This window comes from Squalius cephalus (genome assembly GCF_949319135.1).
Source record: "Squalius cephalus genome assembly, chromosome: 18".
NCBI classification, from domain to species: domain Eukaryota; kingdom Metazoa; phylum Chordata; class Actinopteri; order Cypriniformes; family Leuciscidae; genus Squalius; species Squalius cephalus.
This window is the reverse complement of record NC_137139.1, coordinates 17,755,815-17,886,395: the sequence shown is the minus strand read 5'-3', so window position 1 is coordinate 17,886,395 and position 130,581 is coordinate 17,755,815. Positions and strand designations below refer to the sequence as shown.

The 130,581-nt window shown below is 37.3% G+C and overlaps 5 protein-coding genes and 2 long non-coding RNA genes across 16 annotated transcripts; 2 read left to right on the top strand and 5 right to left on the bottom strand.

Moving 5' to 3' along the window:
- Window positions 1–15,691: 15,691 nt before the first annotated feature.
- On the bottom strand, window positions 15,692–18,094 carry LOC307146069. Its single transcript, XR_013819043.1, has 2 exons — window positions 18,015–18,094; window positions 15,692–15,899 (listed from the first exon to the last, which is right to left on the bottom strand). It is a non-coding gene; the product is annotated as an uncharacterized lncRNA (long non-coding RNA).
- tafa1a (TAFA chemokine like family member 1a) lies at window positions 17,108–63,326 on the top strand. Of its 5 annotated transcripts, none has more exons than XM_079849852.1 (6): window positions 17,124–17,398; window positions 18,047–18,176; window positions 53,808–53,948; window positions 58,328–58,452; window positions 61,915–61,988; window positions 62,250–63,326. In XM_079849852.1, exons 1-5 carry the CDS (start codon window positions 17,390–17,392, stop codon window positions 61,939–61,941), a joined length of 432 nt encoding a protein of 143 aa, XP_079705978.1. In that variant the 5' UTR covers window positions 17,124–17,389; the 3' UTR covers window positions 61,942–61,988; window positions 62,250–63,326. The 5 variants fall into 5 exon arrangements, with proteins under 5 accessions (XP_079705979.1, XP_079705978.1, XP_079705980.1 ...); XM_079849854.1 differs by having other exon boundaries at window positions 53,811–53,948; window positions 62,250–62,964; XM_079849853.1 differs by lacking the exon at window positions 61,915–61,988 and having other exon boundaries at window positions 17,108–17,398; window positions 53,811–53,948.
- A 10,734-nt stretch (window positions 63,327–74,060) lies between these two features.
- LOC307145635 (chemokine-like protein TAFA-4) lies at window positions 74,061–82,086 on the bottom strand. 4 transcript variants are annotated; one of them, XM_079848994.1, is made up of 6 exons: window positions 81,211–82,086; window positions 81,048–81,089; window positions 80,451–80,607; window positions 79,237–79,392; window positions 75,683–75,807; window positions 74,061–75,454 (listed from the first exon to the last, which is right to left on the bottom strand). In XM_079848994.1, exons 3-6 carry the CDS (start codon window positions 80,593–80,595, stop codon window positions 75,443–75,445), a joined length of 438 nt encoding a protein of 145 aa, XP_079705120.1. In that variant the 5' UTR covers window positions 80,596–80,607; window positions 81,048–81,089; window positions 81,211–82,086; the 3' UTR covers window positions 74,061–75,442. The 4 variants fall into 4 exon arrangements, with proteins under 4 accessions (XP_079705120.1, XP_079705119.1, XP_079705117.1 ...); XM_079848993.1 differs by having other exon boundaries at window positions 80,938–81,089; window positions 81,941–82,047; XM_079848991.1 differs by having other exon boundaries at window positions 81,941–82,034.
- A 7,737-nt stretch (window positions 82,087–89,823) lies between these two features.
- Window positions 89,824–90,915, bottom strand: LOC307146322 (protein FAM13A-like). 2 transcript variants are annotated; one of them, XM_079850219.1, is made up of 4 exons: window positions 90,743–90,915; window positions 90,404–90,530; window positions 90,124–90,182; window positions 89,824–89,919 (listed from the first exon to the last, which is right to left on the bottom strand). In XM_079850219.1, exons 1-4 carry the CDS (start codon window positions 90,883–90,885, stop codon window positions 89,844–89,846), a joined length of 405 nt encoding a protein of 134 aa, XP_079706345.1. In that variant the 5' UTR covers window positions 90,886–90,915; the 3' UTR covers window positions 89,824–89,843. The 2 variants fall into 2 exon arrangements, with proteins under 2 accessions (XP_079706345.1, XP_079706346.1); XM_079850220.1 differs by having other exon boundaries at window positions 90,124–90,179.
- Window positions 90,916–91,027: 112 nt separating this feature from the next.
- LOC307146222 lies at window positions 91,028–91,830 on the bottom strand. The gene is made up of 3 exons (XR_013819077.1): window positions 91,798–91,830; window positions 91,289–91,406; window positions 91,028–91,212 (listed from the first exon to the last, which is right to left on the bottom strand). It is a non-coding gene; the product is annotated as an uncharacterized lncRNA (long non-coding RNA).
- Window positions 91,831–101,667: 9,837 nt separating this feature from the next.
- nucks1b (nuclear casein kinase and cyclin-dependent kinase substrate 1b) lies at window positions 101,668–109,432 on the top strand. Its single transcript, XM_079848643.1, has 8 exons — window positions 101,668–102,109; window positions 103,924–103,973; window positions 104,258–104,312; window positions 105,817–105,845; window positions 105,966–106,103; window positions 108,022–108,192; window positions 108,301–108,441; window positions 108,607–109,432. Exons 1-8 carry the CDS (start codon window positions 102,093–102,095, stop codon window positions 108,921–108,923), a joined length of 918 nt encoding a protein of 305 aa, XP_079704769.1. The 5' UTR covers window positions 101,668–102,092; the 3' UTR covers window positions 108,924–109,432.
- A 37-nt stretch (window positions 109,433–109,469) lies between these two features.
- mfsd4ab (major facilitator superfamily domain containing 4Ab) lies at window positions 109,470–118,832 on the bottom strand. 2 transcript variants are annotated; one of them, XM_079848640.1, is made up of 11 exons: window positions 118,599–118,832; window positions 118,355–118,504; window positions 116,712–116,910; window positions 116,090–116,323; window positions 115,857–116,010; window positions 115,129–115,259; window positions 114,871–115,044; window positions 114,544–114,691; window positions 111,662–111,732; window positions 111,463–111,580; window positions 109,470–111,357 (listed from the first exon to the last, which is right to left on the bottom strand). In XM_079848640.1, the coding sequence occupies exons 1-11, from the start codon at window positions 118,703–118,705 to the stop codon at window positions 111,254–111,256; spliced, it is 1,590 nt and encodes a 529-aa protein (XP_079704766.1). In that variant the 5' UTR covers window positions 118,706–118,832; the 3' UTR covers window positions 109,470–111,253. The 2 variants fall into 2 exon arrangements, with proteins under 2 accessions (XP_079704766.1, XP_079704767.1); XM_079848641.1 differs by having other exon boundaries at window positions 111,284–111,357; window positions 111,463–111,500.
- Between the last annotated feature and the right edge of the window lie 11,749 nt (window positions 118,833–130,581).

The window sequence follows — 130,581 nt, the reverse complement described above, 5'->3', positions numbered from 1 at the left end:
CCAACCGAGCGCAGTGGACTGGAAAAGCTGGGTCTCTAGACGTGTGTTTAACAGTTTGATTTTTAACTTGACAAGGTATATCTTGAAAACGTAGCACTCACAAAACTGAATAAATTAAATCAATTGCTTTGCAAAATTGCAACGTGAACACAAAACCAACGTTAATAAAGACATACCAATTGCAAATGATTTTATGTAAGTGTAATCTATAAATGTAATCTACAAATCACTAAATACCATTAAATATGAAATGTGTGTTTCTGTTGTTTTATTAGTTTTTAGGTTTGACCAATCAGAAGCAATTAACTATCTCCCTTTTTGTATTCCACACAAGTCACACGCATGTTTAGTAAAACTCATTAAATCTGAACCAACAAACCATATGGTTCACAAGTTCACCAAGATAACACTGTCTAGTGGTGAACCATCATAATTTAATAATTCGATACAGTACGCCTAGTTTGCTGAACTCATGTGATTTGGCCATGTTTGACTTGTTCTGAAGCACTCAAAGAAGGTTTCAAAGCTTTATGAAGCAGTGTTCATAAATACATACATGCAACTTTTGCTATGATAACATTTCTCTAGATTACATTAACGTCATTTGAAGGATGCTTTTATCTAAGTGACTTACATAGCATTCATAATATGCTTAGCCTTTCACATATTCCCTGGGATTCAAACACATGACCTTGATATTGCAGTATAGTGTTTGAGCTAAGGGAATGTTGTATGAGCAGCTATACACAACATGTTGCATAATGCTTATATGTTGCATTTTAAAGTAACTTGGGGTTCTCAGTGTGCTAAATAAATAAGACACCTCTCCAATACAAAAGTGGTATTTTCAGTCTGGCCGTCTCTACCATCAAAATAATTACCATGTATATTTAATTTCCGTGAGCAACTGGAATGTGAACACTGAAAATCATCCCTTGTTAATGAGAACATATCACCATAAAATGTCAATGTGTATCACTGGCTTGCATGAAATGAAATGCATTTTTAATTTCAGCAACTGGTGAAGTTTTCCACCTTTTTGAGCAAAATTATCGAGCTTACAAATACTCATCCCCAGCTGCGAGTGAGCGCCATGTAGCGCAAGCTGTCTTTATCCATTCATAGCAGTCTCACTCCAATAGCTTAGTATTTCGAAGACATCATTACCACAGAACACAAACATGGTCATAGTCTGAGATGTAGTCAGCAAGACTTCATTAGCAAAGCAGTTTCATGTAGTGAGCCCAAAGGAGAGGCAAACTCAGCCTCTTTCCATTCCTACAGCAGGGTGCAGTTCTCTCAAACTTCCCCTCGAGAGCAAGAAACTCAGGCTGTAAGAGCAGCTATTAAACGCATTACAGACAGTCTGTTATACAACTCTACTCTGGAATACCAAAACCCCCCTTTCCAAAGTTCAGGGTAAATTATGCATATAGGCTAATGTCATAACTGAAGGAAAGTTTACATGGGCATTTTTCAACCCTGTCTTCATGATTAATATCAAAGCCAGATATTAATCTGGGGATGAAGGGGGATCCTGAATCACAGTTCTGCATATTTGCGCACTTAATGTTTAACGTGACTCTTGTTTTGCACCTGAATTGTCCTCGGAGATCAATTCAATTATCTATGCATCAGTCTGTCTATCACACCTTTTTCTCTGGAACAGCATTCACACATCTCTTCCACACATCTCGACTGAAACAAAACTCATAATATCGGATGGCATTGATAATCACCTTAGAGACCAGCACGAAAAACCTGCAGCTGAATATAAAACACTTTTGCTCTAGTTTATAACACTTGTGTGTCCAATCAATTTTAATATATTGAAATCTATTCAAACAGAAGCTCAATTATGTAAAAGAGTCTGAGTCATATGAATCTGATACAGGACATGCCAGTAAGCCTCAAAACAGCCATCAGCATACTTAGGGCTAGCATGACAAACACGAACACGCGGCAGGTAGACTGTCCTGAAACAACGAAATACACTACTGAAGGAAAAATACAGCGAGTTATTATATTTACAGTACACAATTGGTGGATTTACTTATTGTAAAATCTCTCTTAATGATCTTATTGTGAGAGATTCATCCATGCATTTTAGATTTTTTTGACCTCGTGATTTTTAATCAAAATGTCATAACTCGATCTTCCATTAAAACAACAGATTCTCTCTGGTGACATATGCTGGACTTCTCCAATCATTACTCTGCTTAAACCTGCCCCTTTCTTACAAAACTAATACATTCCTAATATATTCTTAGTCTTTTCTTTTTCGATAATCCATTTCATTCGGATGTACGTCACCTCTCGCTACTTGTTACATTTCAACTGTACGATTTTGTCCACGATTTGGCCGTCAAAGGTTGTACTAGGTCAAAGTAGTACAACCTTTGCCTTTGTTTGTTTTTTTGTTCAGGATTCTGCTTTTGGATCTTGCCTGCCACAATAAAAACAAATCAATATAATTCCGGGGAAAATTGAGACAGATCTTCTCTAATTTTAAAATGCCTTTGCTCTCAAATCATGGTCACAAAAAAGGTGTTCTTCTACATGAAACCTATTTCTGAAAGTATAACTATTCAGTCAATTACACAAAACTGTACAGCCAGCTCAGTGGAAACCGGATGATTGTTACACATTTCAAGTGTTCTTCAGTGAATGAATCATTTTGAGGAGAGGGAAGAGATTAGCTCTCCTATCTCCTATCTTCTTTGTCAAATTGGCTCTTTTTGTTGGAAATCATGCACAATCTGAAATTACCTCATTTATCATTCAATGTTGCATTGTTTCTAATGGGATCACAAGGTAGCCTAAATAGGGCTAAGTTTGTATGGCAAACTTCCTGCCAGTATTGCGTGACGTGAATTATTTAGTTAGACAGATGACATTTTGGGTCCCTTCACCTTCATTATGCGATGTATGGACTTCATGGATGCTCCCTTTAGGAATATAACTCACCTGATAGCAATGGCTAAGAGATGATGAGGCTGCGTGATCCTGTATTCTAGAGCATGAATAGAACATTAGAGCACGCTACATGACTGCTCTGAATACATAACACTGAATGAAGACAGACAGAGGCATCCAGAGAGCCATCGCCCCTCACTGAGCACTGGACTATGAAATGAACGCCTGTCCTCTCGCTCTTTGAAAGGCAGGTTCACTGGAAACTGGACAAAAGTGAATTTAATGGCGTCTGAATGATGAAGAACATGCCCTTGATTTGTAAAGCAGTGTCGAATAAGGAACTTGGATGCAGTTATCAGATAATGAATCCAGGTTGGTGGGTGAAGCAGGTCCATATTTGTGGCTAATGTCTTGGCTAAGATCCTAATCGAGTCCTGAACAATCTGGCCGGTGGAATGACCCACTCAACTTGAAGGGATAATTAAAGATAAAGGGCTCCCATCTTTTAATTCAGCGCTCATGTAATTGTGAAGGTCTAAAACAAAGAACAGTTCAGAGAGGTCATTATCTTCCTGTTGTTAATATTCTTTGAAAACTCCAGCGGTGAAGTGGCTGCATCTTACCTGTTTCACTCAAGGAGCGCTCGATCCATGTCGACTAAGTCAACCTCCAATGTGCCTCATACTCTTTTGATTGTCCTTCAAGGCAAAAAGATACTTTTAGAGTCTAAAAATAATTTGAAAATAGTGTGGCAACCTAATATTTAAGACTTAGGCTATGACTTCAAAGGTTGCTGGTTTGGTTCAGAGTAGATGATCCAATAATTGTAAAGCTACTGAAATCACTATCCTGCTCACTGTTGTGCCTTTTAGCAAGATACTTCATTTTCATACGAAAATGAATATTCAGTCTGGTATTCAGCATACACTACCATTCAAAGCTTTGGGGTCAGTAAGGTTTTTTTTGTTTGTTTTTTCAAACTTCAACGTTTTTTTTTTCTTTTCAAATTAAATTTAAATAATGTTTTTCTATTTTAATATATTTTAAAATGTCATTTATTTCTGTGATGAATTTTCAGCATCATTACTCCAGTCTTCAGTGTCACGTGATCCTTCAGAAATCATTCTAATATGATGATTTGATGCTCAAGAAACATTTCTTAAAGGGATAGTTCACCCAAAAATGAAAATTCTGTCAGTAATTACTCACCCTCATGTTGTTCCAACCCCATAAGACATTCGTTCATCTTCGGAACACAAATTAAGATATTTTTGATTAAATCTGAGAGTTGTCTCACTCCTCCATAGGCTTCTAAGGGACTGAAACTTGCTGGCCCAGAAAATGTATTAAAGACATCGTTAATATAGTCCAAGTGACTCCAGTGGCTCAATCTTAAGTTTATAAAGCGACGAGAATACTTTTTGTGCGCAAAAACAAACAAAAATAACGACTTTATTCCACTTTTCATTTCCTTCTCTCTGGGCCTCGGGTCTTTTCACGTAGTGTTTAAACGCGTAGCGCGTCTGTGTTGTACGTCACCACGTATCACACATGACCAGCGTCGGCCAATAGTTAGCCTACGTGGTGACGTGCAACACAGACGCGTACAGATGCAACACAAAAGTATTTCTGTCAAGACAACTCTCGGGGTGTTTGGCATGGTAATGGGTATGACAATGTTGATATACTTGGTCTCGGTGGAATTGCTGCTGCTGCAGCAGAGCAAGTATACAGGACTATTTTGACAATACATGCCATAACAATATAGCATACATGAATTACCCATAGCAGATCTATACAGGTGGAGCTGGGGAAGGTGGAGGGTTTCTGAAAATTGTGCTTGAGGTGCTACAGCAAATGCTAACCGAGAATTTGAAGGTTAAGCAGTGAGCTCATTGGCTACTGATATGGCAGAAACCAATCAGCTGTGCTCTAAAGTGATTATGTGATTGCAAGCAGATTGAGTTAAGGATCAGCCAGCACCATCTAGAGTTTCATGACAGAACTTTGTATTACAGATTTTTAAAATTGCTTACACACAATTTCTGAAACTATGGCTCCATCTCTCAAAACTCTACACACCACAAAACACGCACACAAGATGTAAAATGTCACACATCTCTTGCAAAAGCAAACACTTCATTCAAAACTATTTTAGTTTTTCTGAATTGCTAAAACATTTCTCCAAACTATCACCCACTTTCTTTAAAACCTTCCATCTACATTAAAATCTTCCATCTACATTCAGAGAACATCTGACTCAAAATCAAAACAATTGCCTCAAAACCATTTTATCTGCGCTCAAAATCAAAAAAATGCTTTCAGATCATACACACGAGTCAATATTACAGATCATTCATTAGACACAACATAAAAAACACAGAATCCAAGCATGCAGTTACAGAAAAAAAGTATATTGTAACAAAGTAAACACATTTTGCACTTACGTAGTAAACACAACTTACAGTAGTATGGTGAATAAACTGTATACTGTATGCACTGCACGCATAGTATTGTACTGAATATTGTTGAATGTCTGTATATTCAGCACTTGCATACTGTAAAAATACAGTTGTACAACTGCAAAAGTCAAAAAGGTTAAAAAACTCTAAACAAAAAGCATGTTACAGTACACTCAAAAAAGTTGTGCAACTGCAAATCAGGGTCAAAGAGAGATTCATTCTGCCTCAGCATCACGTTGTGGCATCGTGAGAGGGTATGTCATAGAGGCAAGGTATGTGCCATCTAGGTGGTTGCAGCATGGGGACTACAAACCAAGATTACCAGGTTACCAGTTACCAGGTTCCTCAGTGGTGGGGAAAACTGTTAATGAGCTGAGAACAGAGAGACTGTTTTGGTTAAAAATGTTTTGGAGTTTTGAGTTGATTATTAAAAAGAAACCAGTAACTTGATCTCTGCCTGGACTCGATTTGTGAAGCAACCCACACTGGTGATGCCCAACTCACGATGCCACAACGTCTTTGTGTTCGGTCTGGCCTGAGGACTTTGTCCACATCTCAGGCAATTTCTTCTTTTGCCAGGCAAAGGGAAAAACTTCTAGTGTGCCGAATCCAGCCTTGACAACATTCTCCACACCTTTCTCGTGCTCATCCTCTTCCTCCTCGTTCACCACACAAACCTCTTCCTACTCTCCTTTTCGTATCTTGTTCGTATCAACATTCAATGTTTCATCTGTGCACTCTGAACTTTACAGTTAATTTGATCACATCCGTAGAAATCAGTGTAAAAAAAATGTAGTCATTGGGGGAAACGATGATAACTGTGTTTTAGTTGTGTTTAACTTTTGCCTGCCTGTGTTTAGAGTTTTGCAAAAGAGTGAGTGCATGAGATTTGCAAATGGTGTCTAAACTTGTTAAAGGTTTTACAGAAAGAGTGATTCATTCGACAAATTGGTTTAGGCTATTGAGAATTTGGTACAGAGAATGGGGTTTGGTGTTTTAGCAATTCAGAAAAACAGTAACTCTTCTAAAAATTACTCTCTTGTGTCTTTTGCTTTTTCAGTGCGGTGGAATACACAGGACTTTGTCATAGCACTTACATGTATACACGTATGTGCATAAATACACTGTATACAGTATGAATGCTCAATAGATAAACTTGACAGTTATTGAACTGAACTGACTCAACCAAACCTGAAGTTTTAACTGTATAATAATTACACTACTGGCTTGTTAGAGCTACTTTACAGCAGGATTTGAGAACTATTGTGAAGCTGCTTTGAAACAATCTGTATTGTGTAAAGCGCTACAGAAATAAAGGTGACTTGACTTGTATGCATATTCAGAATATATTTACTAAATGGAAAAACAGAAATGCAATTTGTTTCTCAAAATGTGTTTTGATTTCTAAGTGATCAAATTAGGTACTGTATATTCACAGTATAAACAATTGCAAGAGGGTAAAAATAATTTCTTTCTTTCTGAAAATATTGAGTTTTGATTTCTAAGTGATCAATTTATGCTTAATTGTTTTCACACATGATTGATGGGTGTAGGTAATCGGGAAATGATTGTGGCATTTGAATGGCAGTGTTCTCTAAATGTAACACAAGAGCAGTTAGTTTTGAATGATGTGTCCAATGTAGATAACTGTTTAGCATTTTGCAAAAACTTTGTTTTACAATTGCAAACTGAGTGTAAAGCATAATGTGCTTGCAGTTTTGCACATTTAGTCTGAAGATTAGGTAAATGAGTGAACGGTTTCACTGAGTTTGCATTAAGCACACCTTTAAGTGTGTAAGCAGTTTTAAAAAGACCACAATGTTTTGAACAGTAGTCTAAAATCTATGTAACGCGTGTTGTGCTGCTAATCCCACAGACATAATAATTTCCACACATCCCTCAGTGTCTATAAATGAACAGGAAGTGCATTTACAGTCATACACTAATGCAACCTTGCAAGCAAGATCGCTAAAACGATTGTGAAGGTCATAGTTCAGGAATTGTTCAGTAAAACGGTTTGTTACTTGAGGTGTTAAGTTGCTACCAGTGGGAATCCGCAGGAATGATACTGGTAGCGCTGCTGGGAGCAACTTAACAGCTCAAGCAATAAATATTTCGCTGATTTCAGCTCCATGTGAACAGAGCTATACAGATGGTGATATCACTTCCTGCTATATCCGAAAAGATACTTAAATTAATCAAGTTTACCTGTGAAATTGGTCATGACATGATTTGAAAGATTAGAAATAACTTAAACACAGACATTGGCGTTACTGGTCTGATTTTGCCTGTGCTATGGTTATAGTTGCATATTTTAAACGTTTATTTCTGACTTTGCCTAAAGACTACAGCTATATTTACTGTAAACACACATTCATAGTCATACACAAATACATTCAAACAGTCACATGGTAATAGTGAAGTCAGATTTAGAATGTTTGTATCTATTTGAACAGTTTTTAAATGTATATCCCCGGTTCCACCTGACCAAGTGTCGAGGTGTCCTTGAGCAAGACACCTAACCCCAGCTGCTCCCGACGTGCTGGATCGCCTTGCATGGCTGACACCGCCGTCGGTGTATGAATGAGTGAGTGAATGGGTGAATGTGAGGCAATATTGTAAAGCGCTTTGGTGGCCATTGGGTCTGTGAAAGCGCTATATAAATGCAGTCCATTTACCATTTACCATATATGCAACATAATGTATCAGCAGACTGGATAGATGCAGTTTAATAACAGCACGCAGAAATAGGGCTAAACATAATACCCTCATTGTTTAACATAGTTTAATAGGTTGTTATGGTGAAAAGGTTTAGCGAATTGTCCTCAAATTGATAATAAGCCATAATAAACAAGTGTTTGGTGAAAAAAAGGAGGCAGAAGAAGCTTTTGCAAATAGTTTTCAGAACAAACTAAATGAATATGATCCATCCTAGCGGTTTAATGGGACCTTTCAGAGTACCTCTGTAACAGCTCTCACTTTGAACGCAGTCTGAATTGCTCTCACTCATTACTCCAACACACACTCGCACACCAAGAACAAAAGAGAGAAACGTCTCTCAGAAGACCTCTGCTGTACAGTTCCTATGAAAAATTGCAGACTTATCAACTGAATGATGATGGCATGTATCTATCAACAGGGCAATACGGGACAGGGGAACGACAGCCTTTCGGCACTCTGCCTTCTGCAGCAATGCGCCGTAAATTTACAGGGCAATAATTATGAGTCTTTTCAGGAAGATAAAGGCAGGACCCTGTTTCCCAAAAGTAATAAACCTGACTCACGCACCCCTAGTTGAGGATGAAAAATGTTCCCCTGGCAACTGCGTTTGTCGTGCATGCTGGTTTTCCTTAACTGGCATGCTAGGCAAGCAATCTCCTTTCATCACAGGAAGAGAATGCAATTTCAGGGCTCATATCCACCAATTTTGTGTAACTCACATAAGGGAAGAAGGAATGTAAGCTGAAAAACATAATACAAGGTGGGGAAAAAAACTGCACACTAAACACATCTCCTCTTGTAGGACTGTAAATACTCAACTTTTTGGTTAAAGTATGAGACACTCTAAATCGAAGACATTTCAGACTAAGAAAACAAAGATCTAAAAGAAAAATCCTGATTCAAATGTCACATGATGTGTCAGATTTATGTGGCAGGAAGCCGTTGGGCGGCTCGACGTTCCAGATGCAATAAGCCCTCCTAAAATAGACATCTTCTTCGGTCTAATCTTTGCCACTCTAGTTTCTGTTAGGAGAATGGCACTTTTCCCTCCAAAATGGAGTTTGGCAAATTGGTGTGTGTTAAAAGAGAGTGGAGCCATTTTATATCAGCGTGTCCCTGCAGGCATGTTTCCACTGACAGGCCCAGTGCGAGATCTGTCCATCACTGCATGCCGCTGCTCCTTTTCATGCTGATACACGAAATGTCCTTCGCCCCTCATTCTACAATCACACCAATACATCTGTTTTAGAGTAAGAAAAAAGGGGATGGTTCAGGTTTGATCAGTGATTAGATGCAAACACCCTGATGTCATCTGTGTCCACCAAAAAGAACTCTGAACATGAACAAATATAGAGACCGTTTCAACCATTAAACGCTTGTGTTATTAAAGAATCTCCAGAAATCTGTGAGAAATAATTGTGCTGTCTGCTCTAGGTAGGTGCTTTGTGTCAGGAATGAAAGCCTCAGACATCAAGCAAAGAACTTATTTTCAACAGACATTTCAACAAGTCTTGTGAAAGAAACAGACTGAAGCTTTATTCTGCAGCACAGTGACCTTGACATTTTCACTTAGAATGCGGTTTCGCCGCCGCCACAGAAAGAGATGTATCTGACTTAATCAGGTAACCGGGAGCTTATGCAATGTTGAAAAGGTAAGCTGTTGATAAAACACTTACCACTGGCTTTACAGCAAAGCAAATGATACCTTAAACATACACTGAATAAAATAACAAGAAAATTGTTATTTACTGCTATTAAATAAAGCGTTATTTACCACTGTTAAATAAAGCAGTACACTGTAAAAAATAATTCTGTAAAAAAACGGTAAACTACTGGCAGCTGTGGTTGCCAGCATCATACCATAAAAATACGGCGTGTTACTGTTTAAACATGCAGTTAAATTACAGTTTTATACTGTAGCTGACAAAACAATATTTAGCTGTTAATTTCAAAAACAGTAACATACCGTATTTTTACGGTATGATGCTGGCATCCACAGCTGCCAGTAGTTTACCGTTTTTTAACAGGATTATTTTTTACAGTGTACATTTAGTTTTTTGCACAAACAAAGCACTCGTGTTTTCTTCATAAAATTGAGGTTAAACCAATGAAGTCACATGGATTACTTTAATGATGTCTTTCCTACCGTTCTGGACCTTGATGTGGTAATTGAGTAAATGGAGGGACAGAAAGCTCTCAGATTTCATCCAAAAAATATCTTCATTTGTGTTCTGAAGATGAACTAACCCTTTAAGGTTTTTGCACATATTATTTGAGCAAATTTCAATTATATAAAATGTAATAAATCAAACTAAATACACCATTTCATTGTATACTGTAGATGCAAGGTAGTTTTTCCTTGACGACATTATTCAAGCTGCCCAGTGGTGTGAAGAGCTGAATGCATGTTGTTTGAACTATGAGACAACGTGACATTAAAATATACACTATACTATTTTTTTTTAGAAAGAAATTAATACTTTCATATAAATTAATCAAGTTCTGAAATAAATGAATCATGGTTTCCACAAAAATGTTAAGCAGCACAACTGTTTTCATCATTGATAATAATAAGAAATGTATCTTTAGCAGTAAATATTCCACAATACTGCTGTATTTTGATCAAATAAATGTTGCCTTGGTGAGCACAACAGCCTTCTTTTAAAAACAAAGAATTCTTACCAACCATAAACTTTTGAATGGTAGTGTAGGTTTAAGAAAGAAGACACCCACACACAGACAGTGAGACAGACCTTCACTTTTCAGCTTGAATGAATCATTTTGAGTAGAAGGTATTAAGGTGTAGCAATACGAGTCACTAAACATGACAAAAACATAAGTTATAACAGTGCAAATAAAACTGGTTAACAGTGAAAAAAGGTAAAGCAATTAATTTATGTTACATGATGGGGAAAAAGCTAGTCAGAGTTTCCTTAATTTTATACCTTTAAGGGTTAAAAATAATTCCTTAGTTATTTACAAGTTAGAGATTTAATTTCTACAGACCTGAATGGACTACAAATGTAGAATAAGTTTAATATATTTTCAAGTTCTTGTCTGCTATTTTTAAATCCACACAAAATATTTGTTTTCCCTCAGTATATTCTAATACTGATCATCAAAAAAAAACAAAAAAAAAAAACATTTGCGTGAATAAAAACTCTTGAGACTGCATTTCAATCTCAGGAAAGCATCACTTCCAATCTTATGACATCATCAAAACATCTATGCCAAACAGTGTTAGAGTGTCCCTGTCCAGAGTCGTTCAGTCCCTGTCCACCATCTTAAAATGTCACTTAGACCTCTTACAGGCTCAAATCACTTTGTGACTTTCACTTTCTCAGGCCTCTCAAAACCCTTTTAGACGTGAGTCCGAGTGAAAGGGCAAAGCTGTGACTCAACTTCAAACAACACAGAAGGGTGGAACAAACACTGATCTCAAACATTTCCTCAATGTCACAACATGCAAAATGTCCTTATTTACTCTCTATTAATCTGCACCTGAATAACATTATACAGGGAATCCATAAACATACAGTATGCCCTCTTCTGGTGATATTCCATGAGAAAATGGCTAATAGGGCATGTGATTTAAGGTTCATTAGAGTGGAGTGAAGGCCAGAAGCTGGAGCAGATGCTCTCTCTGGAGATGTTCATCAGCATTCTGGAGTGAACCTCTATACAGTCATATTCCACTCCATCTGCCTGCTTCTGTCTTTCAGATGCAAAAGGTCCATTAATTCTCAAATAACTGCTCTGCACATCCAAATGCTTCCAAAGAAGGGCATCCATTGAGGACTGTCCATTAAAGCACATTATCTGGGCCAGTCAAAAGTGACAGCAATTGAGGGACTCAGTAGCAAGGATGAAGCAATGTGGTGTGACGTGATATGAGCTGGAAAACTCTTTTTGTAACGGGACAGGACGAGATAGACTTTGCCTCTTAGGGGTCGTTCACATAGAACACCTTTTTGCTTTGAAAAACGTGAGACGCGAGCAGTGGAATGGGAAAAAATGCAAGGTCTCAAGACTTGTTTTTTAAAAGTTGAACTGATTTTAATCTCATTTTTCTCGTCCGGATATATTCATTTATATATTATTACCAAGAATAAACATGAGTACTTGTTTTTTAGGATTTATTGATGAATAAAGTTTGAAAGATCAGCATTTATTTGAAGTAAAACTTTTATAACATTATAAATGTCTTTACTGGCACTTTTGATCAATTTAATGCATCCTTCCTGAATAAAAGTATTAATTTGTTAAAAAAATGTAATAAAATAAATCTTACCTAAGCCCTGACTTTTGAAACGTAGAGTATATTTTTTTGGCATAAAGAAAAAAAAAAGAATGAAGAGAAGTAAATAAGAAAAATAGTCTCATTAAATGAAATGCTTGAAAAGAGAATGCTATTAAGTAGTTTATAATAATCTTTATTGTTATTATTTCTTTAAAACAATGAACCGAACTATGAAATATTTTTGTCGACCAAATCAAAGTGCAGAAAACATGCAGAAAAACCATAAAACAGGAAATGATGTCATAGAGAGGACCCCCTGCAGACCCCCATTACTGTGTGGAAAGGCCAATAATTATCTTAGAATACCAGATAATTGTAACTTTTTTATGACGTTAGTTCAGATTATAAAATTTTATTTTTAGAGGCTCTATTTAAATCTGTCTTGAAAATGTTTTTTTTTTTCAAACCATACAAAACCAAAATGAATACAAGGAGTTCATTTCTAATAACTAGATTTTTCCTTTTCTTTTTTTTAAAGACACTTTTATTTGTCATTGACCCGATTCATTGTGCTCTATTTCTTCTGTGCAACCACATTCCTATTCATTGCCTGTGGGAACACCAGCAAAGGACAAAATGCAATGCTTTATTAACGGATGGCATGTGCTCACACTTGCTCTCTCTCCTCGATTGAGCCGCAACCAATTAGAGCTGATAGGCTTTGTTGTATATGCAGGAGCTGTCCACTCAGCAGTGGTGCTGAACGGACTGTGGGAGGCTCCTGCTGTCCGTGGTACTATCCAGCACTGGCTAAAATGGCCATTGACAATCACTCTAAAAACTCATCCCATCCATCATCCATCACATATTTGCCCTTGGCTTATCACTACTCCTCAAATCTTCTTCCCCTCCAGCTCCTTCCATCTTCCTCACTCTTTTCATCAAGTCCCTCTCATCCATTCTCAGACACCACTTGTCAGTGAGATGTGCTATGTGGTAAGATGAGTGAGTCCATGTGTGTGTGTAAGGCCCACAGGGTATCTATCCCTCCATTGAGAGATCAGAGCAGGTGCCAGATGCCTGGAGCTCATAAAAAAGAACATCATGCTTTTCAGCTCACCTTCAGCTCCTCGGTGCCCACACATATCCGGTTAACTCACTTACTGCCGACAACACCTGCACACTACACCACAGTTACAGGATTCTTGTCTCAGACGTCACGTGGCGTGAGCGCTTCTCAGGGCTGCTTTATGTTGTTCATAATGCTGTTTGACAGAGGTCTCGAGTTCATGAACACTGCATTCTTATGCCTCAGAAGGTATAGAATAAACCAGAGCGACTTGAGGACAAGTGACAATTTATCATTTGTCACTGAGTTCAGCAGATTGGAGCTGAAGAACCGCAATCCACGTTTCTCTCCGACAAGATATTAAAACGTGTTAAATTATTTAACCGTGCCCTCCTGACCTAAACACGCTCAGTCAGACACGACGTGCAGATGTGAGATGTTTAATCAGACTTTTCATCACACCCGGCTGGCTTTAGAAACTGGCGTATCAGAAACTCTTACACCATTTGAAATTCACCTGTCGTCCACCGACTTTCCCTAATGAATATAAAAATGCGAATCCATTTAGAGGACTAGATTCAGATGGATGACGTTGACAAGGATGACGAGATACAATGCAAATACCTGGCATACCAACAAAAAAAAACTCTCTAATTGAGCGTATTCACAGCAAGGACGTGTGGAGGAAAGAGCAAAGTGATTTTTTTCCTGCTGTCATTAGTAATCTCTTCAGGGCAGGTAGGAGAAGTCACTGATGGGAGAACCGTCTGAGAGACCGACTGTATTAGAAGTGAGATAGTGTATCTGGCAGGTTCACTGTGAAATGTAACTGTCAGCCATTAGAAAGAATCAGAGGAGAGAGATTTGTGCTCATGAGATAATGAGTTTCAATCTAATTCCATTGCATACAGAAATATTCTCATACGACTGACGTTTAATTCTCCCACTGGCGGCGGAGGTATTGACATACGCATTTCCTTTGATTTCCCTTTTGTTAAAATCCACATCAATCACACCCCAAAAGGTGTAAATATTTAAAAGTTTCAAGGCGCTCATTATGAAAAGCCTGCTTTATCAGCACTACAGCACATTTCTGTTTCTCTCTCTCTCTCTCTCAGAACGCCACTAGTTCTCTAGTTTCCTCTGGGATTTGTCTTACATGGTCCCCTGGTTTTGCTGAAATGTCTTTATTTCAGTGTTACCCAAAGAATAACATCTTGATTCTGAATTCCCTTGGCAATATGCTTCGTCTCTCTAAACACACCTCATAGATTGAGGGTAACAAGGGAATCAGGAGAGATGCTGATACTGGACTATTTCACCAGGTTTATCTTCCTAAAATCACTGAAGTGCTTCTCTCAGAATAAAGCTTCATAAAAATATCACAAGCAATTCAAAAGTCCAGAGATTTTAGAACATACAGAAGTTTAGATTTTTTTTTAAGGATCCCATGTAGCAATTGCTAAAGTGCTCTCATGCTAAAAATTCCATTGTATATATATATATATATATATATATATATATATATATATATATATATATATATATATATATATATATAATACATAACATTTTGTTTTAATTTGCTTACAAATTCTACCACAAAACACACACAACGTGCAAAATGTTATGCATCTCTTGCAAAAGCAAAAACTTTCTTCAAAACTTTTGAATTTACAGTAAATTTCACTGATTTTGACAGATTTTATAGTGTAAGTGAATACAGTGATATTGGCTAAATGAATTTGCACCAAAAAAAAAAAAAAAAAAACCCCAGCAGCCTGGTTCAAGTTTTGCCTTCAAAGGCAAATTCGGTACACAAGTGTTAATGTCCTTGGTTTAAATGTTTAGTGAGTTAGAGCTATTTTAAATAATTAAATGTTCCAGGGAATAATGAATGGAATAATGAAAAATAAAACATTTTTATTCAGATTCTGAAAGGAGTTGAACATTCCTTGGTGGTAAGCACCCAAACTACTTAAGAGACAGCTCTAAAGCCCACTTCACAATTACGTCTGGTTTGGATGTAGTTGTACAAGGGCTTAAAAGGGAGAGAGTAACATTAAGACTTGGCACAAAATGAGCTTGTACTTGTCCAAAATCCAAAATCCAAACTCAAACTTTACAAGAAAAGCAAAGAAAACTCCAGTTGGCAGAGAGTGGCTGAAGGTCTAAGTTCAGACAGCTTCAGGAGTCCTGGTTTAGCAGATCTACTCCCTAAAGTGAGAGGGTGTATAGAGCTGTTGCTCTTGAGTAGACAAACTACACTCAGAGAAACACTGCTTTTTGTTTTGTTTTTTTTGTAGATACCTGTTATTATACAGAAGGACTGCAATGACTAGCGTTTAGTGGGAGGGATATCAGGTTCACAGCAGCCAGCAGGTGGAAGAGAGCCGACCAGGAAGGGAGTCAGTAGGCAGGCTGAGTGGGATTTCTCCAAGGTAGTGATGGTTTCCAGCAATTTCCCAACACATAACCATGGTCTGAAGGTCTGCTTTACAAACGTATAAAGGAGCATCAAATCCCATTACAGGCAACCCAAGGTGGTAAAGCTTAAGGTACTGTAAGTAAGTTCTCTTTTAAAGCAACTTGGAGCTTATTCGATCCATAGTTGATAAAACATAATTTTGATGTAATTTGTTGATTTGTAATTTAACATTTTATTGGCAATATATATAGGCTATATATATGTGCATACATACTGTATAAAATGTATAACATTTTACGTTAAATAAAACTACATAGAAATATATGCAAGTTTTCATTAATACTAAAAAAAATCTTGTAGTTTTACTGCTGTTTGCAATTATAACCAATTAAAACCAAACGATTTACCATGTAAAATATTTCAGATACTGTCATGTTTGTCACTGTTACAGGACAAATACCATCCAATTTTGTGCATGCTTTCATATATTTATTAAAGATAATTTAAGATGTCTTTCGAATAAATGAGGCCACATCCAAAACAACTCTTTTTTTCTAATCTCAAAGTTCAACTGATTTTGAACATTATTGACAATGAGACCTTTTTTCCACACTAATTTTTGCATTTCATGCTTGACCCTGTAAAAACAACTAACTGGCTGTTTTTAAGATATTCTCATTGTCTCTCAAGTCTTTTGTCTGTAGCCTAGTCTGGTTGAATAAAAAAAAAAAAAAGCAGTAAAAGTTTTTGTTGTGCTTAAGCAATTTGTCAGTGACAAGCAAGTGACTCCAGGTCTGTCAAGGTCTCGGGCTCAATTACAAGCTGAGGAAAAGGGCTTAAAAACTGGCGAGTTCCTGAGATCACAACCACAATCTGTTTGCAAGTTGAGCGAAAAATATCGAACCCTCAGCTACTCAAGGGGGATTTATGTTGCTCTAAAAACGTTTCTTAAAAATGTCAGTTCAACATCACCCACTGGAACGTTATACTACGATACAAATGCCCGGCATCATTTCCCAGTTTCAGGCGGCTGTTAGATCAAGGCAGGTTTTAGATGAGAGATCACATATAGCTTGAAGCTAGGAGCTCTCGCGTATCGGGAAAAATTATTACGTGCAAAGGAGGGAGAAAGAGAAAGATTGAGCGAGGGACTAAGAGAAAGAGACAGAGAGAAAGTGTGTGAGGGAGAAAGAGATGAAATGGGAGAGTGACACGAGAGAGAGAGAGAGAGGGAGGGGGGATGGAGGAAGAGAAAGAGAGTACCGCCCTTCAGTTGTGTTTAAATGTGAAGCGGAAAATCATCTCTGTGGCTCAGGGGAGTGAAGAGGCGATTCTAGTGTTAGAGCGGGTTTGCCATGTTTTAGATCACAGCGCTCTCTCTCTTTCGCTCTTTGTTTGTCCTGCAGTGTCCCTGATTTCAGCTTCAGGCTTCAAAGTGAGAAGAACTGAGAGTTTCTACAAGACAACAATACCTGGACCCGGGAATATCTAGACACCTCGCAATGGATGGATTGAGGACAAAGTATTGAGTTCTCCTATACGGCTGTCCCTGAATGACACAGGTACAGTAGAACAAGCTTTGTTTTGCTCTTTGCATCTGATTCAGTAGTAATTGTTAAGAAAAAAATAAATATAACATGTTTTTACCTTGATGCATGGAAAATGTGAAAAAAGAGTGCACTGAAAGATCAGCATGAATACCTTGAGCTGGTCTCGCATTCAGTGATTATTATAGCCTTCTGGAAGCATATGCCGTGAGACTGAATGCCTGGCTCTTTTCATAAGTTCTCCAGACATTTTTATAGTTCTATAGTATGACATTCAATTTCAGTTCATGCTATCTGAAGAAAATGTGACTGCTTAGTCACAACTCCTATTTAATAATATAAATAGACATTTGGAGACATTAGGTTAGAGGCTGTCAGGTAGCGACGAAAAGAAACCGAGTGGCACTTTCATCTCTAAATGTGGCCTAATAGACACACTTCAGTCAACATGTATATTGGAGCTGTGAGAGATTTCCTCAAGTTCTGTCAGACTCTCTCACGCTCACATAAGAGATAATGATTTAATTATTTTCAGATTTAATTAGAGATTTCAGGTCTGAATGCATCTGCATTCACGGCACTTAGGTAGGAGTGAATGGAAGTGAGAGGAAGAAATCAAGACGTTACTAACCGCTCGCTCGCTCGCTCTCTGTCTATCTTCAGAGGAGTGTTGGGATGTCGTGGCTGGTGTGGGTGTGGGTCAGTGTGACAGTCCTGCTGATGTGTGAGGCCACTTTCTACGAGACCATCCAGCAGCACCTGGCCCCTCCTGGAACCAACATACAGATCCTCGGTGAGTCCTTCCTTCTGTCCAGCTCCTGCTTCATCGTCCACTCTGACTTTTCTTCGTTTAATCTCTGTGGGGGGAAAAGTTCAGGAATGCATTTATCAGGGTGGGCTGCACCATAAAGGATTAAACTAAGTTTTATCAACTACTTCAGATGCATCACACTCAGGGGAGGATCTACCGGGACGGCAACCGCCACCCTAAGAAAAAGCACTGCCACCCCAGAATTATCCCGGTATAAAACAAAAATGTATGCAGTGTTTCTTGTATAGCTTTTCAGCAGTGGTGCATCCATGTCCATAAAGACAATGCACCGCAAAATAAGAGAGGCTGCTCACTGCAGAGCCAATGAGTGGAGCTTGATGTCCAGCTCCCCCTCTCTGGATGCAATGGGTGGAGCTAAAAGGTCCAACCACACCCTATAACCCTACCAATAACCCGATTCCTAAACATTACTAGGTCAAGCTCCACCCATTAGACCCACAGAGGTGGAGCTGGATGTCATTTGACTCTCCAGTGAGCACCGCTTGAAAAATAATGACAAGAAAACACGTCTTTCCATAAATTGTGCTTTCTTGGTTCTTTATGAGTTCTTGGTTTTACCATTTGTTTGTCAATCGGAAAATGACTGCTTCTTGGCTAACTCAAAGGTCCTCTAAATGTAATCTCATCTGGATATGATATGTCCGGGATTCCGTATTGTTTGGCGAGTTCATTTCCCGACCGCCCGCTCCACTTTCATTGTGGATATAGGCCTTTTTGCCATCTAACAAATTTTTTTTTAAATGAAATCAATAGGAAGATCCTGAACACGGAAACTGATAGCAGAGTTATTAGGTTAGGTAAGAATCTAATCTTAATTAACGAGATTGAAAAGTTTGAAAGATAAATTTATGCTGGCTTGTTTTAAAGCTAACTTAAAGTCTTGTTTAAAAAATGTAAAATAATTTGATGTTGGGTCAGAACTGATAGATGTTCTGGGTGCTAAGGTGTTGCTAGGTGGTTGCTAGAACATTCTGGGTGGTTGCTAGGCTCTTGCTATACAGCTGATGGGATGTTGCTACAGTATATTGTTGACCTTCCATAACATCCACATACAGACATTTCCACAGAAACTCTAACATTGTTTGCAAAACTGATCCAATCTCAGTGCTTTGATATTTTTTACTCTTAAAGGAACACCTTTTTGGGACTCTAACCACCTTTGCCACCCTTTCTAGATCCATCCCCTGATCACACATCAAATCCTTGAAAAATAAACAAGGATACTTTTATACCATAATGTTCTGCTTGGTTTCAGTTTATCCTTGTCCTTATACTTTAAATATAGCTGCTCTAGTACTTTAAACTTGCATTTAAATTTTAAAATGGTTTAATGGATAGTTCACTTAAAAATGAAAATTCTGTTATCATTTACTCACCCTCATGTTGTTCCAAACAAATAAGACTTTTGTTCAACTTCATAACAAGTGAAGATATGTTTAATATTATCTATACTTTTAATATTATTATATTATTACAATATGATATAGAATATTACTATTTTAATATTAATATTCTCTATATTTTTGTCCATCCATTGAAAGTCCACGCAATCAAATATTTCATGCATCAAAAAGAGATTGTAAAAGTAATCCATATGAATCGAGCAGTTTAGGTTACACTTTATTTTAAGGTGACGTAGTTACATTGTACTTACTCAAATAAGTACTGAGTAATATTAAATAACTACATGTACTGACTATAGAGTTATGGTTAGGGTTAGTTACTTGTAAATTAAAAAAAGTAGTTCATAGGTGCTTGCGCGGCACATTAGGAAAAAAAACTAATTAGTTTGCATGCATCAAGCAGGAATGTTTGATCTTTCATTTCAAATATTTGATAAGCTCTATACAGTATATGTGTGTTGATCAATATTTATATGTGAATAAAAGCCTCAAAATATGATGATGATTGGAATTTTCATTTTTGGGATTTAAGGATTAACTTTAAACCTACTGGTTTCAATTTCCAAAATTCTAACATGTTACGAAAATAAAAGAGTTCCTATAAGGAGATCAGTTAATTTCTGTTAAGGAACTGAAGTTACATTTATTTGATTGAATAAAAACATTTATTTGAATGACTATGGAGAGAGAGGGAGAGAGAGAGAGAGAGAGAGATAGAGAGAGAGAGAGAGAGAGAGAGAGAGAGAGACATGAGTGAATTACCTGCATCTGTGCAGCATCTCTCTACTAACAATTAAGCTGTGAGTTTAATTACTTTAAATGGACATATCATGAAAATCTGACTTTTTTATTGTTTAAGTGCTATAATCGGGTCCCCAGTGCATCTACCAACCCAGAAAACATGAAAAGTGACAACCCAGTATCTTTGTTATGGCAAGCCTTTCTCTGCAAGCATGTCAAAAAATAATCCGATCAGATTTCCCTCCCCTTCTAGGAAGGGGATCTTATTATAATATTACCGCCCCTAATCTGCACGTTTCCACACGTGTCCACCCACGGCGCAGTGTAACCAGTTCTAACGCAAAGACAAAAGTACGAGCAAAGCATGCAAATTGCAAACTGTTCTGTATTGGCTGCAAAGACGTGCACAGAACACTATTTGACCAAAAAAATGTCATAGCTGTCTTATAAAGGCCTCAGGGAACTGTGTCAACTTGTGTAAAGTCGCAAGTTGCAAGTCGATGAGATGAATCAATGTAACTCCACAACAACTATACATGTATCCATCCACTAACCATTAAGAAACATCCAGGCAGTCTAAAAGTTGCAACCTCTTCCTGAGTCTCACCATAAGGCTTCACTCCGTTACTGGTGGTTATTTCTGAGATTTTAGATGAGTGAAATTCGCGTTTGGTATCCGAAGCTGGATCGACCGTCTTCTGAACGGAGGCAGGGAAAAGCAGCTCATTTGCATTTAAAGGGAACGCCCAAAAATGGGCAACTTTGACAAGCTATAATAAATGATCTGGGTGGTATTTTGAGGTGAAATTTCACAGAATTTCCTTGCTGAGGAATATAATGTAGCGATTTAGTAGCGAAGCTAATTTCTTAATAAAAGTTGCGGTGCAGCGTTGATAAGTTTCTGTGCTAATGAATGTTTCTGTGTGTGCGCAGCATGATCTCTTGACTGAAGTGTGTGTGTGTGCTTCAATGTAAGCTGTGCATTAATATAAAAAGTGATTAAACTGACTGGAACTACCTGTGCATTAAATTATTTCAATGCACACCTTTCAGCCAATCAGAAAATTCAGACAGATCATGGTATAAGACAGTATATACACTATTTCAATATTTTTTGTATACAGTAAAATGTAATATAATATAATATAATCCTTATGTATATGACACACAAAAATGGAAGATTGGTGTCAGAGTATTTGTATTTTAAGGTTTTTTTTGCTACTGTTTACTTACATTGGTTAATTCACCATGGTGGGCAATCAAAATTAATTGCAGGTGAAGGTTTTAACCACTGGTTTGTTTGCCAGTGTATTATTAAGTGGTGCAAAACAACTTCAGCAAATCCTTTGCTTAATTTAATTCTCATTGGATACAACTAAGATTCAGGAAAGTAGACACAGGGGATGGATTGCTAGCACAGAGCTTCTCAACATAATGTTGCTGCAGGACCCAGATTTGGGCATTTATCAAGTGGCAACCCAACACAGTACCAGAATTGCTTTGATAGTTTCAAGCTCACGGTAGCCAATAATTCACTGCACACAACACATTGTGGTCAGTATTTAATGAAGTCTGGGTCATTCTTTTTTTAAGTTTGCATAATTTTGTTCATACTTTTTGAGGGGGGCCATGTCAAGAAACTGCTTAATTTGGCTAGATTTTACCTACTGTTAATGTAAGATATATTTGCACCAAAATACCGCAGTTTTATAGGAGACATATTTTGACAACAACAAAAGCAGCATTTATTTCATCCCTAATAGAACAAGTCTGTTACTGTACTATGTGTGCACTATTATCTGGTTAGTTGTATTTTTTATTTCAATTTGACATTGCCTTTTTAGTATTTTATCCCTATCAGGACTATCTTGTTGCTAACAATTTTTTTTTTTTTTTTTTTTTTATGTCATGAGTACAAATGAGGTTTTATCTAAAAGAGACCATATTTGCATATAGAGGAATGTAGGAACGAACAATAAAGTGCCCATCACAGTAAAAATCACAGTCTCACTTTCACAGATCAGGTCAAGAGGATATGAGACATTTTTGTCAGAATGTAAATCTATTACGAAATCCTGTTCATCTAATATCTTGACGGTCTGGGGTGGTTTAAAGGTTCACCTCAATTGAAAGCACGAAGGCTTCTTGTAACCTTACACCTTCAAATGCGAGGGCAAAAAGCAATTCGAGATCGTACCACTTACCTTAACTAATCTTGCTAGAGGCACTTTACTGGGATTGGATCCTGAATTGGAATTGATTTTATTGTACAGACTTTAGAACAATTATAGAGGTACATGCTATTCTTGATTCAAAGCAGCACATCAGTGGAGTTTTGCCACCGTTGACAATAAATGCTTTGACTATTTAGATTTGACCGATTTAGCTTCAATGCCATTCAGAGCGTAGATAGAGCAATGTTAGTAAAGCTAGTCTTGACTAAATAATTGAGCTCCAGCTGAGAGTCTTATCAGAGAACAAGTGTATTTCTTAATCACGTTCATCCTAAATGAAGGGCTATATTGTGGCCCACTGAGTGCTCGGGGGATTCCATTACCCCCAAATCAAAGTATCAAAGCAGATCAACAAAATGCACAGATTGGGCTTTTATGAGCTTTGGTGACGTTGCTAGACATTCACATTTGTTGCTGGATGGAATGAATGGATAGAGATTACGTTTCAGTGTCCATATGTTCTCTCAAAAGATGAAAAATTCTGAAGCATTTAGATGTTTCTTGACTGCAGTATATAGAATAATTCTTATTAAAAGCCACCATTCTGCTCCAAAATGATTATTTCTTCAAACGATATCATAATTTATGGTTATATTTTCTGCAATACTTGGTTTACAGAGGATGGAATTTGAGATATCACCGTTTTCCAAAACCACAGCTTCACAGCCATTTTCTTTTATAGCTTCTCTTCTCATTTTCCTGTATGAAAAACACAAACTACCAGCACCAATAGTAGCTCTAGGATGCATTTGCATGTTGTAAAAATGTCAGGCTCAGCAAACATTCTGTCAAACTGTCAATCACGTAAGAAAAACAGTTTAAAGGCCAGCCAAACTGACAACATCTGCTCTGCTTTCAAACCTTGTGATTATGTGGAAATTCATTGATGTAATGACAACTGTGTCCTGTAACCGTAGTGCTTTTTCAAGTAAGGGTGAGATTGTGGCTTGTGAGAGGGTGGGAGTGTGTGCATGTGTGTTGTATTAGAAACAGATATTTGTATAAGTATCGAGTGCTTTGAGGCTGGTGGATTGTCCTGAGTATCAGGGTTGACAGGTTATGAATTGTTGCGGCACCTTTGCTTTCGCTGAAAACATCAATGTGACTAGAGAGAGACCAAAATGTAGGAAACGTTGTTGTTCTGAAACTGAGTAATTGAGTTGCATCCATTACAAAGATGTTTTTTATCCTTATTGAGAATTTTAAGTTTGTATTTGAATTTCAAAAGGAGGTCGAGGTTTATAAGAGCATACGTTTGATTTATGCAGTATTGATTATTATGCAGTATAAACATGATACTATGGCACATGGCAACTGCAAACAGTCTATAGTTAGAAAAATGAACTACATTTAAGCAATAAGATTTGAGAAGATATACAATATTGAAAAATAAATAAAAATCATGGTCACAGCTAAAGGACCACAGGGTCAGAAATCAACTTTTGCATGTTTTTGACCTTTTTAAATGTATCTGTGTTGTCTTTCATGCCAAATACTTATAACTAATTACTTCAATCCACCATGATACTATAGACTGTTAACAAAAAATGAAAGCACATGAAGCAGTTTCTTGTGGCTTATTGCTTTAATAAATTGAATGCAAACTTTTAAAGGCTGAATAGAGATGATCTAACAATTATAAAAATTCCACATGAAAAGCATTTCAGCAAAACACCAAGCAATCTGAATTATTGTAGCTATATGCAATGAAACACCATGCCCATAGTGTTTTAATTTGACTATGTGATGTCTGCACATCAGCTGCTCAGTGGGCTCAAGGGTCCTGACTTACTTGCTGCTGAGATGCAAATCGATGATTATATGTATTTTAAATATAGAGATGGGTGAGAAGCGAGGGTTGGAGAGTGAAAGACAGACGGAGAGACAGACATGTAGAGAGAGGAACATCTAGCGCTTCTCACAGATGTGCTGCCGGCTGTTCTTGCTTGCTCTTAGACAGACAGATGAGGATGGGTGATTCATGAGACCAGGTCTTTAGTCAGCACTGACAGCTGCAACAGCACTAAGCAAATTGAGTTTGTCATGCATGCGTAGCTGCCATGTTTTAATGTTACGAGTCTGAACTCTCCAGATGTAGAAAATAACCCATCTCTAACAAACCGAGACCTGAACCAACTCTTTAAACTCCATGCAAACAAATACACACAGTTTCTCGGGGCCCTGGGAGAACATCACTAAGGCCAAGGACACGTAGGCTATTATAAAAACATTCACACCGGAATCGACCTGGGTAGATCAGAGATTAAAGTGCAAGTGTTAATAGTGGACTGACGGCTAACTGTATTATGTTGAAAATAACAGCAGTCTAATCTGATAACTGCAGTTCTGCTGCCTCTTTACTTTAACAGCAATACAACTGTGACTTATGAACACCTTGCTGTGGTTTTAGAGGGCAGATATCATATCAATCTTGCTGAGTTTCTGGGAAATATAGATTGTCTGTCAGATTCACTTTACTTGTTAGCTCATAGATCAATGCGTCTCTTGCTGGACATGTGAAAATGCATGACACACGCCTATATGTATCAACATGCACCCGGGCATAGTCATATAAGGAATCAGATGTACCCCACGCCACATCTCCATTCATAAGAGCAAGGACAAATTTCCTTGAAAGGACTGCATGCTTTTACCAATGTTATGAATGGTTGGATGACTATTTTAATGTTAAAATGCATAAGGAGTCTTATGTTTGTGATTTTCAGATGGAAAAGCTTGATCTTAAAAAAGAAAATATGAAAAAAGGACAGTTAAATTGAATAAATATAAATATTAACAAGGTTTATTTTAGTAAAAAGAAGCATGAAGAAGGGAGACATCTGCAGAGCTACAGTGTTTAATAAAACACGCAATGCAAATATTTCATTATATTACAGTACAGTATATGCTTCACCAGAGCCTGATTATTTTTAAGGGGATTTTAAAAATGACATAAGTGAGTAAGTGTGATCATGACATAATTTTCCTCTCGGCTCTACAGTCATTAGTCACACGCCTTTTAAGTTGAGTTAATTGGCTCAAATCAACCTGGCAGCAGAGCTGAGCACCCATGAAGATGGCAGCCTCCAGGTCACGTTCTTCCAGACCTGGCCCGACGCCAGCCCAGCAATTGCCACTGAGATGAATGGGAATTCTAACGAATCGCTCTCTCCAGGCATTATATAGACCTCCTCGTTTGCAAACAAACAAATACGCCAAATACTCGTTTCAACAAACAAATACGCCAAACACTAACTCATGCTGTTTTAACTTTGGCAACAGTTTGATGCCCTCATTGCGGGAGATCAGGCAATATTTCCAATCCTTCCCAGGCTATAAAAAAGACATGCCCAGATCCCTTTGTATCAAAGCGTCATCTGGTTTCTGCTCTTCCATTATAGAGTTTCTCTGGAGGAAATTTCCAGGAGGGCTCAATAAAGCTCAATAACAGAGGTGACGTTGGATGCCGGTTCTCCATCTGCAGCTCTAGGCTGCCGAAGCCGCCCGAAGACTTCCTCACAAAGTGCCTCTGACAGAATCAGGGCTCGACTGCGGCACGGCATCCTGAGTGTCCTTCTTTGTATTAAATATATCTCAGCAGCATAAGAGAGAAGACAGTCATCTGTGATAATTCCCCCCACACGCACCGACGGATGCAGGCCATGGATGTAGCTACATTCAAAACAAACATGGAATGTGTTTTTCATCTGCTTCAAAACAAAGGTTATCTTCCTGCATGTACGCCAGCACACACTGACAGTTTAATAGCCTTATATAATGCAGTTCCTAAAGGCACATTATTTTAGCAGAGACGTTCCGTCCATCTCTCCCGCTTCCATCCAATCTTCCTGACAGTGCCAGCTCGCCTGTAGGAACAATGGGAGAGTCGTACAGCTTCAGCCCCTGGGCTGTCCTCCATCTGCTCTCTGTCACACTTCCGCTCACTCTCTCCATCTCTCTCTCTGCTTCAGACAGCGGTTCTATGAATGCCAATCTAACCTCACAATACCTGAAGCCACCAGACACATACAACCACATATTACCTCTGAAATCCTCCCTTGCCAAAGCATGGAAGTCCTATATAAACTTTATTACATCAATCTTATGAGTTTTACTAGACATGTGACATCTACTGAGGTACCTGAACAAAGAGACAGATTTGTATTTCTTTTTCTTTTCTCTTAAATCACAAAACTGTTACCCATTATTGCCTCTCTCATAATTTCAAGTCTTTAAAACTTACATTGTCAACCCCACAAATATATATACTATAAGTGACACTTCATACCGATTCTCAATATCAACAATATGGTGCCTATAAAAAAGTATTTATCCCCTTGGGAGTGCTCATGTTTTATCATTTAACACTGACACACAGACAATTTGGTTTTTGCTAATGACAGAGTGATTCATAGAAAAAAATGTCTGTAATGTCAATGTAAGTTCTACAAATTGGTCAACATTAATTAGTTATTGAACACAAAATAAATATTCACCACTTTTTTGTGTTTTTTTACAGCACTGAACCACAGAATATTTATTTAGGCTTTTATGACACTTGAGAAACAGGATTGTTCTTCTTATATGTCAAAGGGAGAATTTCTACAAATTGGTCAGAAATAATCATCTGCAAAAAAAATTCACCCCCTTCCAGTCAAGTAATTAGTTAGATCCATCTCTTTCAGCACTTCCAATCTTGATTCTATGTGGATTTGGATCTGGCCACTGCAATTTCCCCTATTGTTCTTTTCACAAGTGTTCAAGTCAGGCTGCATGGAGACTGCGAGTAGAGTCTTATTCAAACCTCTCATAAATTCTCAGTTGGATTGAAATCTGGACTCTGACCAATCCAGGACATTATTGTAATTTTATGATTGGAACAATTATCTTGCTGGAATACAAATATCTAAAACGTGGTGTCTTGCAGATTTGAGTCGGTTGTGAGTGAATTTAGGCATCACAATATTATAATGTGCAGTGTGAAAAATAAATATTATTTTTGAGATCTGCTAAATATTACATTTAACAGTGATATTAAGTGTTTTTAGCAATTAACTATCTAATATCAACCAAAACCAATAAAATAAAATAAAAATACCAATGATGATTTAAAAGGGATGAATACTTAAGAAATCAATTATTTTAGTTTTTTTTTTAAATTTTACATTACTAGGAGATCATTTTTCATTTCGTATAACGAGTATTTTTCTGTTTATCATTAGCTAAAAAGTCAAATTAAGTCTACTGTGATTCAGTGCTGTGAAACAATAAAATAAAACATGAAACCAAGTGGTTGATATGGCAATATATGTTAAATCTGTCAAGAAGAGAGCCAAGAATTGACATAATTCAGCTGAAGTGTGAGCATTTGTACTTTATATCTGTATGTTGGGTCGTTACAGACTTTATCCCTGTCATCTCGTTCTAGTTGATGTTTTAATGCTCTCCAGATCTCCCATGATGCAATAAGAGTAAAGTGACATATCGCTGATGTTGTCATGGCTACAAAATACTTATAATATGAAGCTGTTCTCCGTTTGATGATTTGTGGTTTCAAGGGGGATTTGCTGGGGTAATCAAAGTCTTCACAGCACAGTAAAACACTGATCTGCTCTATCCATTAATCTCCTCTAATTGATTTCATATCTCGCAAACGGCAGAAGTTTAATAGGCTTGTTTGTGCCATCAGTTTTAAAACAAACAATTTCTAGGGTGCAAGTGAGAAATCTATATTGCAGATGAGCTCAGACTGATGTTCAGATATTCAGCAGGGAGGAACAGAAACTGCACTGGTGGTGCATAGCCAAACATTGCCCATATTGTTTTTTGTTGTGGTTTTAAATTTATTCTTACTGTGAAGCAAAATGACAGTTCCTGAATTTGAACAAATATAGACAGAGAAACAGACTCGAGCGTGGAGGACAGTGTAGTGCTTTCTCGCTTACAATTCAACTTTCATGCCAGGGAAAATTTCTGCATAATTTGTGTACATGGGAACAACCCATCAGTGTTTTGTGAATCATTTTCTGGGAATAGCTGTCGAGATTCAGTACCTGAGTCCACCACGGCCTGAAGATGTGAACAGAATATTGCTGTTGCTGCTTTGTGTAACTGGGCTATTGAATGAAGATGAATGATTAATTAGAATTCATCTATATTAATCTAGAATTCATCAGAATTATTTGTATTCATATACAGTATATACACACACAAGGATGTCAGAGATGAAGAGGAGAAATCATTAAAAAATCTAGTGCAAGTGCCAAGTTCTTATAAATGTAATCTTTGTATTCATGCTGGTTTTATTCATTCATCAAACACAATCTTTAACAACAACAACAACAAAAAAGTCAAGTTAAATGTAATAAAATGTGTTCCTTACATCCTGAAAAAAGTTAATTGTACTCAACTCACATTGATCTTAATCATTATTTTCCAAAATGTTCAAACATATTTCATTCAACGTTTTTAAACAAACATACTTGATTCAAAAATCAAGAATATCATCTTGGGGTTACTCCATTTGACCTGAACTAACTTTGCCTTTTCATAAAATTTTTATTTTTTATTTTACTAGAGTGAATTAAATAATCCCTGCGCATGAGAACGAACTAATTCACTAAAAATAAAACAGACTTTCCGATGTTACATGCTAGGAGAGAGGAAACATTCTGGACCAACCATTTCACTAGAACGAATCAGACTTTAAAACAGTGCATATAAATAGAAATATTAGTTAAAGGGATAGTACTCCTAAAAATTTAAAATCGCTGTTAATTTACTCACCCTCAGGCCATCCAAGATGTAGGTGTCTTTTTTTCTTCAGTAGAAAAATAAAGAAGATTTTTAGCTGAAACCGATTCGTAAAATGCAAGTCGAGGGCTACCGACACTTTGAGAGTCCAAAAAACATATGCCGGCAAACAAAATTAATACCCATGGCTCCTGACGATACATTGAAGTCTTATGAAGCAAAATGATCGGTCTGTGCAAGAAACTAAACTTTATTTACAACATTATTACCTGTAATCCACAGCCTTGTCAAACTGTCATGGCAGTCTGGAGTTTCCCGTTGCATTATGACGTATGTCCAGGAGCAAACTCACACGTGAGATGATGACACGTGACGTTACATTCACCACTATAGAAGTTTACCCTATTAGTGTTTCACTTCCACGTTAAAAACTAAATTTGTGAAAAGGGTATCATTTTTTATTATACGTACACATCTCTTTCTCCCGTGCATAGCTTATTATGCCACAGAAAGCTCACGACTGTCTACAGTCGTGAACGCGCACAAGACAGTTTGACGAGGCTGTGAATTATAGGTAATAATAACCAGTGTTATAAATACTGCACAGTTTCTTGCACAGACCGATCGTTTCGCTTCATAAGACAAGGTATTGCCAGGTTTTGTTTTGCCTGTATGTTTTTTTGACATTCATCAGTCGTAGACTTGCATTTTATGAATCATCAAGCACTACAGTTTCAGTTAAAAAATCATCTTTACTGTTCAACTGAAGAAAAAAATGACACCTAAATCTTTGATGGCCTGGAGGGTGAACAGCAAATTTTCTTTTTTGGGTGTACTATCCCTTTAAGTAGTTAATAGCTACTTTCAGTTAAATTCTAACACTGATCGCACAAACAGAAAAGCGTCTCCACGTTTTGGAGTCTTCTATAGCAGTTAACCGTTTGAGCCAGAGTCAAAAAACACTTTAGCAGTTGATGAATAATTCAGAGAGTGTATCAAGAATGTGTTTGTATGTAATTGTTTAAACAGCAGGAGTAATTGAAAGTGTACAGGCGGTGGCTGAGAAAAATGGATTTTGGTCGCCTACAGCTTAATTAATTACACCACACTTTGTCCTCTCATGCCGCTCACAGCCACAAAGACCCAATAAGAAGATCCCCGTGCAATGATAAACATGCCATCGCTCTGTACGTCTCTTTCATTTACTCTTTCTCACTTCCTCTTTTGCACCTACTCTCTCTCACACAATTCCTCCTCCTACCTTGAGCAGCAGAGGTGGCGAGGCAATTTAACTGTTTTGCATGCGAAAGTTGACGCCATCAGCCATGCCGAGAAGTAATCAATCAAAAACCGTCATGCAGGCAGGGAAAATGAAAACCACATTGAGAGGAAGCAAAATCTCTCACAATGAATTTCAAGACGTTCAACATCACTTGTAGCGTAAAGCAGCTCAAGTTTCCAGTGGTCTGAATGTGTTGTTTGCAGTGTTTGTAAGGTATCGCATGCGAACGATCAGTGACTACTATTCTGAAAGATAAAAATGCGTGTTCAAACACTTTGATGGAATGCAAAATCATAACGCAATCATTGTTTATATTAGTAACAAAAAAATGTCACGCTATTCACACATTTAACTAAAAAAGAGGGCCCGAAAAGCTCCAATACTTAGGTTAATACATTGGTGAATCGTTTTTTGTGAATCTTTTCATTTACATGGAGCGTTCAAATGAACGGTTCATTAAAATGACTCAAACTTTTGACTTTTGAAATGAATCAGACTTTTCAATGTTGCATAAGAGAAAGAAGACCATTCGGGACAAAATTGATTCACTACAATAAATCAAGCTTTCCAATGTTAAATACCCACAGTCTATGTTAAATACAATAAAGAAGACTGCTCAGGACGTACCGATGCAATAAAATGAATCAAACTTTACATATAAGAGAGAAGAGGGTTCAGTACGAAACAATGCACTAAAATCAATCAGACTTTCCAATGTTGAGAGAAGAACGAACAGGACAAACTGATTCACTAAAATCAATCAAACGTTCAAACACTACACATGACAAAGAAACCTAACATAAACCACTTTAATCTTGACTAAATTTATCATGGTATTTTTCTCAGAATTTTTCACAGTCGTGCAAGAGAAAAGCAGTTGTAGAACTGTCCTTCTTCAGAAATGTAGCATGGAGGACATCACTCTTAAGCACACATCTGAACACACTGAGGGCCCTTCAGATCAATAGAGAGAGCCGGAGAGAGTGCTTTAGTACTTGTGTGTTTGAGGGCAATTCTGAACTCATTTACAGACATAATGACTCACTTCAGCAAGGACAGGACTTTTCTCCTGTCTGGACCCCACTGTCATGAATTCAGTGTGAGGTAATTAATTCTCCAGCATGACCAGAACATCCGTGTGCCATTAACATGTTCCAGCTGTGGAGTGACAACAAAGCATAATAGCATAATGTTCGGAAGGGAGTAAATTGTCCCAACCATAGATAAATGAAGCATTAAACACTACAGGGATTCTGAGGACAAGTCACACAAGTTGATGTTTAACTTTTAATAAATACTCGAAGCGGTAATAATAGAGTGCAATGTTTCTGACATTATTAAACAGAATACACATGGAATCAATAACTCAAACTGCTTTGTAGCACAACATGTAAATAACAATTAAACTGGAATTCCCATGAAGGTGCCCGCTGTCTACATAAACAAGCACTTAGGAGAAGTAACATCTTATTTAAACGTCTGTAGCTCAGTGTATTTTTGTGCGATGTGTCTCAAACTTTAATATAATATTCTCATAGTTTTCTGCTACAAACTGGTTCAGACACCATGAACTCATCCATAAACTGTATAAATTATGTAAAGTACAATGCTGCTGCCCCAGCCTACCACACTACTGGCTCTGAAACAAACAATATAATAAAACATAGGACATAATTGTAAATTGTATACATTCATATATCATTGTGACTTTTTATCTCACAATTCTCCCTTTTTTCTCAGAATTACGTGATATAAACTCACAATTGCGATGAATAAAAGTGAATCAGGGTAAGACAAAAACATGTTTTGGAAGAAGGATTGATGATGTATAGAGTTGTGCAGGGATGATGTCAAAACATGGAAAACTAGTTCGCCACTGGTTCCCTCGAGATTTTCAATGGGGTTTTATAATATGGTCTTTCAATTTCTGAGTAAAATAAAGTCTGTGGTAAACATAACTTGATGATACATTTTGTTCTACAATGTAAATTACACACACTCACACCCCAAACGTATCTTACTGGGAAACATACATTTTCTGCATGGGTTTTCTGTAAAATCTGCTTTTTCTGTATTGGTGTGTGTAATATACGTTGTAGAACAAAACGTCAAAGAATCGTCATATGTTTACGTCATATAAAAACTATCTTTAATCAAAAGTGACTTGTACATTGTTACAAAAATACTGGTTTCAAATAAATGCTGTTTTTTTTAACTTGTTGAATGTGCTTTAGAAGCAAATTAGCAGGAATAATAAAGGAATAATTTGCAAAGAATTGGAACATATTTCCACAGTGAGGGGAAAAACTCATCACACCAGGAAATGACCAAGAAATTCAAGCCAATTCCCCTCTAAATGTGCACTATGCAAAGAGCAAGATATAATGGGAATTAAGCAGTAGTGAAATTAGTACATTTGAATTAACACATCAGTTCAGTGTTCTTCCCCCAGGCCATGTGGATATTTGTAATGAGAGTTTAAAAGGCCCACTGTGAGTTGTATTTTGTATGCCCTGCAAGCAAAATGTTGAGATTAGCACTACCTAAATCACAGCCAGAAGAACGCTGTTAGTGTTTCTCTGATCCACGATTTTTAGCTTGTTAATAACACAAGGAAATTATGGTTTACGGCCAAAAAGCATGATCTCTTTTGTGGAGTAATTAAACCGGACAGGCGAACACTCTCACAAATAAAAACCCCCGTGTCCATATTCACAGTGCAAATGTTTAGACTCTCATTCATATTCTTTTTATTCTTTTAATCCTTTTTATTTGTGCCTACAGCGGTATAGGACTCATTAGAGCTGAATATCATGGGATTTTAAGACAAAATGTGTGGTAAACAGTGTCATACCCATAGATAAGCACTTGTTTTGTTGAGATATGCTTTTATGTTCTGTTATTTTCCATTCAAGTCCACTGGGAAACTGCAGATAAATTTCAATGAGACGCATTTCCACTGAATCCGCATTCTTGCAATAAGACTTCTTCAAGAATACACTGCAAAATTAATTACCGTTATTTCATTTATATTTAATTACCTTATTATTTCCAAAGAAAACATCTTGAGCTTGAAATTGAGCCCAAAAGGGAGGGAAACTTCATAAATTAGCAAGATAATGAGCAACCCAATCTGGGGCTTGGTACGTGATTAGCGGCGCTGTTCTTTATTCAATACCTCGTGTGCTTTAGCACCCACACATTCTCACACTCACCTTCGTGAAGTTATGAGGCCATTATTGCAGCCCGAGCTCATTTTTCTCATTATGAGGGGATGAAGGGATTAGACAGAGGTTGTTTGAGGTGTGAATGGTATAAGGAAGCAAAGCAGAGCGTGTGTGTTTGCTACTGTTAACATTGGACAATTTGAGCCCGTCACATTTATACGGCGCGAGTGGGCCGCTTTGATCAGTGTGGCAGTACTGAAAACAGATTGCTCTTTCCATGAAGACAGGTATTCAACAGGGTTCAGTGGCTGTGTATTTTTAGAAGAAGAGTAGATAATACTTATGTGCTTGAATGCATCCAGAACAGCATAACCGAGAGCGGTTAATTTGGTTCTACCGGTTCAAGCTCTCATCTCCTGGTTATTCATGCATGTGGGCAGACAATCTCGTCGTGTAATTGTGTTTGTCTGAAACACTTCTTCGCGACATTTACGGCAAAATTACTCAGGCCACAAGGCTGTCTGTCTAGGTCTGTCATGCCGATGCCTATAGCGCTGGTGCTGCAAAACAGCCAGGTCAGAATGTTTCAGCCTCTTCTGGAGACGAGATGAGCTCTGTTGTGAAGACTGGAGGACGGCGGAGAGGAAGAGATTAGAAAGAGGACAGGGAATCGCTCACACACTGATCACACACTGATCAACAAGATAGACGTGACTATTTCTGCTGCACCTATTACAGACAGACGCAATCTCTCTAGACAGAGATTTACAAGACCCCAGAAGCTTGGTGAACTTCATCATGGTGAGGTCCATAAGAAATGGTTTACAGAGACCAGTGTGTGAAAGGACCTGACTGTTCTGCACAGACCTGAACCCCGCCAAACACCTTTGAGATGAATTTGAAGCACTTGACCTCACTTATGCTCCTGTCTGAAAGGGAGCAAATCCACACAGCCTTGATCTAGTGGAAAGCTTAGCTAGAAGAGTGGAAGCTGTTAAAGCAGTAAAGGGAGGATTGAATCTCTATTACATTAAAATGTTCAACAAGCACACAAGTGTCATTTGCTTCAAACCTGAGGGGGCACTTGCTTTGGAGCAAGTGGATTTCAAATTGTAACTTTAAAAATAATACAAATTATTCACATTTTTATAATGAAGTTGCACAACTACTGTAGGGAAAGAAAAAAAAAGTGTTTGTCTAAAAATGCTGCGGCAGAAATCATGCGTCCACAGACTGTTAGGCCAGTCGACTCACGCCTTGTGCATATCTTTAAAACATCATCATCCACCCACTCTCATGTCAGTACAACAAACAAAAAAATATATTTTTTATAGATTTATAAAAATTTAACTCAAAACTTAATTTTAAAGTTTTGTAAACCGTGTACACTACTGTTCAAAAGTTTGGGGTCAGTAGGATTTTTTTTTTTAAGAAATTAATATTTTTTTATTTAATTTTGTTCATATTTTTTAAGGATGCATTAAAAGTGAGCATAAAGATTTCGGTTTTAAATAAATGCTGTTCTTTTGAACAGTAGAGTGTGTATATATAATATATACATTATACATTTTAAACCTAAAAATATATTTTATGAATATTAATTAAAATATGAACTCAAAATATTAAAATAAATACATATTTTACAATAAATAAATATATACTTTTTTATTAATATTAATCGAAATATGAATATGAACTACAAATCTATAGACTATAGCCCTCAACTATAGTCAGGGTAGATTACATAATATTTTGTTGAAAAGAAAGAAAGATACAGTATATTTGTGTTTTTAAATATTTATTTATATATTTTTATTTAAACTAGGCAAGCCTCCTAACTTCATCCAAGCAAAACCGCAGTTTTACCCCTAACAAAAACAAACAAAAAACATTGTGCACATGGGTATGCTGTTCATATGTCTACATTATACAATACTGTAACTTTCTCGCTCTCACTCTATCAACAGCCATGACTCTCAGACGTGTTTCTTGTGCTTAAGTTTGGCGTAAAATTGCTAGTGTAAAATCACTGCTGAATCAAGTGCACAAACAGAGCACCCACAATTCTTTTTTTCTTCTTTTGGACGACCAGCATATCTTAAGGTCCTTTAGGAGAGTCAGAATATGATTTCATGCCCCAGATCGGTTCCAGTGTCTGAAGCTTCAGCCCCCTCTGAATGTGACAGCCCGCTGACGGCCTTTGAGGAAACGCATACTGATGTGGATAGATTCTCTCTCTCTCTTCCCTTCTCCTTCTCCTCCCTCTCTCTTCTTCAGTCCCTTCTCTCTTTACCCCTTTCATGTCATTCTTATTCATCTAAAAACAACACCAGCTCTCCCCTTTTGTAGTTGCACGGCATTTTAATAAAACATTGGCAGTTTTATACAGGCCTCCCTTGGCAGGTTGTTTTTCACTCTGCGCTTGGATAGTGGTGCTCGGAGGCATGTGTAGTTTTATAAACCACCAGCTTTCATTTGTCTTCAGTGGCTCGTGCTTTCAGTCCCGCTATTGATATTTGCTTCACCCATGTGTAAAGTACACGTGTTGTAAAAATCCCATTGTAAAAAAAAAAAAAAAAACTACCCGCCATTTGAAAGGGCATTGTTTCGGAAAAATGAATCTACGACAGAGATAATAAATGGAACATGTGCTCATTCACAGTTTTTGCATAATTTTAGCAGTGATATATAACCATGCCCATCGGCCACTGGAATCAAAAAACAAACTGTATCACACGTGAGTTGCTTACAGAGATATGGCAAAAATGCATTAGCTGCTAGTCAGCGCAAGTATTTTATTCTTCAGTGGTCAGGGTCAGTTGCTCTGCCTCGCCACTGAACTACACTCAGGGCAGAGGTGAAGAGATGCCTGAGCAGAATCTCGGATTTGTTTACTGGAGAGCAAATATTTGTTCAGAGCACCTTTCAATGCCATCCTTCTTTTTAGTTTTGTTTAAAACACAGTGCTGTGCATTTAAAGGGGGTGTGCGCTGATGGGGCGTCTCTCTCTCTGTTTGCCCTTCATGTGAAATCTCTCATTGTGAATCAGCTTCATCTCAAAGCTCTGAACAGCATGACTCCATCAGACTGACATCATGCCAGCAGCAGCAGAGAGATTGAACATTTAAAAGTTTTTTTTTTCTTTTTCCAAAAGAAAAAGTGCTGGCATTTTAGGGAAGTGTGTATTGTTTTTACACGAGAGTCTGTGAAAAGCTTTTCCAGATTTACATGATGGAACAGTGTTGTTAAATGGAAGAAAGCCTGTTTTCACCTCAGACTATTAAAGAAAAAAAGAGTTAATTGCAACAGTGTATATCACAATTGTGGCTTTATAATAGTTTTATATTTATTATTATAGTCAGATACATTTACAGATACATACATTCTGACTTTGCAGTAACACGTCAACTAATTCTCATTTGAGTATTAGTAGACTGTCCCTCTGGTGCTCTTCGGTCATTTCTAAGTTTTGAATTTCTACAAATCACAGCTTCATCGGAATGGTATGAAACTTGGTGACTTTTATGGCATTTGGAATGTGAACACACAAAAAAATAGTGTTCGTAAATAAATTGTCACACTTGTGCTCTTCGGTCAAAAATTACCGACCATAGGAAATGAATGGGAAATCGACAAAAACACTAAAATTCTCCACAAATTGGCCACGATGCAGAAAAAAAAGTGCTTAGCAATGAAGGGGTGAAACTCTGAAAAATACTCACTCACACACACATACACAATTATAAACACAGATGAACTGGTATAGAGCATAATTGAGTCAGAAGACTGAAATAAGAGGTTGAAATGAGATCAGATCCAGATGGATTAAGCTGTGATAAAGCATTTCTGTTTATTTTTGTTATTTTAATGTTACTTGTAATAAAATGCTTTCTCTGTATTCCAGTTTGACTGTAGCAATAATAATGCAAAAACGTTTATTTATTTTTTATAAACCTTGACAAAAAGTATTATTTGAGAATTTCTAAAAAATACATTCAAATCCAGATCTTAAAAGTAAGTAATTTTGTCCAAAAACTTCTAAAGAATTAACAAGCATCTCCATAGAGAGCTTTACAGGCACCTAGTGGTAACACTATGAAATTACATGTTTTATTTTATTTTCTCTCAACAGATGGCGCTAATCTGACGCCTAGTCTCTATATTAATCTGAAATACTGCATTAATTATAATAATAGAAACTTCCAAAGAAAGAAATCTTTTCTAACATTATAAATGTCTTCATCCTGCTCCCTGAAACATTGATTTATTTCAAAGTTTTCAATTTAAAGTTTTGAACAGTAGTGTGTTCCCAGTTCCCAGCCTTGACTTTATATCTCACAATGTATATATTTTAACTGTGACTTAAGTTTTTTATCACACAGTATGACTTTATTTTTTATTATAAACTTTAGCTCACAATTATTTAGGTAAAACTCTCAACACAAACACAAAGATCACTATAAAAGTGGTTGTTAAAGCGGTTCCACAAATGGGTCACAAATCTGTTCTGATGGGGTCACAGACAGCAAGAAAAAAGCAATGCTAAATGAAACTCAATTATGTTTTAGTGTCGATTCATCTGTTACTATAGGTAAAAAGAGGTCGCATGCATTCCCTCATCCTCAAAAACAAGGTAAAAGAAAATATGATGCGGAGCACATTAAATATGGGTTGAACTATGTTAAATATGTTAAATACATGGATGGAGCTGATTTGTACAGTACTGACTCATTTTTCAATTACTCGATTTTAACAACTTTTAAGTTTCTGAGAAAACACTTTGGGCTCTCTGTTGGGTTGCTAATTGATATCCAACGTAAACTCCTGAACCACAACTAGCTACCACTGAACTATAATGGAAAAATAGCTATTATATTAATTAAGCCATTTTAAAATAAATTAAAAAGAAAATAATTTAGTATACCCCCCCTTTAACTTTTATAAGAGTTAATTACCCTTTGCCAAGATACACAATGACTTGACAGGAATCCATTTGGGTGTGTTTGAAGTTGTACGGGTATATTGTATTTTCCAAAGAAACGCCAGAGAACACTAAAAGTAATTATGAGACGAGTTTCTTGAAAAATACCAGCCAACTGAAGGCAATCTAAAGAATTGCATGTACCTCTGAGTACTGAGCAGAGAGACAGCCATCATTAAAATGGTTTGGACATGTGGAACAACTACGAATCGGTCCAGAACTGGCTGTTCTCCAGTACGGAGTGTGTGTCTGGGTGAGAGGAGCAACAGAAGCAGAGGTCATTAAGAGAAACACTAACACAGCAACACTAACAGAGTTACAGTCCTCTGCGAGGCGTGTGTGAGACAACAATAGCGAGCACAGTTCAGAAATCTGCCTGGTGCAGATGGGTGGCAACCAAAACAACTTTGCTGAGTGGGAAAAAACACACATCACATCTCAGCAGGAGTTTTGCCGAAAGGCGTGTGGGAGAGACTCAGAATTTGGAAGAGAATTCTGTAGTTAGACCAGATTCCAACTTTCATGCCCTAATACAAAGTGCTATATTGGAACAAACCAAACACAGCACATCACAATGAGCACAGCATCCCTACTGTGAAGCACCATCACGCTTGAGGCACGGTTCTTTGCGGCACGGACCGGAAAACTCATAAAAAGCGAAAGGAAAATGGATAGGGAACTAAATCGAAAGCAAGTAGAGGAATCCTGATGGTGCAGCAAGGAGATCTGGGACGTGGAAGATGATTCATCTTCCTACAGGAAAACACAAGACCTACAACAAAAGTCTACGGAGTGACTTAAAACCAAAGTGTGTAATGTCCTGGAGCCGCTCAGCAGAGCATCTGTAGAATGACTTGAACATTTGAATAAGTTTCAAATAAATTTATGGAACAAGGTATTTGCAGTTAAATCTGTTTATTGTTGCTGCAAAAATTCACATACTTGCATATAAGACAAAATTACTGACTATCCAGCCTGGTCTCATTGTTAATATGCAGGTATCAATATACGTAGCATTTTTTTTTTTTTTTTGGATAGATGCTTAAAAGTACAATATGGACGTACTGTACTGACATTTTAAAAGTAAACATTATTACATACAGCTAAAGAAACATAAAATAATTACAAATATTTTATATCACAAAGATATTTGTATAATTGCCCTTTTATAATTTTATAGCCTAGATTCATTTTAGATTTTAGATCCAGTCCTTTCTGGCCGTGTAAAATAGTTTTGCACGAGGTACAGAGCAGAATTTAAGTTATTAATTGCTGTGAATCTTATCCCGATCCACTCTTTTGAAGCGCTCATTTGTCATTCAAACGCACATCAACCGAGACACGGCATGTCGCAATCTGTGAAGAAGCAGGTGAGAGCTACCAAATCCACTTGAAGGCAAGCCTGCAACCTTAGCAGAAAAAAGCGTAATGCAAGCGATCCGGTGCGCAGGGAAGGAGACAAGGGGCCATTTTTTTAAATGGATGTCAATGGAGGAGAGGATTCAGGATGCTGAATAAACCGCTTTTGTGAGGAAACAGCTTTTCATTTAATGAATCAACAGCCCATTGGCTTATCTTCTACACGTTTGCTCTTAAACATTTATTTTGAATTGATCTATTCTAGAGTTTTCACCAGAAAAAAAATGCTGTTTTTATCATAGATATACACTCACCTAAAGGATTATTAGGAACACCATACTAATACTGTGTTTGACCCCCTTTCGCCTTCAGAACTGCCTTAATTCTACGTGGCATTGATTCAACAAGGTGCTGAAAGCATTCTTTAGAAATGTTGGCCCATATTGATAGGATAGCATCTTGCAGTTGATGGAGATTTGTGGGATGCACATCCAGGGCACGAAGCTCCCGTTCCACCACATCCCAAAGATGCTCTATTGGGTTGAGATCTGGTGACTGTGGGGGCCATTTTAGTACAGTGAACTCATTGTCATGTTCAAGAAACCAGTTTGAAATGATTCGAGCTTTGTGACATGGTGCATTATCATGCTGGAAGTAGCCATCAGAGGATGGGTACATGGTGGTCATAAAGGGATGGACATGGTCAGAAACAATGCTCAGGTAGGCCGTGGCATTTAAACGATGCCCAATTGGCACTAAGGGGCCTAAAGTGTGCCAAGAAAACATCCCCCACACCATTACACCACCACCACCAGCCTGCACAGTGGTAACAAGGCATGATGGATCCATGTTCTCATTCTGTTTTACGCCAAATTCTGACTCTACCATCTGAATGTCTCAACAGAAATCGAGACTCATCAGACCAGGCAACATTTTTCCAGTCTTCAACTGCACAATTTTGGTGAGCTCGTGCAAATTGTAGCCTCTTTTTCCTATTTGTAGTGGAGATGAGTGGTACCCGGTGGGGTCTTCTGCTGTTGTAGCCCATCCGCCTCAAGGTTGTGCGTGTTGTGGCTTCACAAATGCTTTGCTGCATACCTCGGTTGTAACGAGTGGTTATTTCAGTCAAAGTTGCTCTTCTATCAGCTTGAATCAGTCGGCCCATTCTCCTCTGACCTCTAGCATCAACAAGGCATTTTCGCCCACAGGACTGCCGCATACTGGATGTTTTTCCCTTTTCACACCATTCTTTGTAAACCCTAGAAATGGTTGTGCGTGAAAATCCCAGTAACTGAGCAGATTGTGAAATACTCAGACCGGCCCGTCTGGCACCAATAACCATGCCACGCTCAAAATTGCTTAAATCACCTTTCTTTCCCATTCTGACATTCAGTTTGGAGTTCAGGAGATTGTCTTGACTTGGACCACACCCCTAAATGCATTGACGTAACTGCCATGTGATTGGTTGATTAGATAATTGCATTAATGAGAAATTGAACAGGTGTTCCTAATAATCCTTTAGGTGAGTGTATACATATGCTGTAATGTGATTGGTTATCAAGGCACACGTGATCCAAGTTAGCCGTTTCTCTTTCTCCAATGGTAGAGCCACAAACCCTCGTATCTCCCAATAATAAGACCATCTCTGGAGCGTTTGATATCACTGCCATAAAACATGAGGTAAAACTTCCTGGGGCGGCAATTTTTGAATTTGTAATTCGACGTTTGCTGTCTCTGCTGAGAATGGAGATGAAGATAGCCGAATAATGAATTTTGGTCTGTTCCTTGCAAACATATGGATTCTAAAGTAGTGAATTACAGTGCACAAATAAAATGTATTACTTTTGTGAATTTATGTTGCGTATTTGGAGTATTTTATGGTTCTTTTGTCAGTCATAGCATAGGTTCTAAAAAGTTTTTGGTCACGCCCCCCTTTAACCTTTAAAAAATCTAGCAAAAATTCTTTAAAAAAGCTTAAAAACTCAGCTTTGCCATCACAGGAAAATATTACATTTTAGTTTAAAACAACAGTTATTTAAAATTCAATATTACAGATTTTACAGTATACTTTAAAAATTTTTTTTTTTTTTTTTTAAATCTAACTTTTGAACAGTGGTGAAGATACTGATTAAAAAATATACGGTTATATACGGTTTTGCAGTATTGCAGTATTTGCAGTGTTTTCCTTCACTGGGTAATAATTCTGCTCTATAGCTAGATGTTTTTCTGCAGCAGTGAAAATACATTGCTAGGGATGCGTTTCATGTGCACTGGAATAGATAACCTCTGTTTGTTGCCACAGAGTTCATTCTTTGCCTCGGTGGAAGCAGCTTGGTTGTAAGAAACAGGTTTTTTTTCCCCATCAGTGACAAATTTGTTTTGAGGGTTGTGAGGATAAAGCTATTCATCAGTGAACGGTACTCACCAATTTCAGCTTTTTCCAGAAGAATGACAGCATTCTGTGATGTAACACCCAAAGGAATAAACACCCCTGGCCAGTGTGTAATAGCGGTGGAGGTTGTGATTTTTGTGCGAGTCTCTCTCATCAACCGCTGTTGACAGCACTGTCAGAGTGTAGGGCTAAAACCTGTCTTCTGACAACAAGGTCACCTTAATGAAACCTTCTGGTTTTGGGCTTTAAAACATTCTTGTTTCCTTCTTGTTTCCTTTCTGATTTAAATAGACCTGGGGCCAGTTGCGTAAACATACTAGTATGACCAACTATCAATTAGTCAAGGGGCAATCGGTCTTACTTTTTGGTGTCAAATTAGACAATCTACGTTATGTAACTGACTATGAAGAGTCTTAAAAAAAAAAAAATGTGATGACTAACTTGTAAGACATGTCTTAGGCTGTATGGGCTGAATAATAATAATAAAGTAATGACAGAAAATAACTTGCATGCTTAATGTTACTACTCTGTGGGTGATGGGTTGGATAGACGTCACGACTTTATAAAGAAAAATCCTTAAGATCATTAAGGAATATACAAACAAATAAAGCCCATTATTGCATCATAAACTGTTTTTAAACAGCATTTTTTTTTTTACATTGAAAAAGTACAATTTGAATGGAGTCCAGGGTTTGTGAGTTTAATGAATAGTAAATAAATCATACAATTAAAATAAATTATTTTAAAATAATAAAAATTATTACAAAAATGTGTTTAAAAAGACAAAAGCCTTCCAAAAACATAGCAATACAAGATTAAATGACTTACTGAGTAACAACTGAAATAATAGGCTAATTAATATGTTCGTCAGGAGTTGATTCGATTTGCAAACACTCCTTAAAAGTGAAATGATTTCTGTAAATCCAGTGATCATATTCTTTGTGGCCTCTCAATTATTCATGTAATTAGTCACCTGACTATAGTGGCTGGTTTGTGTGCAATTTCACAAAACTAGAAGACTTTCTGAATGTATATAAGCGATATGCTTGTTTAAAAAGGAATATTTAAAACATGAAAAAGAAGTGGGAGAATCAATACATTATGAATGGTTTACTGCCAGTGTGAATAATATGTAATCAATAAAAAACTAACTGTAGTCTGATTATGAGTATTTTAAAATGTAATATTATCTAATTACAAGTACTTAATTTTTGGAATCCGATTACGCAATCCAGATTACATGTAATCAGTTCCTACCCAGCACTGCAGCTAGTCCAGCCCCAAACTCACACCATTGGTCAACCTTTGGACATGTCGAATCATTCAAACATAGTGCCACAGAGTCACAGTGTTTACACTCTTGTAAGAAAGATGATTCAATCATAGATTATAAATTACACACCTGTAATGGTCTACTAAAAGGAATGGATCTGCTTTCAGTGTGCAGCTTTTCTGTGTCCTCACCCAGACTAGCTCCTCTTTTCGTCAACCCGTTTCCCTTCTAGCTGTTTTGCAGTGCATGTGACTGAAATGTTTCCTGTCCAGGCTCATGTGTTCATAGGCAGAGGGCCATTGTGCCTGCTCATCTGTCACTGTTTGTTTGTCCTCTGAAAGTGTGTTTGTTTGCTGTTGAGAGGTTGTGATATAACCTGCCTGTCAGGGAAAACCCTCACACAGATGGTTGCGGATGAATGGAACAATTGAGGCCGAATGCACACACTACGCCATCTCCAGACAGACAGACATGACACACACACACACACACACACTCCAGCTGGCTAATTAGACAGCAGAAGAGTCAAAGTTATAGCCCGTGTGTAATACGCTGTCTATTTTTCTCTCTCCGCACCCCGGCTGCTACAGGAAAATGAGCCTAAATTGGTCCCCGATGGCCTGGTCTCATATCCATTAAACTGAATAAGTGCCTGAAATAGCCCTTGTAGTAAGCAGTATGATGCAGGACTCCCTACCACAGCAGCTATCAATGCATCCGCTCGATCAGTCAGCGGTGTAGCCCACACTCCCTCAGGGTGACCTTATGCTATGTCTTTTAAAAATATGAAACTCAGCACCATTCAACGATACTCTGTAGGTTTTCTAAGTTTGCTTAGTCATTAACATTTAACGGAATTATACGCAAGACTTTTAAATTGAATTTTTGGGATGTTTTTGAGTCGTTCCTGCAGAGGTTAGTGAACATTACAGCAGCAAAGTGCTGCTTTTGGCTTCTTCTGTTCAAATGGATAGCAGATCTTATTTCAGATATAAATTTGATGAAAAACTAGAACAGAGATCCAAAAATGCTAAAAATGGTAAACGGTTTAAAAAAAAGAAATTGGATTCTAAAGAAATTGGAGAAAGTATTGTAATCTGGTTGACGGTATATAGAGTCCAAAAGTCTGAGCCTAAGGGAATCTAGGCTAATTCAAATCTGGTAATAAACCATTTTAGGACAAATAAACATTATGATAGGTTGCACAATTAATCAAAATAAAACTGAAATAACGATTTGGCTTAGTGCGATTATTAAATCGCAAAGGCTGTGATTTCATTAAATATATGCATGGCATCTTTCAGAGTGAAGAATGGCAGCGTGTTCTTTTACATGCGAAGACATCATGATCTCAGAGTGGCTCAGTTCACAGTAAATGCTGAGTTTGGGTCACTTTCACGCAATGCAACATGCATCAACTATCTTCCCAAAATTGTAATGAGAAGTGCTCATAGTTTTTTTGTTTGTTTGAAAATGAATTTAAAAAAACATGAATATACTTGTAGCGCAGCCCTATGTTATGACATAAAATGAATAAGGCATATTTGATTAGGGACCTAGAAGTAATGCATAATCTTAAATAAGTAAACACGCGACTCTTTGTACACAGACAGTCAGTTATTCTTCCACTGAAGCTTAAGATGCTCTTTGGAGTCATTCTCAAATCATCCCGGAGCAAAAGACGAACAAACCAAGTACTATGACAAATTCATGTCATTTTTCAATTCAACTTTCCACTTGAATTGAATGAAAAAGTGCATTTTCACTAGTGGTCTCAGACTTTTGGACCCCAGTGTACTGTGTATATGTACACCCCCCCCACACCCCCCACACCCCACCCCCCCACCCCCCCACACACACACATATACAAGGTCCGTTTAATGAAAGCTGCTTGACAGTGCTTTACCAGAGCTTTTAAAGTCCTCTGACCCTCTGTTTGATATGTTGAGCAGGAAGGAGCCACACGGAGGCCTATACGAGATAACGTTAAGCCCCTGAGGTTCAGCAATCAATTTCTAGTGAGTCGCACGAAGTGACAGAATACTAAAAGCAATCACGTCCCTGCATGGATCTGAGCTGTCCACGGTCACCTGCTTAAATATTCAGAAGAGCTCGAAAATATTCTGATGTGCTGTTAACAGTCGACAGCCAGCGCTCTGTTCCTGTCTTTCTTTCTCTGTCTTTCCCCTCCTGCTTTGACTAACTTCAATCTAGAGGTAATGAGAGCCTAAGAAGCTGGAGACAGAGAAGCTATTTACATTTTTATTGATTTTTGAAAGTGCATTTAACTCTTTTTTTCTCCCCTTTCCTCCACTCTTTTCTAATCCCCAAACGAGAGTCCCACTGCTCTGTTTACGCTCATTGAGGAGTCGAGATATTTTAGTCAGGAGCTCCAGCATTTTCTCCTTCTCTTGATAGATCAAAGAGGAAACTGGGTCTGTCTTGTGTAATTAAGACTAGGCATTACAGAAAGCAAACCCCTATGAATTCTGACTGAAGCACCACTGGGGAATGGAGTATTTTTCATAATTATAGAAGCACAAACAAGGCCTACTCAACAATCCACAACAGTTCTCAGTAGTGTAGCTTTATTGTTTCCTGATTTCCACAATGCTATTTGCCTGTTTAACTCATTGAAGCCAAACCTTTAGTAATTGCCATGACTGGAACTTTTGTTAGCAGCAGGTCAGGTATAACTAATGCCATTTTTGACCCATCTGAAGAGACTAGAAACGACTTTTTTATATAAAGTGAGGATGGTTAATTTTCAAATTCTCATTTTTGTATAATTACGTAGTGTAATATGAAAGACCTTGCTATATTTTTGAAGAAGCGCAGTGGGGTAACGTTAGCCATTACAATATCAGCTTGCTAGTTTGCTAGAGCTAAAGTTAAAAGATTAGTTCACTTTACTAGCCAAAAATAAAAATGATCACTCACCACAATGTTGTTCCCAACCCACGTCACGTGACTTCCTTTCTTCTATTAAACACCAACGGAAAAGCTTCCATGATGTTCACGGTTTTCCATGCAATAAAAATAACGCAAAGCACCATAAAAGTGTTCTATATTCATCTTGGGCTATATTCCAGCTCATCTGAAGACATACAATATACTTTGTGTAGACTGATATGCAACTTGTTGATGTTATTTTCTGCTCCCGGATCTTTGCAAGTGAAATTTGCGACCGAATCAGTGAATTAATCATTTAGACTGGCTTTGTGAACTGAATCAACTCACGATTCACAAAGAACGATTCACTCACGAATCAGACAATTTTTTTTTTTTTTTTTTTTTTTTTTTACTTTTATTACAAACTCTCGTGGAGACAACAGCAAAAGAAAACAGGCAAGGCATCAAACAAAATACAAAATTAACAATGAAAAAAAAAAAAAAAAAAAAAAAAAAAATTATAATAAATAAATAAGGCTTTGTTCTCAAATAAATAATATGTGTTACAGGATCAAAAACATTTCTGCAGCATAACAAATAGCTTCTACAGTTTGTTTGGAATCTTTAACAAGGTTCAAGGAGGAAAATAACATACGAAGTTCATTTTTAAAACAGTTTACATTTGGCAATTGTTTTTTCCATTTATTTTTGTGAATGTGGTATTTACCCATAATGATGATAAGGTTAATCAAAAGTGAAGTGTCTCCCGTCAGTTTAGAATTATAAATAAGAATATCTTCGATTGAAAATTGTTCAAGTTCCCTAATTTTATTATTCAACCAGCTATGGACATCTTGCCAAAAATTCCTACTAACTGAGCAAAGGAAGAATAAATGTTCTGTTCGTTCTGGATTTTCATGACAAAAGTCACAAGGGTCAACTTCAAAGCCAAATCTACCCCTCAGTGTCTCCGCAGATGGATAGTAGTTGTTAAGAATTTTAAATTGCATTTCTTTTACTTTGGGTGCAATTGGCCATTTTATAAATTTCCAATGTTTTCCTACAATTGTTGGATTATCTAATATTTTAAGTTTGATCTTCCTGTCATAATCATGATGTAAATATCCTTTGAAAGCTTTATTTAAATATTTGTTGTCACATTTTTTGTCCGTAATGTTTAATTCTCCTATCGTTAAGTTTGGAAGTTTAATTTGGACCTTAGAAAAAATAATTGTATTTTTTATCAGCTGTATCAAATTCACTGGGATAGATTTACAGATTTTCCTATATTCCTATTATTAAATTTGTTTTTAAAATCTTGTAACTGTAAGATTTCACCATTTATATCTAAAATGTCATGTACAAAGATAATGCCTTGATCAAACCAAAATTGGTTGAACAAAGACTTTTTGTTTGAAACAATTACTCTATTATTCCATAAGGTGGCACAATGAGGGGTAAAGTTATGGGTAAATACCATCTTCCAATGATACAAAACTTGTTTACGAAAGTCAGATAATTTAAAAGGTATTTTAGAAATTTCAAAGTCACATTTCAAAAAAAAGTTTAACCCACCGAACCTCTTGAAAATACTTTTTGGAATGTGAAACCATATTGAATCCGGCTTCAATAAAAACTCCTTCAACCACTTTATTTTAAATGTTCCTAACATTGCCTCAAAATCCACTGTTTTGATACCCCCCCTCTATTATATTCTTTAACCAACTGAGATTTTTTAACATAGTAGGTCTTATTTCTCCAGATAAATTTATATATAATGGAATTAATTTTTTTCACATTTTTTGGAGCAATGTAAAGAGATTGGCATGGATAGATCAGTTTGGATATACCCTCAGCCTTGGACAATAGGTTACGCCCAAAAATGGAAAGATCTCTACTAAGCCAGTGGTTTAAGGATCCTTGTATTTGATCAATTTTTTCTTTCATATTAATTTCCTCTCTTTGTTTTTCATCTTTAACCATCTTAACTCCAAGATATTTAACTTCTTTTTTAACAGGAATTGACATTATTTCTGTATCTATACAGTCATATAACGCAAGTAATTCACACTTTTTCATATTTAAACGAAGCCCTGAAGCTTTGGAAAAAATAGAAATGATTTGCAATGCATTACTAACCATAGATTTATCCCTAAGGAAGAAGACAGTGTCGTCTGCAAACTGACTGAGGCGAAATTCGTAATCAAAAAAATGTATACCCTGAAAATTTTGATGATTTAATATCAGATATGCTAGTAGCTGTGTACATAAGATGAACAACTTGGGACTAATTGGACATCCTTGTCTTATTCCGCAAGTTATATTTATTCTAGGTGTTAGTCCTGGGTTTAAGGAGACATAACTGTAAATATCAGTATAACATTTTGATCACTGAACAAATTTTTTTGTCAAATCCAAAATTTTCTAATGTAGAAAATAAAAAATCGTGTTCTAAAGAATCGAAAGCTTTAAAATAATCTATAAATAAAATCAGGCTTTCCGATTCCAAAATAGACCGATAGTCCATCATGTACAATATTAATCTCACATTATTATGTATACTTCTGCCTTTTATAAATGCAGATTGAGTTTCATCTACTATTTTATCAATTACTGTTTTCAATCTCTCTGCATATATTAACGCTAATAACTTATAATCGTTGCAGAGCAACGTAATAGGCCTCCAATTGTCTAAGTTTGTTATATCTTTTTTTGGTTTGGGAAGTAGGGTTATTATACCAGTTCTCATTGTTGGAGTAAGACATCCTTCTTGTATACACTCGATAAATGCATTTAATAACAATTCTTTAATATCGTCCCAAAAAAACTTAAAAAATTCCGAGGTCAACCCATCAATTCCAGGTGACTTTCCATTTTTCATTTTTTTCAGGGCATTTTCTATTTCCTGCAGATTTATTTTTCCTTCTAACCTTTTTTTGTCATTCTCCCCAATCCTTGTAATATTATTCTTAATCAGAGTAAAAAAGGATTCACAGTCCTCCTCGTGGAAATTTGAGCTACAGGTCAGAGTAAAAGAGTTGAACTTCCTCCTGTATTTGGCTAGGGTCTTCTATGACTGTGTCATTTCTTGTTAATTTGCAGATTCTTTTTTTAGACTGCCTAGATTTTTCTAAGCCATAGAAATATGTTGTGCTTTTCTCACCTTCTTCGATCCATCTAGCCCTGGATCGTACAAAGGCTCCACTTGCTTTTTCTAGATAAATTTCATCAAGCTGTTTTTGGAGGGAGTTCAACTCAGTTAGTTCTTCCTCTGAAGCATTAGTTTTACCACAAAGTATGGTAATCCTTTTCAGTATTTCTTTCTGTTTTGATTTACTTGTTTTTGACATGCTTTTCCCCGTTTCAATTGCCAACCTCTTTGTTTCAAATTTAAACCATTCCCACTTCCCTTTATTTGACATATCCATTCCTTTTACTTTTAAACAAAGTGATTTTATTTGTTTGCAAAAACCATCATTTGATAATAGTCTATTATTTAGTTTCCATATATTGCCTGAAGAGCGTGATTGTTTTGTTACAATCAAGGATAAACTTATTAAACAATGGTCGGTGAGCGGAGATGTAATAATCTCACATTTCTGAACATTGTTACTTATTGAATGTGAGATTAACCAGTAATCTAGCCTTGACCGTTGGTTCCCGTTTGAAGCACTAATCCATGTATATTCTAAATTTGTAGGGTTATTCAATCGCCAATAATCAAAAGTATTTGTTTCAATACAAAAATTGTGTAGTACTTCGTTGTTTTCGGGTTGTTGGCCTCTAGGAGGTAGCCTATCCAACCAAGAATTTGGAGCAATGTTAAAATCACCTCCTATAACAACATTATCTGTCACATGAACAGCTTTCCACTCTGTCACTAGCCTACCCAGTTTCTCTAACATACTTCTGTTGTTCACTTTGTTATTATATCCGTATATTGAAAGCACAATAATTTTTTGGTCACATATTTCAATAGCTGCAATCAGCCAGTGGCCATCCTTATCTCCTACGTGACTTATTACTTTTCCTGTAAACCTGTTACAAAGTATCATAACACCTGCCGAATAATTAGTACCATGAGAATATAAAACATTATCCCCCCACTGCTGTTTCCAAAATTTTTCATCTGCTGTACCCGAATGTGTTTCCTGTAAAAAAATTAAATTTGCCTTAAGTTCTTTACAAAATAAAAAAAGTGCCTTGCGCTTTGTAATATTTTTCAAACCCCTAACATTTAAAGAAGTAAACAAAACCGACATTGAACACTAAAACACAAATAAAGATAATGCCTAATGCAAACGCTCTTGAAATAACAAAAGAGCAGGAATGAGCAATACTGTCCAAAGTATATTAGGGCTCAACCAAACCTCCAAATGTTTCAGTCAAAAAACTTGGGTCATTTTTTAGTCTATTCAACAGCCCATAAAACAGAAGAACGTCAATTTGGAAAACGCGTGATTCATTTTTAAATCAAAGTTGTGAACCGTACCATGCATCAAGGATAAACCTTTTTCCCATCGATGATCGCATATCCTTCCTTCAAAAAAGCCTTCTTTCCGCGGCGCCTAGCTTCATCCACCTGTGGCCAAAGCTTCACCCTCGCCTCCCGATCTTCTTTGGAGAAGTCCTGTTTAAAGATGATCTTCTTTTCTTTGCATACTCTGGCCTCCCTTGACATCTTCCACACGTCTTCCTTCACCGTTCGCGAAACAAACTGCATAATTATGGGTCTTGGCATGTTGTTGTACATTGCACCTTTTATCCCCAAACGGTGAACGGTGTCAACATTTCGGCGGAGCTCATCAACAGCCATGGGGACCACTCTCGTAAGGATACCTATGACTTCATCTCTGGTCTTCTCATCTTCCTTCTCAGGTAACCCCAAAAGCCTGAGGTTCCATCTCCTCTTGTATCTCTCAGCTTCCACAACCTTCTCCTTCAGGGATTTGTTTTCTGCAACCAGGAACTCAACTTGTCTTTGCGTCTTCTCAATGTTATCTTTATTTTTTTCCGTGGCTCGTTTAATGTCGTCAGTGCGTTCTTCGATGTTCTGAAGTTGGACTTCTAGGGCATCAAACTTTTTCAAAGCTTCTTGAACATTATTCATCCTCGCTTCAATGTTTTCCAGCTTCCCATCTAGACCGTCAAATCTTTTCATCACTGACTCAATAGCTAGCGTAAAGCTAATTTGCATTCTCCTCCCTTGCCTTCGCGCCTCTCTTTCTCAACTTTTTCGGTTGCGGACTGTTTACAGGAGTTTGGTCGTCCTCGAGATTAACAGACGATTGCTCCATTTCCTGGATTTCATTTTCACTCGATTCACTCATATCTCTCATCGCAGTGTTGCCGTGGTCATGGTCGACGATATTAGCTTCACCAAGTTTTTCCATCATTTCCGATAGTCAGTAATTTCGGTGCAATTTATTCTTCCAAAGCTTACTAGTTTGTTAAAACGAATAAAAGTCACTTCTGTCACAATCTGGTTTGGTTGATTTTTCCTTTAAGCAAAGTTTGGACTAGAAAAATGAAGTTTTCTTCAGAGCCTGCTTGAGACTAAACCGCTCACTCCGCCATCTTGATTTGTCTCCCGAATCAGACAACATTGCTTGCTTGTCTCGTTAATGTATACGGGGAAATAAACATTCAGAGAATAGTTACTTAAATTTCAGTCTGTTCCACACATAGGCATAAATGTATGGTTTAATTTCATAAGATTTGGAGTAGGCTATGATGCACAAGTCATATGAACTAGGCTACTTTCTTGATAACTCAAAAAGAGAGCAGGATAATAATAAAAAAAAATCACTTTCCACGGATGAATGAAGGCAAATGGGTTTGGAACAAAATGAGAGTGAGTTTAATAATAATTACAGAATTTTCCATTTTAGATTAATTATATAGGGCTTCCTTAATATTTGGCCTCTGTGGGTGTTGTGTGGCTACTGATATAAACAGTAGGCTTACTTGAACTGATGTGGTCTTGTCAGAAAAAGTTATTTGATTCACCTGGTTCACACAAATCTGTTTCTGAGTCATTACTTTATATTTACTGAATATCTTTGCGAATTCAAGGTAACCTGAATAGATTGTTATTTTACCAGATCATTACAGAATAGTGCTCAGTATTCAGAGAAGAATATGCCCAATGAACTGAAGATTTTAAATCTTTATCTGAGATTTATATCTCTAAAGGCTGGATTTGTTTGGTATGATCTCATTTTAAGTAAAGGAACTTACAAGTCGTTGTCTTTAAAGGATATTGCTTCATTCTAGATCACTCATTGTTAAAGTACTCTAATACAAATTGCAGCAGCCACCAAGACCCTTGAACCTACAGAAGCAATTTCTCTTCTCTCAGCAGAGTCAGCAAAGCTTTATTGGCATGACTGTTGAGCGTACTGCTTAAAAATAGACAATGCAGACAATAAATAAGGTGAAATAAAGAAATTCAGAAAATAAAAGAAAGGTACAATTAATTACTAAAAAATAAAGAGAATGTTCAGTTATGTGAATCAAGAAATATAGGCATTGAATGGAAAATTTAAAAAGGGACAAGGAAAAAATAAAGTAAATAAACAAAGCAATATTAGATTTGAACAGGAACATGAAAGGGAAAATAAACTGACTGGGAGTAAAAAGGAATGGGACAAGGAGTAATAAAAACAAAAGATAATGAAATGAAGTTAATATAGGATAGATATAAAGGGAAAATAAATAAATAAAAAGGAATTATGTTATGTGAATAAGGAAATGAAGTGGAAAATTAAAAAGGGACAAGGAAAAATAAAAAAAAGGAATATTTTTATGGGAACATAAAAAGGAAAAATAAAATAAAGGGACACGGGAAAAATAACTTCTAAAATGTACCTGTAAAATAATTAGTCTCATCTCTCATATATCTCTCCCTCTTTCTCTTCTCCTCTGCTTCTAAAGCAGTGCCTCATCCTCCCTTAGGAGTGTCTGCGGTGTCTAAATTGAAATGCATGATGAATTATGTGGCAGTTTAAGGGGACCATGAAAGATGACATGCATGAGATAATGATTGTAAATGTAGATCCACGTGGCGAGTCAGGAGTTTTTGTTTGTTTACTAATGGCTTTGTCTTCCGACAGAAGGAGGGACATGCGAGGTGATTGCGGCCCACAGGTGCTGTAACAAAAACAAGATAGAAGAGAGATCTCAGACCGTGAAGTGCTCCTGTTTACCAGGGAAAGTAGCAGGAACCACCAGGAATAAACCCTCCTGTGTTGATGGTAGGTGAAGAGACATGGCATAAGTCACCTTTCATTATTTGTGCGTATAGCTTCCTTTGTAATGTTGATGTAACAGATGCTGACTGTTTTAAACCATCCTAGTGCAGCTGTGCATTGGATGAACAGGCTTGCACAGTGCAGCTGTGCTTAAACACACTCTGTGCAGCTGTGTAAAGCTGCAAGGTGCTCCAAAAGACTGTACAGCTGTTTTTAAGGTTTGGTATGTTGGAAGAAACTCTGTTCAGGGTCGCTCTTGCAGTGTCCCTGCCCTAGAAAAGCTCAGATCCTCAGGGCTTTTCATTATTAATGCTCTGTCCTTATGACAAACGAGCTGCTGTAAACTAACACTTCTGGGAGAACATCTCACTCGCAACGCACCCAGAGATAATCAAAGCACATTAACTTTGACTGCATCTCGTGGAGGAGCATCCGACCTTTTCCCTAAGTAAAGCTCATTAGGATATTCTTTTCTTAAAGATGACGTCTGTCGTTTTTTTTATTATTTAAAAACACTTATATGCCTTAGTTTAAAGGGATAATTCACTCAAAAAGAACATTTCTGTTATCATTTACTCATCGTTGTGTCGATCCAAACCCCTGTGACTTTTTTTCTTCCATGGAAAGATGTTAGGCAGAATGACAGGCTCCATTCACTGTCATTGTATGGAAAAAAGATGAATCGAAAGTGAAAGGTTGGTGACTGAGGCTGCCATTGTTTGAGGCTAATTTCTTTAAATGGCAAGGGCTAAATCAACGTTAGCATCATGATTTAATCAAAAATCTTTTGCAAACATGTCAAGACATTTATATAAATGTACATTCTATAAATATTGAATAAATTAATCCAACATGAACACACTCACCGGACACTTTTTTAGGTACCGGGTTGGACTCCCTTTTACCTTCAGAACTGCCTTAATTCTTCATGGCACAGATTCTACAAGGTGCTGGAGACCTTCCTCAGACATTTTGGTCCATATTGACATGATAGCATCATGCAATTTCTGCAATTTCATGCAATTTCTGCACATCCATTGTTAGCCCCACACCAATGATGTGAATCTCCCGTTCCACCACAAAATAAAAGTGACCAATAAGGTCATTTATTGAGGTGAGTTGATTTGAGCTTTGTGACGTGTGTTATCTGTGGTCACAAAGGTTTGGACATGGTCAGCAACAATACTCAGGTAGGCTGTGGTGTTTAAATGATGCTCAATTGGTACTAAGGGGCCCAAAGTGAGGCAATAAAATGTGTAAAAATCCCAATAGATCAACAGTTAATGAAATACATTCAAAGGTGAAACTATAGCTGTTGTGTTTAGGATTCTGTATTAAATATTTTTTAATAAATAGTGTCTGGGTGGGGAAAGACAAACGCATGAAAGTTGACAACACAACAGAATTTGCCCACAAGACAGCAGCATCATTAAAACAATGCAGTTACCTTTTCCATCTTTTCAGGCTGCAATGTTTTGTCTATTCTGTAGAGGACTAGTAAAGTCCAGAGGCAGTCCACAGGCTGTGTGTTTAGAAGTTACTTTTTTTTCCCCAGGTATTGGTGCATGTTGTTTCTGTATTGTTATTTCACCAAAATACACAAGGATGGTCTGCACTCTGAAAAAAAAAACTTTATTTATCTAAAGCAACAGGGGAAAAATACAGAGGTTTGGTCCAAAACCATCTTTAGTTGGAACTTCATGTTGTTGCTGTTTTACCTAAAAAGAGTACAGTTTTTGACAAGAAAGTAATTAAAAGACAATGACAGAAAGATTCTGGAAGCATCCACCACCAAAATCCCATATTCATTTATTTTGGTCTTGCAGCACTATGAACTGATGTAACTATAATATTTTATTTAAATGTGTTGAAATAATATTTTTTATTTATATTTGGGTCTTGCAGCAGTAACAAGAACTAATGTAACTAATATTTTATATAAATGTGTTGAAATAATATTTATCGAAGTAGAATATTTTAACGGTAATTTTAAATGTTACATTTTGTAGGATACATCTGTTGCATTTTATGGTTACCAGTTAAACTGAGATGACACATTTACTGAGATAGTGGCAATTAAAACTGGTCCATTCATATTGATATTCTAGGATATGAGGCTGAAGGCTATCTCTCTGTCAAAGGAGTACATGACATTGAAGGCTACATGTTGTGTATGAGATGTTTTGTTTACTTTATGGAGGATAAGAGACCTAGTAAAGTGAATTTTAATGCAGAGCCCTTGCCTGAGGTTGTTTTCCATTGATTGTATTGCTCTGTAGCCAGAACAGTGTTAGATGTGTCTCATCCATGCAGTGCTGTGACTATTGTACATGTGAGCAAAGTCTATAAAGCTTGAACGGTCACTCTTTTAAAATATTCTTATAGAAAGTGTTGAGCATAGACAAATTAAATTTTAAAGGCCTACTTGCAAAAAGAGACAACTATTAGTTGAGTGCTTTTGGGTTTTGTAATATTAATGAATGTGACTTAAGTTCAGTGCCGTTATCACGGAAATGGATTAAGTCACAAACTTCGAGTACTTGTCAGAATATTAACCATAGCGTCATTCACTCTTTTAAAATATCCTTGGAGAAAGTGTTGAGCATAGTCAAATAAAATTTTAAAGGCCTATTCACACAAAGAGACATGCAACTATTGGTTGAGTGCTTTTAGGTTTTGCAATTTTAATGAATGTGACTTAAGTTCAGTGCCGTTATCACTGAAATGGAGTAAGTCACAAACTTCGAGTACTTGTCAGAATATTAATAACATAAAAGTGCCTTATACAAGCTGTATACAATATTTTCAGGTATTAGTAACACTCTCTCCTGAAACGTTTGGTGTTCAATGCAAGGTGACAGCATTACAGTGATGCATTAATGTATCATATTTTAATATAATCATAATGATGCCAATATAAGATGTTCTCAACCTCTTGAGCACCTGCTTTCTTAATGGTCCCTACTTGGTCTCCATTTGGTAATTATAATAAATTTTGCAAAGTGGGAAAAATTGATAGTTTTACAAGAATGCTTTTCTCTCAAGCAACTGAAATTACGTCAAACTTTCCATTGTAATGTCAGTAGATTGCCCTTCATTATATACATAGAATATGGACCATTTATTTTTTTCAGAATATTTCCTAAGACTACAAGGTGATTTACGTGAACAATTCGGCATAGGATTTCATTTCAGAATAATACCTTTCATAAAATACCACTCTTTGAAATGGCTCTACTCCTACTGACCACACACATCCACTGAGGCTATTCAAGCACATTAGAGTCAAGTCAATTTTATTTGTATAGCGGCCTTTCACAACATATCGTTTCACAGCAGTTTTATAGAAAATTGTACCTTACAGCCCCAATGAACAAGCCAAAGGCGACTGTGGCAAGAACAAAAAGTGCATAAAATGTTTAAGATGTTTATGAACACTTCTTTGAGAGGAACCAGACTCTGCTGGAGGAAGTTATCCTTTCTTATGACAAAACGCATATTACAATAAATATAAATACATATGTGTAACACTGTGTGCTATATAATGTTTATTGATTTTTTTTTTTTTTATGTATACAATCCTAAGAAAAGGATCTATATGGAACGTATTATGGTTCTGTCAGGTGCTTCATATAGAACATTTTAGGGGTTCAAATGGGATCAATTTATGTGTTTAATATTAATTCATTGTATTTTTTATTATTTCTTAATTTTAATTACATTATTATTATTTATTTATTAAACAGCTCATAAACATACCTTAAATGTATAACCTGTTAAACATGAAAGTATTATGAAATCATTTAGGACATTTCTCCTTATATAAAACTGTATGGCCTAAAAGGATTCTTTAAAATCAAGTCAAGAACCTAGGGTTCTATAAAGAACCATATTTAACTTTTTTCGTATGAGTGTACATTCATTTATCTACCCATCCATCCATCCATCCATCCATTTTTCTTTCTTTGCCAAAACACAAAAAGTTATATATGCTGAAAAATGTTGATAACCAAACAATTTTGAACACTATTGACTTCCATTGTGTGGACAAAACATTTCTCAAAATATCTTCTTTTATGTTCCACAAAAGAAATAAAATCATACAGGTTTGGAACAACACAAGGGTGAGAATGTGATGACAGAATTTTAATTTTTGGATGAAATATTAATTTAATTTAGACCATGCATAAATTGCTTAAAGTTTAAATACTTAAAATCAATACTAAATCATTTGGAGTGATGCAGTCAGAAAAGCATCATGTAAACATGTACATTGTATTTGTCAGATGGTCAAGGAGCAGTCGAGGATGGAGACTGGAACCTTACCCTGTTTTAAGTCAGATGCGAGTAAGAGTCTAACTCAATTATGATCCTGCTTGCAGCCTCCATAGTGATTGGGAAGTGGTGGTGTGAGATGGAGCCGTGTCTGGAGGGAGAGGAATGCAAGACTCTACCAGATAACTCCGGCTGGATGTGCTACTCCGGAAACAAGATCAAAACCACCAGGGTGAGATTTAGACACCTGAAAGCATTCCTTGTTACTTTACATACATTACTCAAGCTACTGAACAATTCATGACTCTTAGTGGTGCGGTGTATGATTGCATGATGTGATTCGACTGTGTGTCTGTGTTGTGCTGTTGTTTTTTGCTTATTTCACTGAAATATTCAGTTAATAAAGACAGAACACAGAACAATAAATAAACAACTCTCATACACCTGAATGGTTGCAGGCAAGTGTGTTGGACACTGGACGACGTATTATAAAAAAAGAAGCCCTGCACACTGCTGTAGCTCACAAGAAATCCAATATTTATTAATATAACAGTCATGTAACTTGACATGTAACCGGCAAAAAATCATAGCCAATCAGAGAGTTTCTTCAGATGGTAATTTTTATTTAAGTTTTATTGCCATTTAGAATGTAAAGCGTGTCCCGATGGGATTAATTAAGAACAGAAAAAAAAAGAAAAAAAACACTCAGGCCCTGTTTAGGCCTTGTCCACACTAATACGTTTTCATTTGAAAACGCATCTTTATCTCAGTTTTGGTCTTTCGTCCACATAAAGATGGAATTTTTGTCAATGAAAATGGAGCTTTTTGAAAACACTCTCCCAAGTGGATAAATTTGAAAACATTGTTTCCGCGTTGTAGTGTGGACTGTGAAAACGGAGGAATGTGAAAACGATGACGCATGTTTAGTTGTGACACATATTGTACCCATACATATCTATTAGATTAGAAAACTTTATTAATCCCTGTAAAGGGAAACTCATTTGCCACCATTGCAAATTACAAACACAGCAGCGTGTTGTGTATGTATTGGCAGTAGCAAGTCCTGTACTTGCTCTGCCCCAGCAGCAGCAATAAAAGCAGCAGCAGCAGCAGATCTATTCCGCCAAGACCAAACATACAACATTGTCATACCCATTACAGTCAATCACTCCAAGAGTTGTCATGACAGAACTTTATTTCTCTGTATATCTTGTGAACTTTTAGTACGTTTTACGCATGCACAGTAAGGTGCTTTAAGCATTTTTAGATGTTTCAATGTGGATGAGCAACTTTTGGAAAACGCTTGAAAACGCTTGTGTGGACAAGGAATGTTTTAAAATGAAAACGCCGTTTTCAAATGTGTCCAGATTATTGTAAACGTAACCTCACACTAGTTTGTTATCATTTTAAAATGCATAACTTTTGCAGCGGTTACGCCTGGTGTCCACACTACTCCGTAGGTTTCGACCCTTGAAAACTGAGACTTTTGGAAACGCTGCAGGCCCTGTTTTAGTTTGAAAACTCCGGGGTTGCGTTTCAGTGTAGTCAAAACTGAGACTTTTAAAAACGAAGGCGTGGTAGCCCACATTTGTTCCCTAATTGGGTCTTTTGGATCATTACGTATCCTTTACTGATTTGACAAGCCCCTATCATATAACCATTGGGTACCATTAAAACATTTGGTAACTAAACAGAATTTTATTAAGTTTAGTGAAAACATTTTACAATGTTTACATGATCCAATGACTGGTAGGCTACAGTTTTTATTATTGCTTGACACACGATTGCAATTCAATTTAATTCTTTTGATTTGCTTCCAATCTTGATTCAATATCGATTCATTTGGATAAATATTAGGTACATTCATTTTTCTCAAGAAAAAAAAAAAACTCACCTAATGCTGTAAACATACAGAGAGCCCTGTCAGCTGGTATTATATAGAAGGTTAAAAATAACAACTTAAATATTTGATATAATTAAAATGATCAAATTAAATATAATGCAAATATAATATAATTAATAATAAATATGTTATACAGTGCACATATTTAGCAAAATACTCCTCTCTATAGCTAATTTTTCTGTCCAACTAACGTGCTATGGTCTTTAAAATGGCTTTCCTGATCCTGAGGTAAATGTAAACGTTATGTGACATTGTTCTCCAGCTGTTTTATTGACCTTTATTGAAAAATACTGATTGCTCGAAATTAAGTATGAGGCATATACATTTGGGAGGGGGGGTGGGGGGGGTGAACCGGAGTGAACATGGCTGTGAACGACTTTTGCAGATTATGTGAAGTAAATCTACGCATCCACGGTACAATCAGCGTCTACGTCACGGCTCTCAGCCCGCCCTCTGTTCGTTGATTGGCCGGCTGTTTTCAGGCCGGAGGAAAACTGGGAGATAGGTTGCTATCTCAGACTGAGTACAGAAGCGAACTGAAATTGAGCGGAAGTACAAAGTCTGACGTAGTCAGGCTACTTGAACTGAGGCGCTACAGAATCTGTCACGTCACATTTACAAGTGCCAAAGCGGTTTGAATTTGTTTGAATTTCGTAATAAAATTGACAGAATCTGAGAGCTGAGAATTTGCTTCATATCAAAAGTAACCTGCTGTGTCTTGTCTGTCGTTGTCAGTGTCCTCTTTTCTCTGCGTGAGAAAATGGATGTGTGGCGTGAGAGCGTGTGAAAAGGGTCAATTGCGTGATTCTCATTTGAGAGTTGGCAGCCCTAACAATAACAATGAGATGGAACTGCAAGCTTTGCTGACTTTGTTGTCTTCTTTAGCATCCATTGTGCCGTTAAACTCTGCATTTTATAATACTGCAGCTGCCTACGTGTGCAAGAGGCAAGCTATTATTAGAGCAATTGGCAACTGTTTACACTTGTACTTGCATGCCCAGTGTGCATGAATGGTCATGTGACATGCGTTTTTGGTCGTGTAGTGTGGATGAAGATCTTTTCTGAAACGCAATGTAAACGCCAGTGCAACTGTAATAGGCCAGTAAGAGCTGTGCAAGTAAACCTCACTCCCCTGATCTCAAGAGGCGCCCTAGTGACTGATGCTAGAGGCTGTGGTCTTTAGCCTCCTTGTTAGAGCACTATGGTTCGAATCCCGCTTGAAGCAGGTTGAGTAGGACCGGTTACATTTGGTGCCATGGCCAGAATGGAAGTGAGGTTTAGGGGGGTGAGTGTAACTGTCATAGGCCAGTAAGAGCTGTGAGAGTAAACCTCACTCCCCTGATCTCAAGAGGCGCCCTAGTGACTGATGCTAGAGGCTGTGGTTTTTAGCCTCCTTGTTAGAGCACTATGGTTCGAATCCCGCTTGAAGCAGGTTGAGTAGGACCGGTTACATTTGGTGCCATGACCAGAATGGAAGTGAGGTTTAGGGGGGTGAGTGTAACTGTCGTAGGGCAGTAAGAGCTGTGCGAGTAAACCTCACTCCCCTGATCTCAAGAGGCGCTCTAGCAATTGATGCTAGAAGCTGCGGTCTTTAGCCTCCTTGTTAGAGTGCCCGCCGACCACGCTGGAGACCATAGTTCAAATCCCGCTCAGATCAGGTTGAGTAGAACCGGTTACACCAGTATGGACAAGGATCATTTTCATTTTAAAACACCATGTTAAAACAAAAACGCAATAGTGTGGACAGCCTTAGTATGATTTTTCCCCCTTATTTTCTTTTTCTTTCTCCAGAATACCCACCCATACACATCCTTGTAGCAGATATAGAGTCACTGGAAAGCTCATAACGGAGAAACTTTACGAAGGTTTTTGATTTTATTCCTCCTTTTTGCCTGTTCAACATGGTGATACAGTGAAGACATAAAATGATCAATAGAAAACAAATGATGGATTTCAAAGGTGTGAGAACTATGGTAAATGTCTGAAAAAAATAGTTCCAATCACATTTGGTTGTTATTACAAATAATCTCTGCATGATATGTTGTTGCTAATTATTTGAACATGAAAATCATTCTCAGATTGTTTTCATATTACTCATCCATCTTTTATTTACTTTACTTTTTCAGGGAAATATCCAAGACGACAAGATGAATTAAGTTTTCCCAACTCGAAACCAACAGACGTGTCTAATGACTTGACATGGAGCCCTTTTCTCATAAATCCATCTGTCTCTAACACGGACACCAGACTTTCTAAGATAATCTTTGTGGGCGTGGAACTGCTGGTTCTTTCATTGTTTTGTTTGACAATTGTCAAATATTTGTTTCCTCTCAGTGAGTCCTGGATAATTAAACTCGTATCCCTTTGTGTGTGGAGTGCACTCAAACCAGCTACTCCTTGCCTGAAATAATCTTCAACTGTAAAATTCTTGGATGTTCCTATGTCTCTGGAAGAACATGTTAATTCTCCTACTGTATGTAGTGAAACTGGCTTCCTGCTCATGTGGATTTTCAGAAGGGGATCGTCTTCAAGCAACTTTAATAAAGACACTTTGTGCATCGACTATGAACAAAATGCAGAGGAGCATGTCTACATGGAATGACTGATCCCATCCTATCCAGCTGGAGATGTTCCTCCATTTCTTGGAACATTATATCAGATTAAGAATTCTGAATGAATTATGGTGTGATACTAAAACCAAATAAGTCCTTAGCATGATTTTATGGGAAGTTGTAAATATAGGTGAAAGAAATGTTTTTCATAAATAAAATGAATTCAAAAAAGTGGTGAGAATTATGTTACAACTATATTTAATTTGCAATAAACAATAGCTTAAATGTGAAAATAATGGGTGAGAGAAGGTGCAAAGGCCATTTTTACGTGTTCTTGTTCACTGTTCTATTGATTGGTTAAAGATGCTATTTTTATTTTTGGGCTTCAGTAATATTTTGACAAATTGAGTCATCAAGGCTTAACTGAAGTGTTCTCAAAATGTACATGTTTAATGAAAAACTAATAGACCATCACTTTGGCTACAGCAATATATAAAAGCTGTGGATTTATTACTGAAGTTAATGAAGCCTGATTGAAATATGCTGGTGCATGCACATATAAAATACCATGACATTTAAATATTCTGAATCAAATTCATTTCCCATTGTTCAAATATACCTTCATTAAATGGTACAAGACCTACTAAGACCATTCTGTATATTAAGGGTTCTGGTCATTTGAATGGACTGGAGAAAAGAGGGTTGAGAGGGTATTTGAATGTGTAGGCAGGTAGTCTGCACTGAAGGACACTGTGAAAATTCTGACACCCGCTGGGACATTTACCTGTCGTTTACATTCAGAAATAGTCCTCTCCGCTCGGAGCAGCTGAGGGCCAGAGCACGCACTCACTCTGAATATGTAGCTCTAGCATTTTAAGCAGGGAGCTGGGAACATAAGAGCCTCTGTGTTGCTGTCGGCATGCAGAAAGGAGGCTCTAACTACAGGCTGAGTGAATACAGATCACTACATTTACAGTCCTCCACATGGGACAGCAGAGGATGAACTTTAGCCCTCACCTTCAGTGGAGCTTTAGTGGAATTTCAAACAGTTGACTCCAGAATATCAGAGTGGAAAAATGAATAGGCTACACGGAAATCTTAAGCAAATACCAGCATTTTCTCTTGCACACTGAGCTTTTGTTGGAGAGGTCTTCAAATCATGGTTTTTGGCAAATGGAAAAAGTTCCTTTGTGTTGTAGAAAAGATTTACAATACAAAGAGGAATCATAGTATTACCATTAAGATACATAAATGAAAGGAAATGAGCTCATCTACAAATATCATCATATAATAGTTTTAGTTCTAAAATTTGATTGGCTAGTGCTTGTGGTAAAGTACTGTAAAGTTTCAGGAGTGACAAGTGCATTTAAATACAGGAGCTGAATCCCCTAACGTATCGTTCAGTGTGTATGGGTCTATGGGCGGGTAAATGTGTGTGTGTGTGTGTGTGTGTGTGTGTGTGGGGGGGGGGGGTCGAACTAATGGACTAAATAAGCTCATGCTATTTACATATAAACGTAGCTGCGTGTTAGAAATCAGGAATGAGAGAATATTGTGTTTGGTAGGTTTTTCGTCTTGAAACCAAACTTGGGTCTCCAGCCGACAAATCCCGTCTGGCTAGCGCGCTTCCCATTATGTTTGCGCATTAAAGGTGCTCTAAGCTCACACGTTTTTTAGGCCAAAACATTTTTTGTCACATACAGCAAACATCTCCTCACTATCCGCTAGCTGCCTGTCCCCTGAACACACTGTAAAAAAAACGCGGTCTCTGTAGACAGCCCAGGCTCCACAAACGGCAACAAAAACAAACTGGCCCGGCCTGGACCACGAAACATAACAAACAGTGTTTCATCCAATAACCGACAAGAATGATTTGGGGGTGGGGTTTGGGGGGTTAGTGCGCGTGCACATGAAGGGGGGTGTGGGGAGTGGAGGAGAGAGAAGCATGAAGAGGGAAGTTCGCTAGAGGAGAGATGTCCTAGACAACGACTAACGTTAAAATTGTATATTCTTGAGAATTTTGATATGGCCAATACACGACCAAAGAGATGATGTTCCGATGAACAAATAACAAAGAATAGGGAAAAGGAGAAGGAACGCGTGAAGTCCCGAATTTACATCGGAAAAGCGTTCAAAAGGTGGCGAGAACTCCGCCGGCAGAAGGGCTTCCAATCCGACATTCAGGTAGCTCTGTTTTTGCTGGACAGGTGGGTAAATCCAGTATGGTTTTTCTAAATGGTTCATGACAGTTTCAGGAAGCACGGAAGGGAGGGGGAGGGGGCGGGATGAGGAGGAGGGAGGGTCGAGCTAGCCTCCATTTTGTTTGACAATACTTTGAACGTCAACAAGAAGTGACGTCACCCCACATCGCTTAAAGCACCTTTAAGTCAGTAGGCGGAGAGTAGGTGATCTTTTGTGGCTGTTCGAACGCATTTGACCACATGAACATCTACACTATGAAAGCAATCTGGTCTGGTTGACTACCTCTGGAAGTGGTCGAAAGAGCACAAACTTTTTAGACCGTTTACATCTGTTTTTAGAATCGTCCACTTGTGATTCGATCAACCAAAACGCATCTTAATAGGCTACCAGGTGTAAACGGGGTCATAAAGCGATCTAGTTTACGGAGTTAATAAAGTCAGGTGTGGGTCGCAATATTTTGGTCATGTTTTCAATATTAACCATTTGGATTTATCTGGGTTTACTATGGGCTTGTTCTTGTTTGCTGTTTTTTTTTCTAGCAAGATCTGGCAAAACGAAAGTAAACGCTCATACCACTTGCCCTGTGGTTTTCTTGCTCGTCACACACGGCTACATCTCTGATGCACATTTAAATACGTCATTAACAACTAGTTGTTCAGTTCGGTTCCGTACACACGTGCATCTGCAACCATAGAACTCATATGAATATCTATATCTGCAATAGACTTTTTGTTAAACTAACACAATACAACACGATGAAGGCATCAGCTGATATGACATTAAAATGTAATGAGTTATATAAAAACACAAACCAACACATTCTCACCTGTGAAAGGTTATCACATTTTTATGGAATTCAAATCTCTGCTGTTTTACAACCAGAAAGTATGCAATGATTTTCATTGTGAATGACGACACACTGGCAGTTCCAAGATGGCTGGCGGACACGATGATGTGTCTGATGTGGCATACATATCTATGGCCACTGCCTGCATTTTTCAGAAGTTAATTCGGTAGTAGAATGTGGTTGTCAATCCCGTAAATTACTGAACTGTGTGTGTAGCCTACTGAATGGATCAAGCACTAAAAAATGAACTAATTTATGCAGTGTGTAAGTGGCCACATGTTTGTATCGAGCCGCTTGTGTTTGTGCGCTCTGGACAAACTGTCACTTTGTGCATTAGTGGTGGGTTTTTACAGTGTTTCTTTCCACAGTGTACATCTTTGCTAGAGATGGGTGAGTCACTGAATGATTCATTACATTTTTCAAAAAAACTGATTGTTTTTTAATGACTGTATTTATGAGTGAATGATTGGATAGTTATTTCAACAAATTCATTCAAAAGAAAATAAACAAGTTCCTGCCTTTATGAGTGAGTGATTGAATCATTTTACTTAACCACTTGATTCAAAAACACAGATTCATTCAGAAATTAAACAAGTGAGTGGCTGTGTCTGAAACCAAATACTCTCATAGTACAATACATCTTTTCCAGTATGTTCTATATAGTATAAATGTGTGTTGCACGAATGTAATCCGGATGTATTACATGTGTCATGTTGTCATGCGACCATCATAGCATATTAAAGTGTCCATTGAATGCTCAACTCAGAATCTTGAAGTAATAGGTCAACTGGGTAGTTTTTGCCTACTGTTTTATGAACATAATACTCTTTTCACATACTGAGTCACAGAATCATTTACACAATTGATTCCTTCAATAATACTGAGACATTAATGTACACCATTGTCGAAAGACAAAATGATTCTGATTTGACTGAGTAAAACAGAAAAAGTAACTTGTGTCTAAAAAAAGCAACTTATTCAGGTCCGTGCAGAGACCTTTGGAGGGGCAGGTGCTCAAAGTATAAAAGGGGGCACATGGAACAAGGCTTTAAATAGGCTGTGCTCAAAATATCAATCCAGCAATATATCAATAAGGATGATTCTGTATCGATACGGCAGCAAATGCTGTGATGCAGTTTTGAAAAAGAAACAGAACAGAAAAGACAATTTTAAGTTTAAAAGTTAATTTATGTGCACCTATTAAAGGTCCCATGGCATGAAAATGTCCCTTTTTGAGGTTTTTTAACATTAACATGAGTTCCCCTAACCTGCCTATGGTCCCCCAGTGGCTAGAAACGGTGATAGGTGTAAACCAAGCCCTGGGTATCCTGCTCCGCCTTTGAGAAAATGAAAGCTCAGATGGGCCAATCTGGAATCTTCCCCATATGTTGTCATACAGGGAAAGGTTACCTCCCCTTTCTTTGCTTTGCCCATCCAGAGAATTACCGGCCCATGAGAAAATGAGCTACGACCGTGCAAGCGCGATATATATATGACAGAGTGGACAGCAGGTGTTGAGTAGAGGTAAATCTTCAGGAGTAAATCATAGGTTATGTGTAACATGACTTCAATATACATGGACATGGAGAACTTTGTCATTAAAAAATGAGCCAGAATACAGTCTTCTCTAAACTACAAAGATTACTGATATAGATGCGAATACAGCTTTAGAACGATAGCAAATCTGAGCAACATGAAAAGACAGCAACGTAGGCTAGCGTTAGCTACATGATAATAACTGTAACAGCATACATAAACAAACTAAAGTACCATATCCAGACACAATATTTTAAACTAACCATTCGGAGACGTCCTGTGCAGCCGCTGAGTTACAACTTCTTCAGGTGCTTCTGTATGAGACATATAACATATATGAGATATATTAGCTGATTAAACAAATGTTATGTGACCATGACAAGATGTAAAGATTGCTGACAGTGTTTGGAACTGGCTCACTAGCTCACTGACCTGCTGTAAAGCTGCAGCTTCTGCCCAGGCAAGAAAATAAGAGGGAGATGCTCACAGCTGCTGCACACCAAGAAAAAATAAGATACTGGTAAGCCTTACCAGTGTTGTGATAATTATTTTTAAGGCACTCTACGTTTTTTAAATAAATACTGTAATAATAATAATAGTTCAAAGTATGAATAGTTTTTTAGTCAAATAACATAAAAAGGCCAGACCCCTGACGCCCTTGAAACTTTTCTCCCTCAAACAGCAAGTTACTTCTACAGGCTACACACAGCAATATAAACAACATCTCTGCATGCTCTCTTCACATCGTAAAATGATAATAATAAGTAAACAAACATCAGAATCACTTCGCTGAGAATGAAACACCACTTACCAGCACGCCGCGGTGTTGAAGATATCCTCTGGTAGTGCGCGCGAAATTAAAAAAAATGCTCGTGCGGCGTGAGGAATCCTCCCGGATGAGTTCGTCAGGTGAAAGGTCATCATGAAGGTAATTTTATTTACGGCTAAATTATAATTCATTAATTTTACTAATAGTTAGATTGGGCAGGCATCCACAAAAGGGCCTTTAATTACAAAAAAATGAGAAGAAATTTTGCCTTGACAAAAGGGCACTTTGGGCACCAAGGAGCAAAGGGGCAAAGGGGCAGGGTCTTGTTTACTCAACTTATAGGCTACAGTTGACTCAACTGTATAAAAGCAATATATCCAACTGTGGCCTCATATGGATGTCACAGTACTTCTGCCCGTGAGATAGTCAATTGCTTATTATAAAACATCAGACATCAGATCAAAATCTCATCTAAGTGACATTTTGTCACATAATAACCCCTCAATTTTTCTCCACCTTTTTGCTTCCATTACTTCCGAGTTAAATGGTGAAACACATTTTTAAAAAATATACTGTAGCCTCTCAATTAATATGAGCTCACAAAAACAGCATGCATAATAATTATAACAGAATACAAACAATCTGTTAAAACCAGTTGGAGAGTGTTGCATGTCACACCACAGGACATCAACTTTCCTGTAGTGTTTCACGTAAACTAATTCACATATTTTTCAAGTTTTCCATCATGTTCTTTTACCACTTCTGACCTCCAGTGTTATTTGGAAGGGCAAAGGTATTCAAATGCAAAGTTAATTCTTCAGCAAAAGTGTTGTAAAAACATATCACACATGCTGATGGCTGCTTGTTAAGCTCTTTGAGGTTCAGTAAATGAGGCTATTAATGATTCAAAGCCGTTTCTGATACAATGAAGCCGCTGGAGCTTTGAAGGATAAAAGCAGCGATGTCCTCATCACTGAAACGGCGTTGACTGCGCTGATATTTGCTCAGAGAGACAATTCTAGGTCTGGGAAGTCTGAAAATGCTCCTGTGAGGCTCTCTGTCTGCTCTGAAAGTCTCCCAATGTCATTACAAAAAGTAATTTATACAACACTTTAAAAGGATGGCGAATGAGCTTGCAAATTGGATCCCTTTGAAAGCAACTTGCTGGTATTTTTTTTCCTCTCTCGGACAGATTCAAAAGAAATACGGATGAATAAAAATTAAGTTTCGATCTTAGATTAAAAAAATTATCAAAGTCAACAAAATAACAATGGCTGCTCTCTTGTTCCGTTTAACTTCAGCATGAGCACTGATCACAACATGAGATCCCTTGTTGTTTTCTTGGTGAAGCACTTCTTTTTGACTCTAATTTAACCTGACATCAGGAGCTTCTTACACAACCCTGCTCTCAATCACAATTATTAATGACCAGCACAGAGTCAGGGAGCTGTCAACATGTGTGCTGTTTGGCAATGTGCATGCAGTAAAGCACTAAAACATCTCCAGTACCACTCTTAGTCTTATTAGCCAGAAACAGCACTGAATAATTCAAAGAAAAGCAGAGGTAAGCACTGTTTCCAAATCTGAAACACGTTTAAGGAACAAGACAAGCAAGAAAGCAAAACCAACCCGTTCAAATCTCACAGCTCTGTTTTTAAAAAAATGCCAGCCACACAATTATTCTTTTTTAAACCAGTGTACCTGAAAATCACAAAAGCACAGGCTGTGGTGATAGACTATATGCAAACTCAAGACTTGTTTTCACCTTTCATTTTCACCTCCTCGAGTCACTTAATTCACAGCCTCCTCTCACACCCCGATACACAAACAAGACAGGTATCTCTCAACTAACATACACACACCATAACACTTGATCAAGACAAGCAGACACAAAAAATAATAAGCTGTCCTTGACTGAGTAGTTTTCATGAGACTAGTTAAAGCATGCACAATTTTAAGGTGACGGTGATTTAAAAATCAAACATGTCTAATGAGGTTACTACACCCCCAAGCCTTTCACAATTATAACAAAAATCACCTTTGGCTCTCCTTAATTAAGTATATTTTAATTATCATTTCTTGCGTGATGTGTAGTTGTTGTTTTTATTTGGTAACCAATTGTGCAACCATATTTAGTCAATAAAAATCATCATTAATCATTAATTAGGTTTATCAATAAATGTGGCACATTTAGAGGCACTTTTTAAGGCTTAGATCAGTCAAGCCTACTGTACAACAACTTCCCAGCAGATGTGAAGTTTTCCCAATTATACAAAAGACAGTGTGATGATAGCAATTCACCAGTTTTGCCTGTGTTGCTCTATACCATATGCAAGATTAATGTGCAAGCAAAAATATACTACATAGTATGCATTTCTGGGCATCGATTTGATCCCTGCAGGTACAGAAGTTCATACATCTTTCTAATTCATATAGTCATACAGACAAATCCCAAAACAAATGGTGCACATCATTGCTCACTTACAGTACTTATGCCAAGTACCTGTTATGATAACACTGTCATTCACTGATTGCACAGTTTTTAACCTAGAACTCTGTTAGCATGTCTCTAAACCAAATAAATCCTTTTGAAAAAGACGTGCACTTCAAATCTTAAAAGTATATATATATATATATATATATATATATATATATATATATATATATATATATATATATATAGTATGCTTAGATTAATGTTTCATACACACTTAAACACTTTTAAAAAGTGCACTTTGTAATAGCGTTAAATTGAAAGTTTTACTTTAAAGTACATTTTGAAATCATTATGTTTTAATAATATTTTTGTGCTTTAAAAAAGTATACTTATTTGATGTATTCACTAACATACTAAAGCACATATAAAGTACTTATAATTTAAACTGTAGTGTGTCATTTGTTAAGTTTATATATTCTAAATAAACAAAATTACTTCATCTTTACAAGTGGAAATATATTTAAATACATGACATACATGTACTTAAGTGGGTCTAAAAACTGTCTTAGGTTCAACTAATTGCATTTAATATAAATTTAAACTAATAATACTGAAGGGAATAAACTGCTGCTTCAATATATATGTAATAGGCTAAGTGATTATAATCAAGGTATTCATCAATATTTTTCCTTCGAGTTGAATGACTTCACTAGGCTTGTGAGATTACTTTGTTATAGAAGTTACCAGTGTAATTACTGAAATGTTCTTTTCATGTATTCTCTAATGTCTGTGTCTCATGTGTCAATACATACACCTGTTTTTAGGGTACCCTGACGACTATAAGTCACAGGAGTCATTGAAGTCTATAGTTTAAGGGAACCTTTCTCAGTTAAAACCTTACTTTCCAGTTAGACTAAACTGTAGCTCTCCTTGAGAGAAAGAAAGCATTATCTTGATGTTTTGAGATGACTTTCCTGTTTTTTAGTTAGAGCCTGGACAAATCTAACCTTGGAAAAGCTGTGTGTCAGTGTGTGTGTGTAAGTGTGCGAGTTAGTCTTTTTTGTTGCTGGATTGACCGAGTTGTTGTTCTGGACATGTTGGCACCCAGCAACCCAAATCTGAAAACTGGAAGGTCACGACGTGCCTAACTTCAGGGTCCGAGTGTCCGCTGCATAATCGATGGAGATATGCTTCAGTCTATCTTGTGTGGAAAATTACTATGTTTATCTATTTCTTAGCCAATCAGAATCATTCAACCTGAAGCAAGGACTTGGCTTAGACCTTGGTGAAGGGTATAATTGCTGTGATCTTTGTAACTGTAAGCGGGGCGGCCTACGAACTCCCGCGTGAGTTTTGAAGCTGACTTCTGCTGATGAAACTGCAAACTATCTTCAGTAAATCTTTTCTTTAATTGATTATAATTCTAATTATAATTCTTCATTCATCATATCTGGTTCTGGGTCTCTGACTGTAAAACAAAATTTTCATTTGATTGCAATTAGGCTAAGTGTCCAAAAACTTTGCATTCAGTTCGCAACTAAGTATTCTCGAGTATATTAGTATACTTAAGTATATTATTTCCACAATAAGCTCACTTTTAAACGTATGCCTGAAGTGTACTTTTTCACAATGAAAAGGATACTTTAAAAGGGATAGTCCCTCCAAAAATATCTGTCGTCATTTGCTCAGGTGAGTCTGAGAGCACTTTCAATGGATGGAAAAGAGCAGCTTAAATCTCCTTTTCTGTTTGATGAAACAAAGAAAGTCATATAAATTAGGAACTAAATGAGGATGAACGGTGATAGAATCTAACTTATGTTTAGCTTACAGGACAGCAATGTACTAAAAACTGAAAAGTCATTATCAAAACAATCTCCTTTCACACGGATCTGCAAAAACGACTAATGGTGTGCACACACCAAAACGCTGCTTCATTTCATTAAACTGACCACTACATTGAAAAGAAATTAGGCTACAACAATTTTCTCTAATGGTTCATTTTAAATAGGATATCCTTTATGACGACAAATGCAGCCTTCGAAGGACGCAGCCTTTGAATCGAGACACGAACGCTAATACGCATGCGCAAGTTGTCACGGTTTCCACAGAATCACGTTTTTGTAGTTTACTCGAAGACGACGCTAACGTTTTCAAGAACTTTCACTTTGAAACCTTTGAATGTGTTTTCAGGCCCCCAAAACGCAGTTGTTGTGTACTGGTGTTGTTGTGCTTTTAGTTGAAAACGATGTTGTGTAAACGCCCCCCTTAATTTTTAGGTGAACTGTCCCAATAGCACACAGATATCACATGACGTGCTCCTCTCGCCTCCTTTTCTCTGCCCCATTGTGAGTATGATGTAGGAGGGTTTGGCTAATTATGTGACCAATGAACACACATTTTGGAAAAGATACTGAATCTAAGAGGGCTGCCCTCACAACCATTCCTGCTAATTTTCTCCTCTAAAAAGATGGATCCGCCAGAGCCTGGTAATGGTAGATTGCTGGTTTACAATAGTTCATGATTAGAATTTTTTATTTCCCACAGAGCCCAACAATTTTCTCTGTCTTCCTCCGCTCACTGCTGGATGTAATAAGATGCTGGCATACTGTGTTGGCATGGGTTCCTCATTTCCTTTAAAGTATGCAAACTATGGCATATCGAGTTATTCGCCGGCACTCTTATTAACAACAATGCGATGCAAACCAGAAGAGAGAGAATGTGAAACTCAAGCACCCCGTCATTAAGTTCATTATGGATGCCAACATCATTTAAATTCAAGCAGGTATACTTACATCCACTGTCCTCGGTTCCTCTAGTCTAAAGCACTACAGGAGCGTGCTGGCCCTCCCCAGGGGACTGATGCCAGGCACGGCATGCATAAGTAATACCCTGTGTTCTGAATCTTCACACAGAACAATTACTCTTTCCAGGAGAGTTCTGTGTCATTAAAACTGAAATGTGTGTGTTTATTGTAAATACATTCAAATTCATCTTGCCTCTTGCCACTTAAACTGTCAGGTATAATTGTATGGTTGCTACAGAGCAAAAAGGGGAAAAAATACCAACATTCTTCATAGTTAAATGGCACCTCAATAATGAATATTAATAAAAGATTTAAAAAAAAAGTTTGAGTTTTACATTTGGAACCACCAAATTAATTCAGTGAATTGTCATCAGTCTTAATGAGCCTTATGATAAATCATTCAAAACAGTCAAGGTGACCCTGGTGTGAATTAATAACAGACTGGAACCTGTAGTGAACCCCTACATGTGTTTGTGGAAACTAATACATATTTCACTGTTGTTACAGTCATAATTAGAAGCTAACCACCCTACTTCCCCAACCCCAAATTTTAATAAACTCTTAATATGATAATAACCTACAACTCAGGAGCACATGGACTCCAGCATAGTCTGGTTCTCCATCTGTCTTTCTCACACATCCAGATAAACACACACACACTCACACTCCTCTGTTCTATTTCCATATCAAACAGGGCTTGTTTTGCTCCAAACTTCCATGTTTACTTGCCTCCACTTGCAGGTGGTGTGTCAAGTCAGTCAGATGAAAATGAAGAGACGAGCAGTGTGTTTGAGTACATGTGCGCAAGTAGGGGCTTTATCTTAATATTCAGAAGTTTTGCTGTGCAAAAACAACATCAGAGTTAACTTGGTTACAACTCGGAGAACATGGATTAATCAAGATGGAAAGAGAAAAAACAAAACATATGTACCTATGATTTCCAAAAACATTTAAAGGGATAGTACAGCGAAAATTTTTAATTTTGTCAACAATTTATCACCCTCATCCACACCTGTATTACTTTTTTTGTGAATAACAACAAAAAAAAGTACATTGGAAATTATCTTTGGGGTCTGTAAGAAGTCTCTTATTCACCCAGGCTGAATTTATTTGATCAAAAACACAGTAAAATACAGTAGGCTAATATTGTAAAATAAATTATTACATTTTAAAATAACTGTTTTCTATTTTAATGTATTTAGGGGTTCATGCACGTAGCGCTGAAACCCAATTGTAATTGTTAAAATTTCCAAGGTTTAGCAAGGATCACTTTGAGGGCTGCCTCACACCATCTACAATGTCACCAAGGCTCGCCCTGATCGGCCTGACGGGGGCGCTACAGCGGTGAAAAGTGCAAAATCGCTCGTAACTCTTATTGTCAATATTATCAAAAAAAATTACGTTTCGATTCATGGTCTCTAAGGCCCACCAAAACATTTGAAGTGGGAGGAGCCACTTTCACAAAAATGGCTATAACTCATGAAAGAAATAAGATATTTTCACCAATCTTGGCACACATAGTAAGAGCTCATTCTGTGGTCGTGTGAAAAAGCACACGGTGAACATGAAAAACAAACATGAAAATGGCTATAACCACCCAACCGTTAGTGCGACTGACTTAAAATTGGCTTGCAGTGTCTTTGTCCAAGGGCGATTTCAGATTCAGCCATTGTTAATAATGAAAAAAAAAAAAAGTACCCTTTGAGTAGCTATAACAGGGTAATTTAGAAAATGGTCGTGGCAAAATATACTCAAAAGCCAATAAATCCTAAACGAAAACTCAAAATTTCACGAAATTAGGTGAAAACATGCAACATATGATTCTAAAAAAGCATGCAGACTTTTATGGAGATCGGATGGCAAAGCTGAATTTTCAGCATCATTACTCCAGTCTTCAGTGTCACATGATTTTTGCTGCTCAAGAAACATAACTGATCAATATTTTTGTGGAAACTGGGATAATTTTTTCAAAAGTTCAAAAGATAATTTATTTGAAATAGAAGGATTTGTGTTGTCAACCCAATGCCTTGCATCATCTGAACTCTTCTCACAGTCATAGTTCACAGTTCGCATGTTTCTGCTCGAGCGTTTCTGTTGACATTTGCAGATCTGATTTTAAAATACACTCCCGTGAAATTATGAGTTGTCATCACATGTCCACAGAAGTGTTGCTTTACCGTGTGACCTATATGGGGAAGAAGGGCCAAGAAGCACTTTAGAAGATATTTCATGATAGAATTACCAATGAATAACTAGAAAACTGATGCATGTACAGTCCAAACAATCATGCTGGGACATTCAGCCCAAAACATCTGGTGATGAAGCTCTGACGTGTGTGTGGTGGTAGTCAAACTGCTGACTATATTTCTAGGTAACATTGGACTCTCTCCAAAGACCAGGCCTTACAACTCACCTTGGTAGTTTTGATTTTGTTCCCGGAACTGCAGGACCAGCCGGTGAGGTCAGGCAATACTTTACACTCTTCACCATTTAAGCATGGCTCCATTTGACACCACCACTTCATCCGCACGATTGATGCTGAGAGGGAATTAAAAGAAAAGTGGGTGAAATGCAGGAGGAACATCCAGTACCACCAAGAAATTGATGATTTTTTCAAAAAATATATACAGTACAGTTAAAAAGTTTAAGATCGGTACGTTTTTTTGTTTTTGAAAGAAGTCTCTTGCTCACAAAGGCTGCATTTATTTGATTTAAAATACTGTAAAAAGCAATACTGTGAAAAATTATTACAATTAAAAAAAAAACTATTTTAAAATGTAATTAATTCCTGTGATGGTCCTAATCCTAATTGATTCCTAGAAGCTGATTTTTCACCAATAATCCAGTCTTAAGTGTCTTATGATCCTTTAGAAATCATTCTAATATGATGATTTGATGCTCAAGAAACATTTCTAACTATTATCAATATTGAAAACAGTTGTGCTGCTTAAACTTAATATTTTTGTGGAAACTATGACACATTCTATTTCAGGATTCTTTAATTAATTTAATGCAGAACAATTGAACGATTTACTGCAGAAAGAAGAAGAAAAAAAATCTTACTGAAACCTACATTTTCAACAGTAATGTAAGTACTGGATAATACAGTCAGCTGGTCATTATCACAAAATAAACCCTGACAGGATGATCAAAACTCAAACACTGGGTGGTTTTGTTTCATCCAGAAGGGGTTTATTTTATGATAATAACCAGCTGACTTCATTATCCTGCTTATTAAATGGCTACTTTCCAAGTAAATAAATATAACAAGGACATAAAATACTAATTTGACTTGAAATTATTTCATTATGTGAGAAGAAAGAGACTGCAGAGTGATAAGAGCGACATAAAATTCAAATGTTTTTTTTGCCAGAGACAGGTCAAAATGTTTTCCACAACAGACAGAATCAAGTATTTCAGAGATCAATGTAATAGGAATGTATAAAATCACAAATAACTGAAATGAATTGACAACAAATTGTGAAATATTGAGGTCTGTTAAATCTTCCCAGAGGCATACAAAAATGACCATGATGATAACACACCCACATAAGCTCACTGCCCACCTCTCAGATGCACATAAACCCACTCAAACCCACACAGAGAGACAAACCTGCATGCTGAAACTACACAGAAAGACACAAGCTTTGGCTGATTAATGCTCCATGCTGACAAAACTGCCCTGCTGAGGGGAAAAAATGAAACAGCATATGTTGTGTTTTGGACGTGGTCACGGCATGGGTCGCTGATGTGCTGGCTTATTAACAATCTTAACCTGCGAGACTTGCGTTGGTCAACCAGCTTCATCAGAAAGACAATGCTTGTCTGAATATTCATGCTAGTCTTTTCAGCAGGATATTCAGGGAGAGATCCATACGTACTCAACAGCTTCTTTTGAAGAATTAAAATGGTAATATCCTGCGTAACACATTACATGTGCACCCGAGGCACCAGGATATAGTAATGCAATTGTATGAGAAAATGTATGAAAGTGAATGTGGTATTACATCTGGATTTTCCTTTCAAAACTATTTTCTTGACATTCTATCTAAGAATGAATTATGATGACTCTGAATCAAATTCTGCATGATTCTGCATTATCATTTAGACTAGAGGAGTTTTTCTGGAGAACAAGCTCAAGTGGCCTATATGTGTAAAAACAAAAGCCGTTATATAGGATATATTATTGTGGCATATTATTTATATTCATTGAAATGATTAATAAAACAATAGGGATGCACAACACATCATAACCATAACAGTTTTCTGCCAACTTTGGACATATATGGATATTTAAAGGGATAGTCCACCCAAAAATTTCACGAAATTATAATTTACTCTAAACCTGTATGACTTTCTTTCTTCTGTGGAACACAAAATAAGATATTTTGAATAATGTTGGTAACTAAACAGTTTTGGTTCCCAATGACTTCCATTGTAAGGACAAAAAATACAATGGAAGTCAAAGCGAACGAAAAAATTCAAAATTCTTCAAAATACCTTCTTTTGTGTTTCACAGAGGAAGGAAAGTCATTACAGGTTTGGAATGACATGAGGGTGAGTAAAGCTTTTTTGATTGAACTATCCATTTTTGAGTGAACTATACTATTTGAAGTAAAATGCATGTCCATTTTCATTACAACCAGTCTACATTATAATGTTGTGATGCCTAAATTCACTTGAAGAATTTAAAGAACCATTTATACTTTTTTAAAAGTCTCCTGATCTTATTTTAAAACAATAGTTTTACATGCATCCAAGGTCAAAAAACACTTTAATTTTCTCAGAATATACGTTGTAGCATCACCTCTTTTCTCACAGTGTCTGTGAGAAAAGGATTCGGTTTAAAAAAGGATTCGGTCTCTCTTAACCCCTATCTGCTCTGATTGGTTAGATGGCTCAGTCTGGTGTGAATGGTTTACTCTGCTCTGATTGGTCAAATGGCTCAGTCGGTTGTGATTGGTCTACTTTCCTCTGGCTCGAAACGGCCATTACCATATCTGAATTTCAGCTCCGGATCTTCCTCAGCACTTTTTACACAGTGATACGAACAGTAACAATGGCGTTGGTTTTACCATGTCAATTCAAGCCAGAGACCTCATCCCTTGGAATGCAAAGTGATTTGCTTTCACATCACAGTACACAGCATCTTCTCAGCATGTCGACAACACAAACCAAACTATTCCAGACCTCAACTACAGTGTTTGACGGGCAAATGAGACGTTGTTCGCGGGCAGCCAATGAAGATGCAAATTTGTTACAAACCTACTGTACGTAGGTTCGTGGAGCCAGGAAGACTAGAGTTACTGTTGACTGTTACAGGCAGTTCAGAATCATTTTTTTATTTTAGGAGATAATAATTCTATAAAACTACATAGCTAATATATCCGCTATATTACACACTACATTAAAAGGTAAACATCATCCATTTATTGGTTAGTTAATTAATTATTAGTTTATAGTATCAGCCAGAATTTTAATATCGGTGCACTGCATGCCTAAAAAAAAAAAGTTTTCCAGCAGAAAACTTAAAACAGAGATACCTACAGCAAGAAACTGTGTGCGGCAGTAAATGCCTACAAAATATCTGCTGATTGAAGAGTCAACCAACTGGCAGAGCAGGATTAGATTCACAGCTCGAAGTCTAAATCTAAAGAGAGTGACAGCTTGAGAAAGCCAATGTTGCTGGAGTTTTAAATCAAAAGCAGCCCTGAAGTCCAACCTGTTCCTGAAACTAAATGCAACAGGAGTTTGCAAACTATCACTGCGTCTTATGCTGTCATAAGAAACAAGTCATTTTTAGTTTGTTTTGACCAATATGAAAGTGATCATGGACTGTACTGACACCTATCGGTGTAGATGTAGCATCACACATAATAATATAGAGAGCTGTCACTGATGCAGTTAGCCATGATTAATTTTTTCTTAAACCTACAGTAATTTGAGGTTAATGAGATACAAACATACCATCTACACATGAAGGTTGGGTGTGAGTCGTTCCAGCAACCTGTCCAGGGAGACAGGAGCACTTGACCGTCTGAGACCTTTCCTCTATTTTATTCTTATTACAGCACCGATGAGCCGCCACCACCTCACAGGTACCTGGCTTTACTTCAGACCGACCTTAAATTGACAGAAAGACAGTTAGAGACGGGAGGGCTTTATAACATGCAGAATATTTGTCATATGTGCGTACACACATCTTAAAATTTTGTGAAAACAGAGGCACAGATAACATTATTTCTAATGTCCTGGCGCCCTCACATGGACATAAACAACACTACAGTTGCTCTGAGCTCTGATCCAGTGACTTTATTAAAAGCAGCACAGAAATATTAAAACATAACATATAAACATATATAAAGACCATTTTCTGTAAATACAGATGATAAAAAAACAAGTACACAAGTACACCATCACATCTATCTATCTATCTATCTATCTATCTATCTATCTATCTATCTATCTATCTATATATCTATCTATCTATCTATCTATCTATCTATCTATCTATCTATCTATCTATCTATCTATCTATCTATCTATCTAAACGCACGCACGCACGCACACACACACACACACACACACACACACACACACACACTATATATGTGTGTGTGTGTGTGTGTGTATATTTTTTTTCTTGTGACATCTTGACACAGGGTAGCCTATATATCATCAACTTAAACTAAAACTATTAAAAACATTTCTGTTAATTGAAATAAATCTGAAATCAAATATAAATATTAGTTGAAAAAATGAAATGAAAATTAGAAATGTTGCCTTAGCAATAAACTGAAACAAATTTAAGTTGAAGCACTAAACTTATTAACTGGAAATAAATAAACAATTAAAGCTAACTAAAACTTAAATAAAAATAAATTCAATATATATATAATGTCAAACATTATATTATTTATATTATATTTTATCATATTATTTGACTTTATATGGATGCAAATATATACTTAAAGCTATACCAGCCATCTCATCACCTTTTAGATTCACTATGTTCATGACTGAATGAGTTATAACTAGGTGGCAAATGGTTGTTTAGCTATTATTCGCAGTGGTCTGACTCTGCTCCCAGTGGGGCTATATAAGTGTGTGTCCAGTGTGTGTAATGAGACCTAAGGGGGACAAAAAGCGAGAGAGATGTTGCACTAGTTGGCTTAGCTTACCGGTTTGGCCTCGAGAGTTTTGGTTGCTGCTGGACACTGACTGTGAGCACAGAAGCCACACACACACAAGCAGAAGAGCTCTTGGTTTCTGTCTTACTTTATTCCTATAGAGAAGCTTCACACAGATTTCTGTTTTGCCGGACATGCTTGCATTTTCCTATGATAAAAAAGAAGTGTATTTTGTCTTGATCATTATTTCAATAAATATTTATTTCTGTACATGCATTTCTATAGCACATTTAAAACAACATAATGTGACCAAAGTTTAAAGCAAAAACACAAGTAAAATAACAAGAAATATAAATATTATGACACTTTGTGTGACTTAACCATTTTTGTTGCTCTGCCTCAAAAGTCAAATTGCTAAATCTTAAGAAAGAAAGAGGATAGTACACGACTACAACACTTCACTTAATGAGGTTAAGTATCATCACCGTCATCTTCAGCAACGCCTAGAAGAAAACAAATTGTAAGGGGAATAATTTACTGTTAGTGATCAGTGTCGGTATTACTGTCAAGTCCCAGGGTTAATCTGATCTTCCATCTCCCGATCTGCAACTCTGCCAAAGTGTCTTTCAACACAAGTGCTCATAGTACCTGACTATGGAAAACTGCTCCCTGGTGCTTTTCTAGGTCTCCCTGGGAATAGAACCACAAAAATGTAGTCAGGATAACATTAATAATATTCAGGATTTTCACACATTTTTAAAGCTCAGTAGCAACTTCACAATAAACTGCAAAGCTGTCTAGATCCACTTACCAGCTCATCATATGCAACTGACAGGATATGTAATGAATATGCAAACAAAATACAAAGAAAATACTCTCATCTATTAGACCAAAACATGATGTTAGAATTAAGCAGAAGAAGAATAGACATGACTGCTCTTTTGTTTCGGTTTTAAATTCAGGTTGTTGTTGTTTTTTTATTTAAAAAAAAGGATAAAAATGAACGGGCTTACAATATTTGTAAAAGTTAAAGATTATTTTTTTTATCCAAAGTTAAAGAAACAACAAAACAATACACAGTTTAAGCGAGAAAGACCATTATAAACGAATTCAAACCAGTACTGAAAAACAATGTAGCCTATACAATGCTATTACTTAACTGATAGCCTATATTAATTTAGACACCTTCTGACTCTTAAACAGACATAAGTGTGATACATTACGTGATTTGCTGATTTGTGAATCTCATAGTTTCATAGTGTGGTATGTTGCTATTTCTGTTCTATCTATTATGGCTAGTAGATGGAGACGGAAAAATTAACAAAAAAAAAAAGCTAATGCGATACGTGCGTGCATTTAGCTACTATTAAGTAGGCTACATCGATAACTTTTTTCATCCTTGTAGTCTAGGGCGCGGACGTACAAAACGTAGCCACGCGGCGTTTACGTTAGGCTAGCCTACTCATAATTTTCACTAACACATAAAAATGACAATGTTTGAGGATCATTTTGTAAACGAATGGAAAAATTTGTTGCCTTACCTGCATTTCCTCAGGAAAACAATGTCCCCCCGATTCATGTACACGTTCAGTGCTGGTTTATGAAAGTCCTCAGGAAGACGCTCCCTGCATCAGTATCAAACTTAATCAAGAGACCATCTGTTCACATTCAGATCTTTTCTATTACTACTCTAAAGGCGATTACTCGTGTTAGTAACGCGGGGGACAAGGATCTTTATTTAATAGCTCGCCTTGAGCTCATGACAGTTTCATTAAGATATTTTATTATATACTTTTTTTCATTTGATCATTTACATATTAATGTTCATTGATAACAACACCAATAAAAGTGATTAAACTTTCAATAAAAGTCAATAAAAGGATTCAGAAATGTTTTAAAATGAGGTGTTTTGTTTTATTGGTGTAAATAAATGTATTTATTTAGCTGAACTTTGAATTTGGGGCTTTTTCTAAATTTGACATTTTGTAAAATCAACTTGCATGATCAACTACAAACAAAAGAATGTGTACAGACCTAATAAAGAAAAAAAAAAAAAAGAGTCGCTAATTGACTAAAGATGACAAGTTTTAATTGAATCAGCTTCAGTCAACATCAGCATCTGTCTTGTCTGTATCTTCATAAATCACACCTGTCGCCCATCACCATCTTTAGTGCCTTCCAGAGACCCTCACCAGCCTTAGTGTCTTGCGGTTACCTTTACCAGCCCCAGTGCTGTGCAGTGACTCACACCACACCCAATGTCTTTGGGTGACCCTCACCAGCACTAGTGTCAAGTTAAGTCAAGTCACCTTTATTTATATAGCGCTTTTTACAATACAGATTGTATCAAAGCAGCTTCACAGTGATAACATGAAAATAATTTTGTTTCTAGAAGAAAATTGCGTCATCGTCCACCTTAAGTAAGGCAGATCAATAATATTGTTGAATATTAAATGTCCCCAACTAAGCAAGCCAAAAGCCAAGGCAACAGTGGCAAGGAACCAAAACTCCATCAGGTGACAGAATGGAGAAAAAAACCTTGGGAGAACCCAGGCTCAGTCGGGGGCCAGTTCTCCTCAGGCCAACAAGCGAACAGTGTATGATTATGATCCAGGCAGCATTACAGGTCAGAAGTCAGATTGGTCATGTTGATGACGGGGTTGATGAGGCTGGCACTTCAGGGATGCGTCATGGTTAGGTCCAGGTGCAGGTCCACCATCTGATCTGGATACGGCCAGGATCCACCTCACTTCAGTAAACGAAGAGACTGGTTGACACTTCAGTACTGCGTTGTCGTCTCGTCCAGGCGCAGGTCCTTCATGGGATCTGGATACGGCCTGGATCCGGTGGAAGAGGAGAGACTAGTTGACACTTCAGGACTGCGTTGTCGTCACGTCCAGGCGCTGGTCCTTCATCAGATCTGGATATGGCCTGGATCCGACGGACTGCGATAAACCTCGGTATAAACAGAGAGACTAATATTACCGTAGAAACCATTCTTCTTATGATGTAACGAGTACATCAGGATTTATGGGAAGTTTTCCCGGTTCCGGCTGACCTAATCTATGCAGCCTAATATGGAATTATATAAGTCTATAATGTGTTATGTGTATGCTAGGTCAAAGAGATGTGTTTTTAGTCTAGCTTTGAACTGACAGAGTGTGTCTGCTTCCCGGACAATGGTAGGAAGACTGTTCCAAAGTTTTGGTGCTAAATAGGAAAAGGATCTACCGCCAGCAGTCAACTTTGGAATTTTATCCAAATAATTATCAACTGGCCGGAATTTTGAGATCGCAATAGACGTGAAGGACTATAATGCGTTAAGAGCTCGCTCAAGTACTGCGGAGCTAAACCATTTAGTACTTTGTAAGTAATCAGCAATATTTTAAAATTTATACGATGTTTAATAGGGAGCCAATGCAGTGTTCACAGAACAGGGCTAATATGGTCATACTTCCTGGTTCAGGTAAGAACTCGAGCTGCTGCGTTTTGGACCAGCTGTAATTTGTTTATTAAGCGTGCAGGGCAACCACCCATTAGAGCATTATCTAGCCTTGATGTCATGAACACATGAACTAATTGTTCCGCATTTGTCAATGAGAGCATATGACGTAATTTAGATATATTTTTAAGATGGAAAAATGTGGTTTTACAGATACTAGACACGTGACTTTCAAATGAAAGATTGGTATCAAAGAGCACACCTAACCAACTAACCAACGATGAAGACTTAACAGAGCAGCCATCAAGTGTTAGACAGTATTCTAGGTTATTACGTGAAGACGTCTGGCTGCTCTCTTAAGGGCCTGAGTGTGCTCGTTGTACCACGGCGTTGGACTATTTTCTTTAATCTTCTTTAAGCGCAACGGAGCAACTGTGTCTAAGGTGCTGGAAAAGAGAGAGTTAAAAGTTTCTGTCACAATATCGAGTTCTTCTAAGCTATCTGGGATGCTGAGATGATGAAACTGATCAGGAAGTTCATTAATCTTTAGTGGCAGAAGTGATAGGTCTAACATATTTGTAACACGGAGTCGACTTTGCAGCCTTGGCTAAATGAAGTTTACACAAGACTAAATAATGATCTGAGATGTCATCGCTCTGCTGCAGAATTTCAACGGCATCAACATTGATTCCATGTGATAATATTAGATCTAGAGTATGATTACGAGAATAAGTAGGTCCTGACATGTGTTGTCTAACTCCAATAGAGTTCAGAATGTCTTTAAATGCCAATCCCAATGCATCTTTTTCGTTATCTATGTGTATATTAAAATCACCAACAATTAGTACTTTATCTGCAGCCAGTACTAACTCTGATAGAAAACCAGCAAATTCTTTGATAAAGTCTTTATGGTGCCCTGGTGGCCTGTATATAGTAGCCAGCACAAATGTTAAACGTGATTTATCATTTACACTAGATAGTGTTACATTTAGCAACAATACTTCAAAAGAATTATATTTAAAACAAGACTTCTCAGTAATTCTGAAGATATTACTATAAATTACAGCAACACCTCCCCCTTTGCCTTTCAGACGAGGCTCATGTTTATAACAGTAATCTTGCGGGGTGGACTCATTTAAAGTAATATAATTGTCTGGGTTTAGCCAGGTTTCTGTCAAACAAAGCACATCTAGATTATAGTCTGTAATCATATCAGTAACAATGAGTGCTTTTGAAGTAAGGGATCGAATATTCAGCAACCCGAGCTTTATCATTTGTTCATCCGTATTATATCTGTTTTTTATTTGTTGAACATCAATTACATTTTTACCCTTGAATGGGTTTAGGAGTTTTTTGTATGTCCTAATTCGGGGAACAGACACAGTCTCTATATGATGATAGCTAGGTGAAAGAGACTCTATGTGATGGGATTTATCTGACCTTGGTGACGCGAGACAGCTAGCAGACGGTCGGTTTAGCCAGTCTGTCTGCTTCCTGACCTGAGGCCCAGATTGTCATGTTTGAGCTCTAAGACTACTAGTGCAAAATCAGTTTTTGAGTGTGTTTTTAGTAATTGTTGGTTTGGTGTGTTTGAGTGCTCATTGTTACAATTACACAGCAAAAGTTCAGTGACTTTTTTATTTGTGCATGGTAGAAAGCAAATACTGATACTGACATACAATAAATGTGGAAAATTGAACTACACGATTCAGGGAGCAGGCTACACAGTGAACTCCGAGAAAACGCTACTTAAGCTCCACTGCTTTCTTCGACCCTCTCTGTCTCTGGTCCTGGGCTGTGCTCACTGTGTGTATGTGAGAGGGTGAGTGGCCAGCGCCTAGAGTGGCAAAAGCCAACAATATATTTTGCATTTCTAATCCAAACGTCAAACTTGGCACTGCACTTACTCGTGCCCGTAGCAAGACACCGGTCAAGTTTGAAATCCATCAGACTAAAGGTTCAAGAGATATCTGAATAACACACACACACACACACACACACACACACACACAAAGAAAGATGTTCCCATAATTTATAGATAGATATAATATACAGAAGTAAACAGCGTAGGTGACTTACAGATTTCAGGGGGCAGGCTACACAATAAACTCCGAAAAAACGCTACACTTGAGCAAACAGTTTGTGAATAGGTTACTACAAATGATGGCCGTGAATAAAATATAATATTCAGAAGTAAACAGTGTAGCTGACAGAGTGTTTGTCAGAATGTTTATTTTTAAACCACAACCTTCTAAGTGCTTCTTTTACTGATATTTTTAACAATATTTTTTGCATTTCTAATCCATACAACGTCAAACTTGGCACTGCACTTACTCATGCCCGTGGCAAGACACCTGTCAAGTTTGAAATCCATCAGGCTACACAGTGAACTCCGAGAAAACGCTACGCTTGAGCAGTTTGTGAATAGGCTACTACAAATGATGGCCGTGAAAGAGAATGTGAACGCATTGAAAAGGATATGTTTAGTTGGTGAATAGCATAGGGCTACTACTACACAGTAGCGATAACATTAAGCTATTACACAGTAGCGATAACGTTAAGCGCACCAGAATGAAATATAATATTCAGAAGTAAACAGCATAGCTGACTTACAGATTCAGTTAACATCCACAAATGAATAAGCGCGTTGATTCAGGGAGCAGTGCAAAGTTCCCGTGCAAAATCAGTTTTTGTGAGCTGATCGCCGTCAAAAAAGTTAAGGAGATATTTCTTAGTGATGGCTGATTTCAACAGTTTCAATATGATAGCATTTTGAAAAAAAAGTGTCTTGAATTTATTGCATTTTGGGGTAAAATAATCCGGTTTTATAATAGATCTTTGAAAATCAAAATCTGGATTTGAATTTTTTATGATATTATAACCTAAGGATGCTATGTGAAAGTTTGAAACAGAAAATAGTGGTTTTCATCTTGCCACTTTCTTGGTAAAGAAAACACATTTTTACTCAAATTAATCAAAATGGATTTATCACGTTTTGGAACCAAACTATAATATTCAGAAGTAAACAGTGTAGCTGACTGAGTGTTTATGTCAGAATGTTTATTTTTAAACCACAACCTTCTTGGGACTTTTTTGACCGATACAACCCTCTAATGTCAGAATGTTTATTTTTAAACCACAACCTTTTAAAAATGATATATTTAACGATATCTTTAGCATTTCTCATCCAAACAACGTCAAACTTGGCACTGCACTTACTCTGCACTTACACTTACAAGACACCTGTCGAGTTTGAAATCCATCGGACTAACGGTTCGACAGATATGAGGTTAACAGACACACACACACACAGACACACAGACAGCCAGACGTTTCTGTAATTTATAGATAGATGTGCCATATTACTAGAGAGGAGAGCGGTAACCTTCACCGTGGTAACCTTCACTGCCCCCAGTGCTATGACCCTTACTGCCTCCAATGTCTTTCAAGTGACCCTCACCAGCACTAGTTTCTTAAGGTAAACTTCACTGGCTCCAGTGCTGTGCTGTGCAGTGAGGGTCACTGCACATTCCCATGGGGCCGGTGAAGGTAACTGGAAGACATAAGGCTGGTGAGGGTCACCGAAAGACATTGGGTGCGGTAAGGGACACCGCACAGCAGAGGCCTCAGTGCTGTGCAGTGACCCTCACCATCCTTCAATGTCTTCCGGTGACCCTCACCAGCCCTGGTGTCTTGTGGTTACCTTTACCGGCCCCAGTGCTGTGTGATGACCCTCACCGACCCCAGTGTCTTCCGGTGACCCTCATCAGCCCTAGTGTCTTGAGGTGACCCTCACCACCCCTAATGTCTTTAAGGGACCCACACTGGCCCCAGTGCTGTGTGATGACCCTCATCGACCCCAGTGTCTTCTGGTGACCCTCATTGGCCCCAATGTCTTCCAGTGACCCACGCCAGCCCTAGTGTCTGAGGGTGAAGCTCACCAGCCTCAGTGTCGTACAGTGCCGGGCCCAGTATCTTACATTGAGGTTCACCAGCCCCATTGTCTTCTGGTGATCCTCACTGGCCTCTTTGTCTTCCAGTGACCCTCATCGAGCCCAGTATCTTGCAGTCGGGGTCACCAGCCCCATTGTCTTCCAGTGACCCTCATCGAGCCCAGTATTTTGCAGTCGGAGTCACCAGCCCCATTGTCTTCCAGTGACCCTCATCGAGCCCAGTATCTTGCAGTCGGGGTCACCAGCCCCATTGTCTTTCAGTGACCCTCATCGAGCCCAGTATCTTGCAGTCGGAGTCACCAGCCCCATTGTCTTCCAGTGACCCTCATAGAGCCCAGTATCTTGCAGTCGGAGTCACCAGCCCCATTGTCTTCCAGTGACCCTCATCGAGCCCAGTATCTTGCAGTCGGAGTCACCAGCCCCATTGTCTTCCAGTGACCCTCATCGAGCCCAGTATCTTGCAGTCGGGGTCACCAGCCCCATTGTCTTCCAGTGACCCTCATCGAGCCCAGTATCTTGCAGTCGGAGTCACCAGCCCCATTGTCTTCCAGTGACCCTCATAGAGCCCAGTATCTTGCAGTCGGGGTCACCAGCCCCATTGTCTTTCAGTGACCCTCATCGAGCACAGTATCTTGCAGTCGGAGTCACCAGCCCCATTGTCTTCCAGTGACCCTCATCGAGCCCAGTATCTTGCAGTCGGAGTCACCAGCCCCATTGTCTTCCAGTGACCCTCATCGAGCCCAGTATCTTGCAGTCGGAGTCACCAGCCCCATTGTCTTCCAGTGACCCTCATCGAGCCCAGTATCTTGCAGTCGGAGTCACCAGCCCCATTGTCTTCCAGTGACCCTCATCGAGCCCAGTATCTTGCAGTCGGGGTCACCAGCCCCATTGTCTTCCAGTGACCCTCATCGAGCCCAGTATCTTGCAGTCGGAGTCACCAGCCCCATTGTCTTCCAGTGACCCTCATAGAGCCCAGTATCTTGCAGTCGGGGTCACCAGCCCCATTGTCTTTCAGTGACCCTCATCGAGCACAGTATCTTGCAGTCGGAGTCACCAGCCCCATTGTCTTCCAGTGACCCTCATCGAGCCCAGTATCTTGCAGTCGGAGTCACCAGCCCCATTGTCTTCCAGTGACCCTCATCGAGCCCAGTATCTTGCAGTCGGGGTCACCAGCCCCATTGTCTTCCAGTGACCCTCATCGAGCCCAGTATCTTGCAGTCGGAGTCACCAGCCCCATTGTCTTCCAGTGACCCTCATAGAGCCCAGTATCTTGCAGTCGGGGTCACCAGCCCCATTGTCTTTCAGTGACCCTCATAGAGCACAGTATCTTGCAGTCGGGGTCACCAGCCCCATTGTCTTTCAGTGACCCTCATAGAGCACAGTATCTTGCAGTCGGAGTCACCAGCCCCATTGTCTTCCAGTGACCCTCATCGAGCACAGTATCTTGCAGTCGGAGTCACCAGCCCCATTGTCTTCCAGTGACCCTCATCGAGCCCAGTATCTTGCAGTCGGGGTCACCAGCCCCATTGTCTTCCAGTGACCCTCATCGAGCACAGTATCTTGCAGTCGGAGTCACCAGCCCCATTGTCTTCCAGTGACCCTCATCGAGCCCAGTATCTTGCAGTCGGAGTCACCAGCCCCATTGTCTTCCAGTGACCCTCATCGAGCCCAGTATCTTGCAGTCGGAGTCACCAGCCCCATTGTCTTCCAGTGACCCTCATCGAGCCCAGTATCTTGCAGTCGGGGTCACCAGCCTCATTGTCTTCTACTCACATATGTCTAGGTCTCCATTTTTGCAGAGGCCTCTTCACTCTCGATATTGTTACTGTGTGCTAAAGTAATGAAAAAGAAAACAGATCACGTTTGTTCACTCAACACATTCATTACCTGAATAACTAAATCTAACTTTACCTATGTCTTAACTTATTCGCATCTACCACAGTAAAACTTCATTTCAAAACTACACATGGGCACATGCAGGGCAACAACCAGATCAGTCTTAAGATAAAGATAAAAAGATAAAGATCCTGCTGCATACCTTCCAAAGCATTAGAAAAACTTTCTCCCAAAACTCCTTAATCTTTTTCTCAGTCGCCCAAGTCGTCCAATTTTAGGTAGCTTTGATCTGGAAAATACACAGAACAAGCATGAAGATTGACTGACAAGTACTCAACAATAAATGGTTCTAAATAAACCCATAATGACCAGAATCCTACTGTATGTGTGCATGTTTGTGGGTGTATGTGATCTGTGCATGCATTTGATCAACAACTGTTTGCCAACAACACAGGTCTGCATGTGCTTGTGAGTGTGTGTTCAGCATATTTACCTCATTTCTGTGAGTGGCAGCTGTTTGACACACTCTTCGTCAGTCCAGTCCCCTGCCTCCTCAAACACACAAACACATTTCTAAGCATTTTCAATCTCTCACACATATACAAAACTAAAGAATTAGCCTATCTATTATCATTTTCACTCTTAAACACTAGCAATGACTAATAATTTAATTTAATTATTTTTATAATGACAGATTCTATTTCATAATCCCAAGTCACATACAGATGCCACCATCATTTGAAACATAAACTTATAACACAGTATAAACTCACTGCTCTGTTGCCGGTGGATGCATGAGGGTACATGTTCGGCAGCAAATGTTTCAGGTTGTTCAGCAGGTGCTCTGTCAAAGCATTACACAGCGACTGTTCTTCAATCATGGTGGGGCCGAGAGGAACGCTGCACACACAGATAACAAACGTGTCACATCACTAAACAACAGACACCCATCTTTCTTTTATGATTGACTGCTCCATCAGACTGGTCTCTGTGTCTCATAGGATCCTGAAAACTTGTGCATGTAATTCTTGAAACCTCAGTACTTGAGTTACATTGTAATGTGCTTTGGAGTACAGACTCTATCAGCTGAATACACACGCACAAACACTTACTGAAAGATGGTGGGTCCAAAAACTATTGACAAGTTCTTGGATGTCATACGATTTAGAAGACTCTCAGCTGCCACACGGGACAGAAAGTACAACAGGTAGCAGAGGACGTTAAAATGTTCCTCCGGAAGACTGTTCAGGATCATCCTCACAGCCTGATTCAGTTCTTCCTCTTTTGAATCTGCAAGATACAATGAAGAAGATTCAATCAGATTTGATTTTCTTATCCCAAAATGTTCACTCCTCACCACCGCAGCCTCACCTACCCCTGAACACTTTCAGCAATTGTGTTCTGTGTGACTCTGGAATTAGTCCACCAGGCAACTCCCTGAGGAAAAGTTTCAATAAGGAGGCAAGAGTAGGAATATCCTCACTGTCAAACTCCGGAAAGCTTCCTTGATCAAAACCTTTCCTTAATTCCTGGCAGAGTTTCATTTTCCCGCTAACTCTGAACAGGCCACTCTGACTGAGACCTAAACACAAACACACATTTTAGAAATACACATAATCTCAGCATACGTGGAGACTGAGAAACAGTGTCAAACACACCATGCTTCTCCACAAACTCCACTATGTGCACGAGCGCTAGAGGAAGACCCTGCCTCATCTGTCCACTCTTCCTCAGGCCAATAAGAGGCACACCAAACACATTCTTCTGTGTTTCCACCTGCACAAAAGTTCAGAAAAAAAAAAAAAAATCAGGACGGTTTACTAGGAAATGTAGGCTACTGTACAGGACAGACTGGAAATGTAGGCTACTGTACAGGACAGACTGCATAAGAAAACAACTTTACAGGAAGCTGTCTACCAAGTGTGCATTTTAAATGATGTATAGTCAGGAAATATTACATTTACAATAGCATTTCTTCATGTGGGCTACACTTACACCAATTTACGGTTTGTCGTTTGTTAATTTCAATACTTGACATTAAAAACAAGACTGAAAAAAATAAAGTTGATTTTAACACAAATTTATAAACTTATTTTACTGGAAGTCAATCTTTGTCCAATTGTTAGTAAGTTATTATTAGTCTGCTGTGTGCATATCGCATACTTACACACACTGATAAAACTCCGTTCACCCCCATTTCAATGAAAAGATCGGCTTTTTTTTCAGTCGCCGAGCTGTCAACCAATCCGAGAGTCCGAAGCCGAGAGTCGAAACAAGAAAAGGGTAAAAAACGGCTTATTCAAAAAAGCTTTTTCAGGGCAGTAGCCAGCTAAATAGAAACAATGTTGATATACCAAATGTTTCAAAACAAAATGTTGCTATGGTTATCACATTCTCATGTTGCTATGGTTACTGTGTGAATCATCGCAATTTCATGACTCACAGGCATAGACTGTAAAAAAATATGGACGTATTGTCCGTGACGTCACCCGTAGGTTTCTGAAGACCACAGAACAGACACCGGTCGCCACAAATTTCGTTTCGTTATAAAAAAAAATGTTCCGATATTTAAAACACGCAGCGTATTCATTCAGCTGCATTTCCTTTCCCTGCTCTCCCTCCGTCTCTCTGTCACTCACGCGTCTCTCTGACTCTCTCACAAGCGAATTTTTTGTCTCGCCAAAGCCTTATTTGATCGGTGAGTGATGTAGACTAGAGCGCTTGCGATAAGGCGCATGTTACTGAAAGAACGAGCAGAGGCCCAGTCGCGCGCGCGCGTCTTCAAACTGTCTTGCTCTCTCTCACTCCCACGCGCATTTTAATCAAAATCAATTGAGAATTGACACGATGGTAAAAGATCGGAAGACAGAAGTTTCACGTGGTGCATTCGGATCTTTTTTTCCTGAATTACCGCTGGGTGTGAAAATTAACTTTTTTACGTTGCCTTATCTTCTCTGAAAAGCGTTCCGCCCATTCAACTGACATAAAAAACACTTTCATAATTAATAAACAAAACAAAACCTATCCAATGATGAAATGTTTTCTGTGTTGACAAATCTTGTGCGATGTCCTAACTGCCGGGATAACATAACGCATACAAGTCCGCTACTGACACGTCCGATTCGCGAACTAATGACTCCTTTGAACCGATTCCATTTAATGAATGGTTAAAACAACTGATCTGTCCAGCACTGAATCGGTGTATAACAAATCGGTAACACTTTGCAATAAGGTTCCATTTATTAAACTCTTGTTAACTACATTAGTTAACATTAACTATTGCACTACTACAGCATTTATTAATCTTTATTAATGTCAATTTCACCATTTACTAGTAGCTTACATTATTTAAATCAAAAGTTGTATTTGTTAACATTAGTTAGCCTAATGCACTGTGTGAAGTAACATAATAAAAATACAGCTGTTCATTGTTTGTTCAACTAAAATTAACAAAGATGAATAAATACAGTAACAAATGTATTGCTCGTGGTTCATGTTAGTTAATACATTAACTAATGTAAACAAATCAAACCATATTTAACACCTCTTAAAATGAGAATGTAAGTGTGCTTACCCCATTTTTTTAGTAAGAGTGGTTAGCAAGATAAACTAACCTTAATAAACTACTGTATTTTCAGGTTATCTATATGACAATGTGTAGAACAATTACCAAAACAATCTTTTAGTTTAGACTGTTTGCGGTAAATGCAGTTTGGTTGTCGAGGTCAAAACTCTAAATAAGCTGTGAATCAAATAAACTTACTGTAAATAATGTTATGTAAAAAATTACATAACAGAAGGTGTGAATCATTTTTGATTAATATTTAATATAATTAAGTTCTGTGTAACGAATTATTAACGAAGGAATATATTGTGTCCTCCAGTGCCTGGACTCGACTGTACTCGGAAATTTTTCAGAGTCTAAAATGTCTGAGTCCGTGTCAAGTCCGAGTACATTTTCATCCGAGTGTGTGACAAGTCCGAGTTCATTCAAAATTGGACTTGAGTCCGAGTTCGAGTACCCCAACTCTAGTAGAATTCATAGACAATTGGAAAAGTTTTTGGGGTAGACCTGACCTGTTGAAAAGAGATGGTATTCATCCCTCCTGGGATGGTGCTGCTCTTCTCTCTAGTAATATGGTACATAGTCTTAGAGCTCAAACATGAATTGGGGCTCAGGTCAGAAAGCAGACAGACTGGCTAAACCGACCGTCTGCTAGCTGTCTCACGTCACTGAGGTCAGATAAATCCCATCACATAGAGCCTATTTCACCTAGCTATCAATACAGACTGTGTCTGTTCCCCGAACAATACAATTTAAATGAGTCCATCCCCCAAGATTACTGTTATAAACATGAGCCTCGTCTGAAAGGCAAAGGTTGCTGTAATTTATTGTAATATCTTCAGAATTACTGAGAAGTCTTGTTTTAAATATAATTCTTTTGAAGTGTTGGTGCTTAATGTAACACTATTTAGTATAAATGATCAATCACGTTTAACATTTGTGCTGGCTACTGTCTACAGGCCACCAGGGCACCATAAAGACTTTATCAAAGAATTTGCTGGTTTTCTATCAGAGTTAGTACTGGCTGCAGATAAAGTACTAATTGTTGGTGATTTTAATATACATGTAGATAACGAAAAAGATGCATTGGGATTGGCATTTAAAGACATTCTGAACTCTATTGGAGTTAGACAACACATGTCAGGACCTACTCACTCTCGTAATCATACTCTAGATCTAATATTATCACATGGAATCAATGCAAAGTCGACTCCATGTTACAAATATGTTAGACCTATCACTTCTGCCACTAAAGATTGCTTTATTAATAATATTCCTGATCAGTTTCATCATCTCAGCATCCCAGATAGCTTAGAAGAACTTAATATTGTGACAGAAATGTTTGACTCTCTCTTTTCCAGCACGTTAGACACAGTTGCTCCTTTGTGCTTAAAGAAGATTTAAGAAAATAGTCCAATGCCGTGATACAACGAGCACGCTCAGGCCCTTAAGAGAGCAGCCAGAAAAATGGAGCGCAACTGAGAAAACAAAACTTTTTGAGTTTTTTCGCATTTCATGGAAAGAGAGCATGATTGCATACAGAAAGGCCTTAAAAGCTCCTAGATCTGCTTATTTTTCAACCCTATTAGAAGAAAATAAACAAAACCCTAGGTATTTATTTCAAACAGTGGCTAAATTAACGAAAAATAAATCTTCAACCCCATAAAAAATTTGGGGAAATTAAAATTCAACGATTTGAATTAAGGGAGTAAAATTCCTCTCACGTAAAATCCATACCAGCAATGACTGCTTTTTTGGAGGCAACAGCAGGGATGATTAATTTAACCACACCTGAAAGAAAAGCATTAACATCTTATAGAATAAAAGAATAAAAGTCTATAGAATAAATAGAATAAAAGTCTATCAGACAGTGCTCTTGTGGTTTCTCTGATACATCAGTCCAGCTTGTGTGGCTTTACCTTGAGAGAGTCTGTAGGTGACACCAGTGATATTAAACTCAGCATGCTCTTTCTAAAGACTTTCTAAAGGCACAAAGTATATGGTAGGGTGACCAGACGTCCTTGTCTTCTCCCCAACTAGAGCTGACCACAGAAATGTTCCCGTTTTACATCATGCAAATACTGAAAAAAGGCAAGACAAAAAGGGCACTGCAACTACACTGATCACATAAAGACGAAAGCGCTATTATCATTGAAAGACTCCATTATCGGGTTCAAGGTAGTCGCAAAATTCCCGCACACACATCTTAATTATACCATGTGGGTGAAAGTACTGGGTGAAAAAAAACCCTAACCAATTACACATACAAAGCCCATACTTTCTGCTCAAAATTAGCCTAAAATGCAAAATAATAAGCCTAATTAGAGTTCAATTTTCAAAAGCACAAACATAAAATAATATCTGAAAAGTTAAAAAAACGTTTTGAAATGGAAATGGAATGGAAATTAATGGAAATTATGTTAAATACATGTTAATTTATTTTGTTTTATTTTTGTAATGTTTTTAATGTGTAAAGTCACAATTTTGTTACAATATAATAGTGCTTTATCTGTTTTCTATCTGCAAATTTACTTCTATATATTGCAAAAAAAATTGGTGAACTGTATTAAAACAAGTAAGAGCTAATACAGGCATCATACTAATTATTAATCATAATAGTATAATAAAAATTAATCATATTTTTTTCAAAAATGTATTGTCGCTTTTGTTTTGTTTTAATTCATAGATAAAAACAAGTGAGATTTCAATGCCATTTTGACCACTAAACTAGGAAATGTCCCAGAAATCTTCATTAACAAAAAAAATGTGGCTGCCAACAAACTCAAATATCTGTTTCAAAATGCACACAGTCGTACCTAAAGAGAAACTGTCAATTGAGGTTGGAGACATCAAAGATGTCCATATCCACAACATGAATATGAAAAAAGCCTGACAGAGCCTTAAAAAAAGAGTAATATGATCAACAAGTTATTACTTGAAAGCAAAACAAATGAGAGGCTGGATTAGAAATATAGATAGAAACCTTACCAGGTTCTTCAGTAGTTCGCAGCCAAGACCCCCAGCTCCAATTACCAGGATTTTGCGTGTTTTTAACAGAAACTGGAGTGTCTTTTTTTTTTTTAAACATCTAAATATTACAAAAATACAAGAGTACAATTATTTTAAATTGATTATTACTAAAAAAGAATAAATAAGCAGAATGTTTTTTTTTCCTCACCTCGTCACTAGGCTCAAAGTCTGGGTGTGTGAAAGAGCCAGATCTCTCCAGAAACTTCTGCACATGACTCCAGCGGCCATCCCAAAAACCAATGCTGCAAACTTCAACTGCCATGCTGGAAATAAAACAAACAAACGTGACGAAAATAATGCAAAACAATAGAGTTACAAACATTATTAACCTTATTTTTTGCAATGAGAATGAGAATTTGAGCCACATTATTATAACTGTGATGTAGATGCATTAAAAGGCAAAGGAATATTGAATACTGACGATACTCTGCATGAAACTGAAGCTGCGATAGTGTTTTCTACTCTGTTGTGACGTATATCTGAGAGAAACAGCTTTTTGAATTGGGAATTGATTGGATTGTTGAAATTTGCTATTGCCGTGATCTTTGACAATTTTAATTTGGTGACTTTAAAAAGCATTACTTATGCCACATCCCTGCATAATACACAGTAAACAAACAACGTAAAAACGCTTTTGCTGGAATCAACTTTTTTCGCTTAGTTTATTACTCAGATACAGGGTGAATTTTGACAGTCCCTATGCTGAGCAATCCTCAAACCTGCAGCCAGCTCTTATTTCATCACTAACTTCTCAGTCACTGCCATTATTCCTTTTCTCCCCCCCCCCCCCCCCCCCCAAAAAAAAAGAGGGAATAAGAGAAGGTTCAAACAAGCTTGCATATGATCGCATATGACATATCCATGTAATAATGTTGTAATAAGTCCATCTGAGCTCATTGTTTATTCAGCACTTACGGCTCTTTTCATCCGCCATACTTTCAGCAGCGTCTATTTCTACCCAGCCTGCTTTGCGGTGGTGCATCTGCCAGAGTTTGCTCACCTTTTCCATTATTACTAACTACTACCACAACTTGGAGGCCCCTAACTCACTTTAAACGGCATTTAATTTGATAGATTTTTTTTCTCCTTTGAAGAACAGTTAAGAACAGTAGTTTATACAGATCTGTGTTTAATGTATACTGGTCATCCGAAGAAGATAACAGGTAAAAGTAAGAATACAATATGTTTACAGCACAAATGAATACTACCATATTAGCCTGGTGTTTTTCCATAATAGGTCCAAATCTCTGCAATAGTCTCCAATTCCAAGTGAGGTCAGCTTCATCAATGTCACTTTAAAATCCTATTATAAAACTTATTTAAATTTTTTAGCTTTTGCATAGCTTTTCAATTATTTTTTTATTTCTCTCTCTTTCTATATTGTATGTTGGCTAATACTAATGTTGGTTTTAAGAATGTCCTTGTAAAGCACTTTTGTTTGTAAAAGTGCTATATTTGCTTGCTTGCTATATATGCAGGGCCGGCCCAAGCCTTTATGGGACCCTATAAGCATAATTTTATTTGGGGGCCCCTCGGTGGAGCCAATACGATTGACTATAGCCAATGCTTGATTATTCGCACACTATATATCTAACACACCCATTATGAATTTTATTAGTTGTAGTAGCTGTGTTGTTTACATCATATCAATAATGCCTGGCATGTTTTTACCCTTCTACGTTTTTTTAATTGTAACAACAGCAAACCCACAGCAGTGGTCAGATGTTAATTTGCACTTTAATATTCAAAGTCTTACAGTACTAAGTGGCATACTTAATGTGGTGTCCTGAAAAGTATTTAAATAAACCAGCAGACAATGCATTTACTGTAAAAAATGCAGAACATTCAACTACAAATAAAATTGTTTTAGATAAACAGTATCTTCTTATATAAAAATAAATGTAAATGTACAGAATGGACAACATTAAATTAAATACTTAAATAATGTCATAAAATGAACAGATCAGATGGACCTGTAACAAGATAACATAATAATAAATGTATTAATATTAAAGGGATAGTTCACCCAAAAATGAAAATTCTGTAATCATTTACTCACTCTCAACTTGGTTAAACATGAATGAGTTTCTTTCTTCTGTTGAACAAAAGTTATTTTGAAGAATGTGGGTCACCAAACAGTTGCTGGTCCCCATTGACTTCCATAGTATATTTTTTCCTACTATGGAAGTCAATGGGAACCAGCAAATGTTTGGTTACCCAATAATACCCCCACATCTTCAAAATATCTTCTTTTGTGTTGAGCACAAGAAATGAATTAATACAAGTTTGGAACAACATGCGAGTGAGTAAATAATGACAACATTTTCATTTGTGGGTGAACTAACCCTTTAAGGACAAGGCAGGGGCAGCATGTTTACAATTAGGCTGCTGTCACTTTAAGAACTGCACGCATTTAGACATAACCAACTGTGTTTATGTAAACCTTGTGTGTATTTGACAGTATTAGTCCCGTGACTGTAACTCTACCACTGCGTTAACGTGTGATGTGAATGTACATTGAGTTGTCTAGTTGTACGTTACCGTATGGGGACGGGAGGCACCAGGACTGCAAAGGATAGAATGTGCGCTGTAACACAATACTAGGATATTTCTTCAAAAGCAGATCGTGGAGACATTTTAATCGTCAACGAGCATTTTTTTTTTATATCGCACACCCCTACATGAACTCTCCTAATGCTACCTAGGCTGTGTTAATTAACTAGCCAGCTAACGTTAACGCTAGCTCGCAACATAGCCTAGATTAGTTTACATACATTTTCTAAAAATACCTTTATCTTGCTGTTTTTTTTTCTTCCTCGGTTTTCTTCTTTTGTTCTTTTCTCTGCACCAAAGGGATATGTCCTTTTTTTGTGACATTTATGACAATTTTGCTGCAATGCCTCTTCTATCTTCCAAATCATTCAGACTGACTGCTTGGCCGTTAACATAATATTACGTTTTTGTATAATTTTGCGTTTTTTTTTAATTTATTTTATTTAATAGTGTGTTTTTGTCATTACCATTGTTCATTGACATAATATATCACACAAAAAAAAAAAAAAAAAAAAAAAAAAAAAAAAATCAAGCTGTAATTTCATGTGGTCTTGGGGGCCCCCTGGTGTATAGTGTATAGTAACTGATAGTTCAATATATAATAAACTCCTCTAAGGAAACAGTTAATCCATATAATTATTGAACTCTGATGTATCCTCCTGAGACCCAGGAAAAAAAAGTTTTGTGAATTTAGTTTTTTTCCATGTCATCACACTGTTTAGAGCACAATAAACAAATGGTAAAAAAAACATTTTTGAAACATAATATTTTATTCATACGTTATGCTATGTCCTCTGTAGTGGACGCCAGGACTAAGTTGTTTAAAAAATAAAATGACATGAAATTATATGTATAGGCAAAAACAATGGGATTTTTTTTTTCAATCAATACATTTTGGGGTTTCAGGATTTTTTCAACCAAAATTTGTATAAAGATTATTCTCAACTATGTTATGAAAGAAATAACGGAATGAATTGATACACCATTTTACTTTATGCAATATGTGGGTAAAATGGCCATACATAAATATTCCCATTCAATGCAATGTATCTATACACTGTATCTAATTTGCACATTAATGTGTTCTTGGAGCAACATTTAATGAAAAAAGAAGTGTAATAATTGGAGTAATAATTGGCAACATTTTAATAATAATATCTAATATTTCATAGGAATATTGATGTATAATTTATTTCCATATTCACTTGTTGTGTCTCACAAAATGCCTGATAAACATGATTTAAGTCCTGGTGTCCTCTACAGTGGACACGTTTGAAATCAATGCCCTGTTCTGTAACAGAAAGTATTTTTTTTATTTGAAACCCCATAACGTTTTCCTGAGATGTTGTTTTATGAAATACAATTTGAGAAGTAGTCCAATTTAAATTATAATTACAATATATTATCATATTTCCATAAGAATGCTACATTTGATCACTAAATTAATGTCAGACATTTTTAAAGACCAAGGAGTAGTTGTTTTCATGGTGAAACCTCCAAACATTTGGTTTCTCTGAAAAGTCCTGAATGTGCTCTATACAGGACACCCAGGTTGTGTCATGTGACATGTATGATGTCAGAGAAATTCACTAAAATATAATGTCACTACAGTGGACAAAATTCTATTCTTGGGTCCCAGGAGGGTATTACATCTTATGATTATTGTATTTTGTGAGTTAGATGAGAAATTACATTTGATTTTAATTGTAAGTTTAATTGTCTGATGGAGTGATTCATCTTTAAGGGCTGCAATCTCAGAAACATGAACTCAAAATAACAATTTCTTACACAATAAGACTCTTATGCATCTGTTTTTCTGAGAAAATATCATAATACCTATTTTAGACAGTCCCCCTTTTTAATACTCGTCTTTAAAATGTATATTGTTCCACACATAATATCAATGCTAACTGATAACTGATAATTCTTGAAGGAAAAAAAAGGTACAAAAGCTGTCACTGGGGCAGTAACCTTTTCAAAAAGTTCACTATTGTACCTTATTTAGCCCATATTAGTAGTCTAGTCTACATATTAGTCCCTTTTGAAAGGGTAGCTAGTGACAGTTTTTCCATTTTTCCCCCTGTAGGCAACCCAATTCAAAGATATTCATATGTTTAGAAATGAAAGCAAATTCACTGAAACTTAATATAAATTCAACATCCTTAAGAACTGTACAAAATTTCAGTATATTTTAAATACATTCGCATAGGACACCATTTATCATAAAAAATATATATTTCATTTTAAATCTCTGCAAAATTTCCCATGTAACTTAACGCTTAACACCCTTTGATAGATTTTCAGCAATAGTTGCTATAAACCTTCATTGGTTCAATTTATGAATCTATCGATGAGGACAAGCAGTTTCACAGTGTCTTGACAGTGTCTTGGTTAAGATTGCCCGTGATATAGCCTACGGTGGCCTTTCTATATATGCTTTTTGTACCCCCGAACCCTCTGAAAGCACTTCTTGCACTTAACCCATTACTAGCACTGTGCAAATAAACATGAAAACCTGGAGGAAAAAAACCCTACAGACAGTTTGTGTTTTAATAGCCCATGGTTAATGAGAAGAAAGCCAGTTGCCTTTGAAATAAAACAGCATTACACACCTGTAGCCTTCAATTGCAACACAAAATAGGCTACTTATCAGCCATCTGATTGTTTAACCCCTTATAAATCAGAATGAATAAGTATAAATGTCTTCATACTCTGGTGATGTTGGAAACAGCCTTTAAACTTTAGTAGGCCTGTGTTTATTATACTGATTACAGCTTTGTTATCTCATGGTAATAACATTATCTGACAGAACTAGATTTGGAAACTGTTAAAATAAAATAATCTAATCAACTGATTAACCATCAAGAGTGGGTAGTAAAGGACTGTTGCTGAGTGGGGTCGTCCAATCCTGGTTTGCGGGCATCTTGCGTTCTTCAGACTCCCATCCCACTTTTACTACTCATAAAAGATTCCTGGCTGGCAGGCCAGGCAGTGGCTAATTAGTTAGCTACTATTCGACAGCAGGCTTAACCAGGTCAATCCGGCCTGTGGATCAACTTCAACATTTCTCCATTTTCTACCCACACAGACCAACGCGGCGTGCGAGCAGATGCTCTAGATCGCACACATTTGCGCGTCTTTAGTGCAGTTTGCATTGCATCTAACGTTAGGTAGTTTCGTACAGCTCCGTGCTACAGAAAGCGCTTCCCAGCAGCAGGAGAGACACCTGGATTTCAGCTGCAAAAAGCCAGCACCTGGATTTACAAATAAAATTTCAGTTCGGGAAAACAAAAGTCTCTCAATCTGTCTGCAGAATGGCTCGACCTTCAAGGTAAGTGCGTTTTATTAGTCTCTGTAGCTTCGCAGGTTCGCACATGATGTGTGATCTGTGTGTGGGTCTCTCCATGTTGCTAAATGCTAACTGGCTAACCAGCATTTTCTGCGCGTGTTTACACAGCTTCCCAAAACAGCACAAATAACACCTAAACTCGTAGATTTTCATCTCTTGATATGTTTACGGATATTATTTAATTTAAAACATGGCAGTGTCGGTCGCTACATCCCCAAACGTACCTATGCTAACCTCAAGCGGCCAGCATTAAATAAAAAAAAGCGGGATAGTAACGTTAGTTCTCGCTGCTGGGGAATTCATGTTGTTCAAAACCAGCCAGCTAGGCATTATGACAAAAAATTAAAATAAATAGCTTTATGGTTAATTCGTGATTCAGAGTAAATGTGATACACTAATAGCGTATGTCTGTGGAAGTTTCGCGTATTTTCCTCTGTTAGCCCCGCGAGCATTGGTGTTAGTTTAGCGGCAGCGTGTGTTTGAGCGTGAACGCGCGCCATTATTTCACACACACGACTTGAGCCATTTCTCCTGCAAACTTGTTTTCGTAGTTAATGCACCTTGTGTTTGGATCTGGTTTCAGTCAGAAATTAAGGCTCCTAAGTGGGAAGTCAACAAATGTGTTTGCTTTTCGCGATAAATGTATTTAAATGCGCCCTTGTTGATTTCGTACGGTAGCGCTGATATGAACCCACGAGCTCAAGCCAAGTGACGCGAACAGTGGCAACGTGTTGCTTATCATCTGTCAAACAGTAAACAGATTTCCTTTTTTTTTAGGGTTTTATATGCAACCCTCTCGGAGCAGGGAGTTAATGCATGTGTCGTCGGTGTAATTTATGGACTGAGGAGGTCCTGTGGTCAGTGAATACTGTCTGACCTGCAGGGCCTGTAGTTCAATGCCCCTATCTGAACAAACAGAGTCCCTCCCTCCCCTCACTGCTGCTGTTGGCATGGCAATTAACCTGCTCCAACATGGCACCCCTGGCTCCTCTGCCCCTTCACTGCTTTAAATAAGAGGAGTGACAGCTCTGTTGCCATATGGAGAATAAATCAGAAAATCTGCAACCATTTATTTATTTTTTAGATTTATATGATTTAGTTTTTGTTAGCCTAAAGAGAAGTTTTGCTGCATTCAGGGTCAGGTTCCTTTTTTTATTTTTATTTTTTTATTTTTTATTTTTAAGTTGATAAATGTTTTATTTTCCCTCCCACATTAAAAAGTAAACAATATGGTGCAGGTAGTCTCTACATTATTGATTATTTTTTGATTATGTTTGTTGCAATTTAAGCATCAAAGCATGTAAATAATATATAAATAAGATATTGATATAGGTTGAAGTTTTAAAGTCGACATTAATCAGAAGTTGCACTAGTCTTTTCTTCCCTATCGTGACCTTACAGTCTATGATTGTGACAAATATAAGAGTGAAACTGCTTCTAAACAAGAAAAAAAAGTAGGGCAGGGCTTGATTTTTGTCCATCTGGAGTTGATTGGATGGTTGTGGTTTGCTATTGCTTTGATGTCATGTGAGTGACAGGTTGATCCCGCCCTCATCATCAAAGAGGGAGGGGACGTTATATTTCGATTAAAGTTTATAAGAGCACATGAATTCAAAAAAAAAAAAGTGCACATCTAATTGATTTATAATTTATAAATAGTGCAATATTACATACAAAATAAGAATAGTCCATTTTTATTTCATTGTGACTAATAATAAATGATTTATAAACCTATTGCATACATGTTTGTCCTCTTGTGGGTCATTTATATTTCCTTTCCTGTTATTTGTGCACAGGAATAAAAGGGTTGTTGACTATGCACAATTCCAAGAGTCTGATGATGCAGGTAAGTTCCTCTAATGCAAATATCCTGTTGCACACCTCACTATTGTGTCCCACTTAACAGGGTTTTCCCACAGTCAGGAAATATAAGGGGCGAAAAGTGAAAGTGTTTTCTTCCAGGCTTTAAAAAGTAATGGAAATTATTACAAATATTAATAATAACTGAACAAGATCTCTAGTGTTAAATAATGTCACTGTGCTGCATTAATACTTTAGTAGATGCAGTGTTGTTTGTGCTGTGAAGTCATGCTGTTTTATAACCTGATTCAACTGAATGATTTGATACAGATGAGGAATATGTAAAAGAATCGGAACGACCTGAGAAAACTTCTGTAAAACGCAGGTCAGTCTCTCTGATTAGTTATAATAATTTTTAGTACATATGTAGCAACTAAGAAAGTAATGATAGCAAAACTAATACAATTCTGGTTGTAAAAGTAATATTTTAGTTTAAAGGGATGGTTCACCCAAAAATGAAAATTCTGTTATTAATTACTCACTCTCATGTCGTTCCAAACCCGTAAGACTTTCGTTCATCTTCGGAACACAAATAAAAAAAATGTTTTTCTCTTTCTGTCCCCTCCATTGACAGTCTACGCAACTACCATGCGAGTGCTTAGTTTGCATAAAAAACATAATTTACCACTTTATTTATAAAATATTACTCTCTAACGCGAGTTCACAAGAGCACCCACACCACATGCGTGTTGTGTTAACGCGAGAGAACACGTTGTTGGGTAAATGTGCGTTGGAGATTAATATTTTGTAAATATAGTGGTAAGAAAAAAGTGTTTTGCGCAAACATAAAGCACCCTACACACCGGGACGAATATCGGCGCGCGTTATTCGCCAGCGTTTTTCAACGCGTTTTTTTGTGTTCACACCCAAGCGATTTTCGCTGACGATGAGCCGAGCGAACATGCAAATTCATTCCCTGACATTAGATGGCGCTTAATGTAAAACAGAAACCACTCCATAACAGTTCTCCTTTATCAAGATTTTTGTAGTCGCTGTCGCGTTTGTCATATAGTTCTTTATGTTCCGACACCAACGAGACCAGCAGCTCTACATTCATCTTGCCTTGCATCTTCCTCGTCTTATTTCTTCCCGGCAGTGTAGACGCTACTTGGTGTATATCTTCTTCGCCGTTACGTATGTGTGCTCGGCAAGACCGTTTTGTGTTTGAGCGCCCCCAAGTTGTGTTTTACTGTAACTTCAGAAGGTCCAGACACGTGAGCAAAAGCGCCAATCTCATTGGTCGGATAGTTTTTGACGCAGCGCGTCAAACCAAAAAAACTAACCCGAGGCGTTTTTTTAAAATTGACGTTTTTACGCGTGACGTTTTTCGCGTCGGTGTGCACACTCACATTGGCGCCCTTTGTTTAGTCACGAGGTGTTAAATGTCGGCGAATATCGCGCGCGAAATTCGTCCCAGTGTGAACAGGCCTTAACACTTGATAAAATTGATGTCCACTGGAGTCACATGGATTACTTTAATGATGTCTTCTTTACTACCTTTTTGGGGCGTGAAAGTGGTAGTTGCGTAGCTGTCAATGGAGGGACAGAAATCTCTCAGATTTCATTAAAAAGATCTTCATTTGTGTTCCAAAGATGACTGAAAGTCTTACGGGTTTGGAACAACATGAGGGCGAGTAACTTTCTTTTTTTTTTCATTCACTGTTAAGTTTGCATGCATTTATTTTAGCTTCCTGCATTTCTAAAATTATTTATGAGCTGCATACATATTCATTACACTATTCGTTTTGTTTAAATTCATGAGGGCTGTATTTGATCTGAATTATTTTATATATCACTAAAACATAAATGCTTTATTTCTTCCTATGTAGTGAGGATTCTCGAATCAAGGACCACAAGAGTAAGTCAAATTTTAATTTACGCTTATATTTAACTTTTTTATTTAGAATTATTTTATATAGATTTTTTTATTCAGTTATTAAACATTCTGACAAAATGTTTTTCTATCCCAATATTCCAGAGGATTTAAGTGATGATGACAATGACAATGACTATGGGGAGGATGAGGAAGAGGATGATGATGGTGGTGACAGTGATTTTGATGCTAAAGAGGCCAGCAAGGGGAGACAAGCAACAGCTAAACGGAAAAGGGCTGCAGGTATTACCAGTATAAACACTTCATTACATAGTCATTCAGTTACCTCTGACAACTACTTTCTGTGCACATTTGGCATTTTACCTTTTAAATTTTCTTTCATTTTAGCTACTTTAAAAATATAAATGCACAATATGTATAACAACAATGGCATGTGTTCTTCAGGTGGCAATTCATAATGTAAAATATTAAATATTTTGACATCCAAAATCAAGTGTGGTCAAACATTTTACTGGTAGTGTATAATGTTAAAGGTTTAGTTCACACAAAAATTCAATTCTGTCATCAATTACTCACCCTCATGGCATCATATTTGAGTGCTCCATATAGTATGTTCACTGATCAATGTTTATGTGAAAAGCCTAAAAGCCTAAAATGAATGTGTTCATCATATAAAGCAATCGTGTCTCTTCAGAAGACTTTGATTAAACCGCTCGATTCATATGGATTTATTGTACAATCTCTTTATGAACGTTTTGAAGCATCAGAGTTTTGGGCGAACTTCAGCCTTTTAGTGGAGGGAAAGAAATCTCAGGGATTTCATTAAAAATATCTTCATTTGTGTTCTAAAAAAGTGGTTTTGTGGTTATATATATATATATATATATATATATATAATATATATATATATTATATATATATATATATATATATATATATAATATAGGGTTATAAAAATAAATATAACACCTGGTTTGTTGTGATTGTTTGTTGGGCTGCACAATTTGGCCCAACATTTTGTTCTTACTAGATATTAATGACTAATAATTATTATGATTGTTATTATTGCTAATTAAAAATATTAAACAAAATAAGAAATATTACTATTGTAATAACACTTTCGTTATATATATATATAACAATGTAAATAATAGTAATGTTATTTTACAGACAACTCATTTTAAACAGCATTAAACCTGTTAAACCTGCAGGCAACCTATGACTATAAATCAATAGAAAGGTCTAAGGACTTATTATAAAATATTATATATGATACAAATCTGTAACTCTAATTTCTTGATTGTTGTCAGGAGGTATGCAAAATCAAAGTCCATGTCTTTAATATGAAATATAACCCGAGGAGAAAGACATATAGATTATCATATAAATTTCTTTAGAGAGTATTATTTTTCCTATTTTTTACCCAAAATAGGGTGGAGTGAGCATTACTGAGCGGATGAGCGCTAATTCATACTGGAAGCTGGAGGGTGCCCACGCACAGAAACTCCAAATATGCCTCACAGAAATAATATAACTTATAATGTTCCATGAAATCCCTAATGTGGACAAATGCATCAAGCTATTGTTGCTGAATAAAAGAAGATAGTTCACTTTTACTTATTAAACACAAAGACGATAAACACATGACTGACGCAATATATGGTGTATTTGAGTTCTTCAAGCCATCTCGGGTATTTTCATAATAATAAAGTATATTTATAATGTTGTAGTTTTGGAAGATGTTAGATGTGTGTTGCCTTTTCAAATGCACGTAATAAGTGACTCAAACTCGCAGTGCTTTAAGAGATGGAGCAGCATTTACTACTGATCACAGAGCCGCTCTTCACTAACACGCTGTGCATATATTTATTCAATTCAAAATCGGGATTCCAGTTTAATTTCTATAATATCTATATTAAACAACATATAACATGTATCTAATAGTGTTTCAGTTTCATGCTCTTCTTCATTTTCTTTTATGCTATTAAAATGCAATTTTATGCTTTTCTTCCTTTTTACAATGTGAATCTGCTCTCATCTGCTAATTAACTTGCTCTTATTCACTTAAGCAAAACCGCAGTCAATTTTTTTCATGCCTGTGTTGCGATTTAGTGTTTATGCATTTTGCATATTAATGCATATTTTTAACAAACCTTCAGCTTGTGTTAATTAACCATGTATCTGCTCTTTTGACACACAGATGACAGTGACGATGAGGTAAAAGTTGTGAAGAAGAAAGGCCGGCAGGTGCGTCAGGCTGCCACTAAAGCGGCGTCCAAACAGAGGGAGATTCTTCTTGGGGACGGAGGAAGTGAGGATGAGGAAAAAGAGGAAGAGGAGGAAGAAGATGACAGTGACGTTTACACTGGCGGTACAAACAGTATTATGTCAGAGTCAAACTATTTCAAGAGCATTGACATTCTCACGTTAGCTAACCGTGAGATACCTGATATTTTATACTTCCCTCATCTGCTCATAGAGGACTCAGGCAGCGATGAAGACTTTATGGTTGAGGACGATGATGACGACAGTGATTATGGCCGACCCAAACGGAAGATCTCAAAAGTGAGCAGGAGAAGCAAAGACAAGAAATCCCCTAAACCCAAGCTAAGGGCTTCAGGTAAAGCCACCCATAATCCTACTATCAGATTATGTCTGCAAAAAAAAAGGTCTACTGTAATACCTTGATAATTAATCACTAATCACTTGATAATTAATTACAAACTTCCTCTAGATACCTTTAACTGTCACAGTTACAGTAATTAAGTCAATTATCTTCTCCCAGTGACCCGAGGGCCCAAGAAGAGGAGAGGAAAACGTCAGACGAAGGTTAAGAGAGTTGTGAAAAAGGCCTCGCCTAAAGCCAAAGATGAAGATATCGAGAGCAACAAGGAGGAGGAGGAGGAAGAGGACGAGGCGAAGAAGGAAGACAGGAAAGAGTCGCCCGCCCTGAAGAAGACACAGGATGACGAAAGTGGCGCAGAAGGGGAGGAAAACAATGACAACGGAGAAAAGGAGGAAGAGGAGGAGAAAGAGAATGAGAAAGAGAAAGAGGAAAAAGACGATGTTTCCGAGGAGGAAGCTCCATCAGGTGAAGACTGAGCTCTTTCGCCTGCTGGTGAACGTGTCTGTTATCTGTTTTTCTTAATGAGGAGCAGTAGAATTTATTTCCCACAATACTCAAAGAGTGTTTTGGATGTTTGTTATGTCTCTCAGCTTGTAAATACCATATCTCCGAACGAAATCTGTAAAGTATCATCAGACCTATTCTAAAACTGTACGGTTTGGCCTTATCCCAAAATGCGGTCTTTCGTAGTAATCACTAATCAATGTTTCAATTATAGCTTTGCAACGTTTTTGCCGAAACCGTTTTGTTATAGTTGACTTTCGACGTATAACAAAGGATGAAAATGACGTGCCCAAAAAAATACAGATTATACTGTAGGCTCTGTACTTCACTTTATGGGCACCTTCATTTTTTTTAATTAAAAAATGCATTTGAAGAAGAACGTAACTGCTCGTTTACTCCCAAACAAACACATTTTTGTGACTTTTAATGTACATGATCTCATCCCAGCTGCATTGACCGTTGAAAACAGGCTTATAATGAACATATACGCTTGTCGTCTCGTCATGAACTGCACTGGATTGTTGTGGCTGCAGTTCAGTCACGTGATTTTCCTTGCTACATCAACTGTACGTCACATAGCTCTAGTACGCTACTTTCTCCCACTTTCCGTGCAGTTGTTTCTTGATTCAGTCTAGTAAATCAGCTTTTTCCCGTCTGAGCATTTGAACTAAGATGACTTTTTCTATGGTTGTATTGAACCTCTTTCATGGTTGGCATGCTTTCATGTACGTGGTGCGAAGTACGTCGGTGGGTGGAGTCTCGGGCTCAGGATGAGTGATGTCAGAAGTGAGCTAGTGAAAACCTTATTATTGACCTCTGTGATGCTTCATGTGTGCATTTTTTAAGAATATTTTGATGCTTATAGATGCCTTTTTAATGCAGTCCGTTGAGCCATTAGAATGGTAAAAACGAGCTGAATTCAGTGCACACCATTCATAGCTTTCTCGGCTTCATACGACTATTTTTATCGCGTGTATCTCCATCCTAATCTGTAGCCTTTAAGTCTATATCATAATTTATCCAAAATAAATGTTTGTTTTAATTACGCTATTCTGATTTTTGTAAAAATTTGTTTTACAAGGAAAAATAAAATGTATCTTTAAAGAAATCGAGTAGTTGGTGACCTGTTTTTCCCTTCACTTTTTACAGCGCTATCTTCTTTATTTTGACTGTAACGGAAATGACATCATATACTAATTTACTTGATACTCCATGCTGTCTTTTATAACACATACTGTAGCTACTTTCCAGAATAGCTGAATATAGTTAAGATCACACATGCAATCAAAGCAATAGCATGAGAGAAACATTCACCGAGGACAAAATCCATTCATTTTCCATAGGAATTCACTCAAGATTTCGTAAGGTTTTGAAGTGCGCTTATATTTAATGTTCATCGATTTTTCATGGGCAAAATCAAGTCATTTAAATAGGAAACAAGCTAACATGAATTTTGCTAGCTAGCTTGAAGATTTCCACACGTGTTCAAGTTGGTCATGCAGATTCTCCGCGTTGACTTCATATATCACTGCACTATTGATAATAAAAAAAACTGACCTTTTCATCAGTGATATTTTGCCCAACTTTCTCTGAAATTTCACTAATGTGACCGCAACTTTATAATGACAATAATTTTAGGATAGTTCACCCAAAGGTGATCATCATTTACTTATCCTTGCCTCATGTCATTCTAAAACTATTACTTTCTTCTGTGGAACATTTCACTGTCAAATTAAATAACACAACAAAATAAAGACATTAAAATATCTTCTACACATTTATTTTGCCAGAACACAAAGCTTGCACAACATTATGTCTCTTTGACACGGTAAACAATAATTTATTGCAATATTACTGCAAATAACTTTTATTTGCGTTAGTCATGAGTTTTCAAGAAGCTGTTGAGTTTTTCAAATGAACACAGTACAATATTCTGGCCATGACCTTCCAGCCTAAGACCAGTTTTAACAAGATAAAAATAGTTTTAAAGGAATATGGAAGTTCTAGGAATTCTTAGATTGGTGAATTATTAATTAAGAGTTCATTCTGGCATTTAATTTGGTGTCTTGGGTAAAGTACAAAACTTTATATCAATTTTATGCCATAAATGAAATCAAACATTTCTCCCATTTGTCTTCTCTTCCTGTAATATTCATAATTAACAGTCAAGATTATTTGCAAGAAACTAAACAAATAAACAAAAAATACATATATAATACCAAACTTTTTACAGTTTAGTTGTCAAGTATTTCCAACAGGTTGTGACCTGTCAATGGTTTCATTCAGAGTCACATTTAATTGATTAAGGCTGTATTACAGCAACTTTCTGTTCTGGAGCAGCTTTCTCTGACGCAGATGGAGCGGGTGCTGGTGGGGCTTCCACCATGGCTGCTTTTTTAGATGCTCCTGGATGGTGAAGACATTGAGTCATATAATGTTGCCCAGTTTACTTAAGTTACATACTTAACTGCTGATATAAAGACTGTTTATCACCATGTATGTTGTTTTTACCTGTGAGATTTCTGTGGATGCGGTTGCACAGGATCACGCTAAAGAGGAAGATGAAACCAAGGCAGCCGATGACCATACCACACACCAAAAAACTGTAGCTGCCTTTTTTCTGAATAAGCTAGAAGAAATTTGTTCAGGGTTGTTTACTTTTTTTAGAAAATCCTTCCCAAGTTTTTAAAACATGAGCGCAAGAACTTACTGATCCAACCAACACTTGCAAGGTCATCTCACCCATTCCGGAAGTTGTCACTAAAACTGTTGTTGCACATCCTGAAGAAAAAAAAAAAAAAATTTGTTGTTTATTTTTGTGGCCTTGTTTGTCCATAATTATAAGGATATCTGAAAATATTCTTAAAGTCCCCCCTGTAGTCAATAATTCTATTGCCATTTCCAAACAATTTGAAGTCCATTATTTTACAGTGGGGAAGATTATTATTAAAAACATACAAGACAGTTGCCAATTTTCCCAGGAGTAGTGGACCTCCAGGTAAATTCACCCCAAGGTCAGACCGTGCAATGCTCAGAGATAACGCAAAACACCTAAGAACTACACCTCAGACTCTACAGGCCTCAATTAACATGTTAAATGTTAAAGTTTGTGGTAGTACAATTAGAAAAAGACAGGACAGGTATGGCATGTTTGGAAGGGTTGCCAGGAGAAGGCTTCTTCTCTCTAAAAAGAACATGGCAGCACCTGAACAAACCATAAGACGTCTGGAACAATGTCTTTTAGACAGACGATACCAAAGTGGAGATGTTTGGCCATAATGCACAGCGCCAAGTTAGGCGAAAACTAAACGCAACATATCAGCACCTCATACTAATAGGGTTGTTGATTTTTGGCTCGGTTTGTAGACAGGAGTCGGCCATGAACTCCTGTGTAAACCAAATTATTCTAGTGACAAATGTGAGGCCATCTGTCTGACAGCTAAAGCTTGGAAATATTGAGTCATGCAACAGGACAATGATCCCAAGAACACCAGTAAATCTACAACAGAATGGCTGAAAAAGAAAAGAATCAAGGTTGCACTGGCCCAGACAAAGTCCAGACCTCAACCCTACTGAAATTTTGCGGCAGGACCTTGAGACAGCTTTGCATAAACAGATGCTCACAAACCTCAATGAACTGAAGCAACGTAAAGAAGAGTGGGCAGAAAATCCTCCAGAACAATGTGAGAGACTGATAAAGTCATACAGAAAACGATTAAGTTATTACTGCTAAAGGTGGCTCTGCAAGCAATTAAATAATAAAGTGTTCTTATTTTTCAGATTTTTACTTGCCCAGTCAAAAATCAACAAAAGGCACTTTTTTTGTTGTTTTGACCCATGTAACCTTTTAAACAGTGCTTTAAGATTTTCAGGTAGATCTAACAGATAGGATATATACAGAAATTGAATAAAGTTATCAAACAGTCTTTACTGCATACATTATAAATTAAATATAGATTAATCCTTATTAAAACTACAAAAGTTATTCATTCAAGAGCAGTGAGAGATTTTCTCTTTCTTTTGTTCTTTGATTATTCTAATGACAGACAGCAACAGATTTATTAGGCTGCTGTCACTTTAAGACCTGCCGCACATGACACAGATCATCTGACACGCATCCCATTCTCTCACAACTCTTTACATTCATTAAAAGCCCTATTCGGACGGGACTAGTTTAACATGGAGAGGTGGGGTAAAGTAATAATTACCAGAGCTTCTCTGTGATTTTAGTCCCGTCCAAATGTGCCATCTCAGTAATCATCACGGACAATGTCAGCAAAGATTACGGCGACTTTTACCTTCAGTAAAAAGGTCTGGAAAAATGACCTCAGGTAGCCTAATACTAATCCCGTGCATGCGAATAGACCCGCTGTAAATTTGTACGTAAATATTTCGTCATTTCCTGTTTAAAAGTAGTTTTCCGCTGTTTTTCAGGTATGAAGACGCTTGAAAAGCATTCAGTTGCGTTCTAGACGCTGGAACGAGTCTGTGGCAAAACTCAAGTGTTTTCCACATACCATTCAGATCAGAAAGAAGATCGAAAGCACTTGTTAGAGGCACGAAACATCTTTTAGCGTTAGGTAAGTGCCTATTACCAACACAATCCAATCTGAAGTTAATTAATACATTGTTCGACCGGACATAACTGTTTTATATAAATATAGATTATATGCAGTGTTGCCAACTATTTTAAATGGAAAGTAGCTAAAGCCTGCTCAAAAAGTCGTTAAATGTTGCTAGATGACGTCATGCGGCAATTAGCATATTTGTGACGTGGAAAAGCAAGAATTCACACTTAAAGAATATTACTAGTGAGTGGAAACATTGGGAACGTTGCTAAGGTTTGTCCAAAAGTAGCTTGATTTGTTGCTAAGTGTGTTTTTGAAAACGACTAGCTAAAGGGTCTGAAAAGTTGCTAAATCTAGCGACAAAGTCGCTAAGTTGGCAACACTGATATGTGTTTGCGCACGTGATATCAGGAAGCAACGTAATACACACATGACGACAGGAGGTTGACGGCGATGCGCAAATCGAGTTACTCTCCCACTTCTGCTAGTTTTAGTTTTAGAGATATCCCATACGAATTGGCCATTAATATTACAGACGTCCTGTGGTAAAATGACATTACTCCATGATCTACCCTCGTAAAGTTAATCCCTTCCGAATAGGGCTTAAGACTTCATTTAACTCATTTCAGACTGTGTTTGCGAGGATACTCAACAAAACTAGCATTTTGGCATAAAGTTGTGTGTTTTTGTCCATTCAAGCGCTGTCTGAAGTGGCTTTCTGTGCGCATGAGTGTGTGTGTGTTTGAGTGTGTGTGTGTCTGTGTGTGTGTGTCAGGAGACAGGAGATTCACAGATGAGCGCCAGTACTGCACTGTTCTCTTTTGTCCTGTCGCACTTGAATGGTTTAAAAGCATTTGCATGAAGAAGAGCGTGATCATATAATGTAACGCAAGCCAAAGGGAAAAAACGGATGTTACGTTAATTACGTTAAATGTTTTTAGCAGAATTTTTTTTTGTTGCATGCGTTAGTGTGTTCATTCAGTGGCTGTGATATAAAAGATGAAGTATGCTGTGTGCAGTTTACCGCGGTAGTTTAGGATGTCCTCAGTGTAGGCCACTATGCAGGGGAAAACACTGCTGATGAAAAGCCCGAGCAAGGTCGTCCCAACAAACAGAAACACTCTGTTTGTGTAGAGGATCAGTAACAGCAGCAATGTTACATTCACACCAGCCTTAACAAGAGAGAGAGAGAGGGAGAGAGCAGAGAGGATCCAAATTTGTAAATCTATGATTCATCACATACTCAATATTTCTAACAACTGATAGCAACAGCTTGAATGGAGCATGAAGGAAACAACTTAGTGAAAATCAGCTCTATGTATGTAAATTACAGTATTTAATTATAGATTACCAGGTTCACGATGAGCAGATACACCGGTCTGAAGCGGTACGATAGCGGGACAGACACCAGTCGTCCAGCAGTGACGGCTGCCCAGAAGATACTGTTCAGGTATCCTGCCATTTTAGCGTGCAGAGATATGGGAGCTGAAACAGCATACGTGTAAACAAAGCCAGCATAGACCCCCTAAAGGTGAGGTTCAAGGGTCAAGTGTGAATTTTAACTTGCAGTTCTCAAAAAATATTCATAAAAATCATTGAGCTTTCTCACCATAATGCCCTCTGTCATAAACAGCACCATTCCACTCAAGATATGGATAACAAAAAAAGTGACCGGTAACCCACGCAGGTTACCATTCATACAGCAGCTGAAAATGTTTCCATGTCCTGAATGATGAAAATCTAAGGGGACCAGAATAAGAAAAAAAAAGTGCAACAAAGTTGGGGAGAGTTATTGAGTCAGAAGTTCAATTGCATAAATGGTTTTACATGTTAGTTTCAATCACTGTTTAAAGATTTGCGGTCAATATGATTTAAAAAAAAGAAATTATTACTTTTATTCAGCAAAGATGCATTAAATTGATAAAGAAAGACAGTAAAGACATTTATAATGTTAAAAAAAAAAATTATGTTTCAAATAATGCCGTTCTTTTGAACTATCTATTCATCAAATAATCTTAAGGAAAATGTTTTGAGATTTCCACAAAAATGTGAAGCAGCACAACTGTTTTCAACATTGATAATAATAATAAATGTTTCTTGAGAACATGGGATCATGTGACTGAGGAGGACTGGAGTAATGATGCTGAAAATCCAGCTTTGATCACAGGAATAAATTACATTTAATATAAATTAAATATTTTAAATTGCAATATTTCATAATATTACGTTTTTTATTATTAAATAAATGCAGCCTTGATGAGCATAAGATAGTTCTTACAAAAAATCCTAGCGTCCCTAAAGTTCTGAATGTTAGTGTAGTTCAAAGATCACTTGTACCTGCATCGTAAGGTTCGGGCATTTCTGTGATTTCTGGTGCTTTAGTCTCCATTGCTAACTCATCTTTATCCAGCAGTCGTGGAGGGCTGTTCGTACAACAGGGAAGCAGCTTCTCTTGGTACATCAACACAAAAACCGCCATCGGCACAGGCAACTAGGAGAGAAAAAGACTGAGCTTTCACAGATATCCAGGCTCTCCTGCACACTGCACATAGAGCGGTACATCAGCTTACATTTATGACAGCCATGATCCAGAAGGCGTACGACACACTGGCCTTCTCCTCGACCAGCTCAGAGTGCGGGGAATTCTCAGCAAGGATTACAGGTGACCTGTCGCTGGATCTGAAGTGGTGAAGTATCTCTGTGGCGTTTTCTGTGCTATTACTGCCCAGACAGTGCTCTGATATAAAAGGCTCTGCAATCAGGGGGCTCACCAGAGCACCGAGCCCAATGAAGAAGTGCAGTGCCTGGAAAGAGAGTGAAGACACTATTTAGAGCTATCAACCTTTAATACAACTGATTATAACAAATAAATCATGCATTTTATTATATCCCTATCCAAACCACACTTAGCTAAAGCAGCCAGCACAGAATGAATACTGTAGTGAATCTCACAAAATGTCCAGGTCAGATTCCTCCCCAAAAACCAATAGTAAAAATAAGAAATCAAATGTTGTTATTTTACGTTGATGTAGTTCCTATTGACTTTTGTGACTATTGACTTGACCAACAACTGATTCAAATAAAACACTAATATGATTATTTGAAATAAACACTACTGTATATAAATGTATGTATAGAGTAGATCAACACCTCCCTGAGTGTATATATATGAAGGGAAACGTCTTCACTCACCTGCAGAAAGATAGCAGAGTCTTTCTTATACATAGACACCAGTCTGAAGTTTGCAATAGTGTCGATGATGCCCATAGCCAGACCTGACACTGCCATAGCAACCGCCAGCAACAGCACATTATAGCAAAGTGGGATGATAGCAAAAACCACAGAGATGATGAGGGAGGAGAAGAAGAGAGCGAGGAGAGCACCGAACAACCTGAGAAGAGAATGAAAACAGCTTGGTTGCTTGATTATTTGTCAATTTTCCCACTTTATTTTTTCAAAATTCTTCCAATTACAAATGCTAATAGTTAAGATCTGTAATAGCTATCAAGTGACCTCACAAATTGATATCCCAAAACATGATGTTTCTTAGAACTTCAAGGACAGTCTTAAATTGTATTTTTTGATGTGCTTTCATGTGTCTGACAGTTAGTCAGCCAGTAGTAGGGCTGCACGATCAATTGAAATAAATAAATACATGCACTACAAGTTTCAGAGTGAAGCATGGCACTGTGTTCTTTTATTATCAATTTTATTAATGATCTCAGAGCGGCTCGAACTCCATCTCTGCATCTGCTCTGAGTTTGGGTCGCTTATAACATGTGTTTGAGATGTGCCACCCATTTCCCCAAACTTGTAATGAGAAGCACTTATGAACAAAAGAGAAGCTTTAAGGGCTCCCTGCTTTTTTCATCAAAATAAAGTTTTATGGTTTAATATTCGAAAATGATATAAGGCATCCATACATTTTAAGCTTTGTCATTTTTTAGAATAAAATAAAAATGATCTTTTTTTCTTAGATTATTGAAATAATAATCTTTTTGTCATTTTTATATTTTTATTTAGTAATAATTATTATTATTTTATAGCCATATTAATATATGATCAGTTATCGTCGCAGTTTTTAAATCAGAAATATCACAATATGTCCATAAAATATATACATTTGTCTTTAAAGCTATAAAATATTTAACATTCATTTTCTTTTTCAGCTGACATTTTTTTCTTATTTTTTATATATTAAATATTTTTGTTATATATATTAATTTAATTCATTAAAATATAAGATATTATATAACATATTAACCATGTTTAAAATATATATAATATACATATATTTTGAAATCTGTCAAATGTATACATTTGTCTTTAAAACTATAAAAAAAATATTATTTTCATTTTTTAAATATGATTTCAAAATATATTTCTAAATGTGGTTCAAATAAATATAGTTATACAAATATATATGTAGGTGTTAGCTTCACCTTATGATAAATCCCAGCTCAAGGTTCACAATTTGCTATTTGTGTAAGAGACATGGTGACAGCGACTGCACTGTTCAAATCACATCTGTTGAGGATGTCAAGAAGTGTCAGGCTGACATGAAAAGTTGCAATAAATCTGTGTCAACTATAAAATGGACATAATAAAAAGTTAACCAACATCTGAGATGCACATGGTAAGGAGCAAGCACTTGCAAAAAGGAAGAAAAGGACCAAAAGTGCATAAACTCCCCAGGCACGAATGTAATAGACTCGGAGTCTGACATTTTAAACATAGTTTCACAAACAATGAGAGTTTATCTTGATGCAGATGTCCATCTTCATTGGACTCCCCGCACAGTTTACCAGCAGAGACACACTCGCTTCTCTACTCACGTTTTCGTGAAGAGTCCTCCAGCCGAGCTGCCGATGAGCAGGCAGAGCTGCTGGGAGAAGAACACCCAGGTGATCTCCTGTAACGTGGAGCCTGTCTGGCATTTCAGATCTACGATCGTAGGCCCCAGGAAGGCGATGCTCAGCCCAAAGCTAAAGAACACACTCCAGTATGTCAGTGTATGTTGACAGTTCCTACGGAAAAGTGTTAGTATACGCTCCTCAATTAACATAGCGTGAAAATCACCAATCTATTCCACTGACAGCTGTACTGGTGTCTGGATGTTCCTGTCGGTGGGTTTCAAACCATTTGCTTAGGTGACAGATGTCAGAATAGAAGATCATTCCCCACATTTATATTCGTTCACTCCTCCCATTTCATGAACCTTTGTGCGATGCTTCTGAAGTTAATGCCTAAAAATCACCTTCCAACGGATCTCTGCGAAACTGTCAATGATTTTCAGTTAAACTGTCAATGATTTTGATCCTCAATGAGAGTCGTGGATAAGAATGTGATACGTAAGGCTTGGATTGACGACGGGCCGTTGAATAATTAATAAGGAGGGAAAGGCACATCCGAGGCGTAACGGTCACTCACTCAGCGGGTGTGCATTATTTTTCGAATAATGATAATAATTCATAATTCAACGGCCCATCGTCAATTATTCCACTTATACGGTTACCACAAAATATTGTTCAGATTATGTAACGGAGGCTTGAGCCACTGACACTGATAATGCAGTTATTACTGAGAGAGAGAGAGAGAGAGAGAGAGAGAGATTAAGTGTGGATGAATTACCTGAGTCTGTGTCTGTCCCAACAGTGTTCAGCATCAGCATCTTGTGAAACTACGTCTGAGAAAAGTCAATACTATGGCACACAAAAAGATAATAACATTTTTATTTATCAGCGCTGACGATTCAGAGCGGGAGAAAAAATGTGCTGTTGTTTTGTGCCAAATTTTGTGCCAAAAAAAAACAAAAAAAACATGGAAAATTGTTAACACACACACAATTTTTTTTTTATATATATAGGCTATATATATATATATATATATATATATATATATAAATTCTTTTTTTTTCTGCTTGGTCAGTGTTGTTGTGGGTTTTGGTCCTTTTTTTGCTGTTGTCGGTTGTAAAGACCTTGGAAATAAAATTATTTGGCGAAGTGATATGTAACTGTAATGTGGTCAAGACCAGCTGGATCTAGCCTACTTTAGCCGTGGGTTTCTCGTCAACCAATCAGCTGCCCCGTATGGACCACTCATATTAAATCAGCATAATCTAAACATTCACCAGCAAAGAACTCCTAAAAGAACATTTCTAAAGGTTGGTTTTAAATGCTTTATTGTTGGCTGTTCAACTTAGAATCAATGCAATGCTACAAGGCTACGTCACTGATTCGCTTTTATTCAGCAAAATAATCCAAAAAGCCATGGGACAATTATTAGCTTTGCACATTCACAAAGTGTTACTTATATAGTAGCCTACTTGTTAAAAAATGACCTATGAACTCATCCTAAGACTTTGTGTGAAATGTCAAAACCTCTGCTTACAGGTCCTGGTGAATGCCTTATATGTTCCTTTAAGTCAATAAATTAAATGATGACATAATTTTCATTATTCATTCCTCACCCTCATATCGTTTCAAACCTTTATGGCCTTCTTTCTTCTGAGAGCACATAAGAAGATATTTTACTTTATATTAAAGTTTTTACAACTTTTTTAACTAATATAAAGTTATGTTATATATAACCACATTTAGTTAGAAATAAAACAATACAAATATACATTTTGTCTGTTGGATTAATTAATTATGTAGGCCTATATGAATCTTTTAAAAATATATATTTTTTAATATAAATAATATTTTGTTTTATAGGCTATATATATTATATATATATATATATATATATATATATATATATATATATATATATATATATATATATATATATATACACACATACATACACACAGTTTATATAAATATAACATTTTATATTTTTAAACTTGAATATAAAGTCATATAACAGATTAACCACATTAAAAATATAAATGTATAATATACATATATTTTGAAATCATATAATAAATATTAGTATAGTTTTAAAGACGATGCAATTTACTGTACATATTTTAGATATTACAGACACACATTCAAGGACTCCCAAGGTTATGTGGACCTACAACCCAAGACTTTCAGTTTAACTTATTGTATTATTAACAGAGAATTTTATTTATTGTGCATAATGTTTCGTAACATATCTCTTATTGAAACTGTTGCGATGTATATTGTTGAGCTATAACAGTTTTTCTAAATCGCTTTGGCACATTTTTCAAAACAGTCTTCTCATTCTCTAAATTGTAAGTTCAACAGTCACAACTGTTTGCTTGGACATCAGAACTCGATGGCATGTCTGCAAAGTGCAGTTACTCGCCCAAAACATTTCATTCATGCTTCAAACGCTAGTTATTGTGTCTGTTAATTGGCCAAAGCCACCAAAATAAAAAGTGTTTTTGTCATTGTGTGAGTCACACTGATCAAAAATGTTTAAATGATTTTTCACTGAGGAAATATTTACACATTTCATGTTTGTTTGTTTTTCTATCGACTGCTTAGACTTCAAGACAAGACAGATTTCAACAGTAGGTAACAATTTACTGAGAAAAGTCAATACTGTAGTACACAAAAAGATAATTAACATTTTTATTTTTAAAGTACATTTATTTTAGCAGAAATGTGTTACATGTAAACTGAACAATCACAATTGCTTGTTCATTTTTACACACTGTAATATAATGTCTTCCCATACACACCATCTCCACACATTCTTACATATTATATTTCTCTTCCACGACAAGCAACTGAATTTTCAGTTTACATGTCACACATTTCTACATTTTGCATGTGAACGCAACACGATGAAAGAATGTTTAGAAGTTGCAAAGAGTTTGACAATTTCACTGAGAATCAAGCCATGTGCATTTAGTTATTGTGTAAATTGTAGACAATTGTACTTAATCTTTTGCACACATGTGCCAAAACACATACAATTTTCTTAAATCAATAAGAAATTCCAATCTGATGTGAACAAGAAACTAACTGATCAGAGATCTGAACTTGTTTTGAGCAAAAAAAAATTCTCATTTGAGAATTGAGCCAAAGCGATTGTGGAAAACTGCAAAGTGAATTTTACAGTGAGAAGTGATTGGGGGAGCACACGAAATGTCTGTCTTAGATTTTAGAGGACAGGAAGCTGACGGCAGGTGTGTGTTTTTATAATGGACATTGATTAACACATTTAAGCGTTTTCTCACTTCCTTTTTCAAGTAAACCTAACCCAAAAAGTGACTTATTGGAAGGTAATTGTAGACTAAGACCTCAAACACTTCTGACATTCTGAATGAAGACATGTTAATTTTCAACACTCTGTGAATTGCAGGATGTACTTCGTGATTACGGAGATCTGAGGTGTCTCTCTGTATTCAGCCTCAGTTGCATAAAAGTATGAGGCCTCATTCATCTCATCAGCATGATATCTGACGCCTTCTAAAGCATTCAGAGACCAAATCAAATTGATTGCAAAATGATTGTCTAACAGAGGCTGCAATTTGTCAAATCCATAATTATTATTAATGCATCGCCCTGTTGTAATCAAATACCGCATTCTGCATTTGCCTTGCAATTTTGGCAACTGCTGTACTAAAACACACAAAGGGGTAATTTATCTATACACATTTAGTGGTGGAAAATAGTTTGCAAGCTTTTCAGTTGTATTTATCCACAGATCAACAGATTATGGCGTAATTAATGTTTCAATAACTCTTGAGCAAAATAAGATGTAACTGACACGTTTGTTTCACTTATTTTGTCAATGCAACACTGCAACATTCAGGTTAATATTTTTTTGGTCACATATGGCCGGAATATGTTATGAAAATGCAAAAGCACTGGTTAACCATTATTGCATTTTAATGTTAGGTTGATTTGTGAAATGCACAAGGTCATAGAATGTTGAAATTTTGCAAATTGAGATGAGAAAGGGAGACTTATGACACTTGTGACACACAAAAGTGTACTTTGTCCTTGTTTCAGCTTAATTTTAGTTAAACGGTGTCCTGAATCACAAATAATTATTGGTAAAAATAATTGTTATTCCTTACAGTCTCCACTAGATGTCATCATATAGTGACGCCTCAATGAAGTTGTGTGAAACAATTAAAGGAACAGAAATGATTTTATGTAACTGAGCCTTCCGCAGCCGTTTCACTTTTGTTATTTGTGAAATTATACTATATATACTTATTTATACTATCTGCTATTTATATTTAATATAATGCCAATGCTTTTAGGCAGACAGACAGACAGACAGACAGACAGACAGACAGACAGATAGATAGATAGATAGATAGATAGATAGATAGATAGATAGATAGATAGATAGATAGATAGATAGCCTTCTGCAGTCATCAGTTTATATTTAATACTATTTTCAATGTTAATGATTATAAATATTACATAATATACTATATTGTAAATATTTAATTAATATAGTTTCATATATATTCATATTTATTTTCATATTACATTTGTTAAATACATACATGTAGATTTAAAACTATACATTTAAAAATTATATTGAAATATTTGAAAAAAATACAAGAAACGTATATTATATTGAGAATATTTAAATTATATAGGCTACATTTCAATAAATTGATATTATATTGCTATTTATACATACGCACACACACACACACACACTCCCTCACAAACACGCAGACTCTTGTCGTCTGCTGATATTTGGTATGGGTGGCGCGTCAGTGTCAGGCAGCTGGCATGACCCTCCTCCCCTGCCTGACATTTAACAACACTTTCACTCCCAGCAAATGCACTGTGTACACACACATAAACTGGGGATAATTAGAAATCTGTATACAGAATAATTGTTTGACTCTTCCACAGTGAATTTTTAATTATCTCACACAGTAAATCTTTAAATATCTTCTCATCCACACACACACACAGATACTCTGCAGGTTTGTAATTAAAGCTGCACAGTTACAGCAGGAGAAACATGGACCTGACATTATCCCGGTCTGGGGGATTTCCCAAAGGACGGGCTGAGCTACTAAACGCTCAAAGGGTCCCTCATGTATGTAGGCTGTACATTGGCACGACCATGATATTATCTGTGCTCTACTCCAACCAAAGCCCAAAATAAAGAATGAAACATCCAAATCTGAGGTTGAATTTAAACAATATCACATGAGCAACAGCGTTGGTTTGAGTCATTTAAATAGATAATGAAAGAAACAATCAGGAAAACCAGAATTAATGCCTATTGGTGAAAATAGCACTGTACAGAAGTTACCTTCACCAAATGCTCTCCAGTGTACAATACAAGCCACAAAAAAGCCTTCCCAAGGTTTTAAAGGCAATAAAATCGAAACGAGATTTTCCAACATCCATTGCAAAGACCTCAACCACAACAAATCAATCTATTCCACCTTGACACACCAAGGTAGACTATCTATCCCACTGCCTTGAGGCAGGAGCAGGACCATATCCTATGCTTTATCTGAAACCCAATTCCCCTCCTCCAAACAAGATAAATGAGAGGCATGAGATGGGGCTGTTTGCAGGTTGGTTACAGGCAGACTGTTCTGTCATAATTAGAGCTCTATAGACTTTACAGGGCTCGCATCTGACTGAGATTGAATGAGTCCTGGAACAGAATGCACCCTTTCTGATGCATCTTTTAGTATGTGTCCTATTATTGCTCTATCATGTTTTAGTATGCACCCTTTTGCCTCAGTATGCATCATGTATCATGCTTTAGAATATACAAACTATTAGCACTGCCACTGTATTATACAGTTAGGTTCCGATACATCCTGAATCACACTTCATTGTACAAACTGTTAGCACTGCATCAAACTTTAGGATACAAATTATCAGTACAATATCATGATTTAGTATGCACCCTTTATCATGCTTTAACATAGAAATTATTAGCACTGTATCATACTTCAGTATACAAACTATTAGTACTATATACCCTGTATCATGTATACGCAAACCATTAGCAATATAAAATGCTTTAGAATAGAAAAATCTCATGCTTCATGAAATATGCTTCAGTATAGAATATACCATTTATCAAGCTTTGGTATACAAACTATTAGCACTATATTATGCTTTAGTTATTATACAAACTTTTAGCACTATATGGTTTACAAACCATTATATGTCAAGGCTTTAGTATACAAACTCTAGCATTGCAGAATACTTTCATCCAGTAACATGTTTTAGTATACAAACTATTAGCACTATATCATCCTTTAGTATACAAATTATTAGCACAATATAATGCTTTAGTTTACAAGCCATTAGCACTTTATCATGATTTAGTATAAAAATTATTGGCATTGCATCCCAAGCTTCATTATACAAACTACTATTAGCATGACATCATGCTTCAGTATACAAACTATTAGCACTATATTATGCTTCAGTATACAAGCTATTAGTATTGTAGCATGCTTTAGTTGGCTAACTATTAGCATTATATTATGCGTTAGTATACAAGCACTAATGTGCTTTCGTACAAGAAAACACAACATTGCACTTTAATATTCAATTGCTGTAACATGCTTTAGTATGCACTATTACTTACTGTATTATGCTTTAGTATTCATCCTATGCTTTATTTAATTGATTTAGCAGACTGATGTAGTTGAAGAGCATAAGTTGAGGTCTCACTTAGGTAAAATCATTTTGTTTTAGTATGTGAAGAGACAGATTGCATGAGAGTATGTCAGTTTGTATTTGATATTTAAAGACAAATGAAAGGCATGCTAGGGGGAAAAAATAAAGGCAAATCATCTTTGCTATTCAGCAGTCTTCAGACTGATGGAAAACATCTGTGGAGATCTGAGACAAATCCAGGCTTCCCTGCCCACAAGAGCAGGTCTGTGTGATGATCACAACGCTGAATACCATCTGAATATGCAGATTAAGAGGAAGATTCGATGAAGGTTTCTGAGAGGTTTAGACTGTCCTCACACACAGCCGTCTGGCTGAGAGAAGATAAGATGGCTATAATTCTGATGAGACAGCTCTTGTTTTTGGCCATCCACAACAGCCTCAATTTGTTTTAAGCCTTGCCTTTTAGGACCACATGAAAAACACAGCCTCACTGTGGCTGCCAAATGTCCCACAAAACCAGATATGCTCATAATCTATCAAGCCATTTGTAACAGATCTAAAGCATTCAGAAATGTACTTCCATAATGCGGCATAACACTTTTTATATGCAAGCAGGGTCACTTTAATGGCCATCATTTTCAAATAACCTTGAGCAGCGAGTCTATCATAAAGCCATGACCAGATTACCAGCACCTCTGCTGGATAATGAATAATTATAGCTTCAGGCCTGGTTAATTATTGACTGTTTTGATATGTGAGGTGAGTGTCAATGGACGGATATGAAAATCTACATGCTGCTTGATCTCATAGACTGTCTAGAAGGGTGTTCTGGCCTGCTGATAAGTCTTTCATTATGACACCCTCTCGCCCCTGGAGCCTTCATCCTTCCCTGCTCCTCCTCCCCTCCCCCCGGCTGTGTCCTCGCTTAAAATAGAGCTACAAACAGACTGGACCTGACTAGACTGACAGCTGAGGAAGAGAAGTACACTGCAGGAGAAGAGAGGGAGAGAAGAGAAACAAAACTCCCACTTGATAAGTGTACAAATCATTACACATCCAATACTTAAAGATCTGTAAAGAGTTGAAGTCATGTGGCTTTAATGTCATATAAATGCTAGTGTAATCCTAAAAACTTGATAAAATTCACTTACAAAATAGTTTTTTTTCTCGACAAACAGAACAAAAATATCTCGCACTCATGGGCGTGGCCAAATCTTTGTCCAATCCAATGAGCTCCAGAATGAATATGTCCCGCCCCCATTACCACCTGCTTCTGACCAGCAATAGAATAGTGTTGGAAATCTCAAAGACCAGGAGACTTGGTTATATCTTTAGCAGGATTCTTTATTAGAACGTGCAGTTGGGTGCATATATGCAGTGGCATATAGGGGGCGTCTCCCCGCCACCCCCTGCAGCTGCCTTTACCGGGCTGTTGGCCCCCAACCGTTGTGTTTCCTCCAGAGCCACAGCCAGTAGCTCACTTTCTCAGCCTGCTCTCCCATCTCCTTTATAGCTTTCCGCAGGTTTGACCCCACCACTCCTCCTGCGCCATGGAGCAGTTGGACTGCTGTTCTGCCCACAAAGCCCCAGCACCCAACCTCCACTGGGTAGACCTTGGCTCTCCAGCCCGCCTCTTTGCACTCCGCTGCCAGCTCGGAGTACTTTTGTGGGCTACTGTCATGCCCTGTTCCCAGGGAATGGAAAGTTCAATGAGGAGGACCATTTTCTCCACCGTGGACCACATAATAATGTCTGGCCGGAGGGCCGTAATCTCTCTTGGAAAAACCAACTGCTTCCTGAGGTCTGCCAACATCTGCCACTCTTTGCCGGGTGTGAGCATGGTGTTCCTCTTCTGAGCAGGAAGTTGGAGCATGCTACTAGACTTGACAAACCCTGCCGGGGAAGTTGCTGTTGTGCGTTTTGCTGCTACCCTACAGCTCTCCAGGACCTCCGCCAACTTGGCCAGGACTTGATCATGGTGCCACCTGAAGCGTCCCTGGGCCAGTGCCACTTTGCACCCTGATAAGATATGCTGGAGGCTTACTTTGCTGTTACCACACAGGGGGCAGCCTACCTCATCTCCAAACCACTGGGTGAGGTTCCGGGGGCATGGGAGGGTGTCATAGGTTGCCCTTAACAGGAAGCTGAGCCTGGATTGTGCGTCCTCCAGATGTCTGCCCAGGTGATGCGCCTATTCACAGTTAAGTCCCATCGCGTTCAGGCTCCTTGACTGCATTGCCTTTACGTGAAAGCATTCCTGCTCCAACCTGGTAACTTCATCCACCACCATGGTCTTCTGCTACCTCTTGTTGGCTTTAGACCAGAGCTGCTGAGGTACTCCCCAGCATAGGCCAGCCCGACTGCTCTGGACTTACCCCATCACCTCTCGATGTTGCAGTCCAGAGATAGCATGCTCTACTTCAGCTTGCGCCTTCCATTTGTGGCCTGTGCGGACTTTCGCACTCCTTATAAATGGGTCTGCTGAGTCCTTTAGCTCCAGTACAAGAATCTTGCTTGCTCCAGTACAAGAATCTTCTCTTGCTTGTACCCTAGGCTGATGGATTTACTGGGGAGCTCCAGCATGTTCCGGCCGAAGAGACCTGCGTCTGAAAGCAGTGGGGCAAGCCCAACCACTTTCGAATATAGATATGCCCAAAACAGTTTTGGTGAATAATGACTTAAATTTCCATCTTTTTCTCACACAATTATTTTATATGAGTTGAAATAAATCATATGAACCACTTTTATGGTGCTTTTTTTTTGTCTTATTTGCTTGTATTGTATTAAAAAGAGTGGTCAAGACATTTTACAAAATTCACTTTTTGGGTTCCACAGAAGGAAATATGTCATAAACGTTTGGACCGACAAGAGAGTGAGTAAATAATGACATTTATTCACATTAAAGTTGCAATGTAATGGAAGTAGTGATGCTAGGAAGATTTCTGTATTGTGACTGCTCAGATTATCGAAAAAGGAAAAAATGTAGGGCGGGTATTTGGTTTGCATCAGTTGTTGATCGGCTGGAGGCAGATCTGAATGCGAGCTTGCAGTTGATTGTACGAAAGGGGCTGGGTTTAAGTGGACTAAATGATTGGAGAAGTCCAGCATACATCACCAGAGAGAGGTCTGATGTTTCACTGGAAGATCCAGTAATTGTATTTTGATAAAAAAATTCCAAGGTCAATTTTTTTACATAAGCGTGGATGAATCTTTCATTATAAGATTATTAAGACACATTAAGAAAATAGATAAGGTAAATTTCCATTTTCTCCAGACTTCTGGAATTAGGCCACTCACACCAACAAATGCAAGTTTAAAAAGCCATTCAACCCCAAGAAAGCAAATCTGTCCAGAGATGTTACAATTAGTTTACTGTAAGAAGCTTAACATAAACCTAAAATGACAAGTAACCAAGTACAAAAATACAGCAGAAAGCCACCACTAACCAAGCCTAATGGACCAGATCATGTGTAAAGGGATTTTCTCTCTCATTTCACTCCTCAGTCAACAACACAAGGCAGGGCGGGCGGGAAAGGAGGAAAATCTGCAGGAAAGGTAATTCGCAAAGAGTGCCGTCCTTGTCAGGAATTTGGCACGCACGAACAAAGAAATACCTCCAAGAATTTGCAAACACAAATGCATCGATACACAGGAACCGCAATCTGACAGAAAAAGCAGCTAATGACACTCCATGAAGTCGTGTCCCCCATGCATTACACTCTACCTTTCAAATTCCATCAAAAACCTTTTTTTTTGCAAAAAAGTTCTTTAACTTGATGAAAGTGAGTGCAGAGCCCAAAGCACGCGGCTCCTCAGGGGAAGCGGCTGGTGAAGTTGAGTGTGCTGGAGGACTCACATGGCTAACCTCAGTGTACTCGCTCTCTCTCCTCACCTCAGCCCTGCTGCCAGCCAAGCGAGACAGATCACTCCCCAGCAAACGCTAGTAGAGGGAAAATTGTAGAGACACAAAGATCGGGGGTAACACAAGAGGGATTCGGTGAATGGGATAAGACGGCGTTTTAAGATGGTGGGAGAGGAACTTTGAGATAAGATTCGAGACAAATTCAGCACATAACTGTATCATGAGCAACAAAAACGACAGACAAAGGAATATATTACATTGCTGCTTATTGCGTCACAGTTTTTTGGACGAGGGGAGGTGGAAGGATGTTTTTGATGTTTCAGAATGGACGAAGCTTTTAGACAATCCATTTCAGAATATATGCAACAAGCCTGTTTTTTTCCCCCCTCGCTCTCTTCCTCTCTTAGTAGGGTAGCATTGCATGTCTTAGGAAGACCCGGTGAATAGTAATGAACTAAGCTTGTGTGTCTATTTGACAGAGCAGAAGAATGGGGGAAAGAGGTGGGGGCTGTGCAGCATGTGTGTGTGTGTGTGTGTGTGTTTGTTACAAGGAGAGCTGTGAGAATATAGCAGAGGGATGCAGAGGAGAATGGAGACAGCCTTCCCATTCCTCCACTCCTCCCCTCTCACTTCTGCTTTTCCCTGTCAGAGGGAAAGGAGTTCTGAAGATGTACTACTGAATTCTTATGTAATCTCGTTTTGTTTTTTGTCCTCTTTCTCTTCAGTTTCTTGACAGGGGTCTGCCGGGTTTCTGCGAAAAGAGGCACTGAGAGGAGTTGTGAAGATATACTATTGAATTCTTTGTGAATTTTATTTATTTATTTTGTCTCCTTTCCACTAGTTTCTCAGTGAAAATATGCTGGATGTGTTTTTCTGTAAAAAGAGATATTTCAGAGAAAAAAGAAGGGGGGAAAAAAAGACTGAATTCACCTAAGAGAGGCAGAGCACCTGCACGGAGACCCTCACTGTTCTGTGTTCCTCTCTCCACCTAAAGGGGCACCAGAAAGGAAAAGAGACATGGAAAGAAACATTCAAATAGGTAAGAAATTTTATCAATTTCTCTGTAATTGTTTTTTTTTTTTTTTTACTATATATAGTATATATTTTTTATATAATGTATATTTATTGTTATATGTTTACTGAATACGATCAATATATATATATTTATATATAAATTGATATAAATTGATTTATCAATTTATCAATAAAAAGATTGACTATATATACATATATATATTGTATAACATTTATTACATTTTTATACAATGTATATTTATTGTTTTATTGCTTACTCAATACATTTATTAATATATATATATATATTATATTATTTATGTGTATATATTATATAAATATATATCTATATATTTAATTTATATCTAATTTACATTTATTGCAATAAACTATTGAATATTAAATGTATTATTTATTTTATTTTTATAATATTTATAATACATGATTTTTAATAAATATATTTTTAATAATTTTTCTAATCTACATTTCCAGTATAGCTTTGTCATAATTAAAATGTTGTTGTAATAAACATTATAAATGTCTTGTTCTCAACAGTTTTTTAATCAATTTCACAACAAAAGATTTATTATTCATCGTATAATTTGCATTTTGTATTAATGTATATTTTTATTTAAAA

Coding starts and splice junctions, on each gene's coding strand:
- mfsd4ab (XM_079848640.1), bottom strand. CDS start 118,705: ATGTGGGGAATGATCTTCTATTCTGACATCTGTCACCTAAGCAAATGG. Junction 116,324..116,711: donor ACTCTGCTATCTTTCTGCAG/GTGAGTGAAGAC, acceptor CTCTCTTTCCAG/GCACTGCACTTCTTCATTGG. Junction 115,045..115,128: donor TTATGACAGAGGGCATTATG/GTGAGAAAGCTC, acceptor CCTCACCTTTAG/GGGGTCTATGCTGGCTTTGT.
- tafa1a (XM_079849851.1), top strand. Junction 53,949..58,327: donor TAAACCCTCCTGTGTTGATG/GTAGGTGAAGAG, acceptor TCCTGCTTGCAG/CCTCCATAGTGATTGGGAAG. Junction 58,453..62,249: donor ACAAGATCAAAACCACCAGG/GTGAGATTTAGA, acceptor TTACTTTTTCAG/GGAAATATCCAAGACGACAA.
- nucks1b (XM_079848643.1), top strand. Junction 105,846..105,965: donor TCGAATCAAGGACCACAAGA/GTAAGTCAAATT, acceptor CCAATATTCCAG/AGGATTTAAGTGATGATGAC. Junction 108,193..108,300: donor CAGTGACGTTTACACTGGCG/GTACAAACAGTA, acceptor ATCTGCTCATAG/AGGACTCAGGCAGCGATGAA.
- LOC307146322 (XM_079850219.1), bottom strand. CDS start 90,885: ATGATCCTGAACAGTCTTCCGGAGGAACATTTTAACGTCCTCTGCTAC. Junction 90,531..90,742: donor TTTGGACCCACCATCTTTCA/GTAAGTGTTTGT, acceptor CTGTGTGTGCAG/CGTTCCTCTCGGCCCCACCA. Junction 90,183..90,403: donor CATCCACCGGCAACAGAGCA/GTGAGTTTATAC, acceptor TGTGTGTTTGAG/GAGGCAGGGGACTGGACTGA.
- LOC307145635 (XM_079848991.1), bottom strand. Junction 80,608..81,047: donor GAGCAGTTTTCCATAGTCAG/GTACTATGAGCA, acceptor TTTTTATCATAG/GAAAATGCAAGCATGTCCGG. Junction 79,393..80,450: donor AAACTCTCGAGGCCAAACCG/GTAAGCTAAGCC, acceptor TGTCAATTTAAG/GTCGGTCTGAAGTAAAGCCA.